At 39.3% G+C, this 144,179-nt stretch overlaps 1 protein-coding gene, 1 long non-coding RNA gene and 1 pseudogene across 3 annotated transcripts; all 3 read left to right on the top strand.

Annotated features, from left to right (window-relative positions):
- The first annotated feature begins 2,343 nt into the window (after positions 1–2,343).
- Positions 2,344–6,083, top strand: SLITRK2 (SLIT and NTRK like family member 2). 2 transcript variants are annotated; one of them, XM_010715524.3, is made up of 2 exons: positions 2,344–2,481; positions 2,851–6,083. In XM_010715524.3, the coding sequence occupies exon 2, from the start codon at positions 2,894–2,896 to the stop codon at positions 5,465–5,467; it is 2,574 nt and encodes an 857-aa protein (XP_010713826.1). In that variant the 5' UTR covers positions 2,344–2,481; positions 2,851–2,893; the 3' UTR covers positions 5,468–6,083. The 2 variants fall into 2 exon arrangements, with proteins under 2 accessions (XP_010713826.1, XP_085086428.1); XM_085230302.1 differs by having other exon boundaries at positions 2,347–2,481; positions 2,793–6,083.
- Positions 6,084–30,799: 24,716 nt separating this feature from the next.
- LOC146543810 (uncharacterized) lies at positions 30,800–55,030 on the top strand. Its single transcript, XR_014884924.1, has 3 exons — positions 30,800–32,477; positions 33,131–33,221; positions 37,397–55,030. It is a non-coding gene; the product is annotated as an uncharacterized LOC146543810 (long non-coding RNA).
- Positions 55,031–64,234: 9,204 nt separating this feature from the next.
- Positions 64,235–127,391, top strand: LOC146543809 (uncharacterized; annotated as a pseudogene).
- The last annotated feature ends 16,788 nt before the right edge of the window (positions 127,392–144,179 follow it).

The following is a 144,179-nucleotide window of genomic DNA, read 5'->3' as shown; positions in this document are numbered from 1 at the left end:
CAGGTGCAGGACTGTGTTTCCCAAAGTCTCCCGCTGCTGGAGGCTCCCAGGCAGCTGCAGCCTGAAAACACTGATGCATCCAACGTACCAAATAAGACAGGTGGGGAAGAAAGCTGCTCTTTTTTACTGTGTGTTTTTAATTGAATGGGTTATAAAATACTTTGGGCATGCTGAGAAATTATGATTTATTCCTAAATAAAAAACTGTAGCTATTTTCCTTGTTTAAATCCCCATTTCTCCTCCTACAACAATGGTTATTATATGGATACATTTGCAGTGTAATGGAATCATTATCATCTCTGTGTATTATTACTGTTTCAATCCCTTAACACTCTGTTCCTTCCATCCCACAGGATGCTGGTAATTACTGCTGAGGCATGCCATTTGTACACTTTCCCTTCCCAGGCAGCTTCAGCAGTTAACACAAATGCATTTCCCATGCACTAGTAAACACAGGCAAGCATGACAGCGTATGTGGCCCCACGAGCCACTTTCAGGACACGACCCTTGTCCACCAGAAAGCTGCATGGCACCAAACCTCACAGCCATGTTACATGTGAGATGAGAAGGAAATGCAGAGGACTTGTTTATGCCTCAGCTTTCAGTGTGTGTTGCAGCAAGACCGGAGTGCTAGCCATGCTGTGCAGGACTGTCTGAGGACAATGCGGGGAAGGCAGGTTAAAGCAACATGTGTGTGCCTCTGCTGCATGCCCACATACGAAAGAGAACATCTGAGCATACTCCCTTCAATAAAACAAATTCAACTTGAGCCCAGTTTTCCCTTCTTCCCTTAGGTTCATGCCCCTCCTGTAAGATGAGGAATGTTCTGAAACTGGTGCAATTTTGCTTCATCTTTTGATGATGTATTCTAATGCTTAAAGAGAAATTAAACATAAAACAAACAAAAAAACTTCCAGCAAAATAATCTGGCTGCTGCTGTATTAGTGCTGTAAAACTCCAGATCTGCTACAGTGATCTTCCCTGATCTTAGCCAGTTTTGCTCCTGAACTCAGCTGGAGAAGCAGGGTTTGAAAGGAGCAGCTCTGGTTGCATCTCAAAATCCCAGTCTTGTCAAGCTTGATGCAGCACCGCCTCAACAGCATACTGCAGAGCAGGATACTCCGTTTTTTTCTACAACATCTCCACATTTTAAGTAGGGAAGCTTTAGCAGCTCCGATCCTAAACACCAACTTCAGTACTTCCTTGCTCAGCAGCACTGCAAAGGCATATGAGCTGGCTGCTGCAGGGTGCTGCTGCTCTTCCTGATTTCAGGTAAGAACAGGCAATGCATTTTTGATACCTCTAAAATGTGGGCTCTGATACTTACTGGTTAAAAACTAATACAAAATGACAGCACCAATTTTGCCAAGTTCAGTAGTCTTTTGGCAGCAAACCTCTATAATCTAGAGACTAAGTTCTTCTAACTCCCTATAAAAAACCCTTTAATAATGCAAACTGCTGTATTAGCACTTTAAAAATTGATTGTGCATTTTCTTTTTTTTTTTTTCTCCCAGTGTGAACCCAAAATTTTATGTTCTTGAGAGAGATGAAGAGCAGCAATCTGCTCCTATCCAGCACGTATCTGTGCTTTGGGCACGGTGCAAAGTCACAATAACCCACATCCAGCATCTTGTTCTTTTAAAATGCAGCCAAATACTATCCCGTTACATCGCGATTTGGCAGCGAGACGGCTCCAGTGGGATCCAGTCGCGCTGGATGCGGTCTCGCTGCTCAGCACTCGGACGAGCTTTCCAGAGCGCGGAGCCAGCCGAGTCGGCGGAAGGTGCTGAATCCCCATGGCTGACAGCGAGCGTTCCCGCGGCGAGCGGCGCTCGGGGAAGGGAGCTGCGCGGCGAGGGGAGAACTGCCGCCAGATCCAGGTTTTGCATCTCCGAGAGCCAGATTGTGTGCGCGTGTGTGCGGCTCGCCGGCTGGCAGGTGCCGAGGAAGCTGGCTGACATGCTATTTTGAAAGCACAGATTTAGAGACTCGGGGCCAAAACTCCGGCCGCAGGTACCCCCGCTCACTGCCGTGCTCCGCGCTCTTCGGATTGCCGGAGAGCTCCCGCGGCGAGCTACCGAGCCGGAAGCGGAGCCGCCTGCGAGAGCGGCCGGGGGAATGCGGGGGGGTTGGGGGGCGGGGGGGCTGGGAGAAACGTGTCCCCCACGCCCCCGACGTGACGTCAGCGCCGCTCCGTGCGGGGCAGCCAGCAAACGATCCGCGCCACGTCGCGCTCTGCGTAGAGCTGTCCGCGCTCTCGCAGCGGCGCAGCTGCCGCTCCTCGCCTGCTGCCCGGCAGAACTTCCCGCCCCGCCGAGGCCGGGACAGCGCTGCGCGGGCACTGCCTCGCCCCGCCGGGCTCTTTCTGAGGTGGGCGGCGGGCGATGCCTCTTCCCGCCGGGTGCCTGGCTCCCGGGGCGCGGCGGCGGCGCTCAGCGGCGGCCCCTGCCCCTGCTGCCCGCTCGGGCACGCCGAAAGCAGGTAGGAGCCGGGAAACGGAGCGACTCCGGAGCGTAGGGAGGCTCGGAGGGATCGGTCCGGGGGAACTCTGTAGCTGCCGGGATGGGGGCAGGGAGGGCTGTCGATGGCTTATTCTCCTCCTCCCAGCTATGCGCCCACCCCCCCACTCCCCTTCCCCGTTTAAAATAACGACTAGGGAATGGAATTGCGGGCAGCACTGGGATCCCAGCTTTCCCAGAACGTCTCCGCGGGCAAAAAGTGGGCTGAGGGAGGAGTTTTGCTAATCGTTGCCTTGCTGCCCCCTTAAAACCTGCTTTGCCCTCCCCTTGCAGCTCTGCTCCTGGCCGTTTTCATTGGGCTTTTCTTCTTTCTCTTTACCTTCCTCAAAAGATTTGACTGTAGGTACTAAAGCAGGGATCAACGGTGCATAAAGATGCTGAAGGGTGTTTGGTTGCTCAGTTTGTTAACAGTGGCTGGGATCTCGCAGATAGAAAGTCGCAAACCTGCCAAAGACATTTGCAGCAAGAGCCGCTGCCCTTGCGAGGAGAAGGAGAACGTGCTAAACATTAATTGTGAAAACAAAGGATTTACAACCGTCAGCCTCCTCCTGCCACCACCATCCAAGATCTACCAGCTCTTCCTCAATGGGAACGCTTTGACCCGCCTGTTCCCCAATGAGTTTGTCAACTACTCCAACGCCGTAACCCTCCATTTGGGCAATAACGACATGCAGGAGATCCACACTGGGGCCTTCAGTGGCCTCCGCACCCTCAAGAGGTTGCACCTCAATAACAACAAGCTGGAAGTGCTGAAGGAGGATACATTCCTGGGCTTGGAGAGCCTAGAGTACCTGCAAGCTGATTACAACTACATCAGTGCCATTGAGGCAGGGGCCTTCAACAAGCTGAACAAGCTCAAAGTGTTGATTCTCAATGACAACCTCCTGCTGTCCCTGCCCAGCAATGTCTTCCGCTTTGTGCTCCTCACCCACCTGGACCTGCGGGGGAACCGGCTGAAGATGATGCCTTTTGCTGGTGTGCTGGAGCACATTGGAGGCATCATGGAAATCCAACTGGAAGAAAACCCCTGGAACTGCACTTGCGACTTGCTGCCACTTAAGGCCTGGCTGGACACAATCACCGTGTTTGTGGGTGAGATAGTCTGTGAAACCCCTTTCAGGCTACATGGGAAAGATGTGACTCAGCTGACCAGGCAAGATCTCTGCCCTAGGAAAAGCTCCAGTGATTCAAACCAGAGGGAAAAACACCCTGTCATCTCAGACCCACATGTCTCAAAGTTATTGCCCACAGCCAACTCTGCCATCAGTCCCACCAGAGCCCCAAAAGCCAGCCGCCCCCCCAAAGCTAGAAATCGCCCCACACCCCGTGTCACTGTGTCAAAAGACAGACAAATATTTGGACCTATCATGGTTTACCAGACGAAGTCACCTTTGCCCATCACCTGCCCAGATGGCTGCATCTGTACTTCGCAGAGCTCAGACAATGGCTTAAATGTGAACTGTCAAGAGAAAAAGATAAGTAATATCTCTGAACTCCACCCTAAGCCAACCACTCCAAAGAAACTGTACCTTACCAGTAACTATCTGCAAGTCATTTATAGAACCGATCTAGCAGAGTACAGCTCTCTGGATTTGTTACACCTAGGAAACAACAGAATTGCAGCGATACAAGAAGGTGCCTTTACAAACCTCACAAGTTTACGCAGACTTTACCTTAATGGCAACTACCTTGAGATTCTGTACCCTTCTATGTTTGATGGGCTGCAGAGCCTGCAATATCTCTACCTAGAGTACAATGTCATTAAGGAGATCCTGCCACATACCTTTGATGCTCTTAGTAATCTTCATCTGTTATTTCTCAACAACAACCTGCTCAGATCCCTGCCTGACAATGTCTTTGGTGGCACTTCCCTCACCAGACTCAACCTAAGAAACAACCATTTCTCACACCTGCCTGTGAGAGGAGTCTTAGACCGGCTTTCAGCTCTGATTCAGATCGACCTCCAGGAGAACCCCTGGGACTGCACATGTGACATTATGGGACTGAGGAACTGGATAGAGCAAGTCACTGACCAAAAGAGTCAGCAGTCAAATCCCCCTGTTGTTATCAACGAAGTAATATGCGAGTCTCCCACCAAACACTCTGGAGAGCATTTAAAATTCCTGAGCAAAGAAGCCATCTGCCCAGAGAACCCCAGCTTGTCAGAGTCATCTCTTCTGCCCATGAATCAGAACACAGATATGCCCCATCTCCTTGGTATCTCTCCCAGCTCCTATCCGGAAATACACACGGAAGTTCCACTCTCTGTCTTAATTTTAGGCTTGTTGGTTGTGTTTATTTTGTCAGTCTGTTTTGGGGCAGGTCTGTTTGTCTTTGTTCTCAAGCGCCGGAAGGGGGTGCAAAGCATGCCCAGCAGTGCAAACAACTTAGATATCAGTTCATTTCAGCTGCAGTATGGGTCTTACAACACTGAGACCCACGATAAAACCGAAGGACATGTTTATAACTACATTACTCCTCCTGTTGGACAGATGTGCCAAAACCCAATCTACATGCAAAAGGAAGGGGATCCAGTTGCCTATTACAGAAATCTCCATGAGTTTAGCTATAGCAGTCTTGACCACAAAAAGGAAGATCCCACCAGCCTTGCATTTACAATCAGTGCAGCTGAATTACTGGAAAAGCAGTCCTCACCACGGGAACCAGAGCTGCTGTATCAAAATATTGCAGAAAGGGTCAAGGAACTTCCCACTGGAGGATTAATTCATTATAACTTTTGCACCTTACCCAAAAGGCAGTTTGCCCCTTCATATGAATCGAGACGCCAAAACCAGGACAGGATAAATAAAACTGTTTTGTATGGAACTCCCAGGAAATATTTTGCAGAACATTCTAAACCGGAGCATCCTTTACTCCAAGGAAAGCTACAAACAGAACCAGACTACCTCGAAGTTCTGGAAAAACAAACTGCAATCAGTCAGCTGTGAGGGGGGCATTGGGAGAAAAAGAAAGATTTTTAAATGAGCTCATCATCACATTTGATTGATTCTGAACTCAGTGCTGATGTCATCTTTCGCATTCCAAACATTTTCACTTTATAAATTAGGAAGAGAGAGAGAAATCAAACCCTTACTGCATAACAGGGACATGATGTTGCTTTTGCAATATTTCCTTTAAGTTATTTCTATCTCTCTTTCCTTCTGACCTTTCTGTAGGAACTGTCATTGCAAATATATGTTTCTGTAATAGATCTTGCATAATTCTTTTTGATTTGGAAGGAAATGAGGAAGAGAGTCTTTTGTTTTTTTTTTCTGTTTTTGTTTGTTTGTTTGTTTGTTTTGTTTTTCATTTTGAAGTGGAAGCTTAATGTGGCACATAGAAGATCTCCAAAGATCTTTTTCCTGGACTCTTGGCTTTCTTTTGTAAATAATAATATACAGTACAATTACCATGTCTAGCCACTGGGAGTCACTGTCTTGTGTTAAAGTGCCTTTGCACTTAAAGTACATTATTACTTAATTTTTGCTCTTAGCTTTGATAAATTGAACCTATTTTAATGTGTTGTATTTTTGAAATTAAAAAATAAATACATTGTAAAATAGACTTATATGTCAGCTGCTTTAAATCTGAAGCTTTGATTTATAGAAAAGTTACACTTCTTTAAATGAATCTAGTTCTAGGGCCATAGAGACTGAACTGTAATTTATTGAGAATATCTATATTTATTTTTCCCCTCTGGGTTTGTTTAATGCAACTCACTGAAATCAGCTGAGGATTTAACAATGGGCTAGAGTTTATCAAATGCCTCAGCTAAGAATAACAGCTCGCTAATAAAAGACATTTAACACAACATTATAGTGAACTGAGCAATTAGTGTCCTTACTTCATTACGTTGCAGTTCTAACACAGTAATGTTCAAAGGTTTAAGATTATTTTCTTATTTAAGAAAGCATTACTCACAAAATTTATGCATTAAATTGGGTATTTTTATATATTATATGACAGTTGATATTGGTAACTTTTGACTCAAACTAAAATGTCCTTCTGCTGCAAGATATAGCTCTTTTTTTTTTTTTTTTGGCAGGGACATCAGCAGGGGTCATCCCACGCCTCATTAATTTTGTTAACATACAGGCAAATGAGACAACATCAAAAGTAAAATATGAACCTAAGTAAGTCTCTCCATTCCCCCAAAAGAAGGTAGCAGATCTCAGTAATGTGCGTCATACTAACTTTCAGTTGTCTGAATTGTGTCAAGTTTTCTGTCTCTAAAGCAAAAGTAATACTGCAGTAATTCTAATCTGCTAGGAAACATTTAAGTCCATTATCTTAAATTTTATAAAATGCTTTAAGTTAACTGCATTCACTTAGCATTCATTTTCTTAGGGCCATCAGTGCACAAATGCAGTATGTCTTCTCCTTTCCCATTAACTCAGGCCTGTTTTACTTCAAGCTTTACCTTATCACCGTCAATTTACATTACCTTCCTGGAGGATGTTGAACCCATTTTTATTAACAAGTCAAAATTTGTTGCACCTTATTAGCTTCTAAATAATTTTTAGATGCAAACAGTATTGTGTGATTTAAACAAACAGCCCTTATTTTCAACAAAACCAGTTTTGTCTATTGTAAATCCTTATGCAACTGGGATGGTGATCTGCATATAAAGTAGGCCATGCTTTTCAATTCCTTATTAAAGCAATTGATGGAGTCTGAAAGAAGCACACTGTTTCCTTTTCATAAATAGGTTACTGCACATAATAATCCTTTATTATCCTGCAGAGATTGAAGTGGCCTCTGCTGACTGATTTTTAGAGCTTTACTATAGTTAGAAATACAGTATGTACAGCCTGAGAAATTTTCAGCGATAGCATTTGAACTATAAATGACTACAATCAATGTTGTTCTAATGAAGACTGCCAAAAGGAAGTCACTATATGTATATAAAGCACTAGCGGCTTTCAATGTTTATTGCCAGATATCTGAGTCATTCAGCAAACTGTCTTCTAATGATTGATGTGACATCTGAGTACATTACCATGCTAACATGTCAGTTCTTTATGCTCCAAGCCCATAGCATCTATGGGTGTCCATTAGGTCAGGTTTAAAACTGAAGTGCCACAATGAAGTATGGAAGAAACAGTCTTCAAAATGGTCTCATTTCAGGGAGTTGAAATGGTATCACAGATGAATTCGGAACATTTTGACTAAAAAAGCATCCATCTTTGAGTGAGGTATTTGTCTGAAATGTGGCTGTCCTGTTATGGCTTCTTTCCCTGTGTGCTTAAAAGCATTTACTGCTAAGAAAATTAGAAGGATGATTTTAAAGCATTTTACGCTATTAACTCTTTCCATATATGATTTTAGTATTGCCTGAAAAACAAGTAGTGCTATATCTGGCACTATAGCAGCTAGCATATTATTATCTGCTGCTCTTTAGCATACCAGAACCAATTACAGGGTTTGTTTTTTTGCTCAGAATTTTTTTTTTTCCTACAAAAATAATCTTTCAGCTTTATAGTGTTTGCGAGCAACAGACAAAGACATTTGATTTGTTTAGTAACTGTTTATTTTCTTTACCCGTTCGAGCCTCAGACTGTTTTTCATGCTTATTTGCTATCACAGCAATATTTTACACAGGTTGCTTTACACTGCCTTAGCTTTTCTATTGGAATTTCCTTCGTGACTTGATTTTGTTTTGCATCACTCTTACCAACTTAAAAATCATTATAGCTGTAGATCCTTTAGGTTTGCTTTTATATTCTCCAGCTGACGTCTATGAAACAATTGTTTTCAGAAGGTGTATAGGTGACAGATTTTTTTTCAGTTATGCTTAAAGAGATTGGTTTAACAGGGAAAGTGTGTTGGCAGCTTCTGCACAGAAGGGCTCTACGTTTCTTTTGCTGTGCAGCCCTGTAATCTGCTGCTTATTATGGGAATGCTGTTTGCCTGAGTAATGGCACAATAATGAGTGAAACAAATTTTCTTCATAGCTTGAAAATTTAAGATGTGAAAAATTATGTAACCTGTGGTTGTTTTTTGTTGTTTGTTTGTTTGGTTTGGTTGGTTGGTTGGTTGGTTGGTTTGTTGTTTGTTGGTTGTTTGATTGGTTGTTTTTTTTACCCCCGGAAAATAGGATGCAAGTTTTTTCGTCCTTCTTTTTCATTTGTGAGAGTACATATAACAATCTGACTGAAACAGTATGAAAACTGCATGGTTATCTCGAGAGCAAATAAGGGATAGTATACATCCAATGCATGAATACACTTTTGAGAAGGACATCATTCTATGTAAGCATGAAGTAAAGCTTGACAAAGTATCATCTTAGAAACTGGACTTCAATAAGTGACTTCAGTGGTAAAGTGGAAACAGATGCTAACCTTACACTTACACCTTACCTGTACTCAAACTGCCCCATGCTTCCTAGGCAGACATCTGTCTGGCTTTGCTGGTTTTGCCACTGGTTTTGCCAGTAGTAGAGCGCACCTAGAGGATGGCACATTAATTGCCTTTTTTTGCTGACAAAGCAAGTGCTACTTTTTTCTAACATGGTTTTTTATATCTACTGCAAAACCAAATGCCCCTTGGGAGACCTCTTTCTTTCAGTCTCCCTTTCCATTCAGATTTAATCCTTTCACATCCGACATTTGCTCAATTCCTCTCTCATTTCTGATTTCTGTACTTCACAAGTCCTCAAAGTGTAGTACACCAATCTTTCCTCTCACTGTCCATCTGGGTGTTTTTCTTCCTCACGTAGCTCTAGAGGAACTGTTTCAGTGTTGAAGGAAATTGAAGTCCCTGGTCCATTGGGAGCTCAGCTCTTACCTCCTCCCATCGCTATTAAAATTCAGAATTAAGGTAGTTGTTTTAGGGTCTCTAGAATCAATATCAAGAAACAGGCCATTCGAATGTGACTTATTCCCTCCCAAAATGTATAGCACAAACTAAGCTTCAAATACACCTGCTTTTCAACAGTAACTGTCTGGGGGTTACAAGTTGAGTATTGATTAGATGGCTATAATTCCTTCACAGATTCAGCCAGTGAGCTTGATCATTTTCTAGCACTTCCCTGTATGTACTCTAATGATTAAGACATACTGTCCATGAAAAAAATGTTCCCAGTGCAGTTTGGTCAGTGCCATGTTTCAGTCAGAGGCACTGGCTTTTAATAGCACATTTTTGTGCTGGTAGGCAATTATATTGTGTGGTTTATTTGGTTTTCTTTTTCTTCCCACCATTGAGTTTGTGAAAGGAAATCAAACTTTAGAAAAGTTAGAAGCTGTAATTAGCGGTGTCAGTATAAAGATACCAGCAAGTTAAATTGCCCAAATATAAGTCTTCTTGTATACAAATACAAATGCCATAATTTTAAACTGCTCGTGAGTGAAATGAGATACTGGAAATATTAATGAAACTATTTAGGCTCTTGCAGGCTAATCACTGGTACAGTTTATGATTTTTCATATTAGCGTTCTTGTAGACAGTAAATGCCACTTAATAGAGACAAAAGAAAAAAACTATTTCCCAAAGCTCCCCCCCAAAAAACTCTACATCTCCCGAACCAACAGATAAATTAACCTATACAGATGATATGACATTTCTTGAATTTTTCCCCTCAGTTTTTCAAAGTAGTCTGTAGGAGAAGTACATAGTTATTTTATTGGAGGATCATTAAGACCGTTTGGGTTTTTCATCTCATAGCTTTTCCGGGCACAAGGCCAATCATTTTGACCAAGGTTCTTAATCCCAGCTAACGAGTGAGGTAGTTAATGAGGGTTGGTTGGATTTTCTGAAGCTGCATCTTAACACGTTTATGAATACAGATGAATAGATCATTTGGAATGAAAGACATGTTGGAGCTACAGTTGAAGAACCAACCATTCTAAAGATCAAATAAATTCAAGAGTATGAGTGAAGTCTGAAAAACAAGACTTTATAGAATTAGTTTTCTTCCTGAGATCATAAAGATGGAGGACCCCTATCTGAATACAGCAGCAGCTTTTGTTACATACTATTTAAGATTTAAAGGAGTGAAATTAGAGACCAGATGCATCTCCATTATTTTCAAGGATATTCAAGTAACTAAAGCATTTCGAATGAGGTTCTCATCTCTAATTGTTAGCCTATTTGTGCATGCATCTAATTATCACTGTTAATGTGCTATGCTTGAAAAAGTAATCAGTGGGAAGCTCAGAAGAGTACAAATACTTGCAGTATTTTCAAATCTTTTTTATCTATGTTTTTAAAAATACAGTGGATGAACAACTTGTCTAATTAATGCTACAGTCTTATAAATTGTAGGGACCTTTGCAAAATCTAATATTTCAGCAAACTGTTCAGATCAATATATGTGGTTGATTACAAAAGAAGAGCAACACGTAATGATATAGCCAATTTTAAAAAGGAAGCTGGCATTATCCTTTACAAATTCAGAAAATTTATGTTGGTATTTGCAGCATAAAAGCAATTGCACTAACAGTGTATGTGTGCAATACCACGTCAGGTTTCTGTATGGTGGCAGAACAAGTATAGATTTCTGTCTTAGCAACACAGATTTCTTGTATCTTCTTTTTGCATTGCTCCTGAGAGCCAGAAGTGTTAAGCACCAATTATCTTCTGTGTAGGAGGCAGTAGGCAGTACAGCCATTTTAAGAATGCTGCCTGCATTGGAAAAGGCACTGCTAAATGTATGTAGACCTGTTGCAATTATCTCCTCTTGAGAGAAAAGCTATTTTCGTACAAAAGATTGGAACATAATCCCCCTGAAATCACTGATAATATGTCAGAACCTATTTTAAGACATCTTGATTTTTGTTTTGAGAGGGAGAGGTGTTGGAGTTGAGACAGATTTTTCCCGAGTTACATACTTTTTTTCATTTCTCCCAAGTATTTTTGACTGATTTCAGTCCATGCCAGCCTCTTATTGGACAGCTAAAATCGATAGAAGAAAATTGAGAACTGTGAAAATGCAGTGACTACGTAAATTCTAATCACAGAAGAGCAATATAATAACAAAGCGAGATTGTCACAGGCTTTTAAAGGTTTTACACTGGGCGACTGGGCAATTAAGGTGTAAATGCAGAGTACCTTTGTTCGCTTTGCACCTGACTGGCCTCAAGCGAATTCCCCCAGGACTGGTATTAGTGACAAGAATCTCACCTAACACAGGCAGTCACTTCAGCGGCAGTGGGAGAAGAGAGAGACAACCACTTTTGTCTTATTACACAGAATGCCATTTAGGGGTCTTTCAGCCTGCATCATTCACATAAATCTGAAGCCAGGATACTCCCAGTTTGTGCCTGAGTCACTAGTATCAGATTTTCAGTAGTTTGAGTATGGTGAGATGTTGGTGAAAAACCGACTTAAGTGGCCAACATCTTAAACACAATCATCTCCCATTCTCCTGGGAGGGTAAGGTTTTGTTTGGAAGATCAAGTTTGTCATATGTCTGCTAAATTTTACAACTAGAGTATTCCTTACTTTCTTGCTGAGCAGGAAAGTGGCATGTATTCAGCTAAGTCTTTGTTTTCACAGAATCACAGAATCACAGAATCACAGAATTGTAGGGGTTGGAAGGGACCTCTAGAGATCATCGAGACCAACCCCCCCTGCCAAAGCAGGTTCCCTACACCAGGTCGCACAGGTAGGCGTCCAGGCGAGACTTGAATATCTCCAGAGAAGGAGACTCCACAACCTCCCTGGGCAGCCTGTTCCAGTGCTCCGTCACCCTCACCGTGAAGAAGTTCTTACGCACATTCGTGCGAAACTTCCTGTGCTGCAGCTTATGTCCGTTTCCCCTCGTCCTGTCTCCACGTACCACTGAAAAGAGACTGGCCTCACCGCTATGGCCGCCACACCTCAGATATTTATAAACCTGGATCAGGTCCCCTCTCAGTCGTCTTTTCTCAAGGCTAAACAGACCCAGTTCACTTAGCCTTTCCTTATCTTCTTTTACAAATAGCCAAGTTCCTCAATGCTGGGGCAGTTGGGACTTGAACTGCTCAATAGTTTCAGAAACTCAGTGATCCACTCTAGTGAGCAAAGCCTTGGCTAAACTTTATTGCTCTCGTCACATCTGCTGTGCTCTGTGAGCTGACACTTCTCTTCCGGCTTGAAACACAGAAACATCAATAAATTTCTATGGAAAACTTTAAAACATTGAGCTAACATATTTAAAATATAGAAAAAAAGAATGGGGATAATAGGTCAGAAAAAACCTTTCAGATTTTCTGTGCTTTTTCCACAGGTTTTAGGGAGGCTTATTACAAATATTAGTGAGTCAAAAGGAAATCTAACAATACATTTGTGTGAATTCTATGTGCATTTCTATGCCAGAACGAGTTATTAGGAGGAGATAGACAGTAATGTCTAAATATCATGATATTTAGATGAGACTCCCAGAGAATTTCAGCACTGATCCTTTGAACAGTTTGATGCAAACTGTTTCTGAAGAGAAATAGACATTATCAAATATGCTGGACAGTTCTCTTGTATAGCTGAGAAACCAAAGCATACAAGATTGATACAACTCAGTCATATGCATGGCTTAGGTGAAAAGACAATTATAAGAGAGGAAATGTGTAAATGCTATAATTCACTCTTTAATTAGAAGTGTAGTTTTTGGTTTGTGATTTCTGAAACCTTATTTACCATCCCATCTATTTCATAAACTACTTACCAGAACTGAGTGCATAATTCTTAATTATTAATTAATAATTAAGGCAGCTTCTTTTTTCATTAATTAGTGCTTACAAATTTGTTTGCTGGTGGTTTATGTTTTGCTTGGCTTCCTGTTGTCCTCCAAATTACATGTGGGAATGATACCTAGCTGTAGAGTGTTAATGGACGATTCATAGTGGATGCCTAAAATTGAACTATTTTGTTCATATTACTGTATTAATCTATTTTCGCTACATATGGAGGCAGTAGTAGTACACATACAGTGATAGTATTTCTTCTTTCCTCAGCATCTGTTACTCTATGGATGTGATGTATACACTTCAGATTTTGCTTAGTTTTCTATTTTACAAAAAAGAAACAGCAAAGATTATTTAGTACAGAAAAATTATTCACTTCATATAAAAAGAGACAAATGAAATGAGGAAAAATATAGTTTGTTCTTATACTTTCAAATATGCACGGAATCCCATCTCCTAAATTTTAATGTATTGAATCACATTATCTGTGCTTCTGCTCAATGGAATCCTTTCAGCAATATTTCTTAACATACCAGTTATTTTTCACTTTTTTTTCCACATGAAGTCAATTTGACTGTTGCAGACAATTTTTATGCTAGCAAGCGAGCCAAAAGAGGCTCTGAATGGCAGACAGCTGCTGAAATAAGAACCTGACAGTCTGGGGAAAGAAATTCATTCATTCATCCATTTCTGTCTCTTTCCTGTTATATATTGTCTCCATAGTGATATTTAATTATTCTCTTGCCCACTAAATATAGGATGTAGAAATGTAGAAAGCCCAACTACAAGACTATAAAATCCAACTGTTTGTGTTGGGTTCTCCAGTAGGAAAGACCACCATTTTCAACAGTCAGTCATCTATGACATGTGTGGATGTGTCATCCCTAGCAGTCTGAGGATGCTTCTACACAGCAGAGCTAATCTATGAATCTAGGACTGAATGCTCCTAGAATCTGTCACATTATACTCATCTAATGTAATTAAGCTATAATTTCATTTCCATCTTTTAGTTGTCTTTTGATTACTCTATTGAATTCACCCACTGGTTAGTTGTGTTACTCAGATATATGATTAGATTTTGTGTCCATCCAAGTTTTAGCCCATTAAAACTGATGCTCTCACTTTTGTTGCTTACTATCGAAATCGAACGTTGTTCATGGCTTCTAGACCATAAATTACATGGTGAACTTCTTTTGCATGGTAATCCCACTCTTACCTTTATACTTTCAGATAATTTGCCATTGTTTATAGACCATTTGTATAAAACATAAGGCACGCTGTACACCATGAACTGTTTCTGCCCATTCAGGTGTCCAGCAAACCATCGTGGGCCAGCAGAAGCAGTAGTTAGAATAGTCCTTCAGAGGCTTATTCTCTGAAAGTTCTGGGAAAAATCTGGATTATGAAAGCAAATATTCAATGATCCTTTTTATTATGTCCATCTTAGATATTTTAAATGTTAACTTTGCTATCCTAAGAATAACAGGTATTGTTTAATTTAGATCCCTAGCTGCTATAAAGAGTGTAATGTTAAATCTATGCAAAGGTTTATAGAAGCTGAAGATGCAGCCACTGTTGTAGATCTCTAAAACTAAGCATTCAGCATTTATATTGCTTGTAAATTAGTAATACAGGCAGTGCAGTAGGTTCTTCACTTTTAATTTCACTGTTTTATTATGCAACTTGCTGTCATTTTGGAATTTTTAGTCAGATCTGAAAAAAAATGAGAGATCTTTCAGAGTTCACACATAGTTCTTTTGGGTATTTAAATGAATAATTTGTGCAATAAAGCCAGTTGTTGTATTTAGGTATTTTGTTATTTACAAAAATATTCAGTAATACAAAATAGTGATATAGAAAGGCATATCTACGAATTTTCCATTTGGTATTTCTTCTTCTGAAAGATCAGAAGTGCTTAACAACTCTAACAAATCCATTCTGTTGCCCTCAGAGTTTAGATATGAGTCTATAATCAATGGCAACTGCACTCGTAACAGTAAATATACATTAAAAAAAACCCTAGTTATATAGTTTTGGGACAGGGACAAAGTCAGTCAGAAAGTCATTTTTTCCCAAGCCTAGCCACAGCTGTTTCTTCTTCTTTATGAACAATACATTGTCTTCACCTAAGATATATAATCTTATTATCATACAAATATTTATGCTATATTAGAATCAGTCTTGCTCTTTTCACAATAGATAAGCTTCTTCCTGTATTACTACAGATAACAAAAATCAATTTTCTGAAAATGTTCTGCCATTGTTTTATTTATCCTCTGTTTTTTTGTTTAGTGAAAATCTTGTAATTATTTCATCTTAATCAGACTCTGCTGAGGAAGATCTAAAGAACTAAAGTCATATTTCCCACACGCTAGGAGTCTGATCATTGAAATTCATTTCTTTCTCTTCTTTTTATTTCCTTTTAATAAAGGAATATACTAGGGGAAAAGACTCAGGTCAGTCTGGAATGATACAAGTGCAAGTCAGGAATAATTGAAAATGGTTTTGATCACTCTTTGAAATTCTAGATTAAGTAGTTTTGCTAATACTCAAAGAAATTCACTGGAACCTTTTGATTTATTGAACAATAGGTAGAAAGCTTATTTTCTTCTTTATGCTTTTACCCTGTCAATGGATATTTATTCTATAAGCAGGACTGACACAAAAAGTCTGAAGTTGTCCACTTTTTTCCCTGTGACCAACATTCTTTTGGTAAAGTGAGTACCATGAGGAGAGTGGTGTTAATCCTCTATGTTTAGCTTTGAAAAAATACCTCACTGAAAGCTGTGAAAACTCTGAGCAAAATCAACAAAACTTTTCAGGACTAGCTAGTTTCTTAAGACTTCTGGCTAACATATCTGGAACATTTGCCACTGCATGAGATTCCAATTTAATGATACATGTAACAGTTTCTTCCAAATTAACACAAATGTGAAAAGAACGTAGGCTTTACCCTTAGCTGAAGGAACTCAGTTTAGCAATGTGGATTGCAATGCTGATTGCAAAGATGCTTCTCTGATCTGTTTGATTTTGTTTATTAATCGAGTTAGTTGAATTGATAAATTGAGTTTTGTTGCCAGCAGGCTTAGCAGTCTAGCTGGGTAAGAGCCAGGCTGCTACTGAAAAGAGATGTAGGAGATAGAAGTAGAAAAGCAACAGAGGAAGCACAGCCCTATGCAAAGGTCATGGCCATCAGGAATGTAAGCTGGCCTCCTAGCAGGGGCCCTCACTCCCACGTAGAGGAAGGCTCCTTCAGCCTGTGCCATCCCACCTCCTGTAGTGGGCTTTGGTATAATCAAAGCAAATATTACAAACCTGGCCTTTTCACTTCAAGAATAGCAGGCAGTGCATATGCTTCCAGCCAGTTACTATAGGTTGATGTGTGCCATTCAAAGCTGTCTCTGTTCTCTTAAATTTGGCAAATTCAATAAGAAATCTAATAGACAAGTAGAGATCCCATGGCTAAGGAATTCATTCTGGAGTGCTCTATTTCATCTCACTGAAGAAGTGTGAACAATGCACACAACTCTCCAGATGTCTCCTTCAGAGGAACACTAGCAGCTTGCTCCTACCCTTGTTGCACTAAATTGTCACACGCAAAGAAAAAATATACGTAAGACACCTCAGCAAGGACACAGAGGAAGAAAAATGTTAAAGTAGTTATAGAAAAGGGAGAATACTGCTGTTGCAGGCCAATCTAATAGGAAAGCTAGAAACTGGCATCCCAGATTACAGTCTCTTGAATGGTATATGTTGCTGCTCTGCTTGTGACAACAGGTACAGCTACCACTGGAAAAAAACACAAATCAGAGGCTTTCTGAAGTTTCTAAAGTGTATTTTTTTCATCATTGCTCATGCTGATTTGGAGTTCTCTCAAATTTACCCACTGAAATCTGCCATGCTGTTCATGTTCGTGGGAAGAAAAATCTGGCACAACTTTCTTTTAAAAGGACCTAACTGTCTGAACAAATGAGATTCCCCCTTTGCTCTACATTTGAAGATACTGGGAGAAGCAATGGGGTAAATCTATGCTGGATGAGCACATTATTCTGAATGCAATTCGAGCCCCTGGGGAATAAAATCTGTTTGTCAGTGCCATCTTATTTGGTCAGTATTGTTTCCCATAAGATGGTAAACATTAAGGACCACTTTTTCACATAATTTAGTCCCCCTTCAATTATAAGTAGGAAAATAGGCAGTATTCCACTAGATTTTGTTTCCTCTTCTATAAACATCATTGTGTTTGTAAATAAACTTATTTTAAAATGGAGAAACTAAAAAAGGTAGAAAAGATGGAGAACATCACATAGATAGCTTTTTCATTTATCGACTTATATCTGTCACAAATATATGAAAGAGATCATCCTGAACCAGAAACTTGGTATGATGGGACTCCCTGAGGACCTCAAAATTCAAAGAAAAGATGATTCCTGTGAAATGTAATTTTTGTACAGTAATATTGCTAGGACACACATTCCTGTCATGCAATACAGACCCTCTTAACAATGGAAGAAGCCCAGACGCACGGACATTTTGAAACAAAGAACAGGAACCTAGCTGGTTAGAGCTGGGTCTGTAGTTAGTGATTTACTAAGGTGAAAAGTAGACCAGGAAGCCTTTGTGAGGAAGACTCGGAGAAGACCCCTGCCCTCGATCAGCAGAGAGCAGCACACAGATGCAAAGAGGCAAGACGTATTATAATTTCCCCAAACTCACTGGAATATTATGATGAGTTCTCAGAACTGTTTAAGCTAGCTCAACCCACCTTTTGTGTAATCCTATGTATATCAATGATTTTGTATAATAAGCAAACAACCAGCAGGTGTTTCAGTCTGTGATTTAGGAGATAACCCCCTCGTACCTGGCGCTGTAAAAACATACCTGCTTTATAACCTTATGTGGGTTATAGATTTTGATTCTGCATGTCACCTGTCTTCCTTTTGAATGGACTTGGCCCCAAGTGCTTTCTAATAGGACAGATGACACAAAGAACACTGGCTTGTCACTGCCCTTGAAATAAAGTGGGTCACACATAACCATTAATTTTTAAGTAAAGCTGCTCCTTGGAATCAGTAAGTTAATTTTTTTTTTTTTTTAATATTGTGTGTTGATCTACACTTTAAATGTCCAATAAGTACATATACCTAATAGGACAGTACCGTATTCTCTAGTCCAGTGCAGCAAGAGATTTAGACTCCAGTGATATTAGGAGAGTGTCCTTTGGCAGATGAACTATAAGCACTACTGCTTCCACAAACATCTTTATAGTAGGGTTTCTTTTGCTGTTTGATTATGTCATTCATGTGGAATTCATGTCATTTAACTGTACCTACCTAAGCATGAGGTCTTATCTACTTCTATCATCTATGTTCTTTTTGTAGTTAATGGGAGAATTCAACCTTGCCACTAGTTGCTTCATCTTACACACATCAGCAAATTATCATTGTCTGCATGCCTCTTACATCTTTGTGAGTTAGTTGGAGTTCCCTCTGAGTGAAATTAAAAACTAAAAGTCCTTCTGAACAGGAAATTGATGAAACATCCAAAACGGTTCTTACATTTTCAAGTTTCATGTAGAAACGTGAATTGTCTGTGCTTTCAGGGTAAGGAGAAGAGTCAAGGGACAGCAGAAACAAATGTTCTCTTTCTTATTTCAAATAACTCTTCTGAACAGGGCACACACTCAATGCTATGCAGTCCTCGATACCTCTTTTCTTCATGTCCTAACCACAAATTTTGGACTTGCTGAGCTCTTACTCTCCTCCACCCTTGTCTCTTCTTGAAGATACCCGGCACACATAATGCTGTGCCACATTCTCAGTGTCTACGCCCATATTTATCCCATCCTAGCAATCTCAGAGTGGCAGTCTTGTACTTCTCACACAGACTTAGACATCTCATGTATTCAGCTTGATAAAAGAGACAGAAGACTCTGAAAGTCATTAAGAACATGCCTAGGAGTTACTACCATGAGAGTCCTAGAGATGTTTTTATATTGAACAGTGAACAAGCGATTCTGCTGAATGCCACAAATCATGTTAATTCTACAGAAACTGCATGCAGTTGCTGAATTGAGTAAAGCATCTAAAATGATTCTGCTTAACTAACCATTGTTTTATGTCTCTCATACCAGCTTTCGCTCATGGAGTGATCCCATTTTGCCATTTCTGAGATAAATCATTCCCTCTTTTTGCATGTCCTTTTATAAATTAAAGTGCTTGGGAAGAAAAGGTAGCATTTTCAAAGGCTTGCTGGTGTCTAAATATTGAGCTGAACCAGGTGGTACGTCTTGGATAGCCAGTCATAAAATAAATAGAAAGCATTTGTAAGCAATTTATGCTCCTTTGTTTCTCAAACTCTGAGTAGTTTAGCAAGATATTCCCAAATGCCCACTTTAGCAGTGCAAACATGAAAATCTATTGAAAACAGTGCTCATATTTTATCACAAACCATACATGCACAAAGAAGCAGTGCCTCAGGTGTTCAGAGACACTAGGAAGGAACAGACAACCTCTTATTTCCTAGAGGTCTCTGTCACAGGATGAAATCTGAGTCTCTCAGCTGCAAACTTTCTGAAATGCTCATATACGGAAAAAAGTTCACCTGCAGCCATACCAGTTTGTACTGTGTGACTTCCAGTCATTTTACAGAAATCAAAGAGAGAGAAGTTATCAATTAGCTGATGATGTTGAGAAGACCCCCAAAATTGCCTTGTCTGCATCCACCCCTTATTAGCCATTCTGACAAAATGTGTAATACAATGCATAAACAAAGACGTTCATTTCTTTTTAACAGCTTACTCATGGATTTGACACCACTAATCTCTGTTTGGAAAGCCATGGATATTGCTTTCTGTAGCAAGTAAATAAACATTCTTTCTTATTACTTGCTCTGTGATAATAAAAATATGTAATTTTTACTCTTTTGTTCTCTACTTAAGAGAGAGAATGACAATGCAGGCTGCATTCCTGCTTTAGATAAGCTCTTCTTTGCCCTCCAGTTTATACATGCACATACTTCTCTACTTTGTAAAATAAATAAATCATCAATAAATATCTCTTTTATAAATATATGTTGACTTCATGGAAAGAACATATTCACATTCACATATCAATTGATCAAATATGACAATTCATCAAGACAGGAATTATGTAATAATGGGCTTTTCCAGAGCTGTAAGAAAGGTAACAATTTTCCCAGGGAAATTTAAACAGAAAATAAAAGAAAAAGAAGTAAATTGAGTAAATCCACAAGAATGCACATCATTTATTTCCTTCTATAGCAAGTTAAAAACTGACAAATTAAGTGACTGAAGTAGTTCTTTAAAAGTTGTACAGATGACTCATACAAATAACAGGTTGACTGCCTTCTTTGCAAAAGCCTTGTGTATTTTTTCACAACTCATTAGGCTCCATCAGCTCATACTTACTGTTCTGAGACTCCCAGGTAGAAAATGCTACTGAAGTGTATGCTATGTACTGTTGTTGTTGCTCATTGTTAATTGATACCCTTCTGTTTCCACTATAAGACATGCTAATTATAAAAGAAAATTCGGGCTGTGGGAACAACTCTACTGAAAATATCAGGGTTTTATCTACTTTTTTTTTTTTTTTTTTTTTTGTCCTTTTTATTGAGAAAGGATGAAATGCACCATCAAATGACATAAGCCATTTGCACCCTTCTAATGCAATCCTGTATCACTGGAGTCCATGTAAATTCAGTAGTAGCAGGATAAAGACTTTACTGTGGAAGTGGAAGCTTTTAAGGGGACACTGAGTTTCTGGCTGAAAAGAGAATTTAAACTATGCAGCATGTGCCAAATCAGTGCATTCTGGTACTGAGTCCTTCCCTGGAAGAAGACTGTTCAGTGCTAGTCAGCCTGGGAATAACTCTGTCTTGTCTCTCCTTCTTTCTATGAACATCCTCCTGGTGAAATTGTATCACACTACAAAAACGGGCACTGTTAATGAGGATACTAGATGTGATACCTTGGAGCAACAGACTTTCCTCTGCTGCTCAGCAAATGTCTGCTGCTGAGAGATCTTGGTGTTCAGTTCAGGAACTTAAAGACAGCTGAATTTACAACTTCTTCTTAAGAAGCTCTGTGAATCTTAGAGCCGTAAGTGAATACACAACAGTTTCAGAAGATAGACATACTTTTCCTATATTTCTAAAGGAAAAAAAAATGTAATTATTGAGAGCCTGATTCAACAGCAACATGAAGTGGAAAATGTGTCATTGAATACTACAGGTTAGCCATAATTTTCACCACACATAGCTCCCAGACATTCCACCTGTGTTGAGTGTGCTTGTTGCACAGGCTGGAATGACAGCTCTCAGCTGTTTGCAAGGGGAGGAATAACTGTTTTCTCTCTTTTATTATGGAAGAGATGTTGAAAAAGAGCTTGCCTGTATAAAACAAGTGAATCTTTATTTCATAACTTGTTGCTGCTAAATAAAAAAACCTAAGTACCTCATTTTATGTCAGGGCTAGTCAAGCATGAGTATTTGCATGATTGTGACACCAAATTCACATCTTGTATCTGTACTTGTGGGAAGTGTATAAAACCCTTTTAGCACTGGCAGACATTACTGTGGCAAAATAGATGGATGAAGTTTTCCATTTGAATAAAGGGCTAATTTGTTATATTGTAAAAGTAGTTGAGCACAAAGAAAAGGAAAGATGTGGGGTACCTCAACCGTAACCCAAGGAGCCTGCTGATTGGTCCAAGGAGTCACATCCTAGACACCATCCTAGAAACTGAACCAGCTGAAGCTGGAATACTTCCTCAAACCACACTGCAAGGAAGATATAAAGCCCTCATCCCCATGACCACCAGGAGGCACCACACGAGTAGAGGCATTAATTAGGGGTGGAGTTCGGGGCATAGAATGGGTGTGAGATATTGTAATGAATTCCTAGAAGTAATTGTAATAACTACTCCTTTTATGCATGTATTCATTCTGTAGATAAAGATGTTTACCTGCGTCCATCATGCAGGCTAGGAGGGGCTGTCCCCCCCTGCATCCAGCATATGTGTGCAGTGCTGAATAAATATACCTGCTTTATAACTACTTTATGGTTATAGAGTTTGATTCCACAAGCCACATTCATCAAGGCCATTTAGTTATTTCCCATTTATTTAGTCTTCTTTCAAAGCTTTTTCTCTTCCTCCACAATTTCCATTAGGCTAAAAGTTTTAAAAAGTACTGTTGAGCCAATGAAACATAATCTTCTGTTAAACAAGATGATAAAGATACGTAGTGTCAACATACCTCTAAGATAATTATCTATTATCTCAATAATTAGTTTTTTTTTTTTTGTTTGTTTGTTTGTTTGTTTTTTAGTAATAGACACAGGGACACAGGGTGAAGCTGTCTGAACAATAAGAAACATTTGATTGTGCTTTTAGTATTTTTTTCCAGTCAGAGTGTTGGAAATATCCAAATAATTTTTGTCAGGGCAGTATCTCTGACAAAAACAGGTTTTATTCGCGATTGCAATGGTGGGCGTCCCGCGAGCAGGAGCACCTATGGACACAACATGACAGTCTCTGTACCCTGTTTTCCCCCCTTGCCTCCCCCTCCTCCCCTGTTTCCCCACTGGCTGCGTACTCCAGGTTCACAATCTTATCAGAAGGTTTACATTTGTTAATCTGGTGTCAGTCCTGTCGTCTCCAAGATGTCTCAACACTCTTCTTGTTCATACTGATATGGTGATTTTCTTCAGAGTCTTTGTTAAGCAAAAAGTACGGAGGGGAGATGCCCAATCTTCCTCAATACCTTCTTCAGGCACTCCTTGAAGCATGTAACGAATTGTCCTTTTAATTTGCGCAGGATACTCTTGCAATGTATGTGACATATATTTTCAATGCTGGCTATACATAAGTTGTTACTAGCTTATATATATATATTACTTATATACTAAGCATGTGTTGTTGGGGAAGACTTATCTAGGGGATTAGCAATGGAAACTTATCAGAGAACCCCAATAAAGTAGAAAGGTCCCCTGAAAAGAACTATTAGTTCTAATAAAGGACCAAAATGGTAGCAGAGGTCATGAAATGAACAAAATTCTTATCTTGTATGCAGAAACAACATTCGATTCCCACAAGAATAAAACCACCATAATACACAAAACACACATTTCAAGACAGCATGACAGAATGAGCACAATATGTGGGTTGTTTGTTTGTTTGTTTGTTTGTTTCTTTCCCAAGTATACTTCATGTATATTTTAAAGTGTGAGCAAATTTAGTAGGTGTCATGGAGTTATCTTTAAATCTGAGTCCGTGACAGGGGCACAAGCCCAGAAGAAGGAGACAAAGGAGAGAGGGGAAAAAAAGCAAAACTACCCAATCTTTTCCATGCGGCCAGCCTCAGCCTGTGACTTATGAGGTAAGGCAGGTTGCTCTCCCTCCGGGAGAGGGGGAAGGGTAGGGAGATAGCAGATGGGTCTAAAAAAAACCCTTAACAACGACAACGATCTGAGGAGGAATGGTAATTTACTAAGTCCAACAAAATCAAACAAAATGAGAGAGAAAAGAGTGTCCAAAGTGCGAGGTCTTACAGTAGTAGGCTGCAGAGGAAGCACGTGCTTTCCTCCGCCAGCAGAGAGAGAGCGAGTCAGTGAGCCGGACAGCTGCTGGTGTCCTGCCAGGGGCTCCACCTTTCAGTCTAAAGACTGGATGTTGTGTTGAGGGACATGGTTTAGTGGGAGCTATTGGTAACAGGTGAACAGTTGGACTGGATGATCTTTTAGGTCTTTTCCAACCTTGGTGATTCTATGATTCTATGATTCTTCCTCTGCCCTCCAGGTCCTCCGAGAATGCTGCTCCTTCCCTCCCTTCCGAGAACCCAAAATGCCCAAAAAAAAGGCAGTCCACGGAACCAGAATATTGACTCTTTAACTCCCACTTTTACATGATGTTCTGATGTGTAATACCGACTATAAAAATCACAAAACCACAGCAGTAGGAATGCTGCAGTTAATCGAAATATATATATATATATATGTCATCCTCTGAAAGAGAAAACAACAGAAATAGCTTGTTGGTTAAGGATAAAATAAAGAGCAGAAGACTCTTTAGAAATCAGATGTACAATTCAGATTCCTAATCATCTGCACAAAAATCCTTGCCTGTGACTCACTGCACTGTCAGTGTCATGCACCTGCCTGGTGCCTTGCAAAGGGCAAACTAGGTTATACATATGTTTCACTGGACTCATGCTTTAACATCCTCTGTAAGCCTCTTGTCTGTCATGCGTTAAGTGAAACTTAATGTTAGGCTCCTGCCTCCTTTAAAAATACGAAAATTTCTGTTTGTCTATTCTCTGAAGGCCTTATTTGGCCTCTCTAAACACCTATCCTCTGATTTCAACAGACTCTGGACCTGAATGCTGTCTCTAAGTCACTTAACTCAAAAGGGAAATTGGAAATGCAGAGCTGAGTCACTGTGCTGAGAAAAGACTCTCTAATGTCACATCTCAAGCCCAGCACAGGACTGAACAGGATCAGGAACAGATGTAAGTGCTGCAATGGCAATTCCCTAAAATGGATTGCAGAGGTTTGCTTATGGCGATATGACTCTTTCTATATCTGTTTCCCAATAAGATAAATTTGATTCTAATTTGGTTCTTTTAATTAAGAATCTAATTGTTGTGATGCATTTGATATGCCCTATTCTATATCCTTAAAAAGGCAACAGCTATTTCCAGACAAAAGTTGGTAACTATGTTTCAAGTTGTCAATGGCAGTCTTAGTCTAAAGACATAGGAGAAAGCAACATAGCCCAGAGAATATATCTGGGCAAGCAGACCACTTTATTCTCAAACCAAAAGTTTATCTACTTTTTCCATGTATACAAACTGTTTAAAAAGATTTTTTTTCTTTACAAAAACTTTATCTTTACAGGCCCACAGAAGGAAACTATAACTTGCCATTAATATATGTGGTTGCAATGAAGCTAGATAAGTTTCCTTTCACTGGCTATTTGAGCATAACATCAAGAACAGCTACACAGAAAAGAAAGCTTTGTGATTCAATTGTACATTTTCAGACGAGGAAGATCAGGTTCATAGGTTGTTTCTAAAGCATATTTTAAGAATCAAGTAGGCCTGATCAGATGTCAAGAACCAGTTAGTTCATATGAGATTTGCCATTCGTAGTCTCTATAAGTCAGAGCTTAGTTTTTATTTCACAAGTCCTGGTCATATCAGTTAGCTTCATGCTGTTAGATTAACTTACACACTGAACATTTCAGAGGCAGGGGATTGAAAAAGATAAGGGAGAAAAAAGTCAAGAGAGGCCTAAAAGGATGGGAAAAGAAATAAAAAGAAGCTGGAGAATACAGAACTTAATAAATGAAAGAATAAAAAATTGCTTGGATTTAAAAATAAATACATAAATAAATAAAGTGGGGATGCAGATGCCAGGGAGAATATGCTAAAAGATAAAAGTGGATTATTCATAATTAACAAAAAAAAAAGAAAATAAAAATTTACTAACAGAGAGGAAGAGCAGGCAAAGAACGGTATATTTCAATCTGCCTACTAAGGGTTAAGGCAAACACCAATACATTTACTTTGCCCTCAGGGATGTGATTGAATCACCATACCTGAACGTGTTTAAAAACCTTTTAGATGTGTTGCTCAGGGACATGATTTAGCTGAGGGCTGTTAGAGTTAGGATAGCATGGTTAGGTTGTGGTTGGACTTGATGATCTCTAAGGTCTTTTGCGACGCAATTGTTAGATTCTATGATTCCGTGATTCTGTGTAATAATTATTTCCATTTCATCTAAGTGCTGTGTCCATGCCATTCAGGAACTTTGTGATCTTTTTGTTTCTGCATCGTCCTGTAATAAAACTTGTTACAATTGCAGTAGGAACTACTCTCTGCTCAGTTTTATTTGATTTCTCTATGAAATTAATTTAAAAAATGTCATTTGGTCAATGGGAAATTCTATGTTTATGCTAGTTTCGGTAAGATCATCAGTGATAAAATTATTAAGATCTCCAAGGAGCCACAATAATTTTACACCAGCAGGAAATTTGGACCTAATCTATTCAAAGTACAGCCTGAAGCACATACTTAATAAAAGTATTACAATGAAGTGACATCATTTCATTGAAGTGATTGCATTGTACTGAGGCCAATGGAGTGCGTTTCTATTACTCAGGTCCTATTTTGTTTAGTACTAATTATTCAGTATGGTTTAAAAAAAAAAAAAAAAGGAAAATTTCAGTAATGTTTACATATTTCATTTGGAAGCAAACTGCAAAATTTCTGCAAAATTTCAGCTGGTACAGAAAAAGTGGCCAGATCTCATGCTCATTTACTCATATAATCTCACAACTTTCTCTAATAAAACTGTCATGGCCTTATGATCTTTGTTACCAATATTCCACATCATAACATAATGTAATGCACTGGGAGTTAAAGAGTTAGTGCTCCAGTTCCAGGTACCTGTCCTGGAAGAGAACTAAGTCCCCCAGAGGACTATTCATTGTTCTGTTACCGTTTCTGCTCAGAGCGAAAGATAAAAACTCTTTGTAGATCGCTTGACCTCCCCTTTTGATCATCTGGCTCATCTCTGCTCCCAGCCATATTGCCTCAGCTTACTTAGAGTAAGGCCTTCGATTTTCAAACACTCACTTTTTTTTTATTCATAAGCTTCAATTCTTACTATGTTGTATTATAGTGTGTTACCTTGCATTCCAATACCTTATTTAACAAAATAATTTATTTTCTCTTCAGATTGCTGCTGCTGTTTTATTTTTAGGCCCATCTCTCTACTCCTTTTTCCCTTTTTCCATTTCCCAGGTCATGAGTCTGTGGGTCCCCCCACACTGCAGTCACGGAAATAGGTCAAACGAGCTTGAAAACCACCGACAAAAAGCCAACATGATTTTTTTTTTTTTCAATTTGTGATATAATTCTTCCTCCCTGTTAAACGATTTCTTACTGGGATAAGCACCAAAATGTAGCACCCACAAGAAATAATTTTTGTCATTTGTAATTTATACAATTGACCAGATTCTACAGGATTTTTTTTTATTATTATTTTTTTTTTGTCCAAGTGTTTTGGATTTTTTTGCAAATAAAGTTTTGAGATTTGTTCAAAGTTAGCAAAATTACATACTGCTGAGATAACACTTCCCAATCAGGTCTAATTACAATATTTTATGTGTTATTCCCTGTCGTTTTCCTTATGCTTCTGAACGTCTATTTAGTTTTCTGGCCACTGTTTAAGTCTTCATCAAGTTGCCTATAAGAACATTTTTGTCTCTTTCCTGAATTGAATAATTAATTCCAAATCCTTTTCACTTTCATAGATGTCTTAATGCTTTGCATTTATTGAGGATGAATCTCATTTGTTGTCATGATTTTTGTGAAGATCATCCATCAGCTCACAGTACTGAGTAAGACCACAGGGCCGCTGAGTCTAGGAACACTTCACCACATAACTGATGTTGAAACCAGAAAAACTTTTAAGAACATTTTTCTATTCCCATACATCAGTCTTCCCTAGTGGTGACTAACCCGTATATCTCCATTAACAAGTTTTTCTGCCTTACTGTTTAACATCTTTTTCAGGAATTATTAAATGTATTGAGTAACGTCGCATCTTTCTGTTTAGAAAGTTAAATTATTCTTGTTGTATTTTACTTGTCAGGAAGAAATTCTTCTGGTCTCTTATCCTATGGCAATCCATGTTCAACGTTTATGTAATCTGGAAACCACATTATCAAAAATTAATTCTATGAAAGTCAAGGAAACCCTATTCTACAGTTTTATATACTTTTTTTCTTGAATCTCATAAAATATTAACCAGGATTATGATGAATTTATGATTTTTTCACCCCAGTAGGAGAATATATTCCTATAAAAAATTAATTTAGACTAGAATATTATGAAATGCACAGAAATGAAGCATGGGACAATCTAAATACTTTCAGAAACAGAAAATAGTGTCTTATAGCATAATATCAAGGTGGTTAAGGTCTAACTGTTTAGATTTGCTCTGAATTTGTACCAACTCTCTAGCAGTTTAAAGTGAGATGTTCATTTTTTAAGAAAAAAATAATAAATTCTTGTTTATTTTCTAGATATAAAGAGAGAATCTTATCTTCATATGTGAGTTTTAGTAACTTAGGATCCTTTTAGCCATGGCATCTTCTAAAGAAAAATGATACTTCTTTAGTACTTCTTCATAGATATTTTTTCATTCCTAGAAGTTTATTCACTTGACTTACACCTATAAGAGATCCGAGCACTTTGGCACATGCCTAGGAATAAACAGAGACTCAATTTATCCACGCTTTATGCCATAGGCATTTCTAGTCCCTGCCAGCATTGCAGAAATGGTTGTTCCTGATCCTTAGAACTTCTGAAATCTCTTACTACATGGAGAAGACTGCATACATCATGTAGATGACCAAAGAGAATCTCAGCCATATTGCATCAAACATGACAGCAGTATGAAAAGTTTCTGTAAATTGAGATTAAAATCAGATGAGAAGTCTAAGTATAATATTTTATTACTATTATTCTTCCTACAGTCTCTTCCTACATCTCACAGATGAGGTGTTAAAATGTTAATCAATAGAAAGGTAAGATTTCCCTTTACCATACTTTGCAACCTAGGAAATCAAATGGATTAATTTTACAGAGATATCAGTGATGTATAGTGTTTGAGGAAAATTAATTATCTGGTTAATTATATTAAAAGTAAAGAATGCATTTGTAAATGTGTGTAAGGAAGTGGTTAATCCAGATGTTTACAAGATATAGGAGAGTTTATGGACAGAATAAAAGCAAAGGCCAATAAGACTGATATTATTGTGGGAGTCTGCTACAGGCCACCCAACCAAGATAAAGAGGTGAATAAGACACTTTATAGACAGTTGGATTAGGTCTCAAGGTCACTCCCCCTTCCTCTTGGGGACGTCAACTTCCCAGATATCTGCTAGACTTATAATGCAGCAGACAGGAAACAGTCCCAGAGATTCCTATAGTGTGTGGGAGACAACTTCCTGGTACAGCTGGTGAAGGAGCCAACAGGTTGAAACAAAATCTTGGACCTGTTATTTGTTAATAGAGAAGGTCTTCTGGAAAATGTCGGAGGCTGTCTGGGACACAGCAACCATGAGATGCTAGATTTCTTGATCCTTATTGAACCACAGAGGGGAGTCAACAGAACTGCCACCTTGGACTTCTGGAGGGCAGACTTTAACCTCTTTAGTACCATAGTTGAGAGGGTCCCTTGAGAGGATGTTTCAGAGAGCATGGGAGTGCAGGAAGGCTGGGAATAGTTTAAAGAAGTTATTTTAAAGGTGCAAGAGCTGACCATCCCCAAATCGCAGAAGAGAAGCCTATGGGCAAGGAGGCCGAACTGACTGAACAAAGACCTTTGGCTGGAACTCAGGAACAAAAGGAAAGTTTATGGTCTCTGGAAGAGTAGGCATGCAACTTATGATAACTACAGGCATGTAGTGAGGCTGTGCAGAGAGAAAATTAGAAAAGCCAAAGCCCAGTTAGAACTGAATTTGGCCACTGAGGTAAAGGAGAACAAATATTTCTATAAATACATCAACAGCAAGAGGAAAGCTAGGGAAAATCTCCATCCCTTGTTGGATGCTGAGAGCAGCTTGGTGACCAAGGATCAGGATAAGATTGAGGTATTTAATGCCTTCTATGCTTCAGTCTTAAGTAGGAAGACTTGTTACTCCCTGGGAACAGAGCCCTTTGTGCTGGTAGATAGGGATGGGGAACAGAATAGGCCCTGCATGATCCATGAGGAGGTGGTTTTGGACCTGCTCCGAAAGCTGGATGCTCACAAGTTCCATGGGGCTGGATGGATTGCACCCTAGAGCACAGAGGGAGTTGGTGGATGTGGTTGCCAAGCCACTCTCCATCGTTCTTCAACAGTCCTGGTTAACTGGGGATGTCCTGGCAGACTGGAGACTGGCAAATGTGATGCCCATCTTTAAAAAGGGCCAGAAAGATGATCGTGGTAGCTACAGACCTATCAGTCTCATCTCTGTGCCAGATCTGATCATGGAATGGATAATCTCGGGAGCCATTGTGGATCAATCAGGGGATCAAGCCTAGTCAGCATGGGTTTAAGAATGGTAGATCCTGTTTGACAAACCTGATTTCATTCTATGAAAATGTGACCCACTTAGTGGATGAAGGTACAGCTGTTGATGTGGTCTACCTGGACTGGGCTTTAGCAAAGCCTTTGACACTGTTCCCCACAACATCCTTGTAGAGAAGCTGGCTGCCCATGTTTGGATGGGCATATCCTCTGCTGGGTGAAACACTGGCTGCATGGCTGGGCCCAAAGAGCTGTAATTAGTGGAGTTAAATCCAGTCGGCAGTTGGTCACTAGCATTGTCCCCCAGGGCTCGGTACTGGGACTGCTTCTGTTTAACATCTTTTCTAATGATCTTGACAAGGGGATTGAGTGCACCCTCATTGAGTTTGCAGATGACACCAAGTTGGGAGGGAGTGTTGATCTGCCTGAGGAGAGGAGAGGGAGAGGGAGAGGAGAGGGAGAGGGAGAGGAGAGGGAGAGGGAGAGGGAGAGGGAGAGGGAGAGGGAGAGGGAGAGGGAAGGAAAGGCACTACAGAGGGACCTGCATAGACTGGATCAATGGGCCAAGGCAAAACTGTATGAGTTTCAATAGGGCCAAGTGTTGGGTCCTGCATTTTGGTCAAAACAACCCCTGACAACCCTACAGGCTTGGGGAAGGGTGGCTGGAAAGCTGCCTGATAGAAAAGGACCTTGGTGTACTGATGGACAGTCGGCTGAATATGAGCCAGCAGTGTGACCAGGTGGCCAAGAAGGCCAATGGCATCCTGGCTTGTATCAGGAATGCTGTGGTGAGCAGGACTAGGTAAGAAATCCTGTCCCTGTTCTCAGCATTGATGAGGCCTCACCTTTCTGTGTTCAGTTTTTGGCACCTCAGTACAGAAAGGACATGGAGGTGCTAGAGCAGGTCCAAAGAAGGGCAACAAGGCTTGTGAAGGTCTTGGAGAATATGGCCTATGAGGAGAGACTGAAGGAAAAGTACAGGGAGACCATTTACAAGTAATGCATGATTGCTTACTATTTACAGCTTGTTTTGTTCATGGGATGCAAATAATTAGCAAAGTTTTTGGAACATTAAAAAAAACAAATACATTCATTTCTTTGACATTAAGCCATACTTTCCATATATCAAGTGCCAGGGCAAGATTGTGCTCTAACCCTTTCATCTAAAGCCTCCTACATCCCTCAGTTCAGAACAATGCTTGAGAAGCAGCCACATGGGACTACTCTGTAGGCCGCTCACAAAGGTACTGTGCAGTTACTGATAGCAGCACCACCAGGCCTTGCAAAATTGACAAGTAATTTGCACCTGAACATTAATTTTTAAGATTTTAAGAATGACCCTTCACAGTGTACAGTTAAAAATGCCCTTATTATTCAGTGAATTCAATGTAGTTATAACTCTGGTCCATACATAGTCCTAGAAAAATTCACAATGGTGATCTTTGCAGTTAAAGGATTTCATACACAGGCTGTCATTAACTTGTACAAAGAGGACAACTGAAATAAGTTTTATTCAGGTTTTCATAATGCAGATTTACAGCACATTCATGAAGTGAAATGTCTATGCAGAGAAACTGAACTGTGAATGGTAAATACCCTACCTATATGTCTGGTTTTGTTGAGGTGTCTGAATCTGCAAAATTCAAAGCGATGAATAGAAACAGTGCAGACACAAACTGCCTTCCAGTAAATTAAGCCATCCTTATGAGGCAAATGACCATTCACAGTGTATTCTTTTTCCTATTTTGCAGTGAATTGTTTGTCACTATCCATTATGAAACATCACTTGTTTTATAAGGCTGAGAAACACTGAAATGCTCTGCTTACCTGCTTGATACACCTAGCTGCAGAATCACTTTCAGATATGTACTACTGCCTTTTATTTAGAAGATCTTTAAGTACAGGGTAATTAGTGACTAAAATGGCAATTTTTTTGCCCTAGATTTTGAACTGCTTAGTGAGCATGCTTAACATTTACAAAGCTTTCCTCTTCTAGTAGCACTGAATCTTCACATATTTCACAGCTTCTGATTTGCTATGCTAATTATAATGCTAATTGCAAATATGAATGTCGGTAGGTGGGATAAAAGACTTTTTTTTTTTTTTTTTAGCCAGAAAACCATTTTGCATATTTAAACTCAATCAAGCAAAATCACTAATGGAGAAAAGGAGTGGTGCAAATGAGAAATCTGACTAGAGGTTAGTTTTACTGCTAAGCCACAGAAAACAGTTGGCAAACATTGAATTCTGGCTCTCATTTAAAAGAAATCTGTAAGAAATATATACCACTAAAAACTGGCATGTTTCTGTTGTGAGATCCTCTGGATTAATGATAGAACTCCTTCATGAAATATAAGCCATCATTAGCAGTCACCATATGCTTCCTTCTAGTCACAGTCAGTTAATACCTATGTTACTTAGTTACTTTGTATTTATGCTAGCTGTTGTGTTAAAATAAATAAATAAATAAAGGCACATAAGCTGTTGCTAGTTCAGAAAACCTCAGCCACACTTAGGGCTAGTTGACATTAGCTGACGTTATTTCAAATCTGGAGAACACAGCAAGGATAATCCTAGACACCTTTGTTGGAACAATCTGAGTCCTTTTATTAAACAGAACTGAAAAAAAGATAGGAAAAAAATGTTCCTTTATATCTTTCCGTGTTTCCTCCAGGTTACAAGCATCACAGGCTGAATATATGGAATCGCCTCTTTTATCAGAACAAAGATCACTACCTCCTCGCATCCTTTTGCTCAAGAGGCCAAGTACAGCTGGATTATGAGAGCAGATAACTGTTCTGTGCAATTTGCTCAGCATATTCTCTTAATCTCCCCAAATTTGTGTCTTACAGCTTTCCAAAACCACAAATACAGAAAAATGGTCACTTCCAGAACTCAGTCTGTTGAGAAATCCAGGGCAAAAAATACAACTGTGAAAATGGCGTAAGTCAGACTGGAAAGATAACTGAACATGTAGGGGGCACTGACACGGGGCTGAATGCTTTGATGTTTATGCTGAAGAAATGTTAATATTACCCATCTTTCCTACTAATTACAATGTTTGAAGTATGTAAAAGAACATATATGACGGCTCCACTGCAGAAAGCCAAAGGTACTATACTTTCCCATCACCGTTGCAACTTTTGCTTGTGTAAATAATACCTCTCTGTCATCATACATCCTGTTATCACTGAATAGATATGGATGTCTGTAGAAGAATGTCCTACTGATGAGTTTTTCATTTCCACAGTTTCATTTTTCTTTAGTTAATTAGACCATGAGAAAGAAACAAAAATGTCAGAGTGAATAATCCAATGAAGATCCTATGTCAGATTTTAGAGCTCTCAATTTCATACAATCCATAAGGAATCTGATTTCTGTTCACATCATTGCCTCCAGAAAAAAAAGGATCAGCTCCTCTTGATGGTTTAGTGGAACTGCTACAGTTTCTTTCTTCTCCTGTGCTTACAGAGACAGGTCAAGAATCCAAGTCTTAGTGTAATTCTACTTATAAACCACATTCGAAATCAAGATTAGAGGATGTATGGATTGCCAACTGAAACAGACAGATAACAACAAATTGCTGTTAATTGCATACTGCAACATGCAAATTTGCAATTTATCCAAAATGGGGCAAAACAGCCACAGAACCCCCAGCTTCATGCTGATGACCTGAGCCAACCTCTTCACTCTTTGTACGTTTCAACTTTGGCTTACATACAGGCACCAACATTTCAAGAAATACAGCAAACTCCTAATATGTGTTGAGCCGTCTAGCTATACATACAGTGTACCAGTTTGCTTCTTATTTGGAAAAACGTATTTCTATTCTATGTTCCTGCAGGCCTATGTATTAACAACACTATTACTGGTTAAAAAAAAGTAGTTTACCCAAAATAAAGAACTTTCAGTGTAAGGCACAGTGTGTTTACAGATTTTATAGGCTGTGCATGGGCAATGGTCAGGAATTAAGACTCCAAGGGGAGCAAGAGCATAACTGAATTATAACTAGTTTGTTCAATGTTCATGTTAATATTATTAACATAGAAAGTATCATCCGCAGCAGGGACCATAATTTGAATGCGAAGGGAATGTGTTACTAATATAATATCAGAGACTTGGCAATAAAGGATAATCTTTGTTCTGCACTTACAAAAAAAAAAAAAAATTTTCAGAAGATTGTTTACATGAGGTAAATACTGAAAGGAAGAGGTCATTTTATTTTTGGCTCATATTTGTTTTATTTTAATGCTTTATTTTAATTCTTTAATATTTTTTGTGTTGAACCTTGTTTTTCTTGAAAACTAAATTCTATCATTTACTTTTGTAATGGCTTACCTTTGTTTTTTCCTATTTTATTTAATTGTTTCAACTTATTTAGTATAATGGGCTGTTGTTGTAGCATACATTTTTGGCTTAATAATCTTACAAGAGTATTCTGGCAAGGAAATGGTTACTGGGATGCTAACTCCAATTACAAAGGGCTGACAAATCCAAGTAGCATCTGTGGATGACAGAGAGGATTGTAACTGGGAATAAGGGTGGATGCTGTTGTTGATTTAACAAAGCAGGTGGCTCAGTACCACACAGTCATTCGCTCATTTCCCCATTCCCAGTGGGATGGGAGAGAGAGAATCAGGAAAAAAAAACAAAAAGATGTGGAACTCGTGTGTTGAGATAAAACTATTTACAAAGATAGAGAAAATTAGAAGGTTAATAGCTATGACTATATATATGTGTGAATATATGTAACAAGTGATGTACAAGCAATAGCTCATCAACTCTGACTGACCTGACCAATGCCCAGGTAGTCCTGTGAGTAGCAAAAGAGAGAGAGATGCACACCCATTCTGTTCAAAACTTATTCCTCATGATGTCATATAGTTTGGAATATCCCTTTGGCCAGTTTAAGTCAACTGTTGTAATTCTGTTCACTCTCAGCTCCTAGGGTCCTTTGATGAAAATGGCCTTGGCACTGGACTGGAGGAAAGCAAATGTCATCCCAGTCTTCAAAAAGGGTGAAAAAAAAGACCCTGGTAACTATAGACCGGTCAGCCTCACCTCCATCCCTGGAGAGGTGATGGAACAGCTTATCCTTGGCTCTGTCTGTAGGCATATCAAGGATAAGAGGGTCATTAGAGGCAGTCAGCATGGCGGCTTCACCAAGGGAAATCATGCTTGACCAATCTGATAGCCTTTATGAGGAAATAACCAGGTAGATAGATGATGGTAAAGCAGTGGGTGCAGTCTATCTTAATTTCAGTAAAGCATTTGACACCGTCTCCCACAGCATCCTCCCAGCTACATTGAGGAAGTGTGGACTGGATGGTTGGGTAGTGAGGTGGACTGTGAACTGGCTGAATGGAGGAAGCCACAGAGTTGTGGTCAGTGGGACAGAGCCTAGTTGGAGGCCAGTGTCTAGTGGAGTGTGTCAGGGAGTGGTACTGGGACCAGTGCTATTCAGTATATTCATCAGTGACTTGGATGAAGGAATAGAGTGCATGGTCAGCAAGTTTGCCAATGACACAAAGCTGTGAGGAGTGGCTGACAAGCCAGAAGACTGTGCTGCCATCCAGCAAGATCTAGACAGGCTGGAGAGTTGGGCAGGGAGAAATATAATGCAATGCAACAAGGGCAAGTGTAGAGTCTTGCATCTGGGCAAGAGCAACCCCAGGTACCAGTACAGGTTGGGACTGGCCTGCTGGAGAGCAGTGTAGGGCAAAGGGACCTGGGGTCCTGATGTACAGCAGGATGACCTTGAGCCAGCACTGTGCCCTTGTGGCCAAGAAGGCCAATGGCATCCTGGGGTGTATCTGAAGGGGTGTGGCTAGTAGGTCCATAGAGGACCTCCTCTCCCTCTGCTCTGCCCTGGTGAGACTGCATCTGGAGTTCTGTGCCCAGTTCTGGGCCCTTCCATTCAAGAAGGACAAGGAATTGCTTGAGAGAGTCCAGCTCAGAGCCACAGAGATGATGCAAGGAGTGGAGCATCTCCTTGCGAGGAAAGCATGAGGGAACTGGGTCTCTTTAGTTTGAAGGAGACTGAGGGCTCATGAGCGTACATGAATGTTTATAAATATGTAAAGGGTGAGTGTCATGAGGATGGAGCCAGGCTCTTCTCAGTGACATCCAATGATAGGACAAGGGACAGTGTGTGCAAGCAGGAACACAGGAGGTTCCGCATAAATATGAGAAAAAACTTCTTTACGATGAGGGGGACAGAACACTGGAACAGGCTGCCTGGAGAGGTTGGGTATCCTTCTCTGGAGACTCTCAAACCCCACCTGGACGCGTTCCTGTATGACCTGATTGAGGTGTTCCTGCTCAGGCAGTCCAGGGGGATTGGAAGAGATGATCTTTCAAGGTCCCTTGCAATCCCTGATATTCTGTGATTCTGTGATTCTGCAATTTCATTCTAACTAATAAAACCCATTGGTGCCTGTATGGAGTTCTTTTAAACTCCCCAAGCTGAGAAATCCAATCTCATCCTGCACACTATGTCAACACCACATTTTTTTTAGAGATTGCATCTCCAAAAAACAAGCAGCCTCAGAGGCTGAAGGGCATAGAGTTCAATGTGGGCGACACGTCTTCCTACCTGCCAGGATATGCTGTTAACAATACCTGAAAAAGTTAGCAGTGAGATAGCAAAATAGATCTGCACAAACTTCAGTCACAGCTAAGCTGCATGAGCACAGCCACAGATATGGTTGTGACTACTGCTTCTCTGGGCATCACCGAATCATAGAATCATAGGATAGCTTGGGTTGGAAGGAACCCCAAGGATCACCAAGTTCCAATCCTGCCACCACAGACAGGGTTGCCAGCTGCTAGATAAGTACTAGATCAGATTGCACAGGGCCCCATCCAACCTGGCTTTAAACACCTCCAGGGACAGGGCATCCACAACCTGCCTGGGCAACCTGTTCTAGCACCTCACCACGCAGCAAATCTTCCCCCTGGCATCCAATATTAATCTTCCTTCCTTTAATTTAAAACCATTCCCCCTTTGTACTATCACTGTCTACTTGCATAAAAAGTTGATTTTCCTTATGTTTATAAACTTCTATTAAATACTGGATGGTCACAATGAGGTCTCCCTATAACTTTCTCTTTTCCAGGCTGAACAAGCCCAGTTTACTCAGCCCGTCTTCACAGGAGAGATAAGCCCAGTTTACTCAGCCCGTCTTCACAGGAGAGATGCTCCAGTCCTTGGACCATTTCCATGGCCCTCCTCTGGACCCTTTCCAAAAGCTCTGCATCTTCCCCTCTGTTGGGGGCCCCAAACTTGGACACAGCACACCAGATGGGGCCTCGCAAGGGCAGAGTAAGGGGGGACCTCCTTTGCCCAGCTGCCACCTCTCTTCTGATGGAACCTAGGATAGCTTTGGCCTTTTCGTCTGCAAGCACACACTGCTGGCTGTGTCATCATCCAAAACCGCTTATTTCTTCTCATCAGGGCTACTCTCAAGGATTTCTTCTCCGAGTTTGTATACATACCTGGGGTTACCTTGACCCAAGTGCATTACCTTGCAGTTTGCTTTGTTGAACATAATTAGGTTCACAAAGACCCACCTTTCAAGTTTTTCAGGGTCCTTCTGGGTGGCATCCCTTCCTTCTGCTGTGTCGGTTACATTATTCAGCCTAATGTCATCAAGAAACTAACTGAGGGTTCACTCAATTCCATCATCTATGTCACTGACAAAGATTTTAAAGAGCATCAATCCCAAGATGGACCAACGGGGGTCATAGCTCTTCACCAGCCTCCACCTGAATGTAGAGCCATTGACTGCAACCTTCTGTCTGCAACCTCTCAACCAATCCCTTATCCACCTACTAGTCCACTCTTCAAATCCATATCACACCAATTTAGAGATAAGAATATGGTGGGGGGCCATGCCAAAGGCCTTGGATAAGTCCAGGGAGATGAAATCAGTCGTCTTCCTTTTGTTCACTGATGCCATCACTGCATTCTAGAAGGGCACCAGATAAGGCACAGCCTTCCCTCAGTGAAGCCTTGCTGTCTGTTTCAGATCACCTGCTTAGTCAGATTTGTCTTTTGCAGCTGTAAAAAGACAGAATAAAAAACAAGACTAAGTCATAAAGTGTAAAGTATGCAGGACTGGAGGCAGGCAGAAACCACCTGTTCAAGGAACAGAAATTCATGTATAGTCTGTGGCATTTTCATTGTCAATTGGTCTTTAGTTGTCTTAATAATCTGAGCATATTTAGGCATGGGACTAAAAAAGTCAAGTCAACCAGGAAAGACAGCATTATTCAAAGTGATGAAACACCAAGGAGAATGTTCCTTCTCAAAGGACATAACCTTCAGAAAAGACAGAAAGGAAATCAAAGATGCATAAATTGCTTTTGTATCATAGAATAGCCTGGGTTGAAAAGGACCACAATGATCATGTAGTTTCAACCCCTTGCTATGTGCAGGATCAGCAACCACCAGACCAGGCTACTCAGAGCCACATCCAGCCTGGCCTTGAATGCCTCCAGGGATGGGGCATCCACAACTTCCCTGGGCAACCTGCTCCAGTGTTTTTCATCCACTCCCTGGGTGAAAAACGTCATCCTAATATCTAACCTAACCTTCCCCCATCTTTACCCTTTTTATTTACTTAGTCTGTTTTTTTACAGATCTGTATTTTTTATCTGTTGTGAGCAGAGTTCAGTACATGCTAAATAAGTTATTGATATCTAATTTTTTTTTTTTTTAATCAGAAATTCAACATTTGCATTTGGTCTTCTTCCAGCTGATTCTGAGTAAGAACCATTTGTACCAAACAAAATCTCAAGGATGGACTCTGCAGGCAAGGTCACATTTGCTGATTAATATATTTGATTTATACCACAGTGGAAAAGTAGTATATCTCTTTCATCTTTATGAAATAGGTGAAGAAAATGCAGGTTTTAAATGACTGTTTGGTACTCTCCTGTAAAACGTGCATTGAGAGAATTAAAATATACATGAATAGAATTAAAATATTGTACTAACTGTGGTATTAGACAACCTATCACCTAAGTCCTTATCAGCACCTGAGGAATGGAAAGCAGCAAAGGCAATCTACCCCTTGAGAGGGAATCCAAGTTAAATGAGTAAGATCTTTCCTTCATGAACTCATGTTCCCTGCAAGCAATAATCAGATTGTTTTCATCATAATTTTCTCCATAATTTTTGCAGGTGAGATTGACAAGTCCATAATTACCTGGGTCTTCTTCTTTGATCTTCTTGAAAATAAGAACAATGTTTTCCAACTTTCACTCAACTGGGACCTCTTCAGATTTCCAAGACCACTGATAAATAATACTGGATTCAAATCTGTCTTAGCAAGAGATTTGTGTCATTTCTAATAGTTTCCTTTAAACCTGTTTCAAGTTCAGAAAGACAAGTAATGTTATATCTAGGGGAAAAAAAAAAAAACAAATCAAACCAACCAAAATTGAGAACAAATCAGAAAACATAGTACATCATTGGTGTTCCCCTGTCTTGAATGCTGACTGAAGTTCTGATAAAATCAATTTAAAGAGGAGTACAGAAGAACTAGAAAACTAGAAAGAATGAGGAAGATGATCAAAAATAAGGAACAAACTCCATTCTGAAAGAATAAATAGCCTATCACTTTAGGTTTTTAAAAAGGTGGTGAATGATCAAATCTTGGAAGAGACTCACTCATTTGCATGATACAAAAAGTACCTATGCTTTTCAGTGATTAGGCAGTGCGTTTAAAGCAAATTTTAAAATTCAGCATGCCACAAAGTACTTCAATACCTAGTATTGAAGAACAAATTAAACTGAGAGGTTTGTATTTGTCTGGTCCATATGCCTCCTTCTGCTCTTAACTCTTAACTTATTGTTACTAAAAGATGGAAAGCACCACTTTGAATACTTCCACTGTTGCTCTCAACTATAATTACATACTCCTGATATTTACCTTAAAGTAGTTGTGAAAACTCTCCAAAAGATTATTCATATTAATATTGCAAAAACAAGAACTTGGAAGTTATGATTAAGAATGCCTTCACAACAAGGTTTCTGCCCTCTTGTACATACATACTCTATACCTCTTTTTCCAAATACCTCCTATCTCATCCTTGCTTAGGGTGGCTGACACTCCCCAGGTGAGCTATCTAGTCAATGTTATGTTACAACACCATCATTCAGTGAGGACACAGTGTAGATCTTTTACATCATGCCATTGAGCTCAAGCTGTGAATGCAGAATTATTATTTTCCCATGGCCACGGTGACTTGACTTTTCCCCAAGTTCTCTCTTTGACTTTTCAATTAAGTCTGAAAATTTTGTGAGGGAATACAGTAGATGAAGGGAGTCCCTGGTCTTTTACTTCAATTTCCAGCTTTCACAAAAAAATTTTCATATTACCACTTTCATCCATTCTATTTGAATGCAGTTAGGTGTTTTTTTGCTATGACTTTCCCTGGAACTGGAATCTGATTGCTCCTATAATTCAGAACTTTTTTCTAAGTTATTAATGGCTAGTTTGTATGTACTCTTCCTTGACAAAATGAGTACTTTTTATTAACTATCTTCCTGTCTCACAGTGTTTCACTACACCTGTCAGGTCTCCCCCTTCTAACTGAAATGTGCTGAGTTAACTTTCTTGAAGACAGGCGGCCAGAGCTGTACACAGTATAGTAGGTGATGTCATAAAAAAGTAGTAAAAGCATGTCATTAATGTTGCTCTATTTCTTGTGTTATTAATTGTGTTTTACATTTTTATTGATTCGCAACTTGATCAACTTAATTAGTAATATTCTATGTGGGAGCCATGACTATTTTGGATTCCTTTTTCTTATTATAAGAAAAAGTAGATATTACTTTTATTCTAAGTAAAAATAAGGAAATTGAGAGTATCCCAAAATATTTCATAATGACATTTATACAAAAGATGAATAACTTATACCACTTCTCTTTAAAAGTCAAACAATTTTTATTTAAAAATAGAAAAAATAGAACATATATTTTTTACTGTTTTCTCAATTTTCATAACCAGAGTGAGTTCACTGACTTATATCATGGGTATCCAACATTTTGTCTTGCCTGGGCTGCACTGAATAGAGAGGAATTGTCTTGGGTCACATATATTTAAGCTGTTCCAAAAGTAATGTCTCCCATTTATTTCTATGGAAATGACAACAGATACAAAGAGCAAAATAACAGTGCTTGATAGAGCAAATTTTCTGCTGCAAAACACTCTTTTTCAGTGCAGTCAACACCATTAGCTATTCATTTTTTTCCACCAATGAACAAGAACCTCCATGCTGCAACCATAAAAATCTGCACCAGAGTGACCCACTGTTGCCACAGCTGAAATGCACCATCTACCTCCTCACTGTGCTCACAGCCACTGTTCAGTCTACATAAACATTCAGAAAGTATCAGTGAAGGTCAGTGAGTGCAATTTTTTCCACATGGAGGACTTCAGTGGCATATCTTTGCTCCATATGCACTTCCATGTCAGATGCCACTTTTTCAGACTGCCCCTGTGCTGCCATCTGTCACACAATATCAAAATGCAATGGGATATTGGTGGGAAGGTTTTTTGCTGCCATGCCACCAACATCTGCCTCTGATGTCATGGGCCAGTGTAATAGAGCAGAAGGCATTACTTTCAGAGGAGCCCTAGTAAGATATGTAATATAATTAATATGCAAGTAACAAAAGCATTAAACTAGTGGGATATCTGAACCTTGATTTTTTGAAACTAATGCAGCAGTCTTGTTCAATAGAAGTGACTGCAATTCTTAGTGAGGTCTCATGGTATTTATCAGAGATTTTTGATGAAGAATTACCCTTCCTGTGCTTCATCCTTGACAAATGTTCACAAATGTACATACTGCCAAATAAGTGATGATAGGACCAGTGTATAGTTATGAAGCAAAAGATATTTCTCTCTGGCAAGATAGGTCTTACAAAAGTCTGGTAAAGAGACATGATCAGATTTTTGAGTTGAATTGCAACTCCATACATTTCATCTGAAAATTTGCACATAATGTATTTATATCAGCTGAAAATGGTACTGCAAATATAAATTGATGGTTTTTTTGGCAGTCTTGAAACCTATTCTCAAACTGCTTTATGAAAACAGAAAGCAGAACTGCGTATTCTTCACTGTTCAGAGCACTGTGGTTAGGTGGTCTATCAAAATTCATACAGTTATTTGCCATCACTTGAGTAGGCACTGCACAGTACTGCCCTCCCCATGCCCTAGTTTCAGTTGACACAGTGTTATTAGCACACTGATGGTATGGCTGCTTCTGAGCAATGGGTGCTTGCCCAGGTCCTCTCTGTGGTAAAGAGCCACCACCTTTATAGTGCGGGCAGAGGACTGGCTGTATTGCCAGCCATGTCAGGCCATATTCAGCCTGCAGGCTGCAGGTGGAACATAACTGATATATATGGCTCCCAAATCACTTTGGACTTTAATGAGAGTTATAAATTGAAAAAGAATGAATAAAAGCTTTTCATAGAATACTGGTAGTTACCTTCACCTATTATCACAGACATAGTATGGTTCAGAAAATACACAAAGGGAGAATGACTTATGCTGTTTGTATGTTCCAGTTCTTTCTTCTTGCCTACCTAGCAGTATTTGTTAGTTGGTTTGCCCTATATCAGAAATATAGCACTAATAATAATGTAGAAACTTGAAGTTGGGGCAAATTTTTAATTGTTCAGATCTTTTAGACTTGTCACAGAGTAAAAGTTGTTCTTTAATTTGTTGGCTTGAGTATCATTACTATAAATTACTCATAACAGTGCAATAGAGTTTGGTGCTATTTTGAATGCTCATATGTACAGGAAGCAGAATAAATACGAGGAATTTGGTATTCTGCTGTAATTCTTTCATTAGAATAGGAACATTGACTTTATAGTGAAACAGAAACAGGAAACTATGTAAAGAAGCCATCATCACAGCCAGATATTTTAAAAACTCTTTTAAAATCCCTAAACTTAGTTGTGTAGAATTTGATTACAGATTGTATGAACAGCTCTTTCTTCTGTTGTTGGATGGAGTGCACTAAAATTAACTGGGCAGCCAATATAATGGTGAGAGTGTGAAAAGTAGCACAAGGATAGCATAAAAAATCTATTTAAATCTGGAAGTTTGTACTTGGTGGATGGATAAGTATATGCATGTTAGTTATTACTGCTTGTTACAATTGTAGCTAGTTGGATATAGATAATGTGAACTGCATTTACAAAAATCTCTCAGTCTTCAAGAATCTAGTGATGTTTGTAAATTTATTTTGCTAGTATTACTGCAGTGTCAACTTTGCATGGGAGTTAAGCAGAGCATCTTGAAATGGTTGTAACTTTAAAAACATAGCAAACTTTCTCACAAAATTCTAAGCAAGGTCTATCATTACATACAGACATATTCCTGTTCATGAAAACGAGGAGAAACAACTGTTAGTACACTGGCACATCTTGTACGCTGGCTCTATCACCAGAGCTGCTTCCACTGTAACTAAAGACTTAAATTTCATGGGATTAGGGTAAAACAACTTATCTCCTTATTTTTTACAGCTTGATTTTTAAATACATTCTACAGTGTTTTGGTGTTTTCATGCAATACTTCCAGTCAGAGGTCTGAAAATTAAAAGAAAATCAAAGTAATTAGCTAAGTAATCAGGTGGTATTTAATGTCATGAGTTCTGTAACTATTATACCAAACAAAGCTCTGGACACTTAAATCTTTTAAAGTCTTTTATACAAAATTTATCAACATAGTTAAATTAATTTACATACTGGAAAAGAATAATTCTGCAGTCATTTTTACTTCAGAAAGTTCAAGTTTTAATGTTTTAATTTAGGTGGCTTCACATGTGTGCTAGACAAAATCCCAGACTTTAAAATAAAATATTGTTGAAATGTTTATTTCATTTACATCTGTCTCTATATTAGAATCATTGAATCATCTATGCTGGAAAAGACCTCAAAGATCATCCAGTCCAACTGTCCACCTATCACCAATATTTCCCACTAAACCGTGTCCATCAGTACAACATCTAAACATTTCTTGAATACCTCCAGCGTCAGTGACTCCGCCACCTTTCTGGGCAGCACATTCCAACACCTGACCACTCTGTTGGAAAAGAAGTATTTCCTAATGCCAACCTGAATCTCCCCTGCTGTAATCGGAGGTCAGTGCTTCTCATCCTACCACTAGTTAGATGGGAGGAGAGACCAACTGCGCCCTCAACACAACCTCCCTCCAGGGAGTTGTAAGGAGAAATAATGCCACCCCTGAGACTCCTCTTCTTCAGACTGAACAATCCCAGCTCCCTTAGCTGCTCTTCATAAGGCTTGTACTCCAGGCCCCTCAACAGCTTCTTTGCCATTCTCAACTTAGGGCTGCAGTTCTCAATTAGGGTAAGCTTTACTGTTTTTTTTCCAGTGATTCTGTGCAACTCTGTAAACTGTGACCTTGTTAACTGGAAATGTTTCATTAATCTGTCAGTTAAACACTGTATTATTTTTCAAATTTGCAATGATTTGGAACATCATAAGTCAAAATCAAGACTCATTTTGGCTCTAGGTGCTTATTTACAAATGAGCAACTCATCACATGAAATTGAAGGGAAATATCTCCAGGTTTATTTCATACTGTTGTGATGTGAAGTGATTCATGACTCTGCTGTAGACCTTATACCAGTGAGACTGACAAAACTGAGAAAGCAGGAGTTGTATTTCCATATTTTTTTCATTAGAATGTGGAGACTGTGAGAAGCACTGAAATGTGGTTAAACTATCAAAAAGCAGGAAAAGAGAAGAAAGGAATATTATAGGACAATGAATATTTAGGAAGGATAAGACTTCTTTATGATAATCCCAACTAACTGCTATACTAGTAAGATTCAGCAATAAATGAAGAAGAAAGCCTAAACTGAGTATTGTGCTGATGCCTCTTGGGAGAAGAAACAAAAGTTTCTTTGATCATTTGAGAGTAGACAAAGAAGTCAAAAACATTAATATAGCTGCAGTTCCAAGCTGATAGGTCAAGTAAACCTCCACATCATCTCAATTTAATACCAATATTCTGTTAGAGTACTGAAGATATTTCTCTAAGACACCTTGTAACCGGAGCAGATTGTGTTGTTGGAGTTCAGCAGAGACAAACTATTTCTAAATTTATGAAATACTATGGAGAAGACTAACTTGCAGAGTCCTGTAGAGGCTCCTTGTTGGATTTAGTTGTGTTCTATAGATCCTCTTACTATCTGTTTAAAGGATAAAGAGTGTCACAAAAGAGACTGCTTGGGAAGAGAGAAAAAACAAAAAGGTCAAGGAAGTAAGTTGTGTCCCGTTTAAAAAGTGTACTATACATTATTATAAAAATAAGAAGAATTAATTATATCTAATTCCTGGCATGTAGCGCTGCAGTACACATGGATTTAATAATATTAAGAAATACTCAGAGTTCTTTTTAATAAAATCAAAGTACTGATTTAATTCAGAGACATTCAAAATACGTCCATGAATTTGTTAGCTGTTAATCCATTGTATAATATATGTGCCGTGCACTCTGTGATAGTAACACAGTTTAGCAACTTTATAACCTTAATATGTCTAGTCTCTTACTATGTACATACAAACTAAATTTTATAATAAGTTTTCTTCTACTGAACAGTCACAGAATTTCAAGCAAACTGTCACATATCTTAAAATCTAGTTAATGATTACTGAATTAGTAATTTCTGCTCCACCATTTTTTTTTTCATGAGGTGGGACACAAACTTCTGTTTTGGTACTATGTGTTTTCTATGTGCATGACTCTTGGCCATAACGTACACTCCTACATGGTACAAAGGATGTGCATCTCTCCCCTGTGTTTCACTATGCCACTGTTAATTTTATTCTATAGTTGTCAGAATAAATTATGTCCCTGATAACAGTTCAATAATGCATTCCCATGACAGTTCCTATAAAGTCAATAGAAAACAGTAGAATGTCTCCTGTTAATTTCTGCAGCCCCTGGTTCAGCTAGGTCTACTTTTTTTTAAAATAGAAAAGAAAAATGGAATGACTGCAACATACTGCTTAGGTTTGTTGGAAATGTCCAAATAATTTTGTCAGGACGGTGTCTCTGATAAAAGCAGATTTTATTCGCGATTGCAATGGCGGGCGTCCCGCAAGCAGGAGCACCTATGGACACAACATGACAGCCTTTATACCCTGTTTTCTCCCCCTTGCCTCCCCCCCCTCCCGTTTCCCCACTGGCTGAGTACTCCAGGTTCACAATCTTATCAGAGGATTTACATTTGTTATTTACTTGTTAATTTGTTTGTTATCTGGTGTCAGTCAGTCGCCATCCTGTCGTTTCCAAGATGTCTCAGCGCTCTTCTTGTCGTATTGATATGGTGATTTGCTTCCAAGTCTTCGTTAAACAAGGATCACCGTGGCGGGGGATGATGCCAGGCCTTCCGATGTCTCTTCAGGCGCTTCCCCGGGCATGCCATGACTTGTTCTCTGGTTTGATCTGGTGCAGGATATTCTTGCAGTGTGTATGACAAAATATACATATATACACCTATATACACCTATATACACCTATATACAGAGTGTGCATCCCTGGGAAGGGTTATCTAGACGATAAATGACGTAAACTATCAGAGATCTTCCCCAAGTTAAGCAGAAAGACTCCCAGAAAGAACTATGACAGGGGAGATCATGAAATAAAAATATATATATTATCCAATTCTAATGCAGAAACAACATTTGATTCCCACAGGTTGTTGCTCATAAAGGTTGTATGTATATATATATATATATAGGATATATTTTAAAAGTTTGGAAAAAATATAGCATATAAAACTTCTTGTTGGTGTGAGTTATGGATATGAACATTAGAAGCATTGTATTTGGGTAGTGGCAGCCAGTAGTTTAATTTATCCAAAATAATGAAATAGTGACTCTCCCCTCTATTACTTCCACCGGCATTAGGTCTAAACAATGTCACATCAAAGAGCAGCAGTTAATATCAGGGCAACCTGACACAAACCTGGAGCGATTTCCTTTTTCCTACACATGACGGATTGTTCATTTGCAAATGAACACCTTGAGCCAAAATACTAAGCCTGCATACTACTGTTTAGAAGAATGATTATAATGACAGTATCTACTGATATTATGTATATGCCCTATGTGATTTGTCATTGAATAATATAATTTGTTAGAACTTAATATTCACAGACTGCAATCTTCCAAATTAAATCACATTTCATGACACTCAAATTACATTAACCTTTGTGGTTTTTAATATAGGCTGCTGCTCAGAAAAGCATATATATTTCTTTTTCAAATTAGAGCAAATGTTTGGAAAAGAGATCTTAATGAACGTAAGTAAATCTTATTATTTTACTCTTTGCTCAGTTATCTCCCACAGAGGAAAGTATGTTTTAAGATTGAGAATGTTTCAGTTTTTTTCGTGTTTGTATTAGGGAAAGACCATGTTAAACTGTTTTTTCATACAGATATGACACACGAATGAGTGGACAGTTGCAGTGACATAGAACCTACAGAGCAGAGAAAGGGGATTTCTGACATACTGTGCCTATACTGCTGCTCTCCTCTGGTGAACATGTACCACCTTCAGGGTGCTAGAATACTAATTTGCAGCAATAAAAGCTGCTGCCTTGACAGTGATGGTTAGAAAGGAATACAAAAAAATCTATTTTCTTAAGTCAAATTTTGTAGACCATAGTCTGTGTTATAAAACAAGGAATATAAATATATAAATACATCCACGACACTAGTTAGAATGAAATATTATGAGGCACCAAAATCCTTTCATCACTTGGAGTATTAATCTCTTGGTTTATTATCCTTGACCTGACCTGAATATCTTTTTCTCATCATTGTAATTACAATAGTATTTGTGAGATGAATGCACTATATCAGCCAGAAAACAAAAAAAAATTCCAAATACTTGTAATGCACCCACAATATCTCAATTAGTTCAGCTTCTGAATAGCTTTCTTTGTTTTGCTGGCAGAAATCTCTCTCGTGCCAGATACGATGCTGATATTCTCACAGCTAATGGGGCTGTATTTTTGCCTCTTTTGCAGGAATGAATACTTGATCTAGTTTTAAACACAGTTTCCAGATCTAGATGAGCAATAAAACTGTTTTGAAAAATGACACCCAAACACACAATGCATTAGCTTTAGATTTGGTTACAGGGCACTGAAAATATGATTATGAGATATCGTAACTTTGAAGGTCATGCTGTCACCATCTGCAAAGTGGAATCTCCTCAAGGCTATTCTGAAACCTAAGAATGTGCAAGAAAAGAGCACCTGATTGTTGTGCTTGGCATCAGAGGTAAACTAGTTCCTTTTTGTCTATGCTATAATGAAAAAGAAAAAAGGCAAACATGAAAGTATCTGCATATAAAAACTTCAATAAAAAGGCTAAAGATATATTTTTAATAACTTTAGGCCTTCATAGGGAAAGATCAGTGAACTGTAGTAGCTGTGTTTTATCATGGACTTTGCAAGCCAGAGAAAGCATTCTACAACCTATAAATTAACATTTCCAAATGAGTAGGAAAAAGTATTCTTGTTGTATACATAAGACAAGTCAGGGATGCCAATTACAGTATTTCCAGTGCTGCAATGGATTTTTAACAATCAAGAACAAAACAAACAAACAAACAAACAAACAAACAAAAAAGAACCTTCATTTGTAAGCCAAAACCTAGTGTTTTGTTTCCACTTTATCTCAGATAGTAATTTTTACTACAATTTGCTTCTTGCGTTTTTATTTGACATTCAGTGGCTTGGATTTCTTTTTTCTTCCAGGAACATTTTGATTATTGAACATTTGATTGTTTGCATCTGAAACAGTGATGGCAGCAGGCACAGGGCAGTGATTGTCCCTCTGTACTCAGCTCTGGTGAGGCTGCACCTCGAGTACTGTGTCCAGTTTTGGGCCCTCACTGCAAGAAAGACATTGAGGCTCTGGAGGGGGTTCAGATAAGGGTGACAAAGCTGTGAGGGGTCTGGAGCACAGGCCTTGTGAGGAGGCTGAAGGAGCTGGGATTGTTCAGTGTGGAGAAGAGGAGGCTCAGGGCAGACCTCATTGCTCTCTACAACTACCTGAAGGGAGGTTGTAGTGAGCTGTGGGTCAGCCTCTTCTCTCATGTAACTGGTGATAGGACTAGAAGGAATGGCTTCACACTGCACCAGGGGAGATTTAGGCTGGATGTTAGGAAATACTACTTGTCTGAAGGAGTGGTCAGGCACTGGAATGGGCTGCACAGGGAGGTGGTGGAGTCACCGACCCTGGAGGTGTTCAAAGAACATTTGGATTTTGTGTTGAGGGTTTAGTGAGAACTATTGGTGATAGTTGGATGGTTGGACTGGATGATCTTGAAGGTCTTTTTCAACCTTGGTGATTCTGTGATTCTGTGATAGATTCCTCAGAATCTGACATGAGAAATTACAAAAATGCATTCTAATTAAAGATGGCCAGCACAATTTGTAATTGTTAATTTAACAAGATGTTTTATTACATGTAGTCAAGCTATTAAATAATTTTAATTAAAATATGCTGAGATCAATTGAAACACATAGGTGACTGAAATAAGGATAAAAAGCCTTCCTCTTCAATGAAAATGTGTGTTTTCCTAATAAGTTAATCTATTTAGTGATGCTTCTAGATAATTCAATGAAATTCTTCTACAAATCAACCTTTGTTCCATTCATTTGAGTCTTTTGTGTGTCATTATTGCTTAGTTTTTAAAGATCACATCCTATTGTCCTGTCCTTTGAGAAGCATAAGAAACTTTGCAAATCAGAGCTTATTTTCTATTTTTTCATAATAGATTTTTTCTGGTAAGAATAGAACTAGAGGTAGGAGAGAAGTCTATCAATGACAGTAACTGAGAGTTTTACTTCCCTGCATTTCTGAGTTGATGTATTACTGGAAAAAAATAAAATAAAAAGCTTGTATACTTTCTCTGTCAGTACTTTACCTGAAAGCAAGAATTTTTCATTCAGAGAAAGTTCCAAGGAAACAAATCTTCCTCAAAGTATCACCAAATTCACACTAAATGTTTACTAAATGTTTTGGTGATAGCTTCACTGAGACATTCATTAATGGTATAATGGGATATTAGGTTTAGACATAAAAAACATCTTTCTAAAACACAGAGTATCAAGTTACTATATAATTTAATTATTATTATTATATATATTATTATATAATTTCAATGGTTAAAGGATAAAAAGAAATTATTCTTGGAGTAACTTGGTAGAAAGAATCTCAATACTGAGTTCCTTCACATTTTAATGACCAGTGGCCATGCAAACAAATCAACAGCTTAGTCTTTTCATTACTTAAGCTTGCTTTTCTTCCTCATCCATGTGGCTACAAAGTCAGCATATTCAAATACAGATTTGCAGCCAGACTACAAGGACACAGCCCCTTTTTGAGGGCAGGGAGGCATATTTGGTACTGGACAGTTATTTTAGTAATTGTATGTTCAACCAGGAGTCTATACAATCCTTCTACTGTCCAATTGTTTTTTACAGCTTTTCCAGTATTAGTATTGTGAACTTGAAGAATTCAAAAACATAACGTGCTGTCAGTGAACACTATTAACCTGAATGAAAGAGCTCACCAGCTAGATAGTGGCTTAAAAACACCAAATCAAAAAATAAACAGTGAACACTTCTTGCATTTCGTGTTTTTTTGTTGAACTGCTTTACACTTCTGGAGAGAAAATAAAGGAATGTAATGTAAAAATCTAAAGTTTAATTTTCTTCTGACCCCAGGGAGAAACACTGAATCCTCTTGAATTCTGTGGTTAGATTTTCATTTCTAGTATTTTATGCTTCAGGAATAACTCAAAACAGCCTTCTAAAAATCTTGAAAGCTATATTTAGAGTATTTATTCACAACAAATATTATATATTTGCTATATATATGTTTGGAGAAAGTTTCAAAGTCTAGAAAGGTATTCTGTATGTGACCCTAGAAATCTAACAGACAGAGATTGTTCTTTGGAAAGCTTATGTACGGATCTGCTACATGTATTTCTTTTTTTTTTTTTTTTCCCTTCTTTTTTTATCATTTATTTTACAATTGAAAGAACTGTATTAAATTTCTGAAAATAAAAACACAAGCAGTTAACACATTTAACACGCATAGTATGTTAAAAGTCATTTAGTACTCATTTTACATCCAAGTACCTATTTCTAAATGAGCCCCTTGGTTGCATAGGAAATATATTCCAAAGGATCATATTTCTGATTCATAATTTTGCATATTTCTCTGAGTATAAATATACATATTATTTCTGTACCATGTACATAATTACTCTAACTGCACCTATTCCTACTGTCCAGCCCCTAAGCACTTTTAGATCTCTCCAGATGTTATCATCCTTAATACTGCTAATACAGGGATGATTCAAAGCTAAAAAGATCCTATTTAATTTTTCTAAGGTTTCATTCAGCTTCAGCTCCATGGGAGTCTGAGATGATTATGCTGCCATAACAAGCTAAGACTGTGCCTTGTGTTACCAAGCAGAACTAAACAGTCCATCAAAGAGAGATCCCACTAAAAATGCCCCATAACTGGGTGAGTGAGAGATTTTTTGGTAAAGTTACTACAGACTACATATGGGAAAAGATTCTTAATAAACCTAAGGTGCAGAAAGCACTGAAATCAATTCATAGTAGAAGTCAAAATTCGCAGTAATTAACTAAGCTAGCCTAGCCAGAGATGACCATATTCTATTACACTGTGAGACCCACTGAGAGAAGGGAAGGCAGGACCTAAGCACACAACAAAGCTGTGGGAATGCTTTCCTTTGTGGCCTCACTACCTCTCCTCAGCAGACACAGAATCCCAGCAGAACTTTTCACAAGCATGATCCAGGTCTCTTTCATTTATAAAGAAATTTATTCCTAGCAAAGATAGCAACAGGTAGGAAACTGGAGGTTCTCAGGATACTCCATTGCTAGCATGAGAAGAAGGATGGCAAACTTGGACTTTGATTCTCCAACCCCAGGAAATTGAAATGATCTTGGGTCCGACACCAAGACAAAAATATTGCAGCAACAGATGCAAGGAAAAAGTCTGAGGAAAGAGACCACAGCCACTCCTCAGAGATTAAAACACTTGCGCTTACACTACACTACATTAACATAGTCTTCTACTTTTAACTCAGAAGCCATGCTTACACAACTCAAAAAAGGCTCTTCTTCAAGACCAGACTATAAAAGAATTGTCCACAGTTTAAATGCTTAAATACTTGTGTGTTTAATTCTCGTATTTGTAAAATACTGTTCATTGGCTCCTAATGTGACAGAATTATAGCACTCTGGTCCTATAGAACATGCTAAGCAACCTCTCTAGACCACATAGGGATCTCTTTGTTTTACTGAAGATGTTTTGCTCTCAGTTTCAGGGATGACTTTTCTTTCATTCAGTTTAATGAGTTAGTTATAAGCTCAGATTTGTGTTACATTTATTGTTCAAATGCACACATTTTGGATGGAGTGTGTGTCAGGGTTATCCTTAGATGTAAGTCCGTGACAGAGGGGCACAGGCCCCGTGAAGAAGAGGGGGAAAAAAAAAAAAAAAAAAGGTACGAACGGTTTGCTGCGACCCGGCCGGCCCCGGGCCGCGCGCGCTCCGGGAGAGGGAGAAGGGCAGAGAGCCAGCCGGTAGTTTTAACGAAGAGAAAACACAAGGGCAACGATCTGAGGAGGAAGGGTAATTTACTAAATCTAACTAAATCAAACAAAGCGAGAGAGACAAGAGTATCAGAAACGAGAGTCAAACCACGGTAGCACGAGGGAAGCACGCGCTTTCTCCGCGGCGAGCTGGGATGGCTGAGCCGGGCCAAGCAGAGAGAGGCAGCCGCCCCGCGTCCTGCCGCAGCTCTGCCACTGCCTCCTCCCGCCAGGTCCTCCGGGGAGGCCGCTCCCTCCCCTCCCAATCAGGATACTCAAAGAGTCCGCGACAGTAAACAGAACCGGAACACTAACTCGTTAACTCCGCATGATGTTCTGATGTGGAATACTCACAACAAAAAATCACGAAACCACAACAAGTGTGTGAGGCTTCCAGATAAGGGACTTCTATCTTGACGTGTCAAGAATACGAATTTTCTCACAACTTCAAAATCAGTCTTTTAAATGTGAAGAGAGCTCTTTTTAATATGCTTAGAGTTAACGACAACTGCCACCAATAAAAATTATCACTGCAACACACTTTATATGCCAGGAATTGCATCCCCATGGATGAGAAATGTCAGTACAAGAATACAGTATGGATGATGATAAGCAACAAGGAAAGGCAGCTTTGGCATCATAAAGCAAAGAGAATTCAATCCTAGTTCCAATGGGTATGAAATCACAAGTGTCCAATTTACAGTAAAAGAATGTGGAAGAGAATAATTCCCTTCAGTTACTAAAAACTGGATAACTGGGTTAATAGAATAGGAAAGAATGTAAATGAACAAATGGCCCTGTGATGGCAGCAGAACTTGGTGGAATTTCATACTCATATGCAAAAAATACAGACAAATATATCAATAGTAAAGAGACAGAAAAAAAGCACACAACAAACATGCCTCTCTAATGGGAAATTCTTTCTTACACACATGGTTTTTAGTATTGCTGACTTTTTTGAATACACACTTTATTGCCTGTACAGACACATATCGTCTTTAACGTGTTAGGTAGAGCAAAATAACTCCCCTTAGTTTCAGCATTTTACTGATAATGGCATAAGGAGTTTTATGCTTCTCAATATCATATCTTCATTAAAAGATGACAAAAATACACTTGCACCTTGATAGCAAAATAACTGCAACAATTCAAGAGACAGCACTAACACAACTACAGCACTAAATAAGAAAACAAATCACAACTGTCATCTGAGTCCAAAATGGATGTATATATCCATCCTAAGACCCTAAGGCCCAACAAACACAAGTTTTTGCCTGACGTAGAAAGCACCTAGCACAGAAAGGTCATAGCTGAGTTGTGCAAGAATAATGTAATGTATGAATCCTTCTTTGTTTTTTGGCTCAAGCTTGCTTTCTGAGGTATTTCTTGAGATAAGACTGACTTATCTAGGAGATGAGAGGTGGTGTAGCTGTCTGGCAATCAACATCACTGTGTGGACAATTTTACATTTGAAAGCATTTGTTTGGAGCTGTTTGCATCTGGAAGAGAGTGTTTAGGAGTATTTACTGGAGGAAGATCTGGCCTGTGACCAATTAACTCCAGCTTGGTATGGGAAAATTGGGGAATTATACCATCCTGTCCTGTGAAAAACAGGATGCAGGTAGGCATCCCTGTTCCCTCTTATCTGCTGGCAAGGCCCAGAAGATGGGAGCAAAGGAGTTTCTGTTGAGATCCCAGAGCCAGAAGCTGCCACGCCAAGGAGAGCTGATTCAGCCACTTTGGATTTGAGCTGTCACTCCAAAGAGAGCTGACTCAACCACTTGGGACTTATAAATGAGTCTGTACTACCACTGAGAAGCTCTTGTCAGCAATGGAACAACAATGCCTGACGACCCACCACTACTGAAGATCAACAATTGAATTATGAACCACACTGGACTTGTGGTGGTGACTATCTCCCTCTTGCTCTCTACAAAGAGAGCCCTTGCTTTTGTTTCCTATCTTTTCTATCACCTGTCTCCCCTTCCCCATCTCCTTGATTGATTAAGATTTCTAATAAACTGGTCAGACCAACATTTGAACCGTTGTTTCTTAATCTCACATCAGGAATACATATATCAAAGAACTTCCTCTCCCTCCTATAAATCAGAGTGAGACACAGAAGATTAACAATATCCACACAGCGTTCGAATATTTGGAAAGATATGTGTAGAGCAGACATATCCAGTAAGCTACCTACAGGCTGCACATGACCCAGCTGTGTGATCATGGCAGCAGCTCTGCCCTGCACAGTGACCTGGCCTGCCTTCGCGACACGAGGAAGGTGCAGTGCAGTACTCACAAATAATAGGGCACTGTACTTAACTTGCAAGGAAATTGTCTCAGTTTTCAAAGACTACTGTTTGAAAAGACATTATATGCAGAAACATGCTGCTGAATTGATATATATCAAAGAATGCAATCATAGAATGGCCTGGGTTGAAAAGGACCACAATGATCATCTAGTTTCAACCTCCCTGCTTTGGGCAGGATCGCCAGTCACTAGACCAGACTTCCCAGAGCCACATCCAGCCTGGCCCTGAATGCGTTCAGGGATGGGGTATCCACAACTTCCTTGGGCAAACTGTTTAAGTGCCTCACCACCCTCTGTGTGAAAAACTTCCTCCTAATATCCAACCTAAACGTCCCCTGTCTCAGTTTAAAACCATTCCCCCTTGTCCTATCACTATCCACCCTTGTAAGCATTAATTCCCCCTCCTATTTATACGCTCCCTTCAAGTACTGGAAGGCCACAATGAGGTCTCCCCAGAGCCTTCTCTACTCCAAGCTAAACAAGCCCAGTTCCCTCAACCTTTCTTCATAGGAGAGATGCTCCAGCCCTCTGATCATCTTAGTGTTCCTCCTCTGGACCTGTTCCAAGAGCTCTGCATCTTTTTTGTGCCTAGACACAGTACTCCAGATGAGGCCTCACAAGAACCGAGTAGAGGGGGACAATCTCCCCCCTCTCCCTGCTGGCCACCCCTTTTTTACTGCAGCCCAGAACACAGTTGGCCTTCTGGGCTGCAAGCGCACACTGCTGGCTCAAGTCCAGCTTCTTGACCAATAGGACTCCCAGGCCCTGTTCCACAGGGCTGCTCTCAAGGGGTTCTTCTCCCAGTCTGTATAAAAACTGGGATTGCCCCTACCCAAGTGCAACACCTTGCACTTGAACTTGTTGAACCTCACCAGGTTCACATGGGCCCACTTCTCCGTCATATCTAGGTCCCTCTGCATGGCTTCCCTTCCCTCTATCAGTCCCTATCGACTGCATATCTCAGCTTGGTGTTGTCTGCAAATTTGCTGAGGGTGCACTCAATTCCATTGTCTAAGTCATTGATAAAGATGTTGAAGAGCACTGCTCCCAAGATGGAGCCTTGGGAGACATCGCCTGTGACCAGCCTCCACCCAGACAAAGAACCATTGATCTCAACCCTCTGGCTGTGACCAGCCAAACATTTCTTAATCCGCCAAACAGTCCATCCTTCAAAATCCATACATCTCCAATTTAGAGAGAAGGATGTGGTAAGGGACCATGTCAGAGGCTTTGCAGTAGTCCAGGAACATGACATCTGTCACCCTTCCCCTGTCCACCAATGTGGTCACTCCATCATAGAAGGGCACCAGCTTGGTCAGGCACAGTTTCCTCTTGGTGAAGCCTTGCTGGCTGTCTCAGATCACCTCTTCATCTCGTATGTGCCTTAACATAGTAACAAGGAAGATTTGCTCCATGATCTTCCCAGGATCACAGGTGAGGATCACTGGCCTATAGTTCCCCAGGTCATCCTTTCTCTCTTTCTAAAAATGGGAGTAATGCTTCCTTTGTTTCCAGTCACCGGGGATTTCACAGGACAGCCATAATTTTTCAAATATAATGGAGATGGCTCAGCAACCAGATGAGCCATCTCTTTCAGAACCCTAGGATGGATAACTTATGTACATTCAGTTCCGTGAGGAGAACACAGACTTGTTCCACTGTTACAGTGTGATGGAATCCACTTCACTCACCCATACCTAGGGTGTCAGGGTTCTGGCAGACATGGGAAGCCTGACCACATGTGAAGACTGAGGCAAAGCACTTATTAAGCATCTCAGCTTTTCCATGTCTGAGGAAGCCAGTTCTCCATCCTCATTTATCAGAGGAGGAACATTTTCCTTGGCCTGTCTCCTCCTGCCTATGTACCAGTAGAACCCCTTCTTGTTATTTTTCACATCCCTCGCCAAGTTCAGCTCTATCTGCGCCTTGGCTTTCCTGATCTTATTTCTACAAATACAGACAACATCCCTATATGCTTCCCAGGCTACACAACCCTGCTTCTACTTCCTGTACATTTCCCTCTTTTTCCTCAGTTTAAGCTGCAGGTCCTTCCTTAGCCATGCTTATCACCTGCCTCCTCTGCTCAGTTTCTTCTGCTGGGTGATGGGAAGCTCTTGTGTTCTCAGAAGGTTATTCTTAAAGACTGACAAAAATTTGGAGAGTTAAGCTGCTAAGTTCCAATTTTATGCTTTGATGATAGATAGGAGGATGCTACAGGCACAGCTCTACTTACCATTTTCAGTAAAAGTATTGATAATTAATACAGTGCCACTGAAGAAATGGTTTCTTTGGAGCAATCAAAAGACAAAACTAAATCTCTTGACTTGTATGAAATAGTAAAAGATACATTAAAGTGATTTTCTTTAACTTTGATAACATATCTGGTACAGCTTCTCATGGTGCCCTGGTGGCGGTTGGTAAAAAAAGAGGGACTTATAAAATTAATACAAGATGATCCATTTATCACCTTCAACATGTTTGATGAAATATCACTGCATTAGACATTAGAAAAATTTATATGCAAAAACTTTAAAAAAGGATAATGTCATACAAATCATCATCAAAGCTGTGAATTTCATAAAATGCAAGTAATTGAATCATCACCAATTCTAGTTCCTGCAAAGTATGAATGATGATGATGGGGTCATAATTTAATTTAATTTAATTTAATTTAATTTAATTTAATTTAATTTTTTTTTTAAAGGAAGGTGACTAAATCAGGGTAAAATGCGAAAAAGATTTTATGTTTTGCAAAGTAAAATAAATCATTTATGAAATCAAAAGGCAAATTTGTTCCAGAACATGAAGATTAAAAGTAGTTCACAGATTAGAATTTCTGGTGGACTAGAATTTTTGGTGAATTTGAATGCTCATTTAAATTAGTTAAACATGCATCTTCCAGGTGAAAATCATCGTATCTATGCTACATTTACATTTCTGAATAACTGTTTTTAAGACAGAAACATATAAAGAGTAAAATTTCATCAAAAATCTCTGGCAGACTCCTTGAAAACTCACCAAGAATTGCAGTCACTTCCATTGAACCAGACCAATGCATTAGTTTCACAAAAACATGGTCAAATATCCCACTATTTTTATTTTTTATTTCTCTCTTTTTTATGTTTTAATTAAAAAAAAAAACAACGTTTTGTTACTTATATTCATTAATTATATTACATATTTAGTATGTGGCCCAAGACAATTTCTCTTCACTCAGTGCAGCCCAAGCAAGCCAAAGCTTTGGGCATCCAAATCCTAAGTACTGGAAAGACATGGAGCTGCCTATCACTGCCTGTATGTTAGGACCTTACACTGTAACGTTGCCTTGAAATTCTGCATACAGTAAAAATATTCATGCTTGTAATTATTATATTAAAATCTGTTTTAAACTAAACTTCACATCACTGGATCCAGCACGCACCTGGGGCTACATAATTTTAAGTAGTTTCAGTATTATTAATGTGCCTAACAAGGCTTTGGGCACTAAGCTATGTAATTAAATATTCATTCAGCATTGGATGTTAGCAGCACAAAAGGTGACAGATACTGTAGTGGATATGCAAACACTACAGCCTTTGGTATACAGCAATTTGCAGTCTAAATAGGCACTTGACTTTTCCTCTGTGACAGTCTCACAGCAGATTGGATAAATATTTTGCAGTGAACCAGAATGTAAGGATTTAAATCAAGGTGTCATTTTAGAGACTGAGAATTTTTTAGTAACTAAAAAAATAAATGCTGTTGTTTAAAATAATCCTTTGCTTCTGAAGTTGTATAGTCTTGATCTAGCTCTAATTCTGTGAGCAACACAGCTTGACTAATGATTTTTTACAACAAATCATTCATCCTTTTTTTTTTTTTTTTTTTTTTCCCCCCTAGATATAAGCATCCACAAGGATAGAAAGTGGAATTTCTTGATGTTCTAGTATCTATTGAAAAATACCCATTTATTACTACAGATGGAACAATGTAGTGAAAGAAATACATCTGAAATGCAGGCAAAAATGGGAAAAAAAATATTATCCTATAAGAATCCACAAATGCAGATCAGATAATAATCTAAGAACTCCAGTGTACCAAACAGAAGGGCTGTAAAACAGGAAGAAAAAATTCAATATTACTGTGAATGAAGATAGCAATAAAATAGTAAAATAGTTGTCATTTCTTTTACTTACTTTTGACTTTGACAGTCCATGTAAAAGCTGGTCTTCAGACCTTGCATATAGCAAACTTTTGCCAAAATATTCCATTAAGGGAAGAGCTAGTTTGAGTGAGGAGATAGCAGTTTTTCCTTTCTAAACTCAGGGCACACTGGGACACAAAACATGCAGTATCTATTAAAGAGGTTTAAGGAAAATTGCTCTCCTCTCTCAAAGGAGATAAGCAGGTGTGACATCTTTTAGTAAGGACTAACTTCTGCCTTTGGCTATAAATATTTTACAGCATCTATTTAGAAAATCAGTCTACTGCGGAATAAATAAAGTCTTTGAATAAATAATTTTGTCTTGTTTGCATTCTTACTTGTGATTCATCTTCTGTAAAATTTGCTACACATTTTCAAAGAATCACAAAATGTTTGAGCTTGGAAAGGATCTTTGGAGGTCATCTCATCCAAACCCCCTGCTAACAGGGTCACCTAGTGTGAGTTGCCCAGGAATATATTGAGATAAAATTTTAATATCTCCAAGGAGGGGCACTCCACAACCTCTCTGGACAACTCATTTCAGTGCTCCATCACCCTCACAGAAAAATAATATTTTGTGATGTTTAGGCAGAACCTCTTATGTTTGAATTTGTTCTCAGTGCCTCCTGTCTTGTCACTAGGCACTACTGAACAAGCAGGACTCTGCTTTCTTTACAGCCTCCCCTCAATATTTGTACACAATCATGATAGCCCCCCTTTTCTTCTCTAAGCTAAACAGTCCCAGGTCTCTCAGCATTTTGCCATGAGAAATGCTCCAGCCCTTATCATCTTGACTACCCTCTACTGGACCATCTCCAAGGTCCATATCATTTGGACAGTATTCTCTGAAGGGAAAGCTGTGTTCATCAAAGAGCTGAAATCCAAGACAGAATTTGGCTAAAATAGTGTGCTGATTGTTTGCCTTACACAACAAACAATGTCTTTTTACTAGCTGGGGTTTACTTTGCACTTATTAGTATATATCCTAGAGAACTGCAGCATGACTACTGATTTTGCTTGTTCTGGTTCAGTCACCCAGAGCTTTGGTATCTCTGTCAGAAAGGATTAAGTGATGTTTCTTCTTCCTGAAGGCTGGCTGTTTGTGCAAAGCTGCACTGACCTTAATGCTCCTCCTCATGACCTTTGTCACTTTCCCATGCTTCTCACCAGCTGATATACATCATCTGAGTGGCCCCTGTTATTCTCAACCACTACGCTTGTATCTTTGTCACTCCATTAAACCCAGTATCTTGACTGGACTTTGGGAGCTAAACTCTTTTCATACTATCTGTATAAAGGGACAGAGTCTCTTGGATTTCCTTGAAAAGAGAGAGGTATGGAAATAAAATGTGCAGAAACAAAATTCCATGTTTGGAAAAGCTCAGGATATTGGAGAGCACCTTGCAAAATCAAGCCTGTTTGTGCTACCTTTTGATACATGTGTCAGAAATAAGAACTTGTACTGCACTAAATGCCAATGGAAGAGATTGAGTTACCAAATCCTCCTTTTTTTTTTTTTTTTTTTTTAATGCCATATTGACACAATGACAAAAGATGGGCCAATTTATGTCTTCTGTGAGTCCCTTAATGTTTCACAAGTATTCATGGCAAGAACAGAGGAATACTCACAATTAACAACTGTGTCAGCACATATAAATATCTCTCTGCTGAGAAAGCTGATAGCTGAGTTGAAAGAACCAAATACATGCTGCTAAGGGCCCATTGTTCTTATGCTGAACAAATATGAACAAAAACTGAAAAGCTGTTGAAATAAAAACAACCCAAAGTCATAAAAGCCTAATACTAATAGATAGTAGCTTGGAGTTTTGCTCATTTAGATATGATTTCTGATTCATCATTGCATAAATGCCACATTTAACTTCTAAAGAGAGATCTAACATTCAGATTTATCTATTAATATATGCTTTCAGAAGAGCATCCCCATCTCAGCATTTGGCCTTAATTTAAGCTGTTTACATATCCCATGTACTTCACACTGTCCCCTTGTCATGCAGAACATGACTCAGATATTCACAAACTTGACTGAAAGCACAGAATCAGAATTTTTTTGCACTTAAAAAGAATTAAATAAAATACTATCTGTTCATCTATTTTACCCAAATACGATAGAGCTTTAGACAAGCGTCTATTTCAACCATATGTTTCATCTGTTTTCATACCATTATCTATTGTTTCCTCCACAGGGATCAATTGGAAAAACACTTCTACCTTTGAATTTCAAGTGTCTCATCATGAATCTAAAGCTCCCTCTTTAATTATGAGATCAGAAAGAGAGAACAGCAGCTTTTATTTCAACCATCATTAGTGCTCCACCAAAAGGTAAACAGATATCTTAAATTTAGGAAACGTGAACAAAATTTGTGTATGACTTGAATTCTTATAGCTACAGTGACAGCAGTTTTGTTGCTCATGAATGAATTGTGCCTTCTAATAGACTACTCTTAAGTAGCCTTCCAAAAGATGCTACAGAATAACAACTTATTTCTGCAGTTGAACATATCCCCTCTGTTTATTAGAGAATTTCCTCTACCATCTTTTATATCCCTCCACAAGCAGCCCACAAGCCACTGCAGTTAATACAGTTAAAAAAAAAGTGAAAGGATAAGTGAAGTCATCAGGCAAAGCTGAAGGTCACTAATCAGGTATTTCCTCATGGTATGGAAAAAAAATCAGCCTCAGTTAAAATTTGTTTGTCCATATTCAGCTGGAAGGTACAATTAGCAAACAATAAACACAGAAACCAGGTGGAGCAGCATTGTGAGAATGTGATAACTCTTGTCCTCACCCAGTGTGATCATCCTCATGTAAACCATTCCTAAGAATTATTTAATTAATGCATTCTTTAGAACTATCATTCCACAGTCCATCTATTCCAATAAGTAACCACCTCTAGAAAAGGAAATTAGTTATGTAATCTTAAATTATCCATTTATATTTCACTCCCATTTGACATTCATGGATGCTTGCTGAACATTTATGGAAGCAACTGAGATAAGGAAACTTGAGAGTTGAACATAATTTAGCTTCGATAACACCAATTTTTTGTTTTCAACAAATTTCAACGAATACAGATATTTGCAATTTTCTTGTTGCAGTAGAGATATTGCAAGCTGTCAATGAACAGACAGGATTACTTTGGTTGGGAGATGAGTTATTTTCTCTTTCACAGTCTCAAGTCCAAGCCAAGTTCACTGTTTACCTTATTTTTCTTCTAATCTTTCACTATTACATTCAGCATAGTCTCAGTCTGGTGATGTCTTGACTAGTAAGCAGGGGAGATCTGGCTCCTGCTGTTTATAGCACCAGTCATCATATCTAAGGATAAGGAGATGAAAATCATAGTCACTGGCCCTACCTGTCCATTTCTGCTTTCCCTACATTAATGTCCCTGCAGCAGTGAGAAATTTGAGGACAGTAAAATTGCAGATCTCAGAAATGGCAGTTCTGCAGTGAACCTTCAAGTCATGCTTGCAAAATACCACAGTAGAAATCGAAAAAATAACAAAGAGAAGAATTTTGATGAGTATTGCATTTTTAATTATTTTTTTCAAAAGATTATAGTGTTCTTTAACAAGTTCATTGTCACAGTTTCTTGCTAAGATGTGTATTAAAAGAATGATTATATAAACAGAGAATAAGAGCAGAAGTATGTACAGAGTTGGGATGGAGCACAATATGAATGACGAATTAACTTTCACAGCCCTTCCTCCAGGCTCAACCTTAAGTGTATATGTGGCCCTATCATAAGTTTTCCATCACCCAGCTTTTAGTTTTATCAAGAAACTTTTAAGTCAGAATAATGTGACAGTGCTTGTGGGAGGAGGATGTGCTAGTAAGATCCCACAGTCTTGTGCCCTGGAGATGGAGGAGGATGACCATTTTGTGATATGGACCATTTTGTAGGAAGAACACAAGCGTTGGTGTGAGGTTGGTGGCTACAGAAACACCTGAGTATAGTCAAGAGGGCATTAGGGTCTCTCCCACACAAAAGGAGGCCCAGCTCAGGTGCTTTTACACTAATGCTCACATCATGGATAACAAACAAGAGGAGATGGAGGCCACGGAAACATGGTGGAATGATTCACACAGCTGGAATGCTGTGATGGATGGCCAATTTTTCAAAAGAGATAGACAAGGCGGGAAAGGCAGTGTTGTAGCCCTTCATGTTAAGAAAGAATGCAAATGTATGGAAATCAGTGATGGTGATGATAGGATAGACAGCTTATGGGTCAGAATAAAAGCAGAGGCCAATAAGACTGACACTGTGGGAGTCTGCTACAGGCAACCCAACCAGGATGAAGAGATGGATAAGACACTTTACAGACAGAAGGGTGAGGTCTTAAGGTCTCTACCCCTTGCTCTTGTGGGGGACTTCAATATCCCACACATCCGCTGGAATTATAATACAGCAGATAGGGAACAGTCCTGGAGGTTCCTAGAGTGTGTGGGAGACAACTTCCTGACACAGCTGGTGAAGGAGCCAACAAGGGGGAGCAAAACCCTGGACATGTTCATTAAAAGAAGGTCTTCTGGGGGATGTAAAAGTTGGATGCCGTTTGGGGAAAGTGATCACAAGATGCTAGATCTTTCAATCCTTGTGGAGAGGGTCTCTTGGGAGGCAGTTCTGGAGGGTGTAGGAGTCCAGGAAGATTGGGAATAGTTTAAAGAAGTTATTTTAAAGGTGCAAGAGCTGACCATCCCCAAATCGCAGAAGAGAAGCCTATGGGCAAGGAGGCCGAACTGACTGAACAAAGACCTTTGGCTGGAACTCAGGAACAAAAGGAAAGTTTATGGTCTCTGGAAGAGTAGGCATGCAACTTATGATAACTACAGGCATGTAGTGAGGCTGTGCAGAGAGAAAATTAGAAAAGCCAAAGCCCAGTTAGAACTGAATTTGGCCACTGAGGTAAAGGAGAACAAATATTTCTATAAATACATCAACAGCAAGAGGAAAGCTAGGGAAAATCTCCATCCCTTGTTGGATGCTGAGGGCAGCTTGGTGACCAAGGATCAGGATAAGATTGAGGTATTTAATGCCTTCTATGCTTCAGTCTTAAGTAGGAAGACTTGTTACTCCCTGGGAACAGAGCCCTTTGTGCTGGTAGATAGGGATGGGGAACAGAATAGGCCCTGCATGATCCATGAGGAGGTGGTTTTGGACCTGCTCCGAAAGCTGGATGCTCACAAGTTCCATGGGGCTGGATGGATTGCACCCTAGAGCACAGAGGGAGTTGGTGGATGTGGTTGCCAAGCCACTCTCCATCGTTCTTCAACAGTCCTGGTTAACTGGGGATGTCCTGGCAGACTGGAGACTGGCAAATGTGATGCCCATCTTTAAAAAGGGCCAGAAAGATGATCGTGGTAGCTACAGACCTATCAGTCTCATCTCTGTGCCAGATCTGATCATGGAATGGATAATCTCGGGAGCCATTGTGGATCAATCAGGGGATCAAGCCTAGTCAGCATGGGTTTAAGAATGGTAGATCCTGTTTGACAAACCTGATTTCATTCTATGAAAATGTGACCCACTTAGTGGATGAAGGTACAGCTGTTGATGTGGTCTACCTGGACTGGGCTTTAGCAAAGCCTTTGACACTGTTCCCCACAACATCCTTGTAGAGAAGCTGGCTGCCCATGTTTGGATGGGCATATCCTCTGCTGGGTGAAACACTGGCTGCATGGCTGGGCCCAAAGAGCTGTAATTAGTGGAGTTAAATCCAGTCGGCAGTTGGTCACTAGCATTGTCCCCCAGGGCTCGGTACTGGGACTGCTTCTGTTTAACATCTTTTCTAATGATCTTGACAAGGGGATTGAGTGCACCCTCATTGAGTTTGCAGATGACACCAAGTTGGGAGGGAGTGTTGATCTGCCTAGGAGAGGGAGGAGAGGGAGAGGGAGAGGAGAGGGAGAGGGAGAGGGAGAGGGAGAGGGAGAGGGAGAGGGAGAGGGAGAGGGAGAGGGAGAGGGAGAGGGAGAGGGAGAGGGAGAGGGAGAGGGAGAGGGAGAGGGAGAGGGAGGAGAGGAGAGGGAAGGAAAGGCACTACAGAGGGACCTGCATAGACTGGATCAATGGGCCAAGGCAAACTGTATGAATTTCAATAGGGCCAAGTGTTGGGTCCTGCATTTTGGTCACAACAACCCCTGGCAACCCTACAGGCTTGGGGAAGAGTGGCTGGAAAGCTGCCTGATGGAAAGGGACCTTGGTGTACTGATGAACAGTCAGCTGAATATGAGCCAGCGGTGTGCAGCAAGATTCAGGTTGGTCTTTTCTCATTGGTGACAAGTGACAGGATGAAGGGAAATGGCCTCAAGTTGTTCCAGAGGAGTTTTTATTTTGGATATCAGGAAAAAGTTCTTTACAGAAAGTGTTAAGCACTGGAATAGGCTCCCTAGGGAAGTGGTTGAGTCACCATGCCAGGGTGTACTTAAAAGCCATTTGGATGTGGTGCTCAGAAACATGATTTAGTGGAGGGTTGTTAGAGTTTGGATTGCATGGTTAGCTTGTGGTTGGGTTTGATGATCTCTAAAGTCTTTTCCAACCTGAGTTGTTCTATGTTCTATTCTATGTAAGTCATTCCCAGAGTTTTAATTCTTATATACCAAAAATTACTGTATCTGCAGAACTCATGGAAGAAGATTAAATCCTGGCCATGATTAAATCCAGGGCCAGATTCTAACATCTACTTCAGCAGACTCTAACTGGAATATTTTTGTTGGCACAAGAAATTACTCTTTTTACACCAGGTCATCCTGCTCATGAGAGAGGAAGAACGAATAGATGAGTATAAATTTATGGTATAGACTCAAGATATTGAAGCAGAATATAGAAAAATCTGAAATTAAAACTGTTCCAACCATAAATGATTTATCTCTGATACTTGTGACAAGAGAAGGAATAAAAAATGGTTGTGAGACTGAATTATTACACATAAAAACTAATATTATCTTAGATGAACACTAATCATTTCATTTTCACCTTATGATATTTTAACCCATATTTAAATAGCCATCTGAGAAATTTTCTAAGCTTCCAGGAATAAGACAGCCGTCTTCTAATTACAAGAAATTAAAATATTGTCCACTTAAACACATACGGAAAGCATATAAAGAACAATAAATTTAACTTTTGGTGTATGGAATATGAGAGTCGGCTATATTTTATCAAGCGAGTTAGTATATGAAATCTGACTCCCTGTCTCAATAGCTTTTGGTTACAAAAATAAAAGAAAATAAAATTAGAAACTCACACTACAGAAGTTCATAATACTTTACCAAAGCAGCCAACTGCCTCCCTGACAAGTAATTAGCAAATCAACACTCTTACATCATGCTCTCTATTTTTAGGATTTTTTTTTTTTTTAATTATCTACAAAGAGGCACAAAAGAAAATGGAAAGGAACACATATTTTCCAGTGTCTAACAGCAATCTTTAAAAATGTAGATTGCTCCTTTTCTTTAGTAAAGAGTCACTTCAATAAAATTCAATGCAGGATCAGGTCTTGGTAGATTAGTAGATAATTTGAATTCAGATTTCAGGGCCACATGAGGTTTGCTCAGAAGGAACTAGAGGCAGAACAGTTGCAAGAGAAAAAAATCAACAACACTATCAAAAAAGACAGGTCTGCTTTTCTGTAGTCTATTTGAGTATAAAGAGGAGTAGAGCTAAATAGTCATTCATTTCTCTAATGGTGTTTTCCTGAGCATTTTGAAGCATAAACATCAGAAAATAGAAATAAATGGAGGTCTTGCACAGCAATCAATTGAATTGCAGGCATTTCAGTATGTACTTCTTTGTCTCTCTTGCTTTGTGGGAAGTAGTTTTCAGATACAATTAATATTTGGAGTGAAACTTCTGCAGCCATTGATTTTCCATTGTAACAATATAGGAATTATTTCCTCTAATGACAAAAATGATAGTGGCTTCTAGAAAAAAACATAGCTGTAGTGTGTACTGCTGTCTTAGATGTGATTTAACGTGGTAGGCGTAAAACCACACATTCTTTTACTCATCTCCCCCCAGTTCCCAGTGGGATGGAGGAGTGAACTAGGAAAAAAAAAACTGGAATTCATGGATTGAGATAAAACTATTTACCAAGACAGAGAAAAGGAAAAGGATCATACTTAGAACTGTATACATATATATGTATATATATATATGAATGTACATAACAAATGATGCACAAGCAATTGCTCACCATCCCCCCGACTGATGCCCAGCTAGTCCCTTGGACAGCAGAAGGAGAGATACACTCCTATCTCCTCCAAAACTCCTTCTCTTGATGTCATGTAGTACAGAATATCCAATTTAAATCAGTCCAGTTTAAATCAGATCAGTTTAAATCAGTTGTCCTAATCCTGTTTGCTCTCAGCTCCCTGGTCCCTTTGCTGAGAATGGCACTGTATAACTCTATACAACAGCTATAAACATCGGTGTGTTACCAACGTTGCTTTTCTCCTATAGCATAGAATCACACCATATCTTCATACAATGAAGAAAACAATGCCTTCCCAGCTGAAACTAAGACCACTGACAAAAGCAGGAAGAAATGAAATTGTGACATGTGCTTGCTGTGGCAGTATTAGAATCCCAGCAAGGAACATGTCTGGTTGACATGTCAAAAATGTTCTAAATACTGATAAATAAATAGCCTCACCTGTAAGATAATTTTTTTTTTTTTTTAAACACATTCTCCTGCGTATCTAATGCTGGGTACTCATTTGTCATTAAATCTTTCATATGTGTATTTTGTCCTTCAAACCTACTGTTTCTATTATGCCTCATCAAACTTGGCGTTTGTGAAAGGAGTTCTTTCTCCTAAGTCATAATGCAGCTACTCTGTTGTAATTCTAGCTATACTTATTTTTGAAAAGGACTAGAAAAATACATGACTGGTATCAGACTATTATCTAGATTATCAGATTATTATTTAGCCTGTCCTCCAAGTTGAAGGTTGTAAGTTACCAAATTCCAAGAAGCACAAATAGTTATTTCAAGCAATTCTGAAAAAAAAAGTGCTGAATAGAAAAAGAAAAACAAACCAAAAGCATCTGCAACATAGTATGATCCAGTAATTGTTCTAACCTATATTACCAGTTAATGCAGTTTGACTTCACCGGTGTTTTGAAAAATGAGGACCTGATTTCATAACTGGGACCCATGAGAACGAACACCACCTTCCTTTTTTACAACAGAAAACTACAATTCCACTGTAGTTTTCTGAGAGCTTAGTATACTGAAGTGCAGTCTGCAGTACCCTTACTAAACAGTCAAGTTCTAATTTAAATGATAAGAGGAATTAGGAAATCAATTAGAAAAGATAAGCTTAAAAATTTAAACCTAACCTTTTACTATATGCAAGTTATCTTCCAACTTTAGTTTGTTTTCTCGTGGTTATTAATGCAAATTTCTGTTGACTTAAATCTCAAATATTATTACCAATGTTCTTTTGACAAAAATCTTGTGTTCTGACACTCTTTTACACCTGCTGATGTGACATTAATATTTTCAGATTGAACACTTCCCTCACTCTGGCTTCTGCATGGTAGTGCTTAAAAGTGGCTGGAGTGGGGCTACCACATCCTCTCTAGTTACAGCACACTCCAAGGCAACCCCTTCTGGAAGGTGGAGAGTTGGCAAGATGGATCCCTAAGTGCTCAAATCTCTGATATCACATAAAAGAGTAGAAATTTTTCATTTCCTAGAAACAACTACTTTAATGACATCTTCTTCTTTCCACAGGAAGGAATTTTAATGAGGACTTCATAATTTGAAAGGAAGGGAGGCATTGCAACTGATGATAAAAATAACGGAATAAGAATGGCTGATATGTTGACCTGCATAGAGATTTTTCCCCCTTTCTTTTAACATCTACTTTACTGTCCCTTGTCATCCAAAATTCAGGAAGAAAACTCTCTAACTCCAATGTGGTATTAGAAAGTGGCATTCCTTTATTCCTCATGATGCTCACCTTTCAGAGTTCTGGTTCTACATTTACATAGTTAAGACAGACTTATGCAGTACATTGGCATACATAGTCATTCTTCAAGGTCTCAGAGATCTATGCTAATGCCCCTTTGGGCATGCTCAGTGGTATTTAGGGTCATCAAGTGTCCACCTACTTCTTCCCCTCTGTTCACCATCAGCTTCCTCACCAAAACCTTTCACTCACTTTCACTTTTCCCCTGTTTGGAAGATTTCCATTGCTTATTAGTCCACAGAGAGCAATCTTTTAAAAACAATGCATGTGGAACCTGAGGAAAGTGTCCTTGGACATTTTGAGGCAAAAGACAAAAGTATTCTATTGTGACTCCAGTACTTCTCAGGAGGCAGAATCATTGAGGCAGAAGATAAAAGTATTTTATTGAGACCCCAGTGCAAAATTATTAAGGAAAAACAAGACTACTCACCTACTAAAGCTGAAATGGAAAGTTTGGATTCCTTTTGCTAAACTAATATATTGGTTCTTAAACTAATGTACTAAACTTATTGCAAAACAAACCAAACTATATCACCCTGTATTAGACAATTCATTTAAAACATCTGCCCTCTTTGTAGCCTTTGAACTCTGTTTGCTGTACCATCATTGTCTAATCAAAGCAGCTTTGCCATTTGAAGATTCTTTGACATGTTATCAGACCTAACTCCAAGCAGGAATAAATGCAGAATGGATGAAATGCAACTTTTTTTTTTTTTTTCACTATACTTTTTATTAGCATGTACACAGAGATAGAACTCATTTATCTGAATGCTCTAATTTTCTTTTATTTACCATACAAATTAATTTTTACTTTAGATTGTATTAAGCTCCAAAAAATTTCAATTCCAGTTAATAGTACCGAACATAAAATGATGAATGGTACATTAGGTAATTTTAACCTGCATCATTTGTCATTAGAAGTAGTTGGAGGAAAATTCTATGGCAATTCTTTATTCTGAAAGCATTTTCCGCTATTTTCTAAAACAAACAATCTAAATGTAATCACATTTTATGACAGGCAAAGCATGATCAAATTCCTTTGGAAAGGAACTCTAAAAGAAAGAAAGAAAGAAAGAAACAAAAAAAACCAACCACACTTTTTTTTTTTTTTTTTTTTTTTTTTTTTTTTTTTAGCTTTGTCTTTTACTGATCTTTAGTGTGCCTGGAGTATTTCTCAAAACTCCTCTGTTAGTAGTCTCGTGTGACTTGGTGAAGGAGAAAGCTTAAACCTGAGTACTTATTTCTCCACAGCAGAGTTTAAAAAAGATGTCTGCAGTGAAACAGCTGCTCACAGGGTTAAGCCAAGCAATTTTTCAATTTTTGTCACTGGAAACCCTCACCCAGCAAAGTCTGCATGCTTTAAAGAATTTGAAAAATAAAACTCTTATTTGTAACCAAAGGTATTATGGACTGATATCAAATCCACAAACCTACTTCTGAAAAGAAAATTCAGTTTTCTTCTGGTTGTTCAGTGTTAGATTAAGGAGAATAAAAAGCAGATAATTTTTTGACTGAATGCTAAGAGTATGAGAGGTCTGCCTTTCATTTATTTATTTATTTATTTTTGTACTGATGTCTTCTGAAAAACTACTAGAAAGGAAAATACCATCACCATAGTAAATTGTGTCAGAGTAATGACATTCATAAGTATTGGAAGATGAGATGCAAACCCCAATACAACTTACTACTAACTCAAATCTCAGGTTTTATTCTTTCTCTTTGCAAGTCTATTACTAAATGTATTACTTTCAGGATACCTAGTTGGTGGAAACTTAATCTTCAACAGAAGTGTCTGTTAATTACTAGTTTTTCACAAATCCCCATTTTTCTCTAGTAAATCTTCCTGATGAAAAAACAACAAAGAACCTGACAAAAACATTTTAGCATCCATCAATTTCTGAACTGCAAACATTATGTTGATGCCACAAAAGAAGAAGATTGTTGTATCAAGCAGAACATTTCCTTGGACACGATATATGCAGATTTCTCCTTTGATTCTTCCTATTTCCATGTCTTCTGATCAGCTCACTGTTAGCACTGAAATGCAATTTGTATCTGACACTATACATTAAAAGACACCAAAGACTTAAAGGTTATTAATGCATAACCAGTTTTAGAATGCCCTACGTCATGGTTGCCCAAACTTTTGGCTTTCCTGGGCTGCATTGAGTTAAGAAGAATTGTCTTGGGCCACATATGAAATATGTAATATAGTTATTGTATATAAGTAACAAAAAAAATATTTTTATTTTTATATTTTTAATTAAAAAAAGAAAGAGGGAAACAGAAACATAGAACTAGTGGGATATTTGTCGTTTTTGTGAAACTAATTCTTAATGAGTTTTTTAGGTACTCATCAGAGGTTTTTGATGAAATTTTGCTCTTCCTGTACTTTGAAGACAGTTATTCACAAATGTATTCATTGCCAAAAATGGTGGATACGTCTACTCAAATGGACACATTTAGAAAATATGAATGAAGCAGATGCTTACAAAGATACCATTTGACAGTCGTATTTCATTTATGCATTGTTATTAGCTAATAACCAGCAGAGCTTCCATGCAGCTCATGAAGATTTTTTTTTTAAAGCAAACACAATCATCTAATAGAATCATACATATAGCATGAAAGTATCCATTGAGAAATATTTGTAGAAAAAAAATATATTAGTCCTCATAGATATATTATTACATGGTGATGAAATCTAATTTTTTATATTATTCACCAGGGAGAAGTTCTGTTACTTTTGGCAGGTTTGTCAACATGCAAACAAACAAACAATGCCTACACTGCACAGCATGGAATTTGCTGTTCTTTTTTCACTGCAGAACTCTACGCTTCATAGCTGTTCTGGGGCAGTGGTTCAAACAAAATAAGAAAGAGGAAGTTAGCAGAATGAGGGAAGTAGGAACCTTAACTAAAAGAGCAAATTATTTCTAATTAATGAAGGCTTCTGCAACCACATACCTTGTAATAGTAACTATACTGAATAAACTATAGTTCCAAAAATAATAATAGTCTCTGAGATGATAACATCTATCTGAGAATACACACTGCAAAAATTTACTTTTAATACTAGTAAGGCTTAGTCAGAACACATGGAGGAGAGGAGGACCTCAGTGTACCTTGCTGAGATTGGTATATTTTCTTTAATACTCTTGCTGAGAAAGACACAGGAAGTCTAAGTTGTTTTACCAAAATATAGATACATTACTGACTAAGTCACAAAATATTGTGCTAGCCCTCAGAAAATATATTACATCAATTTATAATTGAACTATTTATAGTAGCCATTGTGCCAATATTAGCACAATGACCCCAGCTTTTTGTGTTAAAAAAGGCCACTATTGCAATGGCAACCTGACTCCTCCAATAAAATATTGATATGAACACCAGAGAAAAGATGGTACATCGCATAGGTATTCACATTTTATAGATGAATTTAAGAAAGACCACATGAGACAGCATCTCAGGGCAAGTAGAAGGCAGAATATTTAAAGTGCAGAAGGGTTTCATGGAAGGAAATACGTGATAATGAATTAGATGCCAGAGTGCAAAGCTGGCTTTAAAAACACGGGAGACAAATCTACAGGAAAGTAAGTTTACTTAGCTCTGCTGCTTGTGGAACAGTATGTTAGATATTACATTTTTCTCCTTCATTTTCCTTACAAATGAGTATTTTTCATAGAGTGTCTATTGAAATGAATTAATCAGAGGGCATATCTACTAATTCCAGTAGCACTTCAAAGGTCAGACCTGCTTAGCAATGTGCACATACTTTCCAAATGGGAGCTACAGGCTAGTATCTGACGAGGATTATCAAGTTTCTGACAGCTCTCTGGGAGTATCTCTTAGTAGCAACACCACAGAAATGAAAGAATTAAAAAACATGAGTCCTGAAGGAAACTTTTACCTCAGTCTAGTTGGGTTCTACTCAGATCATTTTTTTTCTCAGCAAGATAATAATGGGAAATCTTCTCTAAAACAAACACAAAAAATACATGGTCTACTTAAGAAAACCACTTGATACTAATAGCCTTTGCTGGCTAAGATGAAGATGTTATCTCATATTAATTTTGACAAGTTCAGCTTAATTGTTTTTAGGATTCTGTCACTAGAATTGTTCATTTGAAGTAGGGATATTAATCAGAAACGACATTAGTAAGTTAGTTAAAGGTTAGTTGTTCAAGCAGTGTAGTGTACATAAAATAAGTCTCCAATTTCATGAAAGAAGACTCACCTTTTCTCCTAAGTAATATATCACAATATATCGAGACTCACCTGTTATTTCGATCATCAGGACTTTGGTGGCTGAATGTGTAACTTCAAATTCTTCCTGTAAATCTTAATTATGTCATCTTCATTACAATCTTTTTTTCTCCTCATATTTTTCGTTAGATGTCTACGCTTACTGTGTGAACTGCTTCCTTCTTTATGCCTTAATTTTGTGCTTCATTGACTCTCAGACCTCCTTTGCTTGTTTTAACAAGATACAATTTAATTAATAAAAACAACAGAATGACTGTGGCTGACATTTGCAATAAGTATATCACACTTGATTTGAAATAATTAAGAAACACGATTCATCACAAAACCTCAGGATATGTTACATCGGCATTTGATTTTAATTTACTAAGTCTATTACTGCATCGAATTTAAGAGACTTCCAGTGCAGCAGAAGCAAATATGGGAGCCTGATATAGATGCATTTACTATAATTCATGCCCAGTTCATTTACTGTCTGTCAACTTCCTTTGCTTTTTTAACAGTCAAGTCTGATTGTCCATGGCATTTCCGGTATCAGTTCAGTAAAAACACATTTGTGCATTGGGTATTTTAAAGTCACACAGTGACTGGTTATATGCATACACCACTTGTGCTTCACTTAAAGGACCACTGAATACCATTCTTGAGAACCAGGCATGCCTCAGGGAAAATAACACAGTTAACTCTTAAAATTCTGATCATAAAATCTATTGCATCTGATTAGTCAACAGGAAGTGTTTTGTAAATTTCAAACATGCTTTCATTAAAAAATAAATTATTTAAGTTGCTGGAGTTTTTTCAAGACTAAAGTATTTTTGACAGGTTTTGCATTTCATGGAATTGCCTTTGTTCTAAAAAAAAAAGTTTCCCAAATATTCAAGCATTAATTTCACTCTGAAATACTTGAAATTAGATTTAAAATGCTGTTAAGATTGTTTCATGGTTTTTTTTTTGTTGTTTGTTTGTTCAGTCATTGTTTCTTTTTTTGAATACCTGTCTTCTTGCCAGGCATTCTTGACACACATAAGCTGTGCTACAAAACTGTTTATGATAAACAGCTAACATTCTTTACAAAAAGTTTGATGATATAGTTTATAACCAAGAACAATTACTCTTAAATCTCCTTTGGATTTTTTTTTTTTTTTGGGGGGGGGGGTGTGCTTGTGTGTGTTATTATGCAATTTCATAACAACAATAGAGAATATTTTGAAATAATTAAAAAAATGAGGAATAGAATGAAGTAGAAAACACAGACAAGTTTTAAAACAGTGGAAGTTTCCATGAAATTCCTATTCTCATGAAATGCAAAATTCAAATTTAAATTTACTCTGACATTTACTATTTTATTTCTGCTCACATGCTTTCTGCGCAATCTCTAAAACTATGGTCATGTAATTTCTAAAACTTGTTCCTGTGCTGCTTACTCTACAAGCATCAGGCAGGAAATGTAGGAAGAAGTAGGATCATTTACTGGCCTTTCTTAATTTCACAATCACAAAGAGAAAAATCTAATGCCAATCCTTGATCTCATGTGAATGGAATTGCATTAAATGATGATAAAAGACATCCTTTCTAATTAACCCTCATTAAGTACCTTTGTAGTAATCAGATGGTACTGAATTAACCCAGAATATCTGACCTATATAATCTAATTCAGACCTAGCTAAAATCTATTTTTGCCACAGGCTCTTTTTCTTTTGTGTCATATGTCACAAATAATCTATTGATAAAATCAGATCCTGCCTTAAATAGCACAACCATCGGGATTTACAGAGTGTGACACTTAAATATTTCACCATTTCGAGACATAAATTATTATCCAATCTTCTGTGGTCAAATTTTATTGCATTCACATTACATGAATAAACACAAACAAGTACCCTTAAAATACTGGGCCATATTCTTTCCCAGACTTGGTCTAGTAGTATAGCTGATCTCACCCACTCCCTCTCTGATTCTGTCATTCCTCTCCGGTATATGAACTATGTTGGAGAGAAAGGCAAAACTCAGAGCTGTCAAAATCTCTCCAGCCTTCAGTTTTACTATGCCACAGGGAATTTGCAGCCAGATCGTGACAACTGTACATCATTTAAGTGATGCAAATGATTGTTTTAGAAAATCTGACTGAACATATGAGGCAATTAAGAACTTGGTTGAATCTGATTAAGAGCATGGGAAAACTCTTGTATGAAGAGAGTCTGCAAAAAATGAGCTTTTTAAATAGCGAGACACCTGAATGAAGAATGAAAATGAGAACAGATCAGGAGCAGAAGGAGAAGGAGGAGAAACTCTTCCTGTCACTCACAAAAAATCATAGAAGCATAGAATGGCCTTGGTTGAAAAGGACCATCTAGTTTCAACCCCTGCTTTGTGCAGGGTCACCAACCAGCAGCCCAGGCTGCCCAGAGCCACATCCAGCCTGGCCTTGAATGCCTGCAGGGATGGGGCATCCACAACCTCCTTGGGCAACCTGTTCCAGTGTCTCACCACTCTCTGTGTGAAACACTTCCCCCTAACATCTAACCTAAATCTCCCCTAAAGGGAGAGAAAGGTTTCTGTGTGGAATTTGGAACTGGCACATATGAAACAAAATCATAGGAAGGTATACTCACACAGGGATTAATGAGTAGAACTACAGTAATTTTTCCAGACCTGCCTAATTCCTTGTTCGGTACAATTTTTAAGGAGGGAAAAAAAAAAATATTTTACAGAGGATGTACATATTTGTTTTTCTTCTATTTAATCTTTCTTTGAAGTTTGAAATTACAGATGTTAAATGAATTTATTGTGCATTTCTCTGACATCCAATTTTCTATTTTGCAGTCTAGAAAATCATTATGCCTTATGCATATTATTGATATGCTTTATGCATTTCACTTATGCATTCTCCATCCAAACACTTTAGGTTCTAAATGCCTCAAAATGAATATTGACTATATTTATTTACTTTTCTAGCTAGGTATTATGATAAGAAGGAGTACATTGTTTTTGTTTTTTTTTGTTTTGTTTTGTTTTGTTTTGTTTTCTTCTCCTTGTAGGCTTCTGAGATTTAGATACATATCTGTGAATAATAATAACATTACTATTATTCCCAATTTATCATTGGGGAGCTCAAGCATGAAAATAAACAAGGGTTCAGATACAAAGATATTTAAATTCCACAGGAGAGACTCATTTGAGATGACATTTCATTCAGTGACAGAAAAGGCATGCATCTCCTGTGTCTGGATACTAATCTGACCACAAGCGATGCCTTCTCTTCAGTTTCATATCACTGGAAGCTAAAGACAAATTGATCCAGAACTACTATGCAAGCATCTGTGAATGATACCATTCTCACTTTGAGATTTTCCCACAGTAAGACAGGTGGATTTCTGATGACTGGTGAACTTGATTTCCACATTCCCCATGGAAGGAACATACAGAAAAAAATAAAGTAACCCCAAATATAATCAAATTTAAGAAACACACATAAAAAATCAGCAGAATAAACTGTTTACACGCTAGAGTAGCTGCACAAATAACAGAATACTTATCAGTAGGAATAATAGCATTTCTAAGAAAACAACCTCAGGAAATGTCTAGCAACGGTTATTAACCATTTAGTATAGCAATTTTTAATGCTTAAATACTTTAGTGGGCTTCAATAAATCTTTTTACCAGCACATAATTTCATAGCTCTGCTACTGATCATAATGGCACCCATAAAAACTTGCAATTTTTTTCACTGTTTACAGTATTTTTTACTGATTCTGAATATCTAATCTAATAATTGAGAATTTGTCTTCTTCTACTGCACTTTAGCTTTGAATTTTCCCAATAACTGCCCCACAGAGTCTCTTTTGCAAACAGTGTCAGTTCGAATTGCCATCTCATGGTCATTTTATCAGTACTTCCATGTTATTATTTGGGAATAATATAACAGCTGCTCTGTCATTGACTTCAGTGATATTGCAGTAATGCTACCCACACAGTAAGTGAAAAGAATCCATATTTGACTTCATGAAAAGTCCATATTTGGTTTCATGAAATCTCCCATCTTGACAATATAAACTGTCATAGCTTTATAAAATATTGTCTTCTTGACTTGGATGATAACTTTTCAGAGGATACTAGATATTAGAATTTTATGGCATTTTTTATAAACAACTTCTACTGAAATTCATTCCAGCTGAGAAGTACTGTTTCATACTACTCAGCATTACCGTAAGTTGGCACCATCATTTTTCACATTCATTACTACCTTTGAATATTGTCTTTTCTTTAAAATTAGCTCGTGAATACTATCTAGAAGATCACTAGGCTAGGCAAAGATCATGAACAGACATGAAACTAGCCAATGTTCAAATTATCTATTTAGATTTTCACAGTTATTATTACAGAACCAGATTTAATGGAATTGACGTTTTAGAAACAATGATTGAATCTGCTTTAAAAAAAAAAAATTTCGCTGCTGCATTTTCTTTTCATTTATATATATACACACAGCATGGAAACTGGAAATTTCTTGTTTGATTCCACTGCAACTTGTGGATATAAGTGTTCACAGCACTTGTCAGGGCACCCAATCTAGCGCACACAGTCAGCAGCAAGATTTACGTAGTAAAAAGAATGGGAAATAAAGGCTGTTCTTTTATGTGTAAAAAAAACCTGCTAGATACGCTGTTATGAATCCATGATTTGCCTGTTATGTCACTCCTGATATCTGTTTTACACTGGGAGCCTACTCCTGCTAAACTTGATGTTCCTTCTCCAGCAATAGGAGACTCTGAGTGTGTTATCCCATTACTATAGCAGATGGTACAGAGTGTGTATTTCTGTGATGAAAAAGTAAATAAAACTAGATGACACTAAAATGCTGACTTCAGTGAAAATCTTAATAAAAAGCTTTTCATTATGCAAGAGATGGTGATAACCATCTCATTATGTATTTGTATAGGACAACTTTCCCCTCTTAATCCCCACTCCCAAACAAACAAACAAACAAACAACAAAAAAACCCCAGCACTTAAGCACAATGCTTATATAATGACCTCTAAATGGAGAGCAAATAAGCTAGGATGACTAGTTACAGGAGAAGAATGCATATAAATACTAAGCTGTGAATATGTGGATAGCACATTTTTCCCTGATCCTCAGTCACATATTTCCCAGTGGTACCATGATGGTACACAGAACAAGGGGTGATACAGCTACTTGCATTGCTAGCCATGTTCAGCAGCCTCCAAAAACATCCCTTCACAAAGCACATATTCTCAATATTTTAACCCAATAAATATATTTTTTTTCTATCTTCAACCTAGCTACAAGTTCAACATATTTTACATCTCTTCTACTGGATTCCAGCTATTCTGACATTTTTTCACTGAATTGTTTTGAGCTCTTTTGAGTTAGGGAATGAAGGATAAACATGGGCGGGCTGTAAAGGAAGCCGAAGATAAATAAGGATAAAAGAATTCAGGAAGCATGATGTGCAGTAGATAGGGTTAGCCATTGTATAGGAATGTGAGTAAAGAGAGGACAAGATAAAGGTTAACTATTGTATAGGAATGCAGGTAAGCAGGATGTGAGGCCAGATCAGAAAAAAACATCTCTGTTGTAAACTTGAAGAAAACATCACACAAGGAACAGGTCGGGATCTGATTACTTCGGTTGAAGAAAATGAGCCTTCATCCCATGACCACCAGAAGGAGACCCCCACTGCCCAGGGCGCATGTGCAAGAGGGAGGAACCATATGCTGATGGGTTCTCAGAAATGTAATGAATATGTACACGAATTCCAGGAAAATCATTGATTATGTATTAGTTCAGCCTATATCTGTACCAAGCTTTTGTCCTACGGTGTGCAAGTTCGGAGGACCTATCCCCCTTGCACCCAGCTTGGTGCCAAATGCTGAATAAAATATGCCTGCTTTATAACCTAACTCTGGGTTACAGAGTTTGATTCCGTAAATCAATTTCTCAGCACTGATAAATCTCTGAAAGTTTGCAAGTCAGCGTACGGGTTTTCATTTGGTACTGGGCCAACGTATACCAAGCAGCAGTCCTTTTCATGTGTCTGGTTCAGTGTTTATAAAGCAGTGATTTATTAATCCAATATCTATTCAGTTCGAACACCTCTGGGGTAGTTCTAGATCAGTATGTATCATATCTCTATTAGGATCTCTAAAGGATGACTGCAATGTACCAGATACATTCACTGACATGTATTACTTATATCAGTTAAGCATAATACTTGCCATAAGGTTGCCATTTGGCTCACCAAAGCAGCAAATCATGTGCCACTTAAAAACCTAAATAAGCAAGATAAAAAAGAAAAGACAAGGGTGGAGATTTTTGTTAGCTTATTTAACTAGGAACAGAACCAGTAAGACACTGATCCTGAATAGTTGTGGAATGCCCTTGTTTTCAGGGTGAGTAGCTCTTTTAATTCCTGATAGAGCAGCTCTGTAATGCTTCTGAAGTTGTGCTGGTTATCTAAGGAAAGGAGAATGAACTATACACAGGCTGATCACTCATTTCACAGCAAACTAGTAAGAACAAGTAGTCTCTGCTTAAAATTACCCCCCAAAAGTGGCAAAAAATTGAATATGGTGTTTCCATCAGTGAAAAAGAGATATTAAAAACAAAGGTTCCTGACAAACTAGGATATGCTGCTGAATGTAAATGCATTTTTATGTTTATCTGCTGTCAATGGCAGCTTACAAAGATCTTTGACATTCTTCACTGAGCCACTGAAAGCAACGCTATACCAGTGACATCAATAATTAGAAAATAAAACCATGAAGTTTTTTTGGCTCTGACAGAAGAAAATTTCAACTAAAAATAATTCAGATTTCTTCCAATGAATAACAATTCAATTACTTGGTAATCTTATAATCAACTCTTTCCTTGTCTATCACCTAGGTTTAACCGCAAAGTGAAATTTTGTGTCTTTCACTGCTATGGAGAGACTTCAGTCACTCCTTAATCCACACTGGTATGCTACATACACAGACACAAGGAGACTGGTGAAATTAAACCTACCTGCTCTCAATACGTAGAGCATTGCAAAGAATTGAGAAATGAGATAAAAGCAGAAGGAATGTGAATAACTGAGGAGAGAATCTTTGACCAGGCAGAAAAGTCATAAGACCAAAACTCTTTAGTGAGCCCGTCAACTGCATGTTGCCAGTCAATTCCTGTTGAAGATTCAGTGAGGATACAGTGAATTATTACTTCCTCCAGCATTTTAACCAGTAACAGGTCAAGCAGCAACAAGAAAGGATTTCCTCAACTCTTCACTTACAGCCCATTGATATCTTCCCTGACAGTTTAAAAGAAAGTAGCAAAATGGAACGGAAGGATATAAAGACAGAAGCAGATGCTGCCTCAGAGATCAGTCTGTCAACATTTGCTTTGCCTGTCCTTCTACAGGATGTGCTAACAACAACAAAAGAAGCCGTTAGTTTACACTGCAGTAGTTCAAAGTAGTTTGAGTTTTCCTAGGAGTTTTGAGGAGTTTTTGCATTTTCTGCTGTGAGTCTGAACCATGCTAAGTGTCTCCACTGACCTGCATCATCATGAGGAGGGAAGTTAAATGTGAACACAAAACAATTTGGAGTAACTATTCCAAACATTAATTTCAGTTGATTTCCTACCATGTTTCTGTTGTGAGCAGTGAAATTTCATATTTTCTTGTCTTTTATTTGAATCATTCTAGAAAATGAGCATAATTCCATTAAGTCTATTGTGTTGAATTCTAATAGTTAAATGGATCATCACAGTTGAACTCCAGGCAGACAACAACTGTAAGAATCAATACACCTCCTTTAGCACTGTGTCAAAGCTTCAAGATTTGACCAAGCACTGGCATAGAGCTTAAAATAAAAAAACATAATTGTCACGGAGTTAATGAGATCAATTTACGCCCGTGACAGGGGGCGGTAGGCCCCTTCCCTCCCCTCCCCAGCCCACAAAATGGGAAGGAAGGGAGGAAAACAAAAACAGCGGCAACAATCTATGGAGGAAAACTTATTTTACTATGATACCGGAATGCAAGATAACACAATATAAAACAATCTGATTGAAATTGAGACTAATAAATCAAATAAAATAGGAGAGAGAGTGTTCCTGAGATTGATTCAAACCTGAAAAGCTTGGAACGGCCAGGAAAGCACCTCCAGCACCCACTGCCAGGCAGTAAGAGACCGTCCCACCCGGAAGGGCCAGATCCCATTACTTCTGTTATGTATAGGGATAGGTACCTGGAATTGGAGCATTAACACTTTAACTCCCAGTACACTACATGATGCTTTGATGCGGAATACTGAGAACCAAAAACAAAAAAACATAAAACCATGACAGTAATTCTCACTAGATAGTTTAAACACAAGCAGAAAAACGTTCACAGCATGACAGCAACTCTAATGTACTCTGTGAAAAAATTAGTTCACACTTAGCCACTAAGTGACGTAACTTGCAGAAGTGCTGAGCCCCTTCTGACTTAAATATATAAATGTATTTCAAACCTCCTTTAGCAGGTGAAAAAATGTATTATAAGGAAGCTATATAAGGAATTTCTCTCCATAAATATTTGTATGCTTCCTTATTTTGCTTTCTTTTTGTGCTAGTGATTCAGCTGAGTTTCCTTACTTGTTTGGGTGATCACAAAATGTAGCAAGTCAAAGCCTACATGAGTATCATTACGATGCTTTTTATGGCACTTCTTGTATTTGCTCAACTTTGTTGCTTAAACATTTTCTACTGCAGTACCTAACTTGTTTTTTTCTCTACATTACTTCTCGACAGCAGGGAATTACATTAGTTAAAGCAGTCAGTTTTTTTCTTCCCTATAGAAATCAAATGTGTTGTTGTTATAGTGCTCTCAGTCTCCATAAGCAAAAAGAGTGACAATCTTCACATCTCTTTCAAACTGAGTAGGTTCTGCTAATATCATTGAATATGTTAGGCGGAAAAGTTATGTTAATTAAAATTTCGCAGTTTTTAGAGATGGAGAAAATTAATTTGGATATTAAGCATAGAAGCTATGAGCTTTCACAGAGAGAAAGCCTCATGTTAACTTTTTGAATGCCTTTGACCAAGCATTTCAAACTGTCTACACTCTACGGGAGATTTAACACTAGTAAGAATAAAGTAACTTTTTAGACTGAGTTTTTGAAAACTGTGCTGTGAATATATTTTGAGATTTGGGGGATTTTTTTTTTTTTTAAATAAAATAACTTGTTAGCACTTAGGAAATTCATCTTACAAGTTATTTGATATTTTCCAAATATGTCATGATCCTTTATACACACACATATATCTAAAACTATTAATCCAGATGAGGAAAACAGATATCCATTTGAGTGGATTTATTATACATTTTTTTAATATTCTCTATCTGCCTTTTCTTTTTATAAGCCCTACTTAAATGATCTGTTATTTTTTTGTCTGTGAGGCTGCATTTTTAAAAGACCTACCTTGTCACTAATTGAAACCTTCCCAGCACAGCTCTGCCCAAGGGTTCTAACCTACATAACATCGGGCACAAAAATCTTACACTAACCCTTTGAAAGATCAAATAGTCTTGGCCAAAGCTCTAGCTGATTTAAAAGTGCAGAGCACCATTATTAAAAAGAAAGCAAACTCTCTTCCTTTTGTACTTTACCCACTGCTGGAGTCACGAAACAGAAATGTATTTTGAACTTTCCTACTCCTTAAAACAGGTGCTAAAAGCACCACTTGGGCACTATGCTAAAGCACTATTCAATTCCCCCAAGTGACCTACTTATTTTGAGATTACACTTGAAATCATGAACTTGCATATAATCTAAGCTATCAACCTGACCTACATTATGCCGATGTTCTATTAACTTGCATAATTAAATTCCTCTTAAAAACAAAATTGAAGAATTTAGAGCAGCACACAGAACAACCAAGCATTGAAGCTTCATCTTATCTAAAGTCAGACATGTTCTTGTCAGAGAAGGTTGTAAAATTTGTGCTACTTTTCACTTGCCATAACAGATTTACGCTCATTTTCTACAGTCTTTTCTTGGGACTAGCACAGTCTAATATCACAGTCTAGTTTTCAGGAGTAGCTTCATAATGTTTAAATTTTAGTTTGTATGAAGATGGAACAAGTACCTAATATTCAAGTTTTCACAAATTCCTTATTCATATTGGTTCTGTAGTGAACTTTAGGGAGGAAGCACAGGTTAGTGGGTAGATCAATTTAGAGACCAATCTGGCCTCTAAATATGGTTTGCTGAATATCTCTAGGATAAAATCTGCCTGTAATTGTATAAGCTTCTTCAGCTTTTTTTGGTTTTTAGATTTAGATGGACATTATAGTATCTTATGTACTTCTATAAGAATTTTCCAATGATAATATTAATTTTTTAGTACTGAGGACTCTTCATATTGTTACCAGAGACTGAAACCAATCATCTCCCTAAATCTTGTATGTTTGATTAGTTTCTGTGAATAAGAAGATAGTTTTCATAATGATGGAGTATAATCGTGGTAATTCAGTAAAAAATACATCAAACTCATGAGAAAAATTAATTGAAATATGTGTATGGAAAAACAGTTGAACCATCTTTCTTAAGCTCTGCTTAAAAATACTGAACCAATAATTTTTGATGGAGCTTGACATCAAGCAGATCAAAGAAAAGTGGTAAAAGGCATCGCAGTATTCAGTATCCAAAAGTCTGGATGTGAAATGCCAGCAGCCACCACACTGTGAGTAAAGACCTACTATCCCCTGGAGGTCAGAACCGAAAAACTCAAGCTCTAGCTAAATGTGAGACATTTCTGTGTAAATGTCAGCTACACTAGGGCATTTCTTAGTTTTAGACCTCTTAAGTTTTTCACATGCATATAGCCACTGAGATCTTTCTCAAATTCTAGCTCTAAGCAGTTAATAATCAGTGAAAAGTTATACCTTTTTGTTTGTTTTTCCCCTTATCAGCTTTAAAGTAATTGTCTATATTTTCTGAGAGTGTAAAGTATCTTATTAACTGGGAATAAAACATGACTAACCTGAACTGTAGGATTATGGCTAACTGTCTTAGTGACTGGTTGCACTGTCCTATGCATTGGTGCATTGAGGAAACATCTAACATTCAGCAAAGGGTGAGAAAACATGTAAAAGACAGACTCCTTTGGAAGAATCAGAGTCATGAAGCAGAGCAGATTTTGAACAAATATTTCATGAGCACAGTACTTTACAACAGTGCTCAGATTATTGTTGCTACACCATGCCTTTCATACAGAAGTATATTTCAAAGAATTTGCTAAGAACTCTGCAAGGCCAGAACAGGGAATGAGAATGAATCTAATTTATTTAGTGCTGACAGGACCAAAAACTTGAGGAAAAAAATTTTTCATTTCTAGATTCTGTTTCTTGAGCTCAACTCAGAGTAAATCATTTCTTTTGCCTACACTTCTCATCTGGTATGCAGCTCTCAAGAACAAACTGTAGATTTGCTCTAGGAAGCCTTTTCTGGACTGGAAATTCTTCAAATACAGAAAATTCTACCAGTCTCAGACTTTCTTCCATACACAGCTTAGTGCCAGTTATGGTAATGCTAATGCTAATACTTAGATCACATTAGAAAAATACAGAGATGGATCCTTCAAGTACAAGATCAATGGGCTGTGTTGATGGACTGAGGCCGACTGTATGAGCTTCAACAAGACTAAGTGCCAGGTCCTGCACTTTGGATGCAACAACCCTATTCATTGCCACAGGCAGAGTGGGTGGAAAACTGTGGGGAGGAAAGGTTTCTGGGAGATTAGTCAACAGTCAGCTGAATATGAGTCAGCTGCGTGCTCATCAGTGATGCTCAATGGCAGTCTGGCTTGTATCCGAAACAGTGTAGCCAGTAGCAGGAGGTGACTGTCTTACTGTTCCCAGCCCTGGTGAGGCTGCACTTCAAGTGTTGTGTTCATTGTTGGGCCCTTCAGAACAAGAAAGTCATTGAGGCCCTGGAGTGTGTCCAGAAAAGGGTAAGGAAGCTGAGAAGTGTCTAGAGCACAAATCTTATGGGGAGTGGCTGAAGGAACTGGGAAGGGTCAGTCTGAAGGAGAAGAGGCTCAAGTGAGAATTTACTGCTCTCTTCAACTACCTGAAGGGAGGCTGTGGGGAGTCAGCCTCTTCTCCCAGGTAGCAGTGATAGGATGAGAGGCATCAGCCTCAAGCTGTGACAGAGAAGGTTCAGACTGGATGTTAGGAAGAATTTATTCTCAGAAAGAGTGTTGAGGATTTAAACTGGCCAAAGGGATATTCCATACCACATGACATTAAACAGAAGGTGTTTTGAAGGGAGTGAAAGTTCATCTCTCTCTTCTGTTGTTCTAGTGACTAACTGGGCATTGGTCAGGGGGTGGTGAGCAAATTGCTTATGCATGCTCACCATTGTACATGCATAGATACATATAGAGCCATAACATATATATATATTCATATAGTCATAACTATTATCCTATTGCTTTTCTCTGTCTTAGTAAATAGTTTTATCTCAACCCACAAGTTCTACTTTTTTTTTTCTTCTTATTCTGATTCCATTTGTTCTCAGATAATATGCTTATGTTGACTGAAATTTGATTTGCATACTTGTGACAAATTGGTGATTTTTCCAGAAACCTTAATATCTGTTCTCAAATTCCTTTATCACCATGGAAAGTATGGCTGCATAATTTTTGCTGTTCACTTGACTGTTTTTAGATCAGTGTATCAGCGTACACAATTATTTCCCAAAACTTGAATTAGCCCTGCACTGTTCTCTCCCTGTGCTCTGGTTTTAGCTCAGACATTGCCCATTGCATGCCAGTGTTTGATACTGAGCAATGTATGTATGCTTGGGACTGAGCTGGACTGTTTGGTGGGAAGAGCTGCTGACATGATGGCACAGGGCAGGGGGCAGCCACAGAACAGGCTGTGATAGTCCACATGTGGTCTCCAGGCTATGGGTTAGATGAGGCTGACTTGGCGATCTAAGAGGTCTTTTCCAACCTTAATGATTGTATTCCTCTATTATACTATGATTCTAAGAAATCTGATTTTTTGACCCTCCTTTTTCATTGAAGATGAAGTAAGCCTTGGCTTCATCTAATTGTGAGTTTTCAAGTCACCCCAAATGCAAAACAGTCAAGGGAAGCTAATTCTCAAGCATTACAATAAGAAATAAAAATTATATTAAGAGAAGCTAGATTGCCTCCTCTTTACAAGGGTAAAATATTAATGGTTATTCTCCAAGAATACAAAACTTAGAAAGAAACAGACACAAAGCTCAAACCTGGGTAAGAAGCATTTGCTGCATGGAATTTATGACAGTGACTCCAATGAAGCTTAAATATTTAAACTTCATTGATGGAGAAATGACAATGTAATGGTAAATTTCAAATTTTATTTCTCCCAGAAGATGCTTTGCTGCAAATCTGTCTTAACAGATTGCATGTGCTTTTTGATGGTTGCATTACGACAGCAGTAGTGTGGAGAAAGAAAGAATTAATGTAGAATGCAGGCTCTTGAGCTGTATGATCAGCAGTTTTTAAAATTTCTACCTTATAGTGAGAGCATTTATTTAGTGGATACTAATAAATGGCACTCCCTTGGTACATTCTATCCCCTCAGGTTATATTTGAATATACATTGTCAATAGCATTCCAGAACGGGAAGAATTTGTTTTGCTCTTCTAAGGAATGGTGAGATCATTACTGTTTTTATTGAGTTGCAATTGGATAGAGGTGTCGCTCAACATAAATCAACTGATAGTACAATTCTAATACAATTGAATACCTGAACAGCTCACTGCATCAGTATGGACTTTGAGGACTTTGGTTCCAGAGCAGAGGATAGCACTTGTGGTTATGCAGAACTGCAGGAAAAACTGTGAAGAGAAAAGAGCAGGGAGTAAGAGGGAGTTCCTACTCCCCTGTCTGGAGCCCCTGACCAGAAGGTGAGCACCCTGCAGGACAGAGAGATAATGTCAGTAAGTGAGTATCACTCTCTAAGTACAAGTTCATCATCCTCTAAATACAGGATTAGCACATACTGAGAACAGAGACTGGTCACTGTATCCACCTGATGGAGAGTGTCTGCACCCAGCAGGAAGGATGCTGAAACCCAAACTGATTTCCAACACAAACATGCATCCATCCAGACCTGCAGCTGCACAGTGTCTGAGCCTTTCTCTGTCATTGTGTGGCAGTGGTGAAAACAGCTGTGTGAAATGCCATCAAAAGGGACTTCAGGGACTGAGGACGTCTGGTGAAGGAATTGAGGGCACAGGTTAAGGATGCTGAAAGAAACAGAAAGGTTCGATCTATAAACACTTGACTTCGTGGCTGGTGCTGCCACCAATACTTTGGGTTTTTTGACAGAGGGATGGCCAACATAGCATCAGGCCCGCAGTCACCAGATGAATTTCACCTTTCTTAAAGAGGGAAGAGAGTCCTTGGGGAAAACCTATCAGGGCTCATTGTCAGGGCTTTAAACTAAGTTCAGAGGGGGTGGAGAGTAAAAGCAAACCTGCATATGATAAGGTGTGGGACGGCATAACTAGATTCGAGGGACAGAGTGTTTAGTGGGCAGCCTTCTGCTTGCTGCCCTGAGATCTGGTAGCAACACCACAACACACTTCAAATCTTATGACCATAAGCACAAGGATCACTGAGGCAATAGGGGAGGGCAGCATGGAAACTCAGGGGAATTACTTCAAAGCTGACAAGGCCGACTGCCCAGTTGAAAGGCCTCCACAGAGATGCACACCGTTTTGAAAACAAAGAGGACTTGGAAGCCAGGAGACAGAGCAGGAAAGACTGGATTTCTCATCTGCAAAAGTGCCTTGTCTTTTCTTCTCATGCTTTCCCCCCCAACCTTGTATATTTTGTCATTGCTGGAGGTGATACCAGAGCAGATTCCTTGCACCCAGTATGACGTGCTGTGAATTTCTACAAACAACTTCATCACGGCTCAGAGCCTCCTTAAATGTTTCTGAATTTGGCCTTTTTATTAATATTTGGCATATTACCACAACTACATTGGTACTAATTCTGGCTGATTGTTCATAGTAGAGAATGAAAATTAAAGAAACAATTTTCCTTTCCATTTTTTTTTCTTTTCCTTTTTAAGAAAAGAACAGAATTTTAGAAAGTCAGTAATTGAGAGGAAAAACAGAAAATTCTTAGAGACTCAATCCAGACACAAACAACAAAATATTACAAAAGGAAGAATTCAGAAAGGTAGGAATTGCTAAACACAGGCTAAAGTCTGGGAAAATCAACTCATTGTCTGAAGATAACTCATGTCTGGAAATCATAGCCGTTTCTAAAGCTGTTTCTAAGCCTTGTTTCTGTCCTCCTTCAGTATGCTCCCTTCAATTTCAGTGTCCTCTGAAATCCTTGGTACTTCAAACTTCCATCACTTTGGACTTCACTATCCTCACCAAACACTGAATTCAGGAAGAGGAAAAAAATCATTCCATGGTTGGAACCCAAGTACATAAAACAGGCTATCCAAGTCATAGGATTGCTATGTAACCCGAGACAAATATGCTGAAGGCAGAATCTAAATTTACAGTCTTCCCTGAGAAAAGATCAGCATGCTGCTGCACTGGTGTACAAGGAGATAAAAAACCCCTACTCTTTCTATTCTTTCTCAAATATTTATTCTTAAGTCTTATTCTGTGATGGATTGTGGATTACCTTGTCCTTTCCCAGAAAGCATCTAATACTGTAGCTTGTAACAATCAAAAGTCTGGATTGTGTAAAGTAGTTATCTCACAGTTCTTTGCTCATACAAATATAGTGTGTCCTTGCCCTCAGACAATCAGCAGAGTTTTTAGCAATATGATACTAGGAATGTTAAGCCCTTGCACAAACGAGTTCATTTTAAAATGGATCTGACTTACTCATACTTTGGAAGTTTTACCTGATGATACTTCTGAGGTGCTGTCTTTGCTGTGCTGAAGTCATCAAATACCAAGTCCCAGATGACATAGAATATTTAGATACCTGTGTCCTGTAGAATTCCACAATCTCTCAAGTTAAGCACAGAAAACTCAGGATGATTTGAGAGAACACTAGCCCTGAATACCACCTTATCCCATGTTACAGTACCCTACTAACAACAGGAGGATGATGGATAGGCAGCTCATGGGTGGGCTGCTGAGCCAGCAGGGGTGGAGCTGGCACTGCCCACTCTTATCTCTGAGCTTGACCTTGACTCTTTTCTGTGAGGCTAAAAGCCTCCCTCAGGAGGTCAGGTGAGAAAAGGTGTTACTGTCCACTGAACAGGGAAGGAAGTCAGAGTGTGAGCACAGCCCATGCTGCCCATTACTGCAGCAGTAGGTGTGGGAAGTGGGTCTTGTGGCAGGACATGTCAGTGTTTTTGTCTTTTCTCAGGAGACCACTCTCCTACTGACAGACCCTAAGACCGCAGGTTCAAACATGGTCTCTACTAGGTGGTGGGATTGCCCCAGGAAGACTGTGGTGACCTAGACGGAGGGCCTGCCCAGAAATGTGGTGGTTCAGGTTTCTGGCTGCAGGGAGTGTCTGAGCCTGCTGCTTCTGGGAGAGGATGGGAAGGACTCTATCTGTGTAAGATGCAAGCATGTGGGGGAGCTTAGGGAGGAGGTAGAGAGATTAAGAACTATCAGAGAGTGCGAGAGGGAGATTGACTGGTGGTGTGATTTTCTGCAAGAAAGAAACAGAGATTGCACCCCCCGCAACTGTAGTGGACCCTTTCCCTTGCCATAGTCAAACTGAGAGAGCCAGCTTGAGAGGAGAGGAGGAATAGCAGCAAATCCCAGCTCGGTGATCCAGGCAACCCCCATCCTGACCTACCTCAGTTCCCTAGTTGATTCTGTGTAGTAGGTCTGAAGCCCAGAAACTGGAGGATGAGGTGGCTGAGGATGAGATGGGAGGACTGCCTCCAAGCTTTTCTAAGGAGAGGTGGTCGGTCCATACTTGAAGACTACCTCCTCCAGTAAAGAAAGGAGGGTGATAGTCATAGGTTACTCCCTTCTAAGAGGAACTGAGTGCCCAATATGTCGGCCTGCCCCTACCCATAGGGAGGTGTGCTGCCTCCCTAGGTCCTGGGTCAGGAATGTTTCTGAAAGCTTCCCAGTCTGATCTGCCCCCCTGATTATTATCCTCTATTGATAGTCCAGGTCAGCAGTGATGAGGTCACTGACAGAAGCCTGAGGACTATAAAAAATGATTTTAGGGGACTGGGGAGGTTAGTTGATGGAGCACGCATACAAGTATTTGCTTGTATTTCTACAACGGCAGGGAAGGACACTGAGAGGAGCAGGAAAACCCACCTTATAAACACATGGCTGAGAGGCTGGTGCAAACGCAAGAATTTGGGGTTCTTTGATCATGGGGCAGTCTACTCGGCTCCTGGCATGAGGCTGCTGATGGGTATCAGCTATCTCAAAGGGGGAAATGGATACTTGCCCAAGAGCTCATGGGACTTGTAGAGAGGGCTTTAAACTAGATATGAAAGGGGAATGGAGAAAACCAGGTCCATTGGAGATGAAGGTGGAGGAGCGGTAATGGGTAATTAGGGGTGAGGTGAGGGGCTCAGCTGAAATGCATCTGCACCAATGCACATAGCATGGACAACAAACAAGAAGAGTTGGAAGCCATTGTGGAGCAGGCTAACTATGACCTAGTTGCCAGAACAGAAACATGGTGGGACCGCTCCCATGACTGGGGTGCTGCAATGGCTGGCTACAAACTCTTCAGAAAGGATAGGCAAGGAAGGAGGGATTGCAGTGTGACTCTCTATATTAGAGTGCTTTGATGTTACTGAGCTTGTGGGTGGGGATGATAAGGTTGAATCCCTATGGGTAAAGATCAGGGGAAGGGCTGACAAGGCAGGCATCCTTATGGGTGTCTGCTACAGATTGCCGAACCAGGATGAAGAGAAGATGAGGAGTTCTAGTAGCAGGTGGCAGAAGCTGCGTGATCACCAGTCCTTGTCCTCATGGGGGACTTCAACTTCCCTGATATATGCTGGGAATACAACACAGTGCAGAAGAAGCAGTCTCAGAGGTTCCTGGAGTGTAGGAGGATAACTTTCTGATGCAGCTGGTGAGAGAGCCTACGAAAGGAGCTGCCCCACTAGACCTGCTGTTTACAACAGAGAAGGTCTTGTCGGAGATGTGGAAGTTGGGGGCTGTCTTGGACAGAGAGACCATGAAATGGTAGAGTTCTCGATTCTTGGTGGAGCCAGGAGGGGGAACAGCAAAACTGCTACCTTGGACTTCTGGAGGGCGGACTTTGAATTGTTCAGAAGACTAGTAGGAGGAATCCCTTGGGTTTCAGTTTTAGAGAGTAAAGGGGTCCAAGATGGCTGATAGCTCTTCAAGAAAGAAGTCTTAAAGGCACAGGAGCTGGCTGTCCCCCTAGCAGCAAAATGAGCCGGCAGGGAAGAAGACCAGCAGTGAGCTATTCTTGAGGCTCTGGGAGAAAAAGAGAATCTACCTCCTGTGGAAGAAGGGATGGGCAACTCAGAAGGAGTACAGAGAAGTTGTTAAGATGTGAAGAGAGAAAATCAGAAAGGCAAAAGCCCAGCTTAAACTCAACCTGGCCGCTGGGGTTCAAAGGAACAAGAAACCCTTTTACAAATACATCAACAGCAAGAGGAGGACTAAGGAGAATCTCCATTCTTTACTGGATGAGGCTGGGAATGTGATCACTGAGGATAAGGAAAAGGCAGAGCTTCTGAATGCCTTCTTTACGTCTGTCTTTAAGTGTCAGACGAGGTATCCTCAGGGTACTCCACTCTCTGACCTGGTAGTCTCAACTGGAGTGCAGATAGGATCCCCCCTGATTCAAGAGGATGCAGTCAGAGACATACTACTCCAGCTGGACTGTCACAAGTCCACAGGGCCGGATGAGATTCACCCAAGAGTGTTGAGGGAACTGGCGGAGGTGATAGCCAAGCCGCTTTCCATCACCTATCAGTGCTCCTTGTTGACTGGTGAGGTCCCAGAAGACTGGAGGCTTGCCAATGTGACTCCCATCTACAAGAAGAGTTGTAAGGAGGATCCGGGGAACTTACAGACCTGTTAGCCTGACCTCAGTGCCAGAGAAGGTTATGGAGCAGATTGTCTTGAAGGAGATCACGCGGCACGTGTGGGACAACCGAGGGATCAGGCCTGGCCAGCATGGGTTCACGAAGGGCAGGTCCTGCTTGACCAACCTGATCTCCTTCTATGATCTAGTGACCCGTCTGGTAGACGAGGGAAAGGCTGTAGTTGTAGTCTACCTAGACTTCAGCAAGGCCTTTGACACTGTCTCCCACAGTATTCTCCTGCAAAAGCTGGTAGCCTATGGCTTAGATGGGTATGCTCTTGGCTGGATAAGGAACTGGCTGGAAGGCCGGGCCCAGAGAGTGGTAGTGAATGGAGCTAAATCCAGCTGGTGACCTGTCACGAGTGGTGTTCCCTAGGGGTAGGTGCTGGGCCTGTCCTCTTCAACATCTTTATTGATAACCTAGATGAGGGCATTGAGTGCACCCTCAGTACATTTGCGGAGGACACCAAGTTGGCTGGAAGTGTGGATCTGCCTGGGGGTAGCAAGGCCCTACAGAGGGATCTGGACAGGCTGAATAGCTGGCAGAAGCCAATGGGATGAGGTTCAGCAAGGCCGAGTGCCGGGTCCTGCACTTTGGCCACAACAACCTCAGGCAATGCTACAGGCTTGGGGGGAGTGGCTGGAAAACTGCGTAGAGTACCTGGGGGTATTGACTGATGCTCAGTTGAACACGAGCCAGCAGTATGCCCAGGTGGCCAAGAAAGCAAATGGCTTGCACCTGAAACAATGTTGGCAGCAGGCACAGGGCAGTGATTGTCCCTCTGTACTCAGCTCTGGTGAGGCCGCACATCGAGTACTGTGTCCAGTTTTGGGCCCCTCGCCACAAGAAAGCGAGCCCTGGAGCGTGTTCAAAGAATGGTGACAAAGCTGGTGAGGGGTCTGGAGCACAGGCCTGATGAGGAGCGGCCTCAGTCTGGAGAAGAGGAAGCTCAGGGGAGACCTCATTGCTCTTTTAACTACCTGAAGGGAGGTTGTAGTGAGCTGGGGGTCGGCCTCTTCTCTCATGTAACTGGAGACTAGAGGAAATGGCTTCAAGCTGCGCTAGGGGAGATTTAGGCTGGACATTAGGAAATACTACTTGTCTGAAGGAGTGGTCAGCCACTGGAATGGGCTGTCCAGGGAGGTGGTGGAGTCATCGACCCTGGAGGTGTTCAAGGAACATTTGGATTTTGTGTTGAGGGTTTAGTGAGAACTATTGGTGATAGTTGGATGGTTGGACTGGATGATCTTGTAGGTCTTTTCCAACCTTGGTATTTCTGTGATTCTGTGAAATATGAGGAGGAATGTCCAGCCTGTAAATCCTCCTTAGAACCTTCATCTGAGGCAAATGCTAAGCTGTTGAAGTCTAAGATTCCTATAGTTACACTGTAGCAGATATGTCTAGAAGGTTCCTCGAAGGTTACACAAGTAGCTAGACTCTATACAATCACAACTTAGATAAAAGGGCTTTTGCCCATCAATGATAACAAAATGGCCTAAACATGCTTTATTGTTGGCAAGTTTCTTGAAATACACTGTTTGTGTGACTTTCATTTCGCTGTCTCTGTTCTTACCCCTAATATCTACAGCATTAAACGTCTTTGATTTAGTTTTCATTGTCTGAAATATAAATGTTGAAGCAGCAAATAAAAGTAATCTAAGGTCAACAGAGAGTACTCATTGCAACAATATTTTAAAGAATGTACAAAACATATGAAATATGTTTAGCAGCACAGTTAGTTTATTTCAGCAGCCTTTCTTAATTAAACCTTCAGAAATGAAGATAGGCTGAAGGAGCTTGTCTTGTTCAGTCTGGAGAAGAGAAGGCTGCAGGGAGACTGCATTATGGACATCCAGTATTTAAAGGAAGATTATAAATAGGAGGAAAATTGATGTTTTACATGGCTAGATAGTGGTAGGACAAAGGGGAATGATTTTAAACTAAAGGAAGGGAGATTTAGATTTCCACTGAGAGGGTGGTAATATCCTGCAGCAGATTGCCCAGAGAGGCTGTGGATGCCCCATCCTTAAAGGTGTTTAAGGCCCGATTGGATGTGGCCCTGGGCAATCTGATCAAGCACTTGATGTAGCAACTGGCAATTCTGCCTATGACAAGGGGATTGGAGCTTAATGATCCTTGGGGTCTCTTCCAACCTAAGCCACTCTATGACTCTATAATTCTAAGTGAATTATATAAAATGCATACTCAGCAGGTCTAGATTTGAAACTTTTGAAGAGACTCTCAGAGTTTGCAGATGAACTGGGAACTGTATTTACTGTGAAATTTTCCTGCCTTTTTGGCTGTGTAATATTTTCAAAAACTCAAGGAAAATGTTAGCCTGTCTTCAGTATTGATATGAACTCCTATACAATGGAGTATCTCCCTTTTGCCTCTGTTTCCAGAAAACTGAATTTCCTCAATCCTCTGAATTGAATGCAAATTATAATAATTATCCATTCTTGCTCTCAGCTTCATAACTTCTAAATTTTCACTGCAATTTTGCTTAAGGTTGTAAAATTCATTTTAAGAAAATAACAATCTTCTCCCATCATTTTTAAATTCAATGTCTTCTGATCCTGCTGTTAGATTTAACAATTGCTAAACACTGTGATTATCAAGCTACATTTATGCAGCTAAAAGTAGGGATGTGACAGCACCAAAACAAAAATTATATTACCTAGTTTGATCTACAAATCTGAGATAATATTTTATATGAAAAATCCAGATAACGGTATCTTATGTAGCAGCTATAGTCAAGACAGAGAGGTCTAGTTCCATCTATACATCTAAACGATCAACAGATTTTCATCGGTGCCTAGGCTGTCACAGTGCTCTGCATGAATCATGGCCAGAGTATGCAGATTTGCACACAGGATGTCTTGCTTTGTAAGGCACACATGAATAATGGCACACTAGGTCAACCACATTCCTCAGTAAAATTTAATAAAGCACAAATTGAGTGCTACACTTAACAATTTATCTCAGCAAATCCTTAGGAACACTACATTTAATTATATAATCTTGGGATACTCTAGGAATTTGTTCTAAAAGGTAACATTTTTTCTTTGTTTAAGTATATGTTAAGTGTTTTTCTCTTCTTCAATTTCAGATATGTATTCTCTTGTTAATTTAGATCATTTATTGACATTTTAAAGATTTTTCAGGCTGAAATCTTTAGTTCTATTCTGTGCTTTACAGTATCAGGGATGGATTTCCTATATTAAACTGTAAAAACATTTTCTTTGGATGGCTTTTGATTGGTTGAATTTGGCTAATTTTGGGGGGGGGGAGGGGGAGTTCCTTTGCTTTATTTACTACAGAGGAATCAGTCTTTCAGCGTATGCACTGACTATAGATTCACCTTCTAAGCAGTGAGTTCCTACATATTCACCTGAAAACAGGAAAAACTTAATGCAGTAAGCTTGAGAAACAAGCTTACTTGGTTGAGAACAGAATCATTTCATCCTGGCCAGCCCACTCTATTACTAATATACTTTGAATTTAAATGTCTCTTAAAATGCTTCCAGCTCTAACTGCTAACACCTCCACAGTATTCTGAGAGAATTACCAGGATGTACTGAATTACCAAAATTGATGCAAGTGGACCATTTAGTGCAATGATCATAGTGTTCTTCACAAGATTAGAAAGTATCATTCATTAAAAGATTTATTATTTTCATTGCTTGTAACTTTTATAAGCATTTTTTTCATAGTAAAAATTGGATACTTTATGCTGAAATTAATCACTCTGTAAAAGTAGTATAGTTGTTGAATAGATGCATAATTTTATCTTGGATACATCTCTGGTGTCACAAGGAACAGTTAATTCTTTTTGATCTCATTGTAAGGATCTTAAACTGTAAGTTTGAAAGTGAACCATACCAATTTTAAAAAATATATATATAAGGTCTCATGCTACTATAATTATTAATCTGAAAAAGAATTTTAATGTTAAGAGAAAGACAATGGAGTACATTTTACTCTGTGTGTATGAGAGTAGCTGCAGTGATGGTAAACCAATCAGCTGCTGATTTGATAATTAAACTTTACAAAGCTGCAATGTACAGCAGTGCAACATTTCCTACAAATATTTCAGTCAGAGACTGTTTTAGGGTACATGGCAGGTAATCCCTGCTAAAAAGCGATCTTTTCTGCCACCACATACAGTCCAGGAGATCAAGAGCTGAAATGCACCAACCAGTGCATTTGTGCATTGTGCAAATATTGCACGTAGGTGGAGAGTTCCTTGTAGAGCTGGACTGTAGATAAATTAAGAGTTTTAAGAGAGACTTTAATTTGCACTTTACAGTCAGTCACAGTATGAAATGGAAATAACTGTTCTTCAAACTTCACCTGTTCAGCAGCTTAATGTTTGTTTGCAATTTGAATTATTTCTATTCTGCAGTTAAACTAATTTATACATACTTAAACAACAAATGTATTATATTTTCTATCCCCTGGAGTAGTTCACATCAGAAAAGAGGAGATTAGGAGAGACAAAAGAAAAGAGGGAAAAAAAAAAATCATTTCCAGATTTCTAGATCTATGGATTTAATTTCATCAGCAACATCATATTATCTCATGATACTGATGTTTAAAGATTAAGCTGTCAATGATCCCTAACCATAATTTCACAGAATCACAGAATCACAGAATCGTAGGGGTTGGAAGGGACTTCCAGAGATCGAGTCTAACCCCCCTGCCAAAGCAGGTTCCCTACACCAGGTCACACAAGTAGGTGTCCAGGCGGGCCTTGAATATCTCCTGAGAAGGCACTCCACCATCTCCCTGGGCAGCCTGTTCCAGTGCTCCATCACCTCACCTAAAGAAGTTCTTGCACATATTTGTGCAGAACTTCCTATGTTGCAGTTTCTGGCTGTTTCCCCTTGTCCTGTCTCCACACACTGCTGAAAACAGTCTGGCCTCACCACTCTGCCCCCCACACCTTAGATATTTATAGACCCAGATCAGATCCCCTCTCAGTCTTCTTTTCTCAAGGCTGAACAGACCCAGTTTGCTTAGCCTTTCTTCATAGGGGAGATGCTCCAGGCCCTTCACCATCTTTGTGGCTGGACTCTTTCCAAGAGATCTCTGTCTTTTTTTACTGGGCAGCCCAGAACTGGACACAGTACTTCAGATGAGGAGTTGAAGAATTTCAAAGTTCTTCAAAAGTATTATAGATGGAATTATCAAGCTTTTGTATTAACCATTATTTTACCATCATGGCACCTAGCAATCATAATAATGAGCCATGCTCATACAGTAATAATCACAGTTCAGACAGGGAAAAAACACCTAATTTCTTCTCCAGAATCCTAGCATGTAAGCAGCAGACAAGGCTGGGAAAGAGATGGTGGAGTACCAATAGGGAGAGGGGGACACTGTTTGCCAGGAGAATGACATAACCTATCAGCAGCCTTATTTGTCAAGAGACAAATGAGTTTTTAAGGAGCTGGTAAAGCGATTGAATAGATATTTCCAGTGAGTTCCTCTTGTTTTTTTTTTATGCTCACTCAATAACCTAGGAAATAAACAAAGAACCATCTTTTGATTACAAATAGATATTACTTATCATACCTAAAAAGAGCATTCTGAGGTACCAGAGGCAACTTGCATAATAATCTTTCTATGCATAATGAGGAAATCACAGAGTCATAGAGAGGCTTGGGTTGGAACATCAAGGGTCATCAAGTTCCAACCCCCTTGCCACAGGCAGAGTTGACAACAGCTACATTAAGTGCGAGATCAGATTGCCTAGGGCCTCATCCAGCCTGGCCTTAAACACGTTCAAGGATAGGGCATTCACAGCCTCTCTAGGGTGATTCCAGGTTACAGTATTATGCTGCCTAATCAGAGCTGTAATAAATTCAAGATAAATCAGTCTACAGGTTTACAGAGAAAGAAAGAAACTCTCAAAAAAACTGAATTAAGTGGAAGTGGTACTTAATTTACAGTAAGGCAGAAGTAAAAAAAAAAATAAAAATATTGAATTGAAATATTCAAATCATTTTTTAAACCAAAATCAACTCATCTGGAAACACAAACAGACTGTATTTTTTAAAAAAGGGTGTTAAGAGTACCAAAAAGATATAAAGTGGGTTTTTTTTTTTTTTTTTTTTTTGAGTTAAAGAATGTCAGTTATGGGATAACCATGGGATAACCCTTTTTGCTTGTTTGTTTCAGAAGAAAATCCCCAAGCAAGCAGTTAATATTTTTCATTCCAAGTGACCAGAAGATATTTTGTCTTATTTCTGATTCATCTTCTGGAAAATAAAGCAAAACAACTTCTTCACACATAGTTAGCCATCTTGAGTTTTACTTTTAAGATGACTCTACTGGTTAATTTGCAAGAAAAAAACTTTGGAAAAGCAGATTTTTAGTGATTAATGTTTTAAAAGATCAAAAATCTGTCTGAGATTTACTGTAGGCCCTTTGGTCAGTCACAAAGGCCAGTATCTCCCATAGGAAGTATCTAATACCAGAGTTTAAAATAGAGAACAAAATCTTTGGACCATGTTTAACAAGATAAGTATTTTTCCCCTAACTGCAGCAAACCAAGTTCAAACAATTTGTTTCACATTCTCTTTTCTCTCAGTGTCAGGAAATGAGAAGTATATGTAAATGTAAGATGGAAATCAGAAGACTTCTGAACTTCCCAAATGCACTGTGTGGATAAAGTGTCAAATCTGAAGAATTGTACTATGATGTACATTGTGAAAAGCCTATTAATAAAGTATTAGGAAAGGATCTGAGGCAGTATTACTGTAACAAAACAGAATGAAATGGTTCTTACTGCTTTGAGAAACATATTTTGTATCTCTGCCTACAGTATTATCTCTTACCCTACCAAACACCAAATGCGTATAACATTATCCACCCCATGTAGTAGAATGACAGGCAAAGAATTTCATAATAAAGTGTTTCTTAATATTTGAGGGGGTTAATTGACTAAAAGTTTGAGAGCAGTATCACTGTTATATGAAAGAGAGAAAAACTAAAACAAGACCTTGGGCTTAAATAATCCCATTGAGATCAACGTTACTCTTACTCAGGATCATTGTTAGAATCTGTCTGTTCATTCTATCCACTCATTTTGTTCTAAAAGATGCCTTTCTATATCTAGAATCTTATGCAGGGAACACCAATCAATTCCTGTAAATAGACCCAACTTCCGTAGCGTCATCACTCACCATTGAGCTTGACCTGAGAAATATGCTTCAGTTTCAGTTTCCAGCAAGGGTGCTATAACTAACCTGGTAAAGGGGGCCAATTAAGAGTAAAAGTGATTGGGAGACTTAAGATGACATGTGAGTGTCATTGTTACTGATTATTAAACGAAGTGAGGAATTAGCAGGTAACAGGTATATGGCTACTTTAATAGTTAAGAAATTTCCTTCTCTACTTCCCACCCTTGTTCCCTGCTGCTGCAAATGATGTGAAATTTTTGCTTTGACAGACTTACTTTTCCCTAGATCAGATGTGTTGATCTCCCTTAGGTTCTTTAAGTATTGTCAGTAGATTTTTATCTTCCCGTTCCCATTGCAGCAGAAGTACACTTCATTAACATAAGAACAGTGGTAAGTATGTGCTACTAAAATGGGGTTGTGGGGCTGCAGTCTAGTGTCCTTCCTTATAATTTGTTGAATTGCATGCTATGAGCAGTAGGTGCTAAACTGGAATTAATAATGTCATGGTTTTGTAATTTTTTTGCTACTGGTATTCCACGTCATAACATCATGTAAAGCACGAGAATTAAAGAGTTAATAGTCCAGTTCTGCGGACTGACAACTTTCTGGATACCAGTCTCTCAGAAGAGAAGAACTACATATCCCAAAGGACCTTTCACGTGTGAGGTGAATGTGATAAGTCACGGGAGGAAGGAAGTCATGAGATCTTGCTCTCTCTCTCGTCTCTCTCACTGCCTGGCAGTGTGTGGGTGTTCTTCCAAGCTGTGTGCCTTCAGGCTTTTGGTTTTGGGAAAACTCTCTCTTATTTTATTTGATTCATTAGTCTCAATTTCAATTAGATTGTATTATATTGTGTTATCTTGTATTCCAATATCATTGTTAGTAAAATAAATTTTCCTCCTTAGATTACTGCCGCTGTTCTTTTTTTTTTTTTTTTTTTTTTTTTGAGCCCAACTCCCTACCACTTCCTTTTTCCCTTTCCATTTTTTGGGTGGCCAGGGGGCCTACTGCCCCCCTGTCACGGGCATAGATTGATCTAGATAACTCCGTGACAAATAAAAACATTTCAGACTCTCTCTTGACATCCATGTATGTGCTTATTCTCTTACAGATTAAACGGTTTTGGATAGAGAATTTTTACATCTATCCAGTGCCAGGGGGAGTTCCATAACATGTATTTAAGAAAGTTTTAGGGAAAAAAAAAAAAAAAAGATTTATTTCTGGAAAAAAAATAATATATATATATCATAATATATATTGTGTACTTGCAATGCTTTTTATTCCAGCTTTCATCTACATAGAAGTAGCATCTGTTAACTCTTTTACAGTTATATCAACATGGTAAAGATCTTTTAGAAGGATTGTGAGTCACTTCTTTTTGGAGGCAATGACGTTCTGAGACAACTTAAACCTCAATTGCCTTCCATAGGATTATCTTGGTACTTCCTTTCACTATAACTGTCATTACTGAGAACTTACTGAGTCAGTCTCAGTAAATGACAAGTGCAGGTCATATAATGATATTTTTATGAAGAAGGGAACCAAGACAGATGATTTTTTTCATTTAAGTATTTAATATCAAACTACGAATAAAAGTATACTTTGCCAAACTTAGAAATAATCACAAGAGAAGGTCTACTTTGTCTGCTGCTCACATTGTCCCTACTCTTCTAAAACATTAATACAAAAAAAAAACTGAATTGGAAGACTAACACCCAATCAATTTCCTTGGTGTCTTTTTTTTTTTTTTTCATATACAGATATGGGCACATTTGCAATCTGAATATATGTATGTTTATCTATATATCTATGTGTATATTAATACAAATAGGTATGTTGCTATATATATCTATGTATAAACAAATTTTTTCTTACACCATCTGCCACCGCTGAAGCATATGCCTCGCTATGATAGTAGACAAATACTTTTTGAAGAAGATATATCTACTGTCTTCACAGTATGTTGGCAGGATGTGGTAGTAATGATTAAGAAATTGGTCCTATTCTTGCTTGTGCTTGCTTGTTTGTTTGGAGGTTCTAGCAGGGGAGTGCAGCTACCGTATATCCTTGACCAATGAACGGTACCATCTCTACTGGGGAAGCGCGCAGCTTCAGGAGGGACGCACATGGAGTGGTGAGGGAGGAAAGGGACACCCGCCTAGCCAGTCAGATCAGCCAAATCAACCCTGGTGATCAACGGGGTGACAGATGTCACAGCCAGATCGCCCTCACACTGCTAAGAGCCAACTGGCTGGGAGGATGCTGTGGGGCACTGTGGATGTGATATGTTGCCAGTTTCTGAAACAAAGAGAAAAAAAATGGATTTTTTTTTGGTGGATATCTGAAATCCCTGTCTATTCCATGCTGTCAACGGTTTATGGGCTGGTTTGGCCCAATTCCATGTCTAGCAGGGCGGAGGGATTTCGCAAAATCTGTGCCTCTGGAAAAAGGGAACAGGGGACCCCAAAAATAATTAAAAACAGCCGCAACGATCTGAGGAGAAACAAACTAATTTACTAAATATAGTATTGGAATGCAAGCTTGTTTTTCCAGAGAGAGGAACAAAAAACCCATCCACATTGTATCCCCAAGTCTGGGATGACCATAAGCCAACGCTGTTACTCCCACCTGTGTAGAGCCCGGGATCAATACAAGTCTTTGCAGGTGGCTAGGACTATTTTTCTTTTTTAATTATCCTAGGCAATTTGGTGTTCTCCTTAGTCACACCACTTTGTGAAAAATGACGTAGGTTCTGCTGGGAATAGCATGACATGTCAAGAGCCATCAAACTGGAAGTTAAGTGTGAGGACTGTAAGGACTGCTCTACTTTAGCCACAGATGCATTAGTTTGATTATCCAGTGCCACTGCAGGCACTGCAGGCAAGCAACAACATGATCAAAAATGGGGCATCAAGCTCCACTGTGAGAGACTTCCTGCTCACCACAATTCACCAGCTTTTAAGTTCACTTACACTGTCTCCAAATTTGCAGTACTGTAACTGAAATCAGCATCAGGCACTATCAAAACCTGAACCCTGTTATCAGTGATCGAATTGATGCATGAACCATTACTGTTTGAACAAAACAGATAGGATCTATACCCAAGAACTGAAACAATCTCAGCTGCATGGTATATACAACATAGCTGCTATTCCCCAAAAGGGGGAGGACAGGTGTTGGTGAAAATTAGCTGGTGGGTTACACATATCTATTCATTAATCAGGGATTCCAAATTTGATAATAAAATGTAAGACATTTTCCTAAGAGCATACAGAAAGTTCATAGTCTCCAATTATTGCAAAATTAGACTTAAAAATGTAGAGAGAAGTGAACTCTACCTAAACTTTTATCCCCTTTTAAATTAACCTTCCACTCTTCCTGAAAGGGGCGAGTGTGTGTTTTCAGGATTGGCACTGCTGTATTTATTTTATTTTTGTGTAGTTCACAGAAAATGCACGCAAGCAGGAGCCATGAAAATTACCATGGCCTCTTTGTTGCCAGCAAAAAAAATGTCTCTGCATATAGCACCAGATAAAATTGACAGAGTACTCTCTCTGCTGAGACAAAGTGCTGATCACTTGAAAACAAATTACAACTTAAAATTTCCTGCACAGTGAGCTGAGAAAGAATGTGTTCAGGATGTCAGAAGCATGTAGAGATCAGAGAAAATTTCCAGCTCTACCTAACTTTGAGATAAATTTATAGGATAAAAAAGGGTTATAAAGCTCCTCCTATTCTGACACCACAGGAATTCCTTCTTTCTCACTTTTCTTCCTTCCTCATTTCCCCTTTTTTCCATCTTCCCCTATCTTTCTTTTTTTTTTTTTCCCTCACCTAGAATACACTGTGAATAAAAAATGGATAAAACTTAATACCAATCTCCATACCTAAATATCTATTTAGATGAGGATAAGAAAATATGAATCAAAACTTGGCATTTCAAAATCTATTCTCTCAAAACACTACATAAACTGTCATTTCCCTTAAATTTCTGTGAAGAGATAACAGAATCAGAAACATGCCAAGGACCCATGGTCTTAAGTTGTAATTCAAGCTTTGATTCTTTCTTGAAATTAATAGGTAAGTATTTACCACTGTGTTATATCCACAATACATTCTCATTCAATTCCTATGGTCATTCAGATGAAGACATCAAGCTGACACCAAGCTGTGGGAAGAAGTCAAGAAGCCTGAGGGATGAAATGCCATCCAGAGGGACACGGACATGCTGAGCAGTGGGCCCAGGAGAATCTCATGACATTCAACAAATCCAACTGCAAGGTTTGGCACCTGGGTCATGGCAACTCTCAGTACCATGGAATGTAAGGATGGAGCACAGCCCTGCTGAAAAGGACCTTGGGGGCATGGGTAGATGGGAAGCTGGACATGAGCCAGCTCTGTGCCCTCACCGACCAGGAAGCCAAATAGATCCTGGGTGCATCCAAAGCAGCACAGCCAGCGGGGCGAGGAGGGGATCTGCCCTCCTGCTCTGTGCTGTGAGACCTCACCTGGAGTGCTGCGTCCAGATGGGGAGTCACAGAGAGAGACGGACTTGTTGGAAAGTGTGTAGAGGTGGGCCACAAAAATGGTCTGAGGGATGGAAGAACACTTCCCTGCGAGGACAGGCTGCAAGAGTTGGGGCTGTGCAGCCTGGAGAAGGGAAGGTTCTGTGGTGACCTGAGAGTGGTCGGTCAGTATCTAAAGAGGAGGTATAAGAAAGAAGGGGATAGACTCTTTAGGGCTGTCTGTGGTGGTGACAGGACAAGTGGAAATGGTTTCAATCTTAAAGAGGGGAGATTTAGACTGGATATAAAGAAAAAGTCTTCTACAGTGAGAGTGGTGAGGCACTGACGCAGGTTGCCCAGAGATATGGATGCACCATCCCTGGAGACTTTCAAGTCCAGACTGGATCAGGCTCCTAGCTGTGGAGGTCCCTGCTCATTGAAGGGGATTTGGACTAGATGACCTTTTAGGTCCCTTCCAACTCTTAGGATTTTATGATTCTATGATTCTAAGAAAAAGTGGACCTCAAGTTGTAACAAAATGTGTAGTAAAGTAAAACATGACTCAAGAAGATTCTGTAGAATGAGCGCAGAAGAATCTATTTCAATGTCTGTTTTTAATTTCCAAGGTCTCAGGGAACATTGGTTGTGTTTGGGGTTTTGTTTTACTTTAGTTGTTTCTCTTTAACAGCTCTTTAATAACAATGAAAAGAAACCATCCTAGGAAGTAAGGATCAAAATCTGGAAACGTCTTCTGACTGAAGTGCTAGAGTTTCATGTACTCCTTCAACAGTGAATTCAGAAGCATCTCCTCAGTGGCAGGGTTGTATTCTAAAAGGAGACATTGAAGTTACGTTCAAGTAGATAGCTGTGCAAAAACTTTTCGTTTTCAGGGAATTCTTTAGTCACCAGGCTGTGTGAAAGTAACACAACTCTACTCTTCTGTTGGCCATTCTTGAGAGAAAGCAGTTGTATTCTCTGCAAGATAACAAATCCTAGAAACTCCCACTCTATATTGCCTAAAATACTGGGGATGTAGGTGGAAAATACACCCCCTCCTTTATTTATTTTCCGCACCTTAATGAGGTAGGGGTATTCTCATGCTAACCACTCAGACAACGCCAGGTTTCATATCATACGTATGAGGGGAGACTTGGAGGTCCTTCCAGCAATTCTATATGGAAATCTTATTCAAATAACAGTTTAGTAGCCTATATTCATATCCTCCATGTTGCCCTGTGAAATGCAATAGGATTCTGGAATTTCATGATCCAAGGCTACTGTTGGTAGGATGAGAAGGCAAAAAGCAAAACGTAATGTGCTAAGAGGAATTTCAGAAACGTAGCTTGTATTCAAAGATTCACAAAAAATTTAATTTAAATTTTAAAATTAAGCAACATTTCAGATTGAGGCTGTGCAAGTCATTGCAATATTTGCTAAGTGGCTTTCTGGAATATGCATTCTGCTGTAATGAGAACTCTTACAGAAAACAGTAAATTAACCCTGAAAACACTCAAAGGCACTGGATGTACAGCCTAGTCAGGTGAAAAGAAAAACAGGAGCCTTGAAGCAGCAGAGCTATAGCCTTGAATTATCTATAAAGACTGCAATAAAACAAATTTTGAAAGCTATTCTTCAAAGGTACACAAAAGCAATGACATTTTTCTGGAAGAAATTACACAGAAACATTTTCATAAACAATGGGAAATATAAACTTTCATCTCACTATTTCTTGGTATGGGTATTCGTTAAAAAAAGATCCTGTTCATTTCATTGCAATCACTGAGTCATTTTATGATTCAGTTGTTAAAACAGAACTTTTACAGGAATGACTGTTTATTTAAAGTTCAGATATTTTCTGAAAACTACTATCAGGCCTTCCCTTTTAATCACTCTTCCTCTACTAAAGCATCTTTCTCACTTTTTTAATTTTGTTATTCACGTGCAAGGTCACTCATATCTCTCTGTGGTGTAAATATCACAAATTCTGAAACATTTGTTTCAGACTGTTTATTTATTTTACCTTTTAGAAAATCAACACTAAAATTTTTTGATATCATAGCCACCCCACTTTCTTCAGAATAAACTTCTCAGAGCACTCGTTGTAAAAAATTGACAAAGTCTTTAGAATTCATTTTCCTCCAACTAAGAACTGTCAACTGTTCAGTTTCTGAGTTTTTTGTTAACTGTGTAATTGCCAATTCTTTGCTTTTTATAAAGATTTTGTCTCTTAACATTTCTGTTTTAGACAGCAAAGAAATTTAGTCCTGCATGTAAATCTTCTAGGGGGTTTCCTGATGAAAATCCTAGTAAAATAGAAGGGCTGGCTACTGAACTATGATTTAGATAGCAGTACCTTTTAGAGTGCCGAGTATGTCACCATAGGCAGAGTAATGAAACCTATGTCTTATTGAGTCTGTAAATGAGACTGACTGTTCCTCAGTCCTTATTAAAAGAAATTGCCAACACACTGGACAGGCACAAAGCAGAATGGGGAGTCATATGGAAAGAGGCAGGGTACTTCTACAGCTTCCAGACTGAATGACTAAGTTTTACCATCTACACACTGAGAATGAAAATCATGATTTCAACAGAAGCGAGGACAATGATGAGTTTATTTTAGTTATTAGAATTGTTTCTTACATGACTGAAAATGTGTTACACTGTGCACATATGTGAAGCACTTATGATTTAAACGTGTATTTTATTCTCCTGAACTGTAAGTGGTCTATGGTTATTGCTTTTTTCTTTCACATAAAAAATAAATACAACCTTAACAAACATGTGAATCAAGTCTGGAAATAATTTTGAGAGAAGAAATATTAATGATGACAGTATAAATATCAAGCAAAGATAGTTATGCACTTGGCATTATTTCACTGGATAGTGACTCCTCCACCCTATTCCCTATTTAAAATCCAGTTAGGAGTGTGGCAGTTAGTATCTTCTTTACACAACTGAAGAGCAGGTGTTTTTCTTTCCAAATTTAGACAAAAAAGATGCTGCGAGTCTGAGTTTTATGGTAGCAGACAACTGTGATGTGGATATCTGATATTTAATTACTATCTCTGACAGAGGATGCACAGACATCCCTTCTTGATTCCTTAGAAACTTCCCTAATCTGCCACTCATGAAGCTGCCACTGTATATTTACTTTACTATATATGTTTGCATACATTATGCCCTTCTCTTCCTAGTTTTATCTGATTTTATCCACCTTGTTACATAGGCTATAAAAGACTGTCTCTAACACAGGCTAGCTTCAGACAATGTATTTACTTTTCACTGCAGGCAAGAGAACTCATATCATCTGAGAGCTGCCTGACATTCTCAGTAGTTGAGGCTCAGTCCACCGTCCACAGGCAGAACTCCAAATGCAGACATCACAGTCCCTTGGCATCCCTGCAGTGTGCCACCAGGAACAATCAGTGAATAATAGAAAAGTCAGTATTTGTGGGAGAGGGGCTGTAATTTTCTCAGAAACTTTCCAGGTTTGCTCCAAACAGTATACAAAACAGTTTTCCAGGTAATAGCCCACATGGAGAAAACAGCAAAGAATGAAGCTAGTGCTGTTCTGATTCTTTGACTGCTATACTAGCCATTGATATGGCAAAAAGTACGTCTTCACAAACACTGCAATTTGGCTACAACTCAGGAAATCATTTTGGTGACAGAAGGTTTCTGAGATAGAACCTGCGTTGCTGCATCTTCCTACAAAACATACCATGAATTATGCATATGCTACCTAATAGTCCAGCAGGTCCCCCTCTCTCTTGAGTTGAGATCTCCAGTCTTTTTCCTGATTTCTCTTCCATAAAATTACCTGTAGCTGTACATATTTGCAGAAAGAGAAAGCTTTTGTCCCAAGAGTTTACTACCTAAACAGGAATTAAAAACAATATGTGAGAGCTACTTTTAGGAAGAAAGGCCAAAGGGCAAGTTTCAGTGTTTCAGGCAATGAATGGGGAGCATCAGGCTAAAACTGGTGTCAGTGCAAATCAGACAGTGTTCTACTGACTGTGTGGCACCTCAGCATTTTGAGTTTGGCTATTTCCTCTATGTAGGAATTCCACCTCATCCATTGCTAAGGATTCGTTGCCATAAAAATGCAGCCCAGTTTTAAAAGAAGTCTGGCATTTCTATTGTTTTCTCAAAACTCTTTTGCATTGTAATCAACATGAGGGGTATGGCTAAGATCTTAAGAAATTACTGTAATTTTCCCTATGTAAATAACTAAGCTTCTCCACCATCATCAGTTTTTGAAAATTTAGGTCTGTAAAAAAACTCATTTGATATCTTGCTATGGAAAAAATCAAACAGTGATTAATTCTCTATTAAGTTATACCTTTTTTTTTTTAATACTGCATAGAGAAGCAAACTGTTTCAACTCAAATTGCTGGGGTGCTACACTGCAAAGAGCTGATTTTTTTCTTTCTTACTGAAGCATCCACAAAGCTTCAATGCTTCCTCCTAACGAGGTGTACTTTAAAAATGTTCCCTCAATTTAGAAAGTAAATACAGATATAGAAGAGAAGTGGTCAGGGTGCAAAGAGAATACTATCTTCCTGGATTTAAGATGCTTGAGATGTTGGAGGACATGTTTTTTTATATCCTTATATTCTTAAATAGCTCAAATCTTATTTTTATAGCCTTGAAGAAAATAAAATGTCAGATTAACGTAGAAGTGGAATGTTGTTTCTGCATTAGAACTAACAAGATAAATATTTTACATCAGGGGTCTCAGATAGTCTTCTCATGCTCAGCAGATAGATGAAGTAATTTATGGTCACAGAGATTAGGTAGATGGAGTAACTTACAGGTACAAAGACTGCAGCTCTTGTCTGTCTAGCTCTCCAGAATACCTCTGAGCCTTGAGTTAAAGACAAATTAGCCATCCCACTCCTAGACAGTGTGACAAGAATATCAATAGGCTTGTTATGTTGAAAGACTACTAATTTTTGGTGCTGGACAAACAAGACCTGAGTGATAAAGAATTTGAGGAGTAGAAGCAATATATATGTTTATATATGTTTATATATGATTATATATGTCTAGATAGCAACAATTTATGTTTAGCAGGTATCGATATGTTTAGTTAAGTGTCAGGAAGATTTGTGAACCTGAAGTACTCAGCAAATGAGGAACCTGGGGAGGAAAAGAAAAGCGTCGGGTAGTAGGGCATAAAAGATGTAACACTGTCTCTGCAGGCACATGCCCGCTTGCAGGATGCCCGCCATTGCAATCATGAATAAAATCTGCTTTTATCACAGATGCCATCCTGATAAATTATTTGGATATTTCCAGCAATAAAACTGTAGAATGAACCCTGAAAACTTTTATTTCCTTAATGTACTTACTACCATGAAAGTAAAATCGTGTTTTACCTTGAAATTACTCTCTGTTCAACTCAGTTTAGACTAAAATCTCAAACACAGTAAAGACTGTGAGAGAAGCTTGGCAAGTAAGTGCACCAGCAGTAGGTATGTGCATACTTTGAGTGGCTGGCAAACACAACAAAGTGATGCAAATCACTAGTTGCTTCTGATGAGCTTAATTGTGCTGCTGTCAAAAGGCCTAATCATAGTTACATCCAGTCTGGATGACTGCATTATTTTTTCACTAAGAAAAGGGTCATAAACTTTCGGATGCAGACTAGAGTTTTGTCTCAGTCTACAATGCAGTAATGTTAAAATAATTATCCCTTGCAATGCACATAAACAAAGCAGAGTTTTGAGTCTGAAATTATCAACTGTCATGTCATCAAATGTGAGAAATCAGTCATATAATTCAGATATGTCTATCTATTCTTAACTTGAATCATAATCTCATCATGCTTGTTGGGATCTTCCTCTACAAATACTGACTTTTAAACTTTTCTGTAACAATCAGTTGTTCCCACCAGCTGTTTGTATTGGCTTCTGAGTTGTTTTTTTTATTATTATTTTTATTTGTTTTATTTGTTTTTGGTGTTGTTTAAAATCATTCTCAGATATAATTCTCTTGAAACAGTGAAATGAAAATGAACATGATTTATCGTACAAATACTCCTATCTGCAAACAGAAATTCTATTGACTGCAAATATCCCTTTGAGGAGAAGAGAAAGTGAGAAAAAAATAAAATGGAAATTAATTCACTTCTATGCATGAAGGAAGATGGAGAGTTATCTCCCTGTAGCTGCATATATTGTTTTGAAGACACTTTTTGTTATAGTTTCAGTTATTCAAATTGACTTTTTCCTGTTCTCAGACATATCTGTTTTTTTCTGTACTGGGACATCGTCCCATCAGGTTCGCTCTGTAACTTATTTATTCCTTATGGCACACATGAGGAGGCTGTGCAATGGTGTGATAAGACTCTCCTAATATGCGGAGCAGTTACAGGTTTTTGAGGACACATGACATTAGAATAAAAACAAAACAAATTAAAATAATTCACTTTCCAATTTTTCTGGCAGCTCTACTGTGTATTAAATAATTAAACATACCACAAATTTTGTTTGTGTTTCTGTAAGATTTTAAAAAGCGTAAGCACTGTGATTTCTAACATAAGCAAGGGAAGAAATATTGTAAAAAAAGTTATCTCCCATAAGTAGTAAGTCATTTAGCTATAACCTTCTCTTTCACTGGTACAGTATAATAGAAACTTGACAAGTTTGAGATTATGTTTTTATAATAAATTGGCTAATTCTTTGTTTGTTTGTTTGCTTTTTAATGGAAAACACTTCAAAGCTTTAGAATTTTTTTTTTATGAAGTGAAGGGGAAGGAAAAAGAGGTTGAAGGAAATGGGCTTGTTCAGTCTGGAGAAGAAAATGCTGCAGGGAGACCTCATTGTGGCCTTCCAGTATTTAAAGGAAGTTTATAAACATGAAGAAAATCAACTTTTTTACATGGGTAGATGGTGAAAAGACAAGAGGTAATGGTTTTAAACTAAAGGGATATTCAGAATAGATGTCAGAGGAAGTTCTTTACTGAGAAAGTGTTGAGGTACTGGAACAGTTTGCTCAGAGAGGCTGTGGATGCCCTGTCATTGGAAGTGTTTAAGGCCAGGCTGGATGAGGCCCTGTGAAACCAGATCCGGTACTTGATCTAGCAGCTGGCAACTCTGTCGCAAGGAGTTGGATCTTGAAGATCCTTGGGGTCCCTTCCAACCCAAACCATTCTGTGATTCTATGATTCTATGAACGCTTTAAGAAAATGACAGTAATAAGCATGTATTACCTTGAAGTGTAATTGACTGACATTTGAGACAATCTCCAGTGATTTTTCCTGAGCTTCTATATTAATCTAGGTCTTATATACTCTTAAGACTACAAGAAAGAATTTATCTCCGTTCCTGCAGATCAGTTGAATCCATCTTCATGACGGTAAAAATTTGGACAAGCATTCCAAATTTTGCTACAGTTTTCCTCTCCCAACATATCATTGAAACAGTGGGAACATCTGTGTAGAAAAAAATTCAGCGTACTTTAGTAAAGCCAGATGAAAATATTGTTTGTGGCTCCCAAGATGGAAAACAAAAACATCTGCAGAAGCATCTCCTGGGAGGTAGACTACCTACATTCCCTCCTCCCTTGTGTTTGTTCAATGTTGCGATTCAGATGTCCCTCCTCTGGGGCTTCCCACAGTACTGACTATTACTACTTTGTGAAATCATCTTTTATAAAACAGATACTGGAGCATTTAAAAGACCAGTTTGAAACAGGGTTCTATCTTAATCAGTAAGACTTCATTCTTTGTACTCTTGGCACAAAATTGTGTATTAAAAGACTAACTGCTGGGGACAGGAAGCTGGTGTTTTGGAAGGCCAACTTCTTGAAGTTGTGTTTTTTTTAAAGAGTGATAAAACTTCTTACGGCAAGGAAAAAGGCTTCTCATGCTCTCTACTCACATCCCAAAGAGAGTACAATGAGTACATGAGATGTAAATCATTAAGAACAAGCCAAGACAGTGAACCTTACCTCCATTCCTCTGATAATCATGTACATCAAATGCCAGAAAAGAAATCATGTATAAAAAGAGCCTGTAAATTTCCCAGAAAAGGATAGAATGGATAGAGTGGAATGAGAGTAAAATTATTAGAAGTACAACACTGAAATCTAGTATAAAAACTTCAGGATGGTTTCAAACTCTTCCTCACATACACACAGTGCACTCAGATTTCTCCAAGACTTTTTGTGTTATTGTAGGGACTCAGTCATACTCACTTGGCTATTTTACCTTTCCACCTGCAACTACTTTACCTCCACACCTATTTCACCATTCTTGTTTGCATGACTTCTTTACAACCCAGAAGAGTGATTTCTAATCTGCTGTCATCAGAAATGCATTTTTTTTAAACATTATACTACAGAAGGCTCAATGCTGCACTGAACTTTATCACTCACACCATCTGAAATCCTATGGTCATATTTTTAATTTACTTTTCCCTCAGAGCGAGATTCAGTACTTGCTACAAGCAAATCTCTTTTATATCTGATACCTTCTCTTAAACAGTACAAGATCAGACTTATTTCCATTTTTATATTCCCATAGGAAAACATACTCATATAGCAACCTTTAGTTGTGATTAAAAAGCCATAGAAATCAATAACAGATGTAGCGTGCTTATTCTAAGAGACACAGGCAGATTTGCAAGTAAGCCCTGCAAACTCAGTGATAGACTGCAAAGTTTACTTTGCAGTAGTGATTAAATCAGTCCATTCTGCTTTGCTGTTGTCATCCTGATCTGCCAGGATATGTTGGTGTTGTACTATTTGGTATTCCATACATTTCAACACAGTAATACATTATATTCTATCTCATTGTTACTGTGTTCCAATTCAGTAACAATTCACTGAAGGGAAATAATCAATTTTACAGCATGATATTCTCATCTGTGGTAGGTAAGGCGTGCACAAAGACAACTGAAGAACATGGGGTCAAAAAATATTGTATAACCTGAATAACTAAGTTCAACTGCTCTAGCATAGAAAGTCTCAGGCAAATCACAGAATCATAGAATGGCCTGGGTTGAAAAGGACCTCAAAGATCATCTAGCTTCAACCCCCCTTCTATGTGCAGAGTTGCCAAGCACCAGACCAGGCTGCCCAGAGCCACATGCAGCCTGGCCTTGAATGCCTCCAGGGATGGGGCATCCACAACCTCTTGGGTCAACTGTTCCAGTGCCTCACCACCCTCTGTGTGAAAAACTTCCTCCTAATATCCAACCTAAACTCCCCGTCTTAGTTTAAAACCATTTCCCCTTGTCCTATCACTATTCACCCTTGTAAACAACTGTTTCCCCTATGTTTATACACTCCCCTCAAGTACTGGAAGGCCACAATGAAGTCCCCTGGAGCCTTTTCTTCTCCAAGATAAACAGGCCCAGCTCCCTCAACCTTTCCTCACAGGAGAGGTGCTCCAGCCCTCTGATTATCTTAGTGGCCCTCCTCTGGACCATGAGCAATTAATAAGTTCAACTACAATTTATCAGTATTTCCGATCCACCAATTCTTGTTGGGGTACGGGGCACAACATGTAGATGGTTTAATATAAAACGTGAAAACCAAACAGAGAAAAGAATTAGGGCACTATCAAAAAGGTTTGCAGTGGGAAGAAGGAAAAAAGGAGGTTAATCAAATTTGGCCAATTTGGGTATCTACTACAAAGCCATTTTCTCTGAACTGTTTTTTTTATTTCTTGGGAGATTTATTAAAAAAAAAATGTTTCTCTAGGCCATTTTTCCTAAAAAGAATGAGCAGAAATATTTTTTTTTTCTTTTTCTTTTTTTTCTCTCCAGAACATAAACGTGAATTCAATTAATTTGCAAAGCATTAGAAACACAAAAAGAAACTTTCAGAAATCTGACACAATAGAGATACAAAGACTATCCTCTTTCATTTCTTAACCTAACTAAACAAATGAAGAAGAAAAAGCCATGAGCACTTTAAAGCAAAGTTGCTGAAGTTATTCAAGCTCTGTGTGGTTATTAATTTAGGGAAGTTGAAAGAGGTGCAGAGTTCAGAAATACATCATTTAATAAAAAAAAATACAATGCGATACAGTATGTTCTGGTGTGTAACAGCATCAACTGAGCATCAGTCAATACCCCCAGGTACTCTACGCAGTTTTCCAGCCACTCCCCCCAAGCCTGTAGCATTGCCTGAGGTTGTTGTGGCCAAAGTGCAGGACCCGGCACTCGGCCTTGCTGAACCTCATCCCATTGGCTTCTGCCAGCTATTCAGCCTGTCCAGATCCCTCTGTAGGGCCTTGCTACCCCCAGGCAGATCCACACTTCCAGCCAACTTGGTGTCCTCCGCAAATGTACTGAGGGTGCACTCAATGCCCTCATCTAGGTTATCAATAAAGATGTTGAAGAGGACAGGCCCAGCACCTACCCCTAGGGAACACCACTCGTGACAGGTCACCAGCTGGATTTAGCTCCATTCACTACCACTCTCTGGGCCCGGCCTTCCAGCCAGTTCCTTATCCAGCCAAGAGCATACCCATCTAAGCCATAGGCTACCAGCTTTTGCAGGAGAATACTGTGGGAGACAGTGTCAAAGGCCTTGCTGAAGTCTAGGTAGACTACAACTACAGCCTTTCCCTCGTCTACCAGACGGGTCACTAGATCATAGAAGGAGATCAGGTTGGTCAAGCAGGACCTGCCCTTCGTGAACCCATGCTGGCCAGGCCTGATCCCTCGGTTGTCCCACACGTGCCGCGTGATCTCCTTCAAGACAATCTGCTCCATAACCTTCTCTGGCACTGAGGTCAGGCTAACAGGTCTGTAAGTTCCCCGGATCCTCCTTACAACTCTTCTTGTAGATGGGAGTCACATTGGCAAGCCTCCAGTCTTCTGGGACCTCACCAGTCAACAAGGAGCACTGATAGGTGATGGAAAGCGGCTTGGCTATCACCTCCGCCAGTTCCCTCAACACTCTTGGGTGAATCTCATCCGGCCCTGTGGACTTGTGACAGTCCAGCTGGAGTAGTATGTCTCTGACTGCATCCTCTTGAATCAGGGGGGATCCTATCTGCACTCCAGTTGAGACTACCAGGTCAGAGAGTGGAGTACCCTGAGGATACCTCGTCTGACACTTAAAGACAGACGTAAAGAAGGCATTCAGAAGCTCTGCCTTTTCCTTATCCTCAGTGATCACATTCCCAGCCTCATCCAGTAAAGAATGGAGATTCTCCTTAGTCCTCCTCTTACTGTTGATGTATTTGTAAAAGGGTTTCTTGTTCCTTTTTACTCCAATGGCCAGGTTGAATTCAAGCTGGGCTTTTGCCTTTCTGATTTTCTCTCTACACATCTTAACAATTTCTATGCACTCTTTCTAAGTCGTCCGTCCCTCCTTCCACAGGGAAGCTGCCACCCCTCCTTCTTGCCTATCCTTCCTGAAGAGTTTGTAGCCAGCCATTGCAGCACTCCAGTCATGGGAGCAGTCCCACCATGTTTCTGTTCTGGTAACTAGGTCATAGTTAGCCTGCTGCACAGTGGCTTCCAACTCTTTTTGTTTGTTGTCCATGCTATGTGCATTGGTATAGATGCACTTCAGCTGAGCCCCTCACCTCACCCCTACTTACCCATTACCGCTCCCCCACCCTCATCTCTAGCAGGCCTGGTTTTATCCATTCCCCCTTCATATCTAGTTTAAAACCCTCTCTACAAGTCCTGCCAGCTTCTGGGCAAGTATCCATTTCCCCCTTTGAGATAGGTGATACCCATCAGCAGCCCTCATGACATTGGCAGCCCTCATACTAGGTGCCAAGTAGACCGCCCCATGATCAAAGAACCCAAAATTTTTGCGTTTGCACCAGCCTCTCAGCCATGTGTTTATAGTTGGTTTTCCTACTCCTCTCAGTGTCCTTTTCTGGCACTGTAGGAATACAGGCAAATACTATTTGTATGCCTGGTTCATCAGCTAACCTCCCCAGTCCCTAAAATCATTTTTTATCTTCATAAAAATCACCCCTAAAATCATTCTTTATCTTCAGAAGATCAAAAAACAAACAAATTGAATGTGTGTGCCTGTTCACCAAAACATCATAGTTTTTACAAGAATAGAAGGAGAGATGTATTGCTGTGTCATGACTCAGGCACATCTGTGAACATTTACAGCTGCTGTTTAATGAATATGCAAAATGTCCTCCCAGACCTGCTATGGACACTGGATGTTCAAAGTCATATTCTGATGGAATTTGGGCTCTCTTCACCGACACAAAACAGATCTTTCCAACAAATAGCTTGTAGTTATTCCCTTAATAGCATTTATTTGGGAAAAAGGTGGAATATGTTAAAGATTTCCTCCAAAAATCCTCACGAAGAAAATCTATGTGAAACAACAAGTTTTCTTTAAAATGTTCAGGGTTTGTTTATTTGCATGTGCATCCTTATTTTCAAATTTCATAAAACTCAAAATATCAAGTTTTGCTCATATGGATCAGAGAAGACCTGAGAGGACAGCAGACCAGGTTTTAGGTGTTGTAATGTTAGTACAGAAAGAGCATAAGTAAGAGAGTGTATAAGACAGAGTTTATACTTGCTGTACTTCTGTACTTCTGCCTGTACTTCTATATCTGCCACATTCCAGCTCCTGCCACACAGGCTGTAGATTGTAGCTACTTTCAAGTGAAACAGGACAGTGTTTTGAGCAGGGACTATACAAGTGTAAGTACCATCTTGGCTGGGATGTGGGAGTTAAACTTATAGGATAAAAACAGAAACAGATGCCATAAAAAGAGCCTTCATTCAATTTTCTTCCATCGAAAAATCTGTCACTGTGAAGTGCCTAGTAAAACAAGGACACAGCCAAAATATATGTGAATATATGTCTTCAGTTAAGAATAAATAGCTATAAAATAAATAAAGCAAGTGTAAAAAAGTTTTAGAAAAAAAATCAGACATAAGAAACCATCAACAAATAAACAAAAAAAAAAAAAAAGAAAAAAATTCATAACAAAAAGTGAAAACCTTAGCGTATTCCTAAGCAATCTAGTCGTAAATGCTCACTAGCTTTTTTGTTCAAGACATTTGGGTCTGAGTTCCTGACCCACAGCTAAATTGCTGACCAAGAAAAAACACTGTCCAACCATGTCTGCAACACTCTGAAGTGAATTGTCCCATCACATGTTAGTAAAATACACTAGTATAATAGGGATCTTATAAGAATATCTATGCATGAGTTCAAATGCACTCAGATGTAGGTGGAGTAGAGTCATGTCGTAAGTGGCTTGATGCATTAATTCAATATTTGTTCTTCATGAAACAAATCATCTAGCTTTCTTTTCAGTTGCAGAAACAAAGCATACTAGTCCACAGAAAGTAGAAGAAAGGGGGAATATGCTTTAATAAAGTCTTAGATCAACATATGAAACAATTCCCTCCTCAGGAGCAAACAGGATATGACACAAGCTTCTAATACTTCAACAGATCACAGATCACTTAGTTGCACAATCTATGTTCACTGGTAACACCAACAGCACTAACAGCAAAAGCATCCTTTATGCCCACTGATCCTACATCTGCTTTCTCTGGAGTTATAATTGCCTTGCCCATAAGCAAATTGTTTTCCACTAAGATCATCTTCCAAGCATGTCATACCTTTCTCTCTTGGGGCTGCAGCCCAGCTAGAATCAAGCCACAATTGAGGGAGTATGCACGCATCCCTGTTCTCTAAGTACATGCTGCCTACAGCTCTCAGTCTCCAACACCCAAATGGACAGATTACGGTTTACAGATATAAATCAAGAATTTTTGCAAGTCATCAGTAATGCAATTATCCATTTGGAAAAAAGAGAGAAAGTAAGATGGAAGAAATGGCTGAATTTTGTAAGAAGTTGCAGGGAACTCAACCAGATTTTTTAGAATAAAATAACACAAAATGGAAGGTCCTCATCTTAGCAAACTGAATTGATTTATGCAGCAATGAATGTGAAGTGGAAAAGAAAAAGAATTCAAATTGCAGACACACCAGCTACAATATAACTCAATAACGTATAGAGGTTTTTCAATTTCTTTTTTTTTTTTTTTTTTGCATCTCAAACATAGTATTTTTTTGTTTTCAATTTCAATAAAGACAGAGATGGATTATTACAATTGTAACTCTATATTACACATCCTGTGTGGTAGTATGCGATAAAGATTTTTTTTCTTGTTCTGTATATGTACAACTCCAATCCCAATTATTTGTATAAAAATGACAGTACAGCAAGTTTCTACAGTATTATCTATGCTTTAAAATCCTCTGGTACAAGGGATTTTTATACTCTTTAAAATCCTGTGGTTGGTTTATGGATATAGTAAAAATGCATGACTGAAAAATCCTGTCAGAGATTTATAATCTGTTACTTGTCTGCTGAGGCACATCTCAGTGGCAGAAATAGGGCATCTGATGCCCTTCAGCTACTTTGAGATCACACAAAGCTCCTGCCTAAACATATCCATAAGCTTCAGACTTTCTGTAATTAAAGAACAAGCAGAATTAATATGGGGTCTGTCTCTTCTGCCTTGTCTAATGCTATAGTAGAGAATTTCTTAGACTTCATTTTTCCATGGGCAACAAACCAGTAAGATAAATCACTGTGCTTTTGTTGATAATGATGATATACACCTAGAGTCCCAACAATGAAAACTGAAAATACAGCTTTCAGGATTTGTTTGATACCTTCCTTGTTTGCATTTTGGGTTTTATGAAGATCTTTCCTACCAAAATGAACAAAAAGAACTTCATCATGGTTATATATTTCCTAAGACAGTATGATTTTATCAGACTTGATTAGGTTGGGAAGAAAATGAAAATTGCTTCCAAGCTAGAAGTTCTTTCTTTGAATAATTGTAGCAGAATTATTACTTCATTTTAGTTTCTCTATGTGTGTAAATTAATTAAAGTTTCAAAATACTTCAGACACAAACTAAAATCTTACCAAAAAACATGCACTGATATTCATTAACAATTTTAGTACCAGTGATCCTCTGATAGCATTAGGAAAAGTATTTATATTTAAATTCAGATGCTTATATAAAACTGAACTTCAATCAAGTGCTACTGGAGACATCCATCAATAATTTACATTTTCTTAAATGCATGCCATGAAAATTAAAGGCACATTTAAGCAACAAGAAAACAACAGCTTTTATTTTTATCTAGTAAACATTTGTGTCACAGATAATTTCAGACCTTAATAAAAAAAATTTGATCCAATAAAGTTAGCATAATGGATATGCAAAGAAGATTTCATTTCTTTCAAAAGAAAAAAATGTTCTAACAAATCATTTAGGAAAGGGACCATTTGATACAGAGAATCAATAATGAGATGCATCAGTATGAAATCATTCCTTAAAAGTAAGTTTTCTTTTAATTTAGTTCTTCAATCTTTCATGAATAAATTCTGTTTTTTTTTTTTCAAACATATATGTTATTTGCAATTATTTAACAAATCAATTAAATAATGATAAGACTATTCTATTTAGTTTACACACTGTATTATATATAAAAAAAATTCTGCTTTTTTCAGAATTTCACATAAGCACACTTAATCAGAGACACAGTGAAAGATAGGTAGCAAAGAAGAATACATTTGACTGAAGATTCATAAAAACACCTCACAAAAATCTTTTAATCAATTAGAAGCCCCCTGATGGCTGTGTTTTTTCTAGAAAAGGTCCTCTTTCAGGCTTTTGTGTCTGACAAACCCAGCGGGGAAAATGAGTTAACTTTGCTTTTACAACGTGACTGTAAGTATAACTTTTCATCTAAATATCTCAGGGATCTCACTGAAATTAGTTTTCACAAGCTAAACATTGCTGTGAGGTGTTACAAACTATTGTCTCTTTTGTGACTCATGTAGAATCATAGAACCATAGAATTATGGAATTGCTCAGGAAGGAAAAGACCTTAACAAGTCCAACTGCAACCTAACCGTACTACCCTAACTCTCAAAATCTGCAATTAAATCATGTTTCTGAGCACCACATCCAAATGGTTTTTAAACACATTCAGGGATGGTGACTCAACCACCTCCATGGGGAGCCCATTCCAGTGCTTAACAACCCTTTCTGTAAAGTATTTCCTGATATCCAACCTAAATCTCCCCTGATTCAATTTGGGGCCATTTCCCCTCATCCTGTCACCAGTGAGAAGAGACCAACCCTGCTCTTGCTGTAAGCACCTTTCAGATATTGGCAGAGAGCAGTAAAGTCTCCCTCAGCCTCCTTTTCCCCAGACTGAACAGCCCCAGTTCCTTCACTCTCTCCTCGTAGGCCACATTCTCCAAGCCCTTCCCTAGCCTTGTTGCCCTTCTTTGGACCTGTTCCAGCACTTCATGCTCTTTCTGTACTGAGGTGCCCAAAACTGAACACAGTACACGAGGTGAAGCCTCACTAGTGCCAAGCACACGGGCAGGATTTCTTCCCTATCCTGCTCACCACAGCATTCCTGATGCAAGCCAGAATGCCACTGGCCTTCTTGACCAGTGAAGAAACAAAATGAAAAAATGAAAGAAGCAAAACAAAACAAAAAACTAGAATTTTTAAATGTTTTTCTGTGTACCAGTGTCTATAGATATAGTAGAATATTTTGTCTTGTGTTATGTAAAGAGGCCAAAAGCTCAATGGTTATGAAGAATTAGTGGGGAAGTTAACCTTCTTCAGAATTACAATGAACTACATTCAAATGAACTACACTGTAAAGTAAATGCAAAAATAAATGTAGGGTATGGACAAGACATTTAGAAGATTGTAGGCAAGAGAACAAAGACTTTCATCCATTTCCAAAGGGATGACTAGAATTTCATCAATATGAGATCTGCGTATCTACAAATTAGATTCTCTATGCCAGTTATGAAAGTCCCCGTAACTAGCAGAGGTATCTCATTGGAATATAACAAACTGCTGTTGAATATGCAAAAGTCAAAAAATAAATAAAATCCAAAAGCAGGCTATTAGCATTTGATGTTCATCTGTTAAACAACAAAAGCAAAATCCAAGCAATGCTTTGTTTCCAAAGAATGTGTTTAAGTATGTATAAGTTTTTTTTATGCAAGGGGAATGCTTCCCCCTCCCCTCCCCCCTCCCCCCCCCCGGGGAATTATAGTGTCTAATTCATACTTGCTGGCTAAGGCTGATAAATTCTGCTGTCATCTTTCAGCTATATGTTTATTGAATGTAGTTGAATGTAGAGGTCAATGTTTAGAGGGATAAATAAACTTGAGCTGTTTCTAATGCTATCAAGCATCACAGTAGAGGGTGTACTAGTTTCCTGTAATTATCCAAGAACTTTAGCCCATATTAACCCTTCCTTCCCCAATAAAAAAAAAAAAAGAAAAAAAAAAGCTAAGGAAGAATAATACAAACTAAAAACAAAGTAATCTAAGTGGATTACATATCAAAAAAAGTAAATATTCACATTTTGAAATCCCCTCATTTTTTCAGACTTGTGATTTTTTGGAGGAGAAAAAATGGTACTGAAGAAATGTGGAAATTTTTCTGTTATTTTCAATCATGAATTTGGACATGCTTAGCCACCTTCTTTATGTCTGTGACTGCAAGCAGAACACATGCTCATGTATGCTATAAATTTCAGAAGGAAGACACAGGGAATTTTTATACTAACAGATGCAGAAGAAGCTTATTCTACTCATATTAGTCTCAAAATTGGAATTGCACAAGTTAGAAATAGCAATGCTGCCTTCAGGCACCTGACCTGAAATCCAGAGTCTAGTGACAAATATTTGGCTTTGCTCCAAAGATTCCTCAAGAATCTTCCTCAAGAATCAAAACTTCTTTACTTAAGCTTGCTATCAAGTAAATTTTACTAGAGTCTATCTCACCCTAATCAGAAAAGTCCATACAGCATTGGTACATTTGAGTTTCTAAGCTTAAATCTCCACTAGGTTTAACATTTGTTCACTGAACAGTCAGTCCATCCTGACTTCTTTTTCTTGGACGTATTCATGGCTAGTTTTCTCCTTAAAGCTGCAAGTAAAGAGTACTATTACTACTGGCATTAATTCTAGCCTTTTATGGAAAGAGAGCCGTTGGTAACATGTTCACCTTGGATGCTCCTTAGCTCTGATACACTATTCCACTTCCATAGAAGAATAAGCTGTTATTTTAGACCCTTTCACTGTGTTTCTTGATGACATATTTGGATTGGTCAGGTGGAAGAAAAAACAACTGTAGTGGTCTGTACAGAATTATAGGGTTTGTTCCATTTGCAGCTCTTTTCTTCCTTTTCTTGTTTTATTTTCAGTGTCATTTTAGTATTTTTTCAGGAAAGCTGAAGCCTCTACTGAGAAGAATTTCTCAGAGCATTTGTATATAAATTATTTGGAAATAATATAATATTTATATAATATAATAAATATTATATAAATTATTTGGAAATACATAGTTCTTTGATCTTCTTCACACTAGTAAAAGAGACAAGAGCACTGATACTGAATGTATTCTCAATCTCAAAGTAAAATGAAATACAAATCAAAGAATGTACATTGTTCAGGTTATTCTGTTATTTTGGCTTCTTCAGCATGAGTCTCTATAGACAATATTATCTGGAAATGGATATTAAATGTATGTGATCTACATTTACTTGAAAATCTCTAATACCATTGTAAAAAATAAAAATAAGTACTAAGCAGTAATATATTGGACTCTACTGAATGGTACTTTACTGTTCACTTCCTCATCTAGAGGGGGGTTCTAATGGGATTCTGGCTCATGACTCTGATTCTGGAAGAGCTAACATTCAGACACTAAACTTAAATATCTGTGATTTAAAAAGTTAAAACAAAATAAGGCAAAGCCAAACTAACAAGCAATGAAATAAAAATATTTGATCTAGAGATTGATGAATAAAATCATAAATGATAAATGTGGACTCCTGAATTAGGGACTCCTCTGTTTTCCTTACTCATTTGCTAAGTATTTCTCTTTATTTGAACAATCACACAGTTTGAGATCAAAAAACAGACAACAGTGGTTGAGTCTTTGTTCTGAATTCCTTGGATCAAATATGAGTACAGTTGAAAGTAAAATCAGATGTAGCTGTTCTGCAGTTTTTCCTGCACCCCTGAATACAAGAGTGACTAACAAATATCAGCATTCTATCTAAAAAGCCAGGGCAGGATGAATGCAACTGAAGAAAAAGGCACTATAGATATGGCTTCCATAAATATTTCTAATTACTTATATCAGAGGAAAAATCAACATTTGTACATCACAGCTACTATTTAATAGCACACTGCTGTATCAAGTTCCCTAATTCACAATACTCACAAAATATAGCCCTGCATATGATCATCATCAAACAACATGACAGAAAACTAATACAGGGTGAAATAATGGAGCTTACTTATAATACTGATGTGAAAGCTGTTCCATCTGAGACGGACTTAACTCTGTCATCAGGTATTCAGTTCTCCATCCTAGGGAACCAACAGAACTGGCAAACAGATTGCGAGGTCTTGTACTAAGATCATTATGATCTATTATGCTGATACAATAATGAAATACTACATGCTGACACTGTCATTAAAAAGGAGTGGGATAAAAATGTCATACAATATAAAGGGTTGCACTGGCCATAAGCATAATTAGTTTGGAAATTATTCTGGTAAAATAATGGTGCTTTGAAACAATGTTCCAAAATAAGTATTAAATAAAGGCATCAAAGAAGTTTAAGATAGGCTAAATTTGGGAAAGGATTATACATTCCAGCGAAGAATTAGACATGACAATGATCACAGCTATTCAGACCTATGTTCTTCTGCAGAATCTCCCAGAAATAAATGAGACTGAAAAAGATGAACAGTTTCAACAAACAAACTATAACACAATGAAACACTGTGGACAATGTACTGTAATAAAAACTGTTGAATTTCATAATTTTTCATAAATGTTCAGTGTCAAAAGAAGTTCAGTAAGAGACCACCAATTGGTGTTGTGGGAATAGCAGAAATAATTCTGTAAGTACTCTGTGAAAAGAACAATTTGAGATACGCTATTTAAGAGGAACATCCAAGTAATCTTTAGGTTTGCTAGCACTAACTGTGTTTCAGTGGTCAAATATTTTGATAAAACTCTGTAAGCAGGAATTGATCAAGGATATACTTTCCTACTTTCCTTGATAAAATCCAGCTATTGTGAAGACTCATTATTATATCTTACCAAAAAAAAAAAAAAAAAAAGATCAAGCGTTGGCCATCTGTGAATGAAGAAAAAGATTTATCAGCATCTAACAAGGGACATCATTCTTCCTTTTCTGGACATTAATTTAGGAAAAAATATGCTATATACTTGTAAGGAGATAAGAATAAGAACTCTTCTGCAGCTTGTTTCATTGCAAGGCTGCCTGACATACGTGATTATGGCATATTTTGGGAGTTTCAGGTGCATAAACAATTGACATAATGAGATCAAGTATAGTTTTCTCCTAACAGAGAGCCTAGTTCTCTAGAGTAGAAGATAGAATATAACAGTCCTGCCCTTTTGCTCTACACTGGTAAGACATTACCTGGAGTTCTATGTCTAGATGTGGAATCCTCATTACAGAAGAGACATGGACGTGTTGGAATACATTCAGAGGAGGGCCGCAAAAATGATCCGAGGGATGGAACACCTCTCCTACAAGGACACGCTGCAAGAGCTGGGACTGTGCAGCCTGAAGAAGGGAAGGCTTTGGGGAGACCTGAGAGCAGCCTTTCAGTATCTAGAGGGTCTGTAAGAAGGAAGAGTTGAGACTCTGTAACAGTGTCTGAGGTGACAGGACAAGGGGAAATGATCTCAAACAAAAAGAGGGAAGACTTAGACTGGACTGAGGAAAAAGTTTTTTATGATAAGGATGGTGAGGCACTGGAACAGGATGCCCAGAGAGGAGATGGATACCTTATCCTTGCAGACATTAAATGTCTGTCTGGATAAGGCTCTGAGCCCCACCTACTGTGCTGTAGATAACCCTGTTCACTGCAAAAAAAACCCCACATTTTTCATGTGTTCAGAATAAATTATTTCCTTCTCATTATCTCCTTTTTAACTTTCCTATCTCATGGCAGTGGTGAGCATGCATTTGGTGCTGGCCAATTTTTCCCTGCAATCATCCCAAAATCTTGCCTCTCTCATCTGCTCCCTCAAAGTAAATTTTTTTTTTAATGAGCCAATGAATAGTTCTAGTGATAGAGAGATGAAGGTGAAAACATAACGGTTATGAAAACATCAAGGATTTGTATTGCCTAAGCTGTGTGTACCATGAGTGTGAAGGTTAGATGCCCAATTTAATCACTGGAAAGAGAAAAGCTTTTGCCTACAGGAGAAAAGAGTAGAAGAGTCCATGCTTGGAAAGAATCAGACTGGACTAAGATTCTATTCAAATGAAATTCATTGATTTCTTAATCCAAAATATCTTTTCATTTTGAAAATACTCTTCCTTTTCCATTTTTGTTTTTCAAACAGTGAATAAAAATGTTAGGTGGAAACCTTTAATCCTAGCTCTTTACAAAATGCAGTGACATTCAGAACAGCTTTCTAGTTCTGTTACTTTGGCAGTTCTATTGAGAGGCTGAAGTTCAAACCAAGGCCAAAGTTTACTGGTTGCATAATAATAGTTTTCAAGTTTCCTGTAATGATTATACTTAGAACTGTAAAATGCATTTCATGATAAATTAGCATGGTAATGAACACGTATCTTAGCCATTAGGCTATTTTAGTTCTTACATAAACATGATGACTGAGAAAGTAAACTGTGAGATAGAAAAACATTAAATTATACAGAGAAAATGTAAACTGTACTTTCCTAGTACCGTGTCCTACTCATTTAGAATCAAAGATCCACTGCATAACAATACAAAAATAAAATTTTTAGGTATGGGAATATCTGATGCTGAAAGGAAAATAGATTGATGAGAAGAATGAGATTTAAATATCACCTAATCATACTCAATAACTTTTAGTCTGTAATTTACCTATAAGAGTAATACATGCAGAATTAAAAAATAAGTTGCACTATTTCATTCACAGGAACATGCAGTTGGGAATCAAAACACAGGAAAGTATAAGCTTTAGTGCAGATTTCTTTAAATGTTAAGTAATAGAAAATAAAAGTAACAAAAGTCCAGAAAAAAGAGTATTGTACTCTACAAAGTCTACAGTTGAATTTTATGTGTGATAGCAATTTTCTTTCAGATCTTTCTGAAAAGTTTTTCCTTTGTCAGTATTTTCCTCCAAAAGAGTTTTCAACTTTTCACTGACAGTCAGATGTCAAATGCACACACTTGTGACCCAGAGAACTGTAGTTCTTCCTTATCATCTTTGTCACATCTCTAACCACTTCTCACCCTTTTGTAATAAATAACTAACAGAACTTACTTGCCCTTTGAAGAGGCTTCCTGAGTGGGAAACATTGAGATACAACACTGATGAGTGGCATCAGCAGAAACACAGGTAAAAATCCTTTTTTTTTTTTAATTGTCCTAATGAATGCACAGATTTCAAAAGCAATCATCAGCAGGACACTCGCCAACCTGGTGCACTCAACAGACTACCACCTACTACTGATCTTCCAGACAGGTGGGGAGGAAGTTGCATCCTGTAGTCTGAGGGGAATGAAGAAAGACTACAAGGCCTTGGGTTGGTTGGTGAAAGACTCTGGGGTGCAAGTTATTTTCTCTTCCCTCCTTCCATTTTCAGGTGAGGAATGGGATGGAATAGAAGGATCCAGTCCATAAATGCTTCGCTACAAGATTGGTGCTACAGGCAGGGCTTTGGGTTCTTTGATAGTGGCTGGTTTCAAAATACACCAGCCCTAACAATAATGTATGGGAAAGGTTTATCTTACAGGGGCAAGAGGGTTCTGGGACAGGAATTCTCAGGGCTCATCTGGAGAGCTTTGAACTAGATCCGAAGGGATCTGGGGCTGTAACTGGACTTGTACTGGTGGGGCAGTGCTCTAGTACTGATGAAGACTGGGACACTTCCCACCTCCCTAGGTAAAATCAGCATGCTCAGCTCACTCTCTGAAATGCCTGTACACCAGCGCACGCAGCATGGGGAATAAGCAAAAGGAGTTAGAAATCCATGTTTGGTCATGAGATTATGACCTGGTGGCAATTACAGAGACATGGTGGGACAGCTCACATGACTGGAGAATGGTCATGGATGGCTATGTCTTTCTCAAGAAAGACAGGCCAGCAAGGCAAGGTGATGGAGTTGTTGCTCTTTATATAAGAGAGCAACTACAATGTACTGAGTATTGTACAGGGGAGGATAAGGAGCAGGTTGGGAGTTTGTGGGTGAGAATTAGGGGGCAGGCTGGCATGGATGATACCATTGTGGGTGTCTATTACACGTCACCAGATCAGAACCAGGAAGTTGTTGAGCCCTTCTTCAGGCAGCTGATAGTGGCCTCGCAATTACAGGCCTTGATTATTGTGGGGGACTTTAACTACCCTTATATTTGCTCTAAGACCAACTCAGCCAGCCATCCACAGTCCAGGAGCTTCCTCTAGTGCCTTGATGATAACTTTCTGATGCAGATGGTGGATGAGCCAACTAGGAGAGGAGCACTGCTGGATCTTATTCTCACTAATAAGACGGGTCTGGTTGAATCAGTGAAGGTTGACTGCAGCCATGGTTGCAGCAACCATGAGATAGTGAAGTTCAGGATCTCATATGACTGGAATAGACTACCAAACAGAATCACAACCCTGAACTTCAGGAGGGTCAACTTTGGCATTTTTAAGCAATTGCTAGGGGAAATCCCATGGGACTTGAAGGTAAAAGGGCTCAAGATAGTTGGTTAGCATCAAGGACTGCTTCTTCCAAGATTAAGATCAGAGCATCCCAATAGGTAGGAAGTAGAGAAAGGGAGCCAAGGAGCCCTGCATGGTTAAACAGGGATCTGCTGGGCAAGTTCAAGTGCAAGAGGAGAGTCTACAGATCATGGAAGGAGGGGCTGGCCTCTTGGAGGAATATAAGACTGTTGTCAGAGTACGGAGGGAGGCAGTAGGAAAGTAGTTTAATTCTCCTTAGAATTAAACATTGCAAGAGGGGTGAAGGAAAACAAAAAGGTCTTCTTCAAATACATTTCAGATAAAGCTAACAATAGAGGCAATGTAAGCCCACTGATGAATGAGGTGGGTGCCCTGATGACAGAAGATACAGAAAAGGCAGAGTTACTGAATGACTTCTTTGTCTCTGCCCATACTGCTGGAGGCTGTCCTGAAGAGCCCCGTACCCCTGAGGCCCCAAAGGAAGCCAGGATAAAGGAGGAGTTTGCGTCAGCTGATGAGGATTGGGTTATGGACCAGTTAAGCAATCTGGACATCCATAAATCCATGGGCCCTGACGGGATGCACTAGTTGATGCTGAGGGAGCCGCTTTCCATCGTCTTTGGTAAGTCATGGGAAATGGGAGAGGTGCCTAGGGACTGGAGGAAAGCAAATGTCATCCCAGTCTTCAAAAAGGGTGAAAAAAAAGACCCTGGTAACTATAGACCGGTCAGCCTCACCTCCATCCCTGGAGAGGTGATGGAACAGCTTATCCTTGGCTCTGTCTGTAGGCATATCAAGGATAAGAGGGTCATTAGAGGCAGTCAGCATGGCGGCTTCACCAAGGGAAATCATGCTTGACCAATCTGATAGCCTTTATGAGGAAATAACCAGGTAGATAGATGATGGTAAAGCAGTGGGTGCAGTCTATCTTAATTTCAGTAAAGCATTTGACACCGTCTCCCACAGCATCCTCCCAGCTACATTGAGGAAGTGTGGACTGGATGGTTGGGTAGTGAGGTGGACTGTGAACTGGCTGAATGGAGGAAGCCACAGAGTTGTGGTCAGTGGGACAGAGCCTAGTTGGAGGCCAGTGTCTAGTGGAGTGTGTCAGGGAGTGGTACTGGGACCAGTGCTATTCAGTATATTCATCAGTGACTTGGATGAAGGAATAGAGTGCATGGTCAGCAAGTTTGCCAATGACACAAAGCTGTGAGGAGTGGCTGACAAGCCAGAAGACTGTGCTGCCATCCAGCAAGATCTAGACAGGCTGGAGAGTTGGGCAAGGAGAAATATAATGCAATGCAACAAGGGCAAGTGTAGAGTCTTGCATCTGGGCAAGAGCAACCCCAGGTACCAGTACAGGTTGGGAACTGGCCTGCTGGAGAGCAGTGTAGGGCAAAGGGACCTGGTGGTCCTGATGTACAGCAGGATGACCTTGAGCCAGCACTGTGCCCTTGTGGCCAAGAAGGCCAATGGCATCCTGGGGTGTATCTGAAGGGGTGTGGCTAGTAGGTCCATAGAGGACCTCCTCCCCTCTGCTCTGCCCTGGTGAGACTGCATCTGGAGTTCTGTGCCCAGTTCTGGGGCCCTCAGTTCAAGGACAAGGAATTGCTTGAGAGAGTCCAGCTCAGAGCCACAGAGATGATGAAGGTAGTGGAGCATCTCCTTGCGAGGAGAAGCTGAGGGAACTGGGTCTCTTTAGTTTGAAGGAGACTGAGGAGTGAGCGTACTAATGTTTATAAATATGTAAAGGGTGAGTGTCATGAGGATGGAGCCAGGCTCTTCTCAGTGACATCCAATGATAGGACAAGGGACAGTGTGTGCAAGCAGGAACACAGGAGGTTCTGCATAAATATGAGAAAAAACTTCTTTACGATGAGGGGGACAGAACACTGGAACAGGCTGCCTGGAAGGTTGTAGGGTATCCTTCTCTGGAGACTCTCAAACCCCACCTGGACGCGTTCCTGTATGACCTGATTGAGGTGTTCCTGCTCAGGCAGGGGGATTGGACTTAGAGGATCTTTCAAGGTCCCTTGCAATCCCTGATATTCTGTGATTCTGTGATTCTGCAATTTCATTCTAACTAATAAAACCCATTGGTGCCTGTATGGAGTTCTTTTAAACTCCCCAAGCTGAGAAATCCAATCTCATCCTGCACACTATGTCAACACCACATTTTTTTTAGAGATTGCATCTCCAAAAAACAAGCAGCCTCAGAGGCTGAAGGGCATAGAGTTCAATGTGGGCGACACGTCTTCCTACCTGCCAGGATATGCTGTTAACAATACCTGAAAAAGTTAGCAGTGAGATAGCAAAATAGATCTGCACAAACTTCAGTCACAGCTAAGCTGCATGAGCACAGCCACAGATATGGTTGTGACTACTGCTTCTCTGGGCATCACCGAATCATAGAATCATAGGATAGCTTGGGTTGGAAGGAACCCCAAGGATCACCAAGTTCCAATCCTGCCACCACAGACAGGGTTGCCAGCTGCTAGATAAGTACTAGATCAGATTGCACAGGGCCCCATCCAACCTGGCTTTAAACACCTCCAGGGACAGGGCATCCACAACCTGCCTGGGCAACCTGTTCTAGCACCTCACCACGCAGCAAATCTTCCCCCTGGCATCCAATATTAATCTTCCTTCCTTTAATTTAAAACCATTCCCCCTTTGTACTATCACTGTCTACTTGCATAAAAAGTTGATTTTCCTTATGTTTATAAACTTCTATTAAATACTGGATGGTCACAATGAGGTCTCCCTATAACTTTCTCTTTTCCAGGCTGAACAAGCCCAGTTTACTCAGCCCGTCTTCACAGGAGAGATAAGCCCAGTTTACTCAGCCCGTCTTCACAGGAGAGATGCTCCAGTCCTTGGACCATTTCCATGGCCCTCCTCTGGACCCTTTCCAAAAGCTCTGCATCTTCCCCTCTGTTGGGGGCCCCAAACTTGGACACAGCACACCAGATGGGGCCTCGCAAGGGCAGAGTAAGGGGGGACCTCCTTTGCCCAGCTGCCACCTCTCTTCTGATGGAACCTAGGATAGCTTTGGCCTTTTCGTCTGCAAGCACACACTGCTGGCTGTGTCATCATCCAAAACCGCTTATTTCTTCTCATCAGGGCTACTCTCAAGGATTTCTTCTCCGAGTTTGTATACATACCTGGGGTTACCTTGACCCAAGTGCATTACCTTGCAGTTTGCTTTGTTGAACATAATTAGGTTCACAAAGACCCACCTTTCAAGTTTTTCAGGGTCCTTCTGGGTGGCATCCCTTCCTTCTGCTGTGTCGGTTACATTATTCAGCCTAATGTCATCAAGAAACTAACTGAGGGTTCACTCAATTCCATCATCTATGTCACTGACAAAGATTTTAAAGAGCATCAATCCCAAGATGGACCAACGGGGGTCATAGCTCTTCACCAGCCTCCACCTGAATGTAGAGCCATTGACTGCAACCTTCTGTCTGCAACCTCTCAACCAATCCCTTATCCACCTACTAGTCCACTCTTCAAATCCATATCACACCAATTTAGAGATAAGAATATGGTGGGGGGCCATGCCAAAGGCCTTGGATAAGTCCAGGGAGATGAAATCAGTCGTCTTCCTTTTGTTCACTGATGCCATCACTGCATTCTAGAAGGGCACCAGATAAGGCACAGCCTTCCCTCAGTGAAGCCTTGCTGTCTGTTTCAGATCACCTGCTTAGTCAGATTTGTCTTTTGCAGCTGTAAAAAGACAGAATAAAAAACAAGACTAAGTCATAAAGTGTAAAGTATGCAGGACTGGAGGCAGGCAGAAACCACCTGTTCAAGGAACAGAAATTCATGTATAGTCTGTGGCATTTTCATTGTCAATTGGTCTTTAGTTGTCTTAATAATCTGAGCATATTTAGGCATGGGACTAAAAAAGTCAAGTCAACCAGGAAAGACAGCATTATTCAAAGTGACGAAACACCAAGGAAGACATTACCTTCAGAAAAGACAGAAAGAAAATCAAAGGTACACAAATTGTTTTTGTGATCATTATTTAATTCAGAAGGACACAAGGATCCTTTGAAGATGAAAATCATTGTCATGATTTTATTACCTATTTTCATCTTAAATAATTTTCTCTTGTTATTTGAAATCAGTAAGGTAAAAAGAAAGTCAGTCCCACAAAGCCAATGAGAGAAAGATCATAAACACCGGATCTTTAAAAAGATTTATGTATAATCTTTGACTTTCTTCTCTGAAAGCATGATGGTGAATATGTAAAGGTTCGTAGTTGTGCCTGACACGTGGGGCACTCGATATCGTAAGAAGCATCATCATTACAGATGAAAGGCGAACAGGCATTTAGCCAGGCTTAACTTCTTGGAAAATGGTTTCACTTCATGTACAAAGATATGTATGCTTTTATTTGCTGTGATATTTAAAGGTTTATTTAAACTTCTGCACGGTAACCAGTGATCTGTTGGAAATCATAGCAGACAGAGCACACACACTCTGGAGACAGAAGCCAGAGTGACATTACAAGCCAAAGTGACAAACATCATACTTGGTGCAGGACGATTCCTCTCAAGGTAAATCAGAATAGTTGGTTTCATTGCTCACTGCAATAAGTAAATAAATAAACAAACGAACAAATAAATAAACAAGCACATTTAATACCAACAAAGATAAATATTTCATATCTAACTACAAGTGAGCATGCAGGATCCCAGGACTGGGATCAGAATCCACATCAGGGTCCCCCTAGCTTCTTCGCAATTTGCATAATTTGTTTTAAACAACCCTATTTATAACTGTAGCTGCCTTTCTAGCAGAAGAGCTTAGATTCTGCTGGTTTCCCTGGCAACTATTAGTTACGCAAGCAAGATACAATGCAGAAAAAATAATATTTTACCCAATTCTGTAGTCAATAATTGCACTAGTTTCCCTCTCATATCAAAGGTAATTTCACAATATTTTTTTCCTCCCATTTTAAGAGTGGCTGGAATAGCAGATAACAATCCTACCACAGTGACATCATTTCAACAACTCTTCAGTCTTCCCATATAATTCTTTCTGGAGTTGAACAAAATCAACCATTTAACCTGAGCAGATTAGATCTGTAGTGTTACCGGAGGGATCAGAGTAGGAAGATTAAGCAAAATACAGGCAATTCTCCCTGCTCATCTTTTTCTAAGCATGTTGCGCTCCTCTTCTGTAATATATCACACATCAAGAGTGGTTTGCATAAACCACACTCTGGAAAAAGCGATTCAGTCTAATAACTACAATACTGAAAAGAGAAAGGTAGGACTGAAGTAGTGGTTTCTCACTGTTTATTCTTCCTCTTTATTATTTTAACACCAACTGATTTTATTTTCCTCAGAAATGTCTGATACCTTGCTTTTCTGCAGTACTGGTCACAGGCTGCCTTTGCTGCTTATATATATTCACCTTCTCAACATGAATGTCACATACAAAAGGGAGATGACTGTTGAGTTTATCTTGTTTGGCAGAGTCAGCATTTATGTGGACCAGTAATACTTGGCCATATTGCAAAACTTTCACCAGAACTCAGAAATGAGCGAGGAGAGAATGGTCTTGAAATGTACAAACGAAATGAAATGAATGATTGGGCAACGGCAGCTGCGAAAAGCAGAGAAAATCTCACACATCTGCAAAATAAATAGTCAGAGATCAGCTGAGGGGAACAGGAAAGAGTTAAAGATAACAAAGTAAGCAAGGATTAAGTCATCCATAGCAGAAAATGGAATTTTGGCCTTTTGCTAACTGATCTAGAGGTACTGATATTTCCAGAAGACTATGTTTATAGCAAGCAGAAAGGAGCAGGATGTGAAAACTAAGTGCACTTCTTACTGGGGAACTAAGCTATCAGTATTGTACAGTTCACTAGGATCTTACGTAAATTATTTAAAATCATTATAAATGTTTCAGATGTCATCTATAGATTCAGCATTCAATATTCCTTGTATAATTGCAAAAGTATGTTTAGCTTTTTGCAGAATGCATAAGTCATTCTCTAATCAAGTTGTTATAATAGAAAATCATCAATTTTTTTTCCAGACTGATTGAGTCAAGGCAGATGCAGTCACCAACAAGGTCAGCAATATATCTACCTTTTTCTAGTCATTTTTAGTGGGTCAAATGACAAAGTTTGGAATATGTATAGCATTTTTAATAAAATGCACCAAGAAATAATTTGTTGCTTAGTGGTATAACTCAGAAAATCTAGTTTTCTGAAGGTAGAAGGTAAATCCTGAGAGAGCAGAATCAGATGTGGGAAGAAGCAGGTTGTACCAAAGTGACTTTCTGTGTACAAAATCACAGTCAAATTCTGCGAGCACGCGTGACTTTCAGAATGGATATTTGCTCTGTCTTTGCTTTTAACATCATGTATCTACAGTACACTGCAGAGGTACTTGAGCCATTTACAAACAAACAAGCCTTGAAACTCAGTCCAGGATAAATACTGTAGTGAGGTGTGAATTCATAGCCAGCACAAAAACACTGCTTCCCTGTGCTGGTGACATTGTAAGCCACTCTTCATGTCATATAAAATTTCCAGCTTACTCACTGATAGGTTAGACTCTTAACGCAGGGTTAAACCATGCAATGTGAGTCTACGTAACATGCAAATTCTTAAGGGATGTTGCACTATTTTCCTTAAAAAGGAAAAATTTCATATTCTTCTTGCTGTTCATTTTCAAATTGTAATGATTATTACAATAAAAAACATAAATTCTATTTAGTCTCATTATATGACGCAGACCAGAAAAGACAGGATATATATATACAATATAACATTATTCTATTTGAAAGACCATGCCTTCTGTTTTTGGTCTTGTTATCATGAAGAGTGTAAAGCAGTGTCTGTTAATATTTGAATAGTGTATAGATTCTGTGTTGCACTGCGTAACTCAAAATCTGGTCTACTTGGGTTACAGTTCTGTAGGCTTACGTATTCCTGAGAAGATACATACAGAAAAGTCAGGGCTGGAAGCACAGTATGTTTCCCTCTTCACACATAAGACTCTGGAGCAAGGGAAGGTTAGATAAGATGCCCAAAGTTGAGGAAACAGATATATAGATAGGAACTGAAATGTGGGTAAGTACTCACCCTTTACCTTGCTGGAAGCTAACTTCCTTATTTTCCTTGTCATTAGTCTTACTAGACTTTTTGCTCTTGTTCTCTTAAACAAACAACAACAACAAAATAAGGCTTCACCTATAAGTACAGTTTTCATTTTTCACTGAGTTACACAGGTCCGCAGGTAGAAATAGAAGTAATAAAGGCCACAGAAAATCACAGAATCACCAAGGTTGGAAAAAACCTTCCAAGATCATCTAGTCACCAATATTTCTCCACTAAACCATGTCCCTCAGTACAACATTCAAACATTTCTTGAACACCTCCAGGGACCGTAACTCCACTACTCCCTGGGGAGCCTGTTCCAGGCCACTCTTTCAAAGAAGAAAATTTTCCTAACATCCAATGTAGTTAGGAATCATGTTTCAACAATGTATGGATAGTGTTATTATCTAGATCTCATTAGGGATGAAAGAAAGTAGTAGGAAGAGCTTCTAACAGGTAAGTTATAGAGTCTGTGCAATTACTATCAAGAAAAATGACTCAGTAAATTAAGTTCTTACAAAGACCAAAAGTGTTTCACATTACACAGTAAGGAAAGATAACAAGATGCTAACTTTGACATTACAGTTAAATGTAAAGCAAGCACAGTTTTACTTGTAAAATTAAATTGAAGTGAAATTTCATAGTGAGAAACACTGATAGTATGTTCAATGTACTTTGTAACATTTATCTGACTCAGGTACAGTAATATTCCTTTTCTGATTATCATAGCATAGATCATGAATATATTCCACTATAAACACTTAAAATAACCAGGAAATTCATTTAGAAAAAAATATAAAAGGAAAATACTCAAAGAAATGGTATTTAATCAGGAAGAAACACATGAATAAAAACAATGTTCTCACTTATCAAATTTTTGCGAAGATTGTGCTGCATACAGTACATAGATCTAAAATTTTTCAGATTATGTACTAAGTTTGATGTTTGATCTTTTCTAAGATGAAATAAAAACATACCTAGACAATTTACCAGGCAGATGAAGCTAGACATCTACATTCTCAAGGGTCAAAAGTAGTTACACTTAACTATAGTTTTGTCTTCGTTGCTATTCAAAATCAAAAAGTACTCACTCTCAGTTCAACTTGAATTTAATACCTGAGGATTTGTAGTTTGGAATGCCGGCATGTTATATACTTACAACGTACAAGTACCATATCAAGAACTTACGGTCATCACAATGCAATCAACACTGCAGAACATACATCTCTATAGATGTCAAGCAGGTCTCAGGTCTTCCAGTCTATTCACACTTTCTTAAAAGAGATATGTCCTCCTGCCTCATAATAAATTAATACACACAGCTTCAACGACAAATAAGACAACCAGTATGAAACTTTATTATAGAGTGACTAGCATTAAGATTAAATGAGAGATAATGGAGGTCACTAAAGTTGACTGAGCAGTGTTGCAGAGGTTTAACAGCAGAAATAGGGTAATTTCCTACAAAGTGCAATCCTTTCCTACATTTCCTACAATAAAAATCTTTATGTCATTATCAGTTCTGAATCTACTTATATTCTAACTGATACATTTTTTATTAGAGTAATTCCTGTAAGTGTTACTCACTAAAAGAAAATATTCAGGGCAGTAAATGAAGACCTATATGGCTACATATTCATAAGCAGCAACAATCTTTGTGAAAATCATGGAATCATGGATTCACAAAATTGTTCAGGCAAGAAGGGAACTCAGTTTATCTGGTCCAGCTTTCATGATAGAAGTTGCCCAAGACATGGTTGTATAACACCTTGCCTAACCAAAAATCCCAAGTGCCAAAAATGAAGGTCTTGAATTAGAACACTTACTCTTGATCATCAGGATTTGATTGCCTTCTATAAATGACAATTTCAATAATCATAGACTGACAGAGTGGCCTGGGTTGGAAGGGAGCTTTAAGATCATCCAGTTCTGGCTCCCCGGCTATAGACAGGGAACAACTCCCTCTACACCAGGTTGCGCAAAGCCCCATCCAGCCGGCCTTGAATGCTTCCAGGGTGGGGACATCCGCAACCTCTCTGGGCATCCTGTTCCAGTGTCACATCACCACCATCACCCCCCCTTAATATTTAGTCTAAATCTACCCTCTTCAAGCTTAAAGCCATTTCCTCTTGTCCTGCTGCTACATGCCCTTACAAAAATTCCTTCCTCAGCCTCTGGCTGAGACCCCTTCAAGTACTGGAAGGTTGCTATTGTGAGAGTACAAGAAAAACTGTTCAGAGCAGAAGCTGTGGAGCAAGATAAACAGCATACTGTAAGATTTCCCCAGAACCTTCTCTTCTCCAGACTGAAGATCCCCAACTCTCTCAGCCTGTCCTCATAGGGGAGGTGTTCCAGCCCTCTGATCATCTTCATGGCTCTCCTTTGTACCTGCTCCAGCACACTGAGGTCTTTCTTGTGTTTTATCGATCAGCTGTCATGCCGAACAGTGTCAAATGGCTTGCACAAGTCCAGGTATCTTACATCAGTTCCTTTATCCACTTATGCTGTAATGCAATCATAAAAGCCCATCAAGTTTGTCAGGTACAATTTGTCCTTGGTGAAGCCATTTTGGTTGCCACCTATCATCTCATCTTTATTTTCCACATGCCTTAGTAGGGCCTTCAAGAGCATCTTCTCCATGATTTTGCCAGGCACAAAGATGAGACTGACTGCTTTGTAGTTTCCTGGATCTCCTAGAAAAAAGGAGCTATTTTTTCGCTTTTCCGGTCAGTGGGAACGTCACCAGATTGCCATGATCTTTCAAATATGATGGATGCATCCCTTTCCAGAGTAGTGATGCACTTCACAATTCCAGTTTAAGCTAATCATAAGAAAATTGTCCCTCTTTGTCTACACTGTTGATGTTCAAAAAGAGAGCTATTACTCTCAGCAGCACAAATAATGAAGTGAAGTTCTTGTTAAATAACAGAGTGTGCTTTATCCAGAGCTAACTTTCATATGAACCTGGGCACAGTAATGGGATGGACTTGTTCTAACAAAGCTATTGAGAAGGAATCAAAGTATGCAGGTGGCTCTAAAAGTAATGTCTTGTATTTATTTCCATGGACACTACAACAGATACAGCGACCATAATAACACTGCTTGATAAAGCAACGTCCCAGCTACAAAACGCACTTTTTCAACATAGGCACCACTATTAACTATGCATTTTCACCACTAATGAACAAGAACCTGCATGCTGCGCTTGTCAAAATCTGATCCAACAGAGGTGCCTCACTGTTATTGTTACTGCTGAAATGCACTACCCTCTGCCTCATTGTGCTCACATCCACTGTCTTCATATATGTTCAGTTAGCCATTTTCCTGCATGGAGAATTTCTATTCCATTCCATTGCTTCATACGCACTTCCATGTCAGGCGTCATTCTGTCAGACTGTCCCTGTGTTGTCATCTGTCACAGCAACAAAATGTAACAGAATATTGTGAAGGTTCAGCCACTACTGCCATCCCATCCACATCTGTCTCTGACATTATAGGCAGACATAATAAAATAGGAAGCATTGCTTTTAGAGCAGCCCTCCTAGCATGAAGATGTCAACGGTTTACGGGCTGGTTCGGCCCGGTTCCGTGACTAGAAGGGCGGAGGGATCCGCGGATCCGCGCCCCGGAAAAAAAAAAGAAAATAAGAGACCCCGAAATAATTGAAAACAGTGGCAACAATCTGAGGTAAAACAAAGTAATTTACTAAATATGGTATCAACAGAATTTTATAAGGAGAGAGAATGTGAAATTGATGGTGGATCGGCCTTACCACAACGCTGAGATGAGAAGCGCAGGCAGAGAAGCGCAGGCGAGAAGCGCAGGCAGAGAAGCGCAGGCAGAGAAGCGCAAGCGAAGCAGCGCAGGCAAAGAAGAGAGCATCAGGTGACCTTGCCGGGAGTTATATCTCCTCGCTGACCACAAAGCCCCCTGGGGAAACGTAGCTGCTCTTCTCCTCTGGACAGGCACCCGGAACTTGAGCATCAGCAGTCAAACCCCCAGTGCATTGCATGATGTTATGATGTGGAATACCGATAATGAAAAATCATGAAACCATGACATTCCACCCCTTATTCCACATCACTACATCATGCTTAGTATATACAAACAAAATATAAACACACGCACTAGGAATTACTGACTGCACTCCCTCAACATCAAGTTCCCTTGCGGTACACATTGAACATCCCCGTTTTCCTGCATCACCCACCAAGTGGACCCAGGTCCCTGGGCAAAAACAGTTCCACGAAGAGGTTTGTCCTTCTCAGAGGCTGGAATAACCCAAACTGCCTTTCCCAACATATTCTTTACATGTACAACAGGGACTTTATCTCCCTCTACGGTATGTAGGGAGCTGGACTGGGTTGGACCACCACGATTGATAGATCCTCTGGTATTGACTAACCAGGTGGCTTCTGCCAAATGCTTCTCCCAGTGCTTAAATGTACCGCCTCCCATTGCTCTCAGCATAGTTTTTAACAACCCATTGTATCGTTCAATCTTACCTGAGGCCGGTGCATGGTAGGGAATATGGTAAATCCACTCAATACCATGACCTTTAGCCCAGGTATCTACAAGAGAATTTTTAAAATGAGTCCCATTATCTGACTCAATTCTTTCTGGGGTACCATGTCGCCACAGGACTTGTGTCTCAAGACCTAGTATGGTATTTTGGGCGGTAGCGTGGGGTACTGCATAGGTTTCAAGCCACCCAGTTGTTGCCTCCACCATGGTGAGCACATAACGCTTACCATTACGAGATCGTGGCAAGGTGATATAATCAACCTGCCATGCCTCCCCATATTTGTACTTTTGCCATCGCCCTTCCTCCCAGAGAGGTTTCATTCTCTTGGCTTGTTTAATTGTGGCACACGTGTCACAGTCGTGAATGATTTGCGCAATAGCATCCATAGTTAAATCCACCCCTCGGTCTCTAGCCCACTTATATGTCGCATCTCTCCCTTGATGGCCTGAGGTCTCATGGGCCCATCGGGCTAGAAATAATTCACCCTTGTTCTGCCAGTCCAGATCTATTTGGGCCACCTCAATTCTGGCAGCTCTGTCTACCTGATGGTTATTTTGCTGCTCTTCAGTAGCCCTATTCTTGGGCACATGGGCATCTACGTGACGCACCTTTATAACCATATTCTTTATTCGGGCAGCAATATCTTTCCACAGGTCAGCAGCCCAAATAGGTTTACCCTTTCTTTGCCAGTTGTTTTGCTCCCACTGCTGTAACCACCCCCATAGAGCATTTGCCACCATCCACGAGTCAGTGTAAACATAAAGCATTGGCCACCTCTCCCGTTCAGCAACATCCAAGGCCAGTTGGACAGCCTTTACCTCTGCAAATTGGCTCGATTCTCCTTTTCCTTCAGTGGCCTCTGCAACTTGTCGTGTGGGGCTCCACACAGCGGCTTTCCATCTGCGGTGTTTCCCCACAATACAACACGATCCATCTGTGAATAGGGCATATGTCTTCTCATTTTCGGGTAGTTCATTATATGGTGGGGCCTCTTTAGCACGTGATATCTCTTCTGCTGGCGGTGTTCCAAACTTTTTGCCTTCAGGCCAGTCCATGATCACCTCTAGGATTCCTGGACGGTTGAGATTCCCCATCTGCGCTCGCTGCGTAATCAGCGCAATCCACTTACTCCAAGTGGCATCAGTAGCATGATGGGTGGAGGGACCCTTTCCTTTGAACATCCAGTTCAGCACTGGCAGTCGAGGTGCCAGAAGGAGCTGTGTTTCTGTACCGATTACTTCGGAAGCAGCCCGAACCCCCTCATACGCGGCTAAGATCTCCTTCTCAGTTGGAGTGTAGCACTCTTCAGACCCTCTGTACGCCCGACTCCAGAATCCCAGGGGTCGGCCTCGGGTCTCTCCTGAGGCTCTTTGCCACAAACTCCAAGTGGGACCTTTCTCTCCAGCAGCAGTGTAGAGGATGTTCTTTGCATCCTGTTCCATCCGTACTGGCCCCAGGGCCACGGCACGGGCTATCTCTTGTTTAATCTGCTCAAAAGCCTGCTGCTGCTCAGGACCCCACATAAAATCATTCTTCTTCCGTGTCACCTGATAAAGGGGGCTTACAATGAGGCTGTAGTTTGGAACATGCATTCTCCAAAAACCCACTACACCCAGGAACGATTGTGTCTCTTTCTTATTAGTGGGTGGAGACATGGCACTGATTTTGTTGATCACATCTGTTGGGATGTGACGACGGCCATCTTGCCACTTTATACCTAGGAACTGAATTTCCTGGGCAGGCCCTTTCACTTTGCTTCGCTTAATAGCGAAACCAGCACGCAGAAGGATCTGGATTATTTGCTCTCCTTTCTCAAAAACTTCCTTTGCTGTGTTGCCCCACACGATGATGTCATCAATATACTGTAAGTGCTCAGGAGCACCTCCCTGTTCCAGTGCAGCTTGGATCAACCCATGGCAAATGGTTGGGCTATGTTTCCACCCCTGGGGCAAACGATTCCAGGTATACTGAATGCCCCTCCAGGTGAAAGCAAACTGTGGCCTAGATTCTTTGGCCAAAGGAATGGAGAAAAAGGCGTTAGCAATATCAATGGTGGCGTACCATTTGGCTGCCTTTGACTCCAATTCATATTGGAGTTCTAACATATCTGGCACAGCAGCACTCAATGGGGGTGTGACTTCATTCAGGCCACGGTAGTCCACCGTCAGCCTCCATTCTCCACTGGCTTTACGTACTGGCCATATGGGGCTGTTAAAAGGTGAGTGAGTCTTGCTAATCACTCCCTGATTCTCTAGTTGGTGAATCAGCTTCTGAATGGGGAGCAAGGAATCCCTGTTGGTGCGGTACTGCCGTCTGTGCACCGTTTTTGTAGCAATCGGTACTTGTTGCTCTTTCACTAGTAGCAACCCCACGGCAGATGGATCTTCTGACAGGCCAGGCAAAATAGACAACTGCTTAACACCTTCTGTGTCTACAGCAGCTATTCCAAAGGCCCATCGATACCCTTTGGGATCCTTAAAATATCCCCTTCTGAGGTAATCAATACCAAGTATGCATGGAGCCCCTGGGCCAGTCACAATAGGGTGCTTTTGCCAGTCTTTACCAGTGAGGCTGATTTCGGCCTCCAACATAGTCAGTTCTTGGGAACCTCCAGTCACCCCATGAATATAAATTGATTTTGTCCCTTGGTGACTCGAGGGCATTAGAGTGCACTGTGCACCAGTATCCACCAGGGCCTTATATTTTCGTGATTCTGATGTGCCAGGCCATCTAATCCACACAGTCCAATAAACTCTATTATCCCTTTCCCCCCCTGGCTGGGGGCAGGGCCCCTCTATTTGTTACCTTCATTGTCTGCAGCAACTGGAGCAATCACCTTTTTGGAGAAGTTCACCTTGGTGGTTGATTTGTCTTGTAACTCTCTTACCCGTGCTTGAAGTACAGGAGTAGGTTGTTTATGCCACTCCTTCATATCTTCTCCATGGTCACGTAGGTAATGCCACAAGGCAAAACGTGATGTGGTCTTACTGTTGTCACTTGCTCGAGCAGGAGAACGTCTTCTTTTGATAGCTGAGACATTAGATGCCACCGGCTGGGAGGAAATCAAGTTGATCAGCCCCTCCAATAGGCTGTTTTGGGAATTCTGGTCCCCATTTGATGTATCCGTTACCACCACGGATTTATCAGCTTCAGGCACGGTTGATAGTTTGTCTATTATATCTTCTTGTTTGTTCTCCATTCTGTCCAGCTTTTCAGCTACTTTTGTAATGGCTGAAACACAAGCTCGCAGAGGGCTTAAATGTAACTCAAAGTCTTGAAGTTTATTAACCAATTCACTTATAAGGGGTCTTCTTTCCCCTCTGCCATACATTGCTGCAAATGTGCTGGCGTACCTTTCTGGTGCGGTCTTTGTGAATGTACGCCACATGTTTGGTGTACACCTGACTCTCTCGGGATCATGCTCTTGGTCTGGCTCGTCAGGAATGAAATCGGGGCTATGTAGCATTTCCACCACAGCATATTCTCTTAAATAACAGATGCCTTCTTCCATATCAGCCCATTTCTTTTTCTCAGGCATCAGATCATCTTTGAAGGGGTATCTTTCTTTTACAGCTAACAACATCCGCTTCCAGAGGGTAAAGGCCGGGTTCTGGCATGTACTAATACCTCTGTCAATGGCTGAGTCCCTAGCAATGCCACCCAGTTGGCGAGCTTCTCTACTATCCAGCCACACACTGTTGGCCCCATTGTCCCAACATCGAAGTAACCAAGTGGCAATAGGCTCATTTGGGTGACGTGAAAAGTCTTTTCTCAGACTTCGAATTTCATTCATTTTCAGAGATCGATCAACAATGGTAACGATATCTTGCTCACCTCTTACTCTTTCGGGACTTCTTGTTGCCCTCATTGGCGTTGGTGACCGTGGTCTTACTGAGGGCCCCTCCCCTGGACTTAGGGGTGCTTCTTGTGGATCTTGGAGCCACTCCTCTGGACCTCTCTCTTCTTCTTTCTTCTCTTCTAACTGAGTCGAGATTCGTTTCATTTTCCGTCCTCTTACAGGGGCAAGTGACATCAATTGTGGTGCTTCCTGTAGTTGATCAGGTTGGTCAGTTCCAATGCTCTCATCCTCCAGTTCAGCTCGGAGCCTGTCTCGTTCGATGATGAGAGTATCTAGCTCAGATTGGAGGGTGTCTTGTTGAGATTGAAGACTGTTGAGTTTAGATTGCAGGGAGTCTCTCTCAATTCGGAGGGCATCTCTCTCAGATTGGAGGCTGTTTCTCTCGACCAGGAGACTCTCTCGCT

This window comes from Meleagris gallopavo, chromosome 9 (genome assembly GCF_905368555.1).
Source record: "Meleagris gallopavo chromosome 9, MGAL_WU_HG_1.1, whole genome shotgun sequence".
Taxonomy (NCBI): domain Eukaryota; kingdom Metazoa; phylum Chordata; class Aves; order Galliformes; family Phasianidae; genus Meleagris; species Meleagris gallopavo.
Note: the sequence above shows the minus strand (reverse complement) of the source record. Positions and strands in the feature narration are given on the sequence as shown.

What these genes read in the sequence shown, in the direction of transcription:
- SLITRK2 (XM_010715524.3), top strand. Translation starts at nt 2,894, where the DNA reads ATGCTGAAGGGTGTTTGGTTGCTCAGTTTGTTAACAGTGGCTGGGATC.